Source organism: Cinclus cinclus, chromosome 3 (assembly GCF_963662255.1).
Source record: "Cinclus cinclus chromosome 3, bCinCin1.1, whole genome shotgun sequence".
Taxonomy (NCBI): domain Eukaryota; kingdom Metazoa; phylum Chordata; class Aves; order Passeriformes; family Cinclidae; genus Cinclus; species Cinclus cinclus.
In genome coordinates, this window is record NC_085048.1 from 14,865,341 (window position 1) to 15,009,519 (window position 144,179).

The window sequence follows — 144,179 nt, forward strand, 5'->3', positions numbered from 1 at the left end:
CAGGTTTTGAATGCCCCATCCCTGGAAGTGTTCAGAGCCAGGTTGGATGGTGTTCTGAGCAGCCTGGTCTAGTGGAGGATGTCCCTGCCCATGGCAGGAGGGTGGGACTTGATGATCCTTAAGGTTCCTTCCAAGCCAGGCTGTTCTATGATTCTGTGATACCTTCATGGCCCAGAAATAGCTGGAGTAGAGAGCAGATGCACTCCCTGCATTGTTGGGAGAAGTTGGGTGGGCCCTCTGGGGCAATGGCTCTCTAACCCTCCTGGAAAAAATCCAGTTTTGAACAACAGCACTTCTTTCACAGGAACAGTCATTTTTAGACCTATTAATGTCACTGATCTGTGACAGGAACACAGTTTCTCTGAAGTTTATCAAGAGTCCACTCACTAGATCTCCCAGAGTTTGTGTTAGTTTTCAGCAGCTCTCAAAGACCTACTGGAATGAACAGAATCTGCATGTGGAGAGCAGAAAAAACACAGTGACCCCAACACCACAGGGGACTACAGTACTCTATATTCTTTTCTAATCACTATCGTGGTTTAGATTTTCTTTGAACTTGGATTTTATTCTTTCAACTAAGACCTTCCTTCTGTCAAGGTGCCGAGAGTCTCTGGCACGTGTGGGAGATACTTTGATGAGCTCAGTCACAGCTCCCCCTTCGTGAGGGCAGGGCCAGTGGATTGCTGCCTTTTTGGATGGCCTCCAATGACACAGCAAACCAGAGGAAAGCCACGCTGATGTCAGACCACACTGTGACAGGAGCAGGCAGGGACCAGGGCTCTGCCTCTCCCCACGACACTCTGCATGTGCCCTGCCTGCCCTTACAGAGCTGCTCTCTCTGAGGCTGCATTTGGTGACTGGCCCGGGTAACAGCTCTCAACCCATTTCAGACTCTCCTAAAGGAAAGCCTAAGTATTCACAATTACAGAAATTGACTAATTAAAAAGAACACCTAAACTGAACATGCTGTTAGGCTGCAAAGAAATCTCTCTACCAAACACAGCAAAGATCTCTCTCTCCACTGAACACAGCAACACTGAGCTGCTCTATAAAATGAGCTTCTAAAATAACCAAGAGACAAGCATATTTCTGTACCTGGAACAAAGGTACAGTGGGTTTCACAGATAACCTTTTCAGCATCACCAACAGAAAAGGAGCTGCAGAAACACAGGAAGGTCCAAAAAGGAGTGATGCAGCTGGGACAGTCACTGCATCAGGGAAAAGGTGCAAGAAAGAAGTTTGGGGGTGAAAGGAGGGACCTCAGACTGTGGTATGGTCTTGCAAGCTTTCTCTGTGCTGCAAAATGCATGCTCATCACTGAGCTCAGACCACAGAGCCAGCCAGCACAGACAGCTCACAGCTATCTGTCTTACTCTCATGCAGAACAGGATGGTGATACCCAACCAGGAGCCCAGTCTGCCCAAGAATTGAAGGGGATTGTGCTCCTCCCTCTGTCAAACCTGCACCCAGCAGCACGCCAGAAAGGGACGGTGGCAGTGGGGCTGGTGCCTAGGAAGCCACAACTACAGTTTAATTACCTAGTGTCAGTGTAACTCTGCTTTTGGTCTGTCCTTTGCTCACAGAAAATAGGACACTAGATCATTTGTAGGTAAACAGTAGTATGGAAGCAGTAGCTGTGCCCACGACAGATTTCAAGAGAAACTTCTTGAATTAATTTTTTTTTTTTAAAAAAGGACAATTGCATTATAGAGATCACTTTGCCACATCTCAGGGAGTGAATGCTGACATCCAACCAGCTGAATTATTGGAAAGTTCATTTTTTTCTCATGGTATTTCTCTATAACCACCATCAAATCACAACTGCTTGAAGGACAAAAAATTATCAGCTTGCCAGTACTTTCTGCCCTAAAAAGTTTGCCGAAATTAAGCAGGGTTCTGGAGACTCTTACTCATCATTTTAGAAACCATCCTCCTGTTCGATACCCACAGCATAAGACAGGATAGCTGATGATGGCTTTTGAGCTGACACTATTAATCTCCATTAATAAACAAGCAAAAGGCTATTATTTTTAACCAATCACTACATTGTTCATCTAACAAAGACAAATGCTACATGCTGCATTTTGCACTAATCCAAAAGGAGCAAGCAAGCTGAAACAGAGCCCCTGCCCCAGGAAGGGGGCAGCAAGGGGGGTTCAGGGGCCCACAGGCTTGGACTTGTGCCACAGGAACCTTATGGAGCTCACGTGGCACAGACCACATCTACAGCAGGGCTCCTCCTCACCTCTCTCTGGATACAGGACAACTATTTCCACAGGGTGAAGTGCATGAATCTGGGCAGTGATAACCAACAGAATAGTCATTCTGAACTCAAGAGATGCTACAAGAGAGACAAACCTAAGGTATTCTTCCTGTCTGGGACAAACTCTCCCAGGAAAAGTTACGCTCCAGCTTCCTCAAGTTTTCTGCATGTTTTAAGATCTGCCCATTGCCTTTTGCACACATCAGCAGATGAAGGTCATCCATTTCCTTCTACACCTGAGGACTGAAGCAGAAAATGAGGAAGGCTGCATTTGACAGAGGATCCCAGGGAGAGCCTGGACTGAGATGTGGCTGAGGCTTTGCAGCTTCCTCCTGGACTGTCTCACCATTTCCTCGGCCTGCAGGTTGCTGGGTTTTGAGTAATGATTTACTCTTGCTGCTGACATGGAAGCAATTTACCTTCTCACAGCCAGAGTCTGCCTGCCTCAAGCTGCCTTGCCAGACATGAATGGAAGGTAAACGGGCAGAAGGGCTCACAGATTAAACTTCAAAACCAGTCAGATTTAGCCCTGCAGATGAACTCAAGCCAGAGGCAAACTTGGAGCAGGACTCAGCTCATAAGACTGCAGATGAAGGATGCTGAGTACAGCTTTGACAGCTGGAAAAGGAAAGTTAGCCAGAGCTGTGGCCTCAGCTGGAGGAGCACACCAAGCAAGCATGCAACCACCCTACAGCTCGGGCCACTTCTGCAGCATCAGAATGGATTCACTGTTCCAGTGTCCAGACTTTAAGAGGATCAAATTCAAGCTGCTGCTCAGCCCAAGGTTTGGCTGTACAACCACACAGGGCGGTGTGTGTAACAAGCAATGCCACTCTGACTGCAAGATCAAGCCAAGAGACATGCTTGAGCACAAATCCATTGTCCTTTAGAAAATTATTCCTTTTCATGGATTTAGAATGGCTTCAAGGACAGAAAGACTTGCCCTCAACAATACTTGTGTTAGCAAGGGGGTAGTTGGAAAGGCTTCCTTGTATGCAGACTGTTTCCTCTCGCTGGATGAAGCTGTTCCAGACTCCAGCCCCATTAGGATGTGGACTGAGTGGACCTCCTGGCTGCATGGAACAGCTCAGACCACATCTTGGGTCCAAGGAAAAGCAGAAAGGTGAGCACAGATTGTGAAATCCATTGCCATGTTTTACATAAGCAAAGCTGGGGGAAAAATAAAAGATCAGAAAAAAAAAAAAGTATTCTTAGGGATATAACTGGATGCTGAGAAAATGTTCCTTGAAAAATAGTAGTTGGAACAGGTAGGACGTCTCTTCCCCTGGGAGACAAAAAGCATTGTGACAACCTGCAGAGCCTGGGGGCTGAAGTTCGAGCTGTTCTGCCAGAGCACTAAACCTGCACCTAAGCGTTCCCTTCCAGCTGTTGTCCTGAGGGGGAAGCAGAACCGTCCACGAAATCTCTTTTCACCTCCCTCACACTTGCAAGAACAGTGTGCTCTTCTGTGGACAAAGCCTTGAGTCACTACTCCCAGGTGGGCTCTGCCTGCAGACTGAGCCACCTTGCAGTGAAAGGCTGTGACAAAAAGCTGGAATCGTTACACCTTCTCCCCTTCTGCTGGAAATAAACATTCTGTAGTTCAGGAACTGGTCAGAGGGAAACAGAATAAAAATGAAGGTAGTTGCTGCTGCTGTCACCATCACCTCCTTCCCAGCTGAGACTGGGAGGTAACACCCAGCCTGCCCAAGCCACTTCCACACCAGAGCAGGAATAACAGGCTAGCACAGCCACCCTTTGAGTTAAATTCTCATTCCTGTCTTATTTCCAGCATTCACTCCATGCACAGATTTCGACACAAACAGCAGCACCCAGCACATCCCTTCTGCTGACAGCTGCTGGAGGCTGGGCTGGAAGTGGTGTGGAGCCAGGAACTCTTGTTCCCAGAGAGCAGCCCCAAGGCCTGATGGGTGTGTGCACCTTCTACCAAAAATGTGAGACCAGTGGTGTAAAATCACAAACAAGTGAGTACTGGTCAATTTACAACAGGATCAAAAAAATCCTGCCTTTACAGATAAATGAGCTAGCAAGCCCCAAAGTCTTCCACTGGCCTAGACATACAACCTAATCCTGATTTACACAGTTCTGAAATGGATGCCTATGAAACCTGAAAATCCATTTTTTTTATGACTTAAAACCAGTCACGTTACATACATTTTATTTAATAAAAGTTAAAAACACGTACAAAAATGCAGTTCCATTTCCTTAAAATATAGGCTCAAAATAAAAAGACTGAACAGTAGAGTTCAGGCAGTAAAGTGCAAAGACAGCAGCTATGCCAGTCATGCTGAATCCATAAATAACCCTTACACAGCAGGAAGGAACAGACAGAGCAGACGCAGCCACACCGCGGCACAGCTATTCACGCACATCCACAAGAGAACAATCCACACATCCCACAGGGCTGCCAGGAATTGCAGGCCAGGTACACCCAGACAAGGAGGGAGCAGTTGCTTTTCCACACCGTGACACACATACATGACACGCTTTTAAAAAGTCTGTATTCTCCACGCCACCGTTCCCCCCCCGCCCCCCCCATAATGCAACAGACATGACAATTTATATAATTACGACAAGAGTTTCCAAACTGTTTTCTCAGGTGAGCACCATAAATGGTCAGTCTGTAAAGAAATTAAGTGCTAAACTGGCTACTAAACTGAGACAGGACATGCTTCCCCTGGTTAAAAGCATGCAAAAACAGCATCCAAAAGTCAGACTTCTTGTTCTAAGGGATTTCTGAGGGGAAAAAAAACAAACAAAAAAGTAAGAGCAGCAACATCTCTTTGTTCACCACAGAAACTTGGAAAACTGGGTAGCAACAGAGAAGAACACCACCACAAGGATCCACTTCACCAGGAAAAGAGGTTCCAACTGAGCCCTTTGGAGAGTCCAAAGCAAGGTCCACACACACTCACTGGCACGTCCACTGGGTCAGTGGGATTACAGCACGTGTCAGTGAACAGGGTGTGGACCCTCATAAGGTCAGGCACAAAAACTTCAGTACACTTAGCACAATACTCCAATTTAGTGCAGCTTGAAAACTTACTGTTGTTAATTATAACTATAGGCTTTAATGTAAAAAATAATGACATCATCTGCTTTAACTGAAACAGATCTCTGCTGAACAGAAATCTGCTGATTTCAGGGGAGTGCCAGTTCAGGTTGGCAAGTCAGCACTAACATAGATGAGATCCATGCTTTGCCCATACTGGAAAGCAAGACCAGGATTTCAGAACAAAGCAGTAAAAGAGAGTGCATTCCTAGTTATCCACAGCTGATGCATATAGGGAAAAGAATCCTCCCCAGTGCAGGAGTGGCTGAAGGGAGAAGAGTCCAGAAGGAATAAGCACTCCAGAGGTATTTCATTCAGTGGGGGAGCTGCCTCCCAAGCAAAACAGCTGGTGCTTTGCTCTACTGTTAGCTCTGCTACAGTACACACGCACTCCTTCTGCACCAGGGGATGGGATCGGAGCAGTCCGACTGTGCTACGGGCATTTTGTTACTCACACTGTGCTAGTACAGCACAGCACTCCTGCAGCCATGGGCTCCATTTCTTAACTATCATTACACTTTGTGTAAAAGAAAATCCATTCAACAGGGTGAGTGTATTGTTTAATAGAAAAGGGTGATTTTTATACAAAGTACTGTGGAGAAGTATAAGGCCACATGAAGAGTATCATCAAGTTGACATGGTGGCTATTTCTTAACTCAAAACACAATTAGTACTTCCTCTGGTGCATTGATATAGGTAAAAGAAAGCCTTGAACAATTTTCTATAAGGTGCACAAGCATCCACAATACAAAAAAAAAACCCTTTAATTTTTTATTTCTCCTCTATTCAAAAAATATAAAGAGAGACCCACTATTTTTTCATGGGCTATCTTGCCACTTTGCGTTTTTCAGTTTATTTTGATATGTTGGTTTAGTAGGACCAAAAATAAAGCATAATTTTTAGTGTCAAAATTTATAAATGGTGTTTGTGCTTCTACCTCCATCAGAGCAGTCTGGCTCCTCCAAACTTTGTTCCAGTGTAGACTTGGGAATGCTTCTACCAACAGCCACATCAGCTTCTATTTGCCAAGGGTATGAATTCATAAAATGTTGAGAATTTAAGCATTTGTGTTCTCAAATAAGGTCATTCTGTTTTGGTTTGTTTTAAAAATTACTGACTCACTTTGATCTCCAATCTACCTGCATAAGGAGAGTATAAAGACCCCATTGCAGGATCAGGATTTGCTAGTGTGGAAACACCAACCAGTATGAGTTAACAAATGATAAGTGTTTACAAAACACTCTGAATGCAATAGTTTAGGTTTACTGAAACGGAATTTCCAAAACTCTGGCTCTTATCCAGCACAACCCTACTAATGCAAGTAATTTGCCTGCATAACAATACCAAAATGAACAAATACAAAATATATTTGGTATAGAAAATAGTACTATAAAAATTAAAAACCGCCCTGTTTTACTGTCCATCAAAATATTAACAGCAAGCATTACAAGTAATTTTTTTAACCTATTGCCAAAATCATTTCCAAAGAGTTCTACTTTCCTGAAGTGCTGGTGATTGCAATTGCCCAAGGAAAAAAAAAAAAAAAAAACAGGGAAGGAACGAGGAAATATGATAGATTTCTCACAAAGCACTATCAACAGAGGACCTAAACTGCAGGAAACTAAGGTACACACAAACACGGGGAAAACAAAAGCCATGGCCCATTCTGTTGTTGCCATCGGAGCTCCTCCTATCCGCAGGAAGTTTGCAGGAAGGTGCTTCTTCACCTTAGCCCTGGCAGACAGGTGATGGCACAGGGATGAGCATGCTCAGAGCGCTGCTGCCCTTGGGTTTCTCTGCTGTGGCAATTCTGCTGAGCTTGCCAACCTCTGTCTGCCAGCTGGGGGTCTTCTTGGTGGTCATGTGTCGGCGGGTGTGCTTTGTCAGGTGGTCGCTGCGCATGAAGCGGCGCTCGCACACCGGGCAGGAGAACTTCTTCTCCCCCGTGTGCGTCCTGCGGTGCCGTGACAGCTCATCCGAGCGGGCAAACTTCTTGTCGCAGCCGTCCCAGTTGCAGCTGAAAGGTTTTTCTCCTGCAAGACGTAAAAGAAGCGTATGTTACTCTTGAGAAGCTGTTTTGCAGTCTTATCGAAGAAGTAACTTAAAAATCTGCCTTGCAAAAACCAGTCAGTTCCACGGAACTGCTCACCAGTGCAGTCAACATAAGATTAAGCTAAAGTTCTGTTCCCCAAAAAAAAAAAAAAAAAAAAATAGGTATCATTTCTACATATTTCCTTGTATCCCTCTTAAAGTGTTCTTTAATCAAGTCTGGTTTTTCAGTTGTCAAAAATCCCAGTTTAAAGAAATAGAGCCTTCATAAAGCCACCTCACTCATCCATTGACTGAACTAGAAGCAAGGCCCTGCTACCATCCCCGTGTATCCACATCTCTCTGGCTGCAGCACATCATCCCAAATACTGTGGGAAAACAGGAAGCCTGGAATGGAGCCTCGGGGTCCTGCTGCTCCAGTGATCCAGTCCCACACACAAACATAGTCCCAAGGCAAAGCCTGTCCTGCCAGCTCCCCACAGACCAGGAATGGCAGCAGTCAGCAAGGCTGCCCACATCAGCTGCTGCCCATGCTGGGCCACTGCTGAACATCCCACCTGTCCTGAACAACCACCACTGCAACTACTGCCTGCAACTCCCACAGAGCTCCAGACAAACATCTGCACAGGGCCCAAAATTATGGGGACACTTTGGAGCCAAAGAGAAGGGGCACACAGAAAGGAAGCCCCACAGGAGTATTCTTTACTTCAGGTACTGAGAGCAAAGGCTGTGTCTGCTGGATGTGCGTGCAGGGTAAAGGCAGAAGAAGAAAGCTGAGCTACTCTTCCTCCCGATCCTGTAATGGGAACTGGCTAGTGAGGGGTCAGTGTGTTTCACCTGCCACTGATGTCTTAATCAGGATACAGGGACACACACAGGCTCCCTATGGATCAGCAGCCATGTGCACAAAGTGAGGCACTTGCTGATAGTCTTTATCCTGGAGCACCAGGTTTAATTCAGCAGCCTCTCAAGCCAGAAGAAGCATCATTCTAATTCTGAACTATGGTTTACAAGAATTACCAGATTCACGTAGAGGTTAAGCTCTTTCCCCAAAGGAGCTGTAAAAGACAAGCTGCCAAACTAATGCAAATCCTGCCACGGAAGCTGACCTATCCATTAAACCAGTGAGTGTGAGGTAAACAGTAGGTAGGGGGAAAAAAGTCAAGGAAAAACAAAAATAGACAGAACTATTCTATACCAACCTCCCACTATGCCTATCCTTCAGCATCAAAAATAATCCCCGAGTACTCAAAGTTAGTTTTAATTTAACAAGAATCTAGAACCAGAAAAAGGATAAGTAAAACATGAAGACTGTTTCCATAGTGACCCAATTTATGGAGCAAATCAGTTCATATTAATTACAATTAATTTTCATTTACCTCTAAAATTCCCCTTCTGTAACTGAACAAACTGTTATATTCCTGTAGGAGCTCTACTTCCTAACAGAGCAGCCCAAAATGTCAGTGCATTCCCATTTAGCCTAAACAAAACTCTGAGGGAACAACAACCAAAAAAAAAAACCCCAAAAAGCCAAAACATAAACCCACAGCCAAACAACAAAAAAGCAGTTTCTGAGTTTCTCTTCTCCTTTACTCCTGTAACAATTAAGACCAACTCCCTGTACTATGTTCTGCTTACACCAGACCTCCCTGTGCTCCAAAACAAAGGACGTGCACAGTTCATTTCAATCTAATCCAGATAGCAGGATTCCACTTAGATCTAAACACACGTACACAGACAGCAAAGCTTCACTCCAACTAAAGCCTACAAAATTCAACTAACACTACAGGGTCAGCTGAGGACTTAGAACAAAGTACGTCTTGTTTTGCTTGTCCATAGAGAATAAACATTCCTTCCATCCCAAGATGAGCAAAAGCTTCCCCATCATCTACTCCTTCCCTTTCCCAGCCCTTCCCCACAAAAAAATTTCAGCACCCCAACACAAGCCAGCACCAGAGCCCTCTTGTAACGCACCAGTGTGGGTGCGAAGGTGGGCTTTGAGGTGGGAACTTTTGAAATAGGTTTTCTTGCAGCCGGGGAAGTCGCAGACATAATTCCTCCGCCTGGAGAAGTCCATCTGGGGGGCGCAGGTCTGACCAGAAGCGATGAACACAGGGGCAGGGGCGAGGGGCAGTAACTTGGTGCTGCCAACAGTGACCACGGTCTGTGGGCACTGCGGTGTCTGTGTGACAGCGGGCTGCGGGAGAACCAACATGACAGTCCCCTGAGGCACAGAAGGTCCCATGAGCACAGGCTGAGAGAGAGGGGCTCTCTGCGGTAAAATAGGTTTCACGGTTGTTGAGAGTGCTGGTGCTGAAGGCTTGACATAAGCATTAATCATGCTGCTTTGTCCATTTAAAGGGATCATCTGACAGAGAACTTGGGGACTTGAGACAGGGGCAGGTGTCACTGGGGTAGCTCTTTTTTGCAAGTCATTCTCACAGTTCTTTGGTAAGTAGGTTTGCGGTGAAACAGGCCGGACTGGCAGTTGCCCTTTATTGGTCACAATATCACTGGAGTCATGTGCATAAGGCTGATGTACTGGAGAGGTTTTGTTGATTAAATCATCCACAACACACGTGTCCTGTGGCAGTCTGGAATGTTTTCGGTCATCCGCTCCACACCAGTCTCTGGAAGTGCTGTAGCCTGAAGTTACACTTGTTTTCTCTTGCAGGGCAGGAATGTGATGGCAAGCAGAACTATCACCTGTGTGACGTATGACACTTGTTGCCATGGCCCTGCAAGGCTGAGGTGAGGAGGATTCAGAGATCACTGGCTTCTGACTGCACTGCTGCCCCACGCTGAGAACAGATGGCTTGGTTATGGGAGAGGCACCGGTCACTGACGTGACTGAGCAGGCAGCTGTATTTGCCATGACAGTCCTTGGCTTGGAGTAAGTGACTTGTGAGGACAGGAGCGTGGCTGCCGATATCTCAATCAAGTCAGGGCTGTGCGGAGGCGTCATGCACTGCAAAAAAAAAACCAAACCATAACACTGGGGATCAGTGTAATTCCATAGCACAGTTTTCCCCTATCTTTAGTCTGAAAAATAAAATTACATGCCCTCTCCCGGCATCTCAGAATGTGCCTCTTAGGACAAATACAGCATACTGCTATGGTTGAATCCCAGATGGCAACCAAGTCCCATGAAGCTCACTGATCCTCCACCCACAGATGGATGGGAAGGAGAATCAGAAAAGGTAAAACCTGTGGGTTGAGATAAAAGCAAGTTAATAATTCAAATACAGGAAAATACAATAATAAAAATATTAATGGTAATAAAAAGGCAGATGAGAAATAAAGCCCAAGAGAAACAAATTATGTTCAGTACAACTGCTCACCATCCACCTGGCCTGACCCCAAGCAGTGATTGGCCCCTTCTGGCCAACTCCCCCCTGTTTATATACTGAACATGATGCTATATGTTATGGAATATCCCTTTGACCAGTTTGGTCAGCAGGGTCGTAGCCATGCTCTGTCACAGCTTCTCCTCCTCACTGGCAGAGCAGGAGACACTGGGAAATCCTTGGGTTAACTGTTGCTGAGCAGTGCTTACTCTAAGACATCCATGTGTTATCAACATTATTCTCAAATCCCAAACACAGTACTGTATCAGCTACTAGGATGAAAATTAAGTCTATCCCAGCTGAAAACAGGACAATATCCTCCCCATATTCTACCTGCACAGCTGACCCAGCTGGCAGATCCTCTAGTGCTGACTGCCCAGGTGGCTTTTGCTAAATGTGCATCCCATTGTTTGAAGGTCCCACCGCCCATTGCTCTCAGTAACAGTCTGTTCTATCATTCCATTTTCCTGGAGACTGGCACATCATAGGGCACATGATAAACCCACACAATGCCATGCTCTTCAACCCAGGTGTCTATGAGGTTGCTTTGGAAATGAATCCCCTTGTCTGGCTCAGTTCTCTCTGGGGTGCCATGTTGCTGTAAGATTTGCTTCCCAAGGCCCAGGACAGTGTTCCAGGTGGTGGCATGGGACATGGAATAGGTTTCCAGTTATCTGGTGGTTGCTTCCACCATCATAAGCACATGATGCTTGCCTTGTGGGTTTGTGAGTCTGATAGAGTCCATCTGTCAGCTGTCCCCATACTTGCACTTCAGCCATTGTCCTCCTCTACACCAAAGAGGCTTTAACTGCTCAGCCTGAATAACTGAGAAGTATGGTTCACAGTTATGGATAGCCCTACAATAGTGTCCATGGTCCAGTCCACCCCTCCATCATCACCCCATATACATGTCCCATTTCTTCCTTGATGGCCTCAGATGTCATGGGCTCACCAAGCAATTAAAAAAAAAAAAAAATCACTCTTGTGAATCTTGCCAATCCAGATCCACCTGAGCCACTTCAACCTTAGAAGCCTGATCCACCTCTTGGTTGTTTTGATGTTCCCTGGTGGCCCAGCTCTTGGGTACAAGAGCATCCATGTGGTGTACCTTCACAACCAGGGTCTCCACCCAGGCAGCAGTATCTTGCCACATGGCAGCAGCCCAAATGGGCTCACCTCTGCTCTGCTTCCATCACTGCAACCACCACCACAGGGCATTTGCCACCACCCATGAATCAGTACAGAGACAAAGCACTGTTTTTCTTGTCTTGCAGTGTCTAAAGCCAATTTTCATCTCTGCAAAGTAACTCAATTCACCTTCTCCTTCAATGGTTTCTGTAATTTTTTGTAGGATATGCCACAGCCACTGTCCATCTTTAATGTTTTCCTACAACACAGCAGAAATCATCAAACACAGCATATTGTTTCTCACTTTTTGGTAACTTATTATCCAATAGAGTCTCTTCAGCACATGACACCTCCTCATCAGGTGGCATCCAGGAATCTCTCCTCTCACCAATCCCAGGAGTCTTGAAAGTAATCACAATGACCAAGGTTTCCTATTTAAGCAGCTAATGTAAGTAGCAAGACCCAGATAGTATCAGCAACATGATGTGTAGGAGACCCATCCTTTGTAGATCCAGGCCAGCACAGGCAATCAGGATGCCAGGGAGAGCCATGCTTCTGTACCAATCACTCCCAAACCAGCTGGAACCTCTTTGTAAGCTACCAGTATCACTTCTACAGCTGGAATACAGTGGGCTTCAGACCCTCTGTATCCCTGACTACAAAATCCTAGAGGCTGACCCAATTCTCCTCTGGTGCATTCTGCCAGAGGTTCCAGGTAGGGCCATTTTCCTTGGCTGCAGTGTAGACCACGTTTTTTCTATCTTGTCCTGCCCAGACTGGCCCAAGGGCTGGGGCACAGTTAATTTTCTGCATGAATTATCTCCTGTTTAATTTGTTCAAAGGCTTGTTGTTGTTCAGGGCCCCATTTGAAATCTTTCTTCTTCTGGGTCACTTGACAGAGAAGGCTGACAATCAGACTGTAATTTGGAATGCGCATTCTCCAGAAAACTCACAATGCCTGAGAAAGTTTGTGGTTTTCTTACTAGTTATTTTGCTAATCAAATCCATTGGGATTTGATGACCACCTTTTATTCTTAAAAATTGGATCTCCTGTGTGAGTTCCTGGACCTTACTTCGTTTTATGACAGCCTTCAGAAAGATCTGGACTATTTTCTTCCCTTTCTCAAAAACTTCTGCTGCTGTATTGCTCACAATGGTATCATCAATATATTGCAGGTGTTCTGGAATTGGATCAGTCCATGGCAAATGGTTCAAATTTCTGCCACATGGGTTGGGCACACTAATTTCATCTGGATCTGTGGGTGACTGTGCCTTCCTTGTGTCATAATAAACCCCTTCTGGTACAGCTAATTCCCTCAGGTACCAGGTATCTCTTCCCACAGTAGCCCACCTGCCTGGGTGACAGTCTCTTCCCTGAAGGGATACCTTTCCTTCACCCTTGACCAAGGTGCCCCCAAAGGCTGAAGACTTGTGTCATTTTTCCAATCACCTTGTCAATGGTCTCTTCCCTAGGAAGTCATCCCAACTGCTTGGCTTCCCTGTCTCCTAATTCCAGGCTACTAGCCCCACTGGAGCAGCCAGGTGATAATGTGCACGCCTGGACAGCAGCTGAAACCTCTTCACACATCCCACAGATCCCTCACAGACAGGGATTGAGTGATTACTTCTTGTTCTGCCTCTTCCTCCATCCAGTTTTTGTGATGGCCCTGCTTCATCCTCCTTTACTAAACGAGCTGACTTTCATGTCCATGTCCTCTTGTGTACAAGGACAACTGATAATGGCACAAGCTCATCCTCTGGCTCAGGTGCATCATCCCTTGCTGGGGTCTGAGTACTTACACTGCATGATGTGAGGGTCTGAACAGCCACAAACAGTTGCTTAACCCTAAACAAGACCTGAACCACATTCACAGACCACAGTTTCAGCATCCCAAGGATATTCAAAACTTCCAAAATCCCCATGCCTGGAGAAGAAGGGGAAGATTGCATGTGTCTTCTACACAGGTTGGGTCTTCAAGGCAAAAAGGCAAATGGTGCCACTATTAGCAGTTTCTAATAGATGGCTCCCCAAGTACAGAGGAGATGACAGAGGGGCTGAGAGCATGAAAACCTGATTAGTTTCAAGGCCAGCAGTTCTGTGCCATCATAATCCAGCATTATGAAGTACAGTGAAATGTTAACCTAAGCCTAGGCCCCAGAGATGATACCACAACCCCAGGGGGAACATACACAGCAAGTAAATTGTTACAGAACACAAAAATTCTGGTAGCAAATACTTTGACACTGTAATCAACAAATAATAAACTAGTAAGAAGAATCATGATAAATTTGTTTCAACATGGTCTGGTCAGATCTGTCATGGAAGAGAACCAGAAAGATAAAACTCATGTGCTGACATAAGAACAAGTTAATATTGAAATAAAGCAAAATACAGTAACAACAATTAAAATTATTATTACAGCAAGATACCAGAAAGAGAGAAAGCAATAAAACTCAAGAGAAACAAGTGGCGCACACTACAACTGCTCACCACCAGTACCAGTGACCAGTACCCAGGTCCTTCCCAACATCAGTGGTCATTCCACTTTTTGTGCTGGGCCCGTCACTCTATGGTATGGAATATCCTTCTGGTCACTCTGGACCATGTGCCCTGGCCATGCTACTTCCCAGCTTCCTGTGCACCTCCTCACTAACAGAGCATGGGAACCTGAAAAGTCCTTGACCTGGGGCAAGCACTGCTCAGCAACAACTAGAGCATCAGTATGTTACCAGCATTATTCTCACTGTAAATCACAAACACAGCACTGTGCCAGCTACTAGGAAGAAAATTAACTCTATCCTAGCCAACACATTGCTTTATCTCTTGGCCATTCCAATTATGCTTAAAAGCATATTAATAAAAGGAAAGCAGTGAGACAACTGTAAACCTCCATAAAACACTGCAAGTATACTCACTGCACCACAAAAGTCTTTCATTCCTTTCCCCTCAGCAATGGGCACAGCTGTGAGGCAATGAGCAGAATAAACAGACCAACAATAGATAGCAATGCTCTACCTTTCCATTTTAAGCTCCCAGCAAGCCTCAGATCTTTTATCAATGATTACCTCCTTGTCTTATGGCTACTTTTTAGACAAAGACAAATGAAACTGCTCTGTCCCTTCTTATTCATCCATTTCTCTATATGCTGTCTTCCTGCATCTCCTCTCCTTCCTCCTTTACCACTGAAAGGTATCTTGTGCAGTTCAAGAGTGTCAACACTGAGCAGCAGGAGATATTATGCCAGCTGCTTGTCAGGTTGCTCTTATCTCAGCCTCTTTCCTCTCTTATTCCCCTTTTCCTGGCAACTACATACTAGAAGCCTACTGGTTGAAATGGGCTGTAGCCATCTAAAACCATAATGGCAACCAAGCCCTTTCTTAATACCTACTTTTGTTGCAACATAAATTGAAACAAAAGAAAAAATTGGATTCAACCAACATTAGTCAGCTGGAGTAAACCAATGTCTGGAGAAATAACAGGCTACATGTACAAACACATAGTACAGAAACTAATTAAATTGCCTATTTCATAACGGTAACGTGTACTTTCTCTTACAATGACCAGTGAAGCATAATGTCATCAAGAGCCTTTTTTTAAACAGTGCTTGTAGATATGCTGATGCCAAATCACCAAGGCTCACTCTGCCATTCTTACTCAAAGTGCTCCAAGAAACCTACAACAGCCATCTTGACATCCCTATCAAATCAAATAATCTGTCAGCAAGGCCTTTCACACCTAAATTTAACAAAAGCCTCTACATTTGCTAAACCAGACAGCAAAAAAACACTAAACTCAACAGCTCACCTCACTACTCTGTGCATACGCACACAGCAGAGGCTGTGACAAAGGGACACCTAAGCAAGCCTGTCTCTTCCAGCCAAGTTCAAGCATTGCAGGGATGTGACATCCAGGTGTTGGGCATATTTATTTTGTGTTCATGTTTTTCTTACCAGCGTTGATAGGTAGTCCTTTGGTAATTCAGCCGCAGCCTCTGCGTGCATTGTGTAATCCCCAGAATCCGAGAAGGGCGTGAGGGGCCTTATCTTTAATATGTCACCTTTCTGTGATCTTTGACCCCAGGAGCTCATGCAAACAAGGGCTTCAACAGCTTCAATGTCGTTCTGCTCCAAGGTGCTGCAGGTGGACCTTTCACTGTCATGACGCTGCCGTTCACGGATAGACTCATAGATGTCCACAATGTCAACCTGAGTGTAATCGGATTACTGGCTATTAGGACAAGTCAGAATGCAAGGCTGACACCACCCACACACTGTCTGCTCACAATGAAGGTCAACTGAAACAGAACCCATGCCCGTGGAAAGACTTTTACCAACTGGCTCAACTCTCACTGTCCTCCCAGCAGCTCAGCTCCACATTCCCTTCTACTAAAAAAAATATTAAAAAAAAATAAAAAAAGGAAGATGTGTAATTTTGCAGGAAAAGAACAGTTATGTACATAGCTCACTTTCGTGGATCACACTGCTCTGAACAAACACATCCTATGCTTGCATACAAGCAAAAAAGAGGAAAATCCTGACTTCCAACCTTGTTTAGACAAGGCTGTTTCCTGAATCCAAAAGAATATTCAGGACTAATCTAATTCTGGAAACATTTGGAAGATATATCAATAAATTTCAGCTACCAGTAAGATGCTTTAAGGTATGATCATTGACTTAAGAGTACAAAGCATCACAAAAGAATTTCAATCTTATTTTTAACAGGGAAGCCAGGATGGGGAAAAGATGGAAGGAAACAGTCTTCAAAGTGCAGTTGGAACTGTGCATCACACTTTTGAAAGTCTGATACCACGTATGTGCTGGGTATCTAAAATGCACTCTGAGTAACATGAAGACAAATGTAATCACACCGATTTGCTTCCAATTGCAAGCATCACAGAATATTTGTGTGCATATGCAAAACCTTTGACTTCTCTGCAAAAGGATATCCAAACTTCACAAAGCTCTCACGGTGCTTGGCAGTGGCTCCAAAAGCTTTGCTAGGCTGATGGGTTATTACTCACATGCCAGCTCAGTCTCAACTAGGCATCCAGACTCTTCCAGTCTTTAGACACACCAACTAACTTGAAGGCTGGAATTCAGAAGCGTGGACCAAGCCTCTTGAGCCTACTGCTGTTGTTACACAGAGTGTTTGTATACTGCAGGAAACAAAGTTTTTAACTCAAAAGGCAACATCACATCATTAGCATGGCCTCAAGCCCTAGATGGAATTCTACTCATTGGACAACAGCAGAAACACTAAGTCAATGGGTTTTGTTACTGAGTTAAGTAATGTGGGATGATCCTTATTCAACAGTGTCACAAAGATGTAAAACTGTGTTTACATTCTAGGGATGTGCAGGCAAACGTGCTAAACATAATGGGTCAAAAGTGTTGGTACTGCACTCACAGAGGACTTTCACCTGAAAAACATGAGGTACCAGGCTTGGAGATGTCATGATTTGGGGGCTGGAAGGGGTGAAAGCAATTAAGACCTTGGAGAGAGACTTCTGTAATTTCCACTGAAAAACAATGAGAGAAAAACACGATGTGTGCCTGTGAGCGTGGACCTTAGCCGCCTGTCACACAGGGGCCACACCAGGCGAGGCTCTGCACTGAGCAGAGTCTGCCACTGGTCCTCTATGTGCGCCTGCAAGCAGCCAAGCCAGCAGGTTTATTTTTTCCCAACCCTACGTTTCAGAAGAGCAGCTTTCCCTAAAGAAAATTTAAAAAAAAATGTGCCTTGCTTCCTCAAAAAAAAAAAAAAAAAAATCCTCACAGAAAAAGCTCTTTCTACAGACAAGCGCTGCAGACCGAGCTCCCCGGCTGCTGCCAGGGAAATGGCCAACCTCGCCGGGCGCCTGTCCTCACATCACCCCACCGGCAACTACGTGCGCGGGGTGCAGGCGGCACGGGCGGGGACGTGCGGGGAGCGCGGGCTGCGGGCAGCACGGGGCCGGGCAGGGAGGCGCGGGCAGCACGGGGCCGGGCAGGGAGGCGCGGGCAGCACGGGGCCGGGCAGGGAGGCGCGGGCAGCACGGGGCCGGGCAGGGAGGCGCGGGCAGCACGGGGCCGGGCAGGGAGGCGCGGGCAGCACGGGGCCGGGCAGGGAGGCGCGGGCAGCACGGGGCCGGGCAGGGAGGCGCGGGCAGCACGGGGACGGGCAGGGAGGCGCGGGCAGCACGGGGACGGGCAGGGAGGCGCGGGCAGCACGGGGACGGGCAGGGAGGCGCGGGCAGGGAGCTTTGTGGGCGGGGAGGGAGATGCGGATCGCTCCCGGGCAGGATGGGGGCGGCGGGCAAGGAAGAGCGGGCAGTGCGGTCGGCAGGGGGAGGGGGCAGGCAATGCCGCGGGTCCCACCACCCGCAGGGGCCGCGCTCGCCCCCACCCGCTCCTCGCCCCACGGCAGCCCCCGGCCGGGCAGTGCCACCGAGAGGAGGATAGGAGAGAGGAGGAGAAGGGGACAGAGGGCAGCTCCCACCCTGCCGCCGCCCCGCGCGGTCGCTGCGGGAGAGCCGTCCCCGTTCCCCGCAGGTGACCGGAGCAACACCCGCTTCGGAAGGCTCTGCCCTGGCACAGCCGCCCCCTCCCTGCTGCCCGCCGGCTGAACAGTGGTCCCTGCCGAGGACGCGACGGTCCCCGCACTCTGCCCGCCACCGAGCACGTGCCCGGGCTGTACCGGCGCTGGCCGTCCCCAACTCACCTTCTTCCCTCCTTCTCTCCCTCCCTCCCCGCGCCCGGTGCTCACCGCGGGAGCATCTCCCATGTCCGAGCAGGGCGAGCCGTGCATGGCGCGGGTCGGGCTGGCGGCGTTGGCGGCGGCGCGCCCGGGGAGCGGCAGCGGCGGCAGCGGCGGCAGCGGCGCGCACACGGCGGCGGGAGCTGAGCCCGGCAGCGCCGCCTCCTCCCGCCCCAGCCCCGCCCCGCCCGCCGGGAGCGGCTCGGCCGCGCGCTGGAGGAGCGCCGCGAGCGCAGCCTGCGCCAGACAGCGCGGGGGGGGGCGACGGCCCTGGCCAATCAGCGCCCGCCGCGGCCCGCGTCCGGCCAATCAGCGGCGGCGGGCGGCGTGATCGCGGCGTGCCGGCGGGAAGGGCGGCGCGTGGGCACGGCCGGCGGGAAGGCGGGGAGGGGGCGGGGCCTGCAGGGGCGGGGGAGCGCGCGCTGGAAACTGGGGGAAAGGTCGGGGGCGGGCGGCGGCCGGGAATGCCCGCGCGCCGGGGGGCGGGGCCACCGCTCTTCCCTCCACACCGCCCCCCCTGCTGTGCGTGCGGCGCGGCACGAGCGCTCCCGCCAATCGCCGGCGCCCGCCTGCGCGCGAGGAGCGCCCCCGTTCCCGCCGCCGGCTGTTCCCGTTCTGGGGGCAGCGCCCCCGTTCCCGCCGCTTCCCGGCACCCGCCGCCCGCTTTCCCGTCGAGGTCCCGCCTGTCACATGCGATAGGGAAGGGGTCGGGTGCCTGCCCGGCCACGGCGACCTCTTTGCCAGATGGAGGCTTTGGAATTACAAAAAAAAATAAACCCTCTCCCAAAATGCACGAAGGGCCCGTGTTATGGATCATTGGATCCATTGGTGTTGGAAGGCCTCCCCTGGGTCAGCCCAGCCTGCGCCTCTTAAAAGCCTTCAAGTCACAACATATGTTCTATTAAAAAATGTGTGCTCTTTGGCTCTTCCTGTCCGCAGTCCTTGCTTTCATTTTCCAGTGGCAGCTGAAGTGTGCTGGCCCTGTGACTCCCAGCAGGATTTGTGGTTGTACCGAGCAGCACCAAGTGCTGGCAGCGGTGGCACTGAGCACAGCTCTGCGTCTCAACACCTGCGATGGGACAGCATGGACCAGGGTCCCCAGGGACAGGGTAGACCTGGGTCCTTCAGGTCTCTAATGGATGCTGGCCTGGCCAGCACTATCCCAACCCACTCTGCCCCCTTCCTTATGCCTCCCTGACACAGAACGTGGACAGCAAAAAGCGTTTAATCCTGTTGAATTATCTCAATTTGTTCCTTCCCTAGTTTCTCAAGACGTTATGTTCTCAAGTGTCCACACAGAGAATCATCTTGAATCTCTGGGCTCCTTCTGCTGTCAGTTTCATTTTGCCACTGGGTTTATGTTTTCCATTACAGCTCTTCCAAATCCCTGTCCTTCCCTGCTGTCCATGTAGCTTCTGAAGCTTCACTGCACTGTTCTCATCCCTGCTCTCCATTACTGCACATTTCATGTCTTTCAGCTTCCCCAGCACTACCACTTCCCAGCCCATCAAACAATAAATTAAAAGGATCTCCCTGGCCAGCTCTTTGTGCAGTATGTAAGTTACCAGCAGCTTTATCTCGATATTTCCATGGGACCTGCTGTGCTGGAGCCCTGGCCTCTGCTGTATGATGGTAAGGAAAATGCTGATAATTCAAACTGCAAGTCAAGTTCTAACATTGAAGAGTTTGCAAAAGGGAATCAGTTGTGTGACAGAGAATGAAAAAAAAACTTGTGCAAATACCATCGGTGACTAAAAAGCACAGTTGAGGTGGCACAGTGGGGACACTGTTTGTGCCTCTCAATGGCATGAATCCTTTTCAAGAAGAACATTTCGGTATTTTTTAGGAAAATACTGTTCTATTCTGCATGTTTTCTGGTTCTGCTGTAGTTGGGAAGTGACTTGTGTTTGTCTCCTTGCTGCTTGTAACTCATGCAGCTCCTGCTCAAAGCACTTATTTGCACAGCCTTTGTCATTGACAGCAGAGACTTCTAACTGAGTCATAGCATCTGGAGGCAGCACAGCAGCCTCGCCAGGGAAGAAGCAGACACAGGGGAGTGGAATCATTTCTCCTGACTCCCAACAGGATGTTTCCCATGTCACACACCACAGAATCTGCCTACGTGTTCCAAGTTCCCCAGGAGTCCTCACTACAGCTCATGGATGCAAGACCAGTTAAAAGAAGTGATGTTACAGGTCTGTACTCTGACTTGTGTTATAGAAAAAATGTGTTTGATTATGTTCCCCTTGCTGAGCTAAAAATGGCAGCTAAAGTTTTTAAAATAAGTCTTTGGAACTCCTACCAAAGTCACCTCTGGTTTGCCTTTTTCTGCTGCTGCCAGCTGAGGCAATTCAGATGAGGAAGGAGCACCTTCCTCCTCACATTGAATATCAGGGGTCTGAGCCCCCAGCCCTGGCAGCCTTAGAGCTTCTCCCTCTCTCCCGACTCCTACTTCTCCCTGCTTTCTTTCCCTTCCCAAGGCTGCACCAAGGTGAAAAATAAAGCAGTTATTATTTTCCTGCTTCATTATACTTGTCCCTACACCCACTGATTTTCCCATGGGTTTCACCCAGCAGCAGCACAGCTTCCTGAAAACGCAGGAGCGAGACCCTCTGGATGATCCACACTGGCTGCAGTTTCCCTCCTTGGAGGCAGTAACCTGGAACAAAGCCCAGGTATCCTCAGTACTCCATTCCAAAGAGTTCAGAGCAGCCACATCAGTGGCTGCAGGATGCCTGTGTCCCCGCCCTGCCTGGCTGGTCTCCCTCCCAGCACAGCCATCCTGCACCAGCCCCCCCTCCAGTGCTGCTGCTCCAGTATTCTCTGCATCGGGCTCTCCGAGGACCATGTGGTTTTATAAAGGCCTGTTTAACTCAGACCACTGGCAAACACTTCAGAGAAAAGCTTTCTTTGTTGGAGATAGACAACGCCTTTGTTCCGAGGCAGGAAGGAGCAGATGTAAGTGGCTGCAGTGGAGGGTTGAGAAGGCTCTGCCCTGGTTCTTATCCTTTCGGCTGGATGACAAGAAAGAATCAAACATCCCGTGTGAGTAGCAGGGAAAATAATTAATACTGGAGACTGAAAAAGCAAAAGGTCACGCAGGCAGCTCCCCCCATTCCCTTCTTGTAGCTAATTATGCCATAAACCTTTCAAAAGAGACTGAAGGGAGAATATTATGGGCTCAGACAGTTTTCCTAATATTTGCCAGTAGTTAAAAATAGACAAAAGCAGTTGTCTGGGGTGCAGCTCTACAGTTACTGCATTTTGGCAGCAGCATCTGGCCTGGCTGCATACAGCAGCAGGCTACTGTAGCAAACACAGGGAGCCTAGCAAATGGGACAGCACTAAAAAAATACAGATAATTACAATCAGAGCTCCTGTGCAGGGGCTGTGAGATGATACATGGGAAGAAGTGAAGGTGATAGGATGCATCTCTGTCCCCTCTCTCCCCTCTGTTGTGAAGGACAGAGCAGTCAGAGCTGCCACAACCCCAGATTGTCCCAAACCACACTGCCCCACCAGGGAGGAAAGTAAGGAGCTCTGCCTGGTGGTGTCTGTCACCAGCTGATGGAAACGACTGCAGCAGCCTCTGGCCAAGGGCAGGAGCAGCACCAGAGGGATTCACCCAGGGGAATAGCAGAGATACAGAAGGTATTTTTAGTCAGAGTTATATACAGGGTATCTCTGAGAAATAGCGGGGGGGAAGGGATTTAAGGGATAACCATGAAGAATAGAAGTGGTAAGAAAAAGAGAATAAAAGAAAGCAGGCAGACCATCAAGGAATATTTCTTGGTAGAATAATTTCTGGATGTAAAAGTGATGATAAATCCACGGGCTTTTACAAAGGCTGTGGCCCGGCTGACACGGAGTGTGTGTGTGTCAGGGAGGTTTTGGGGAGCTGTCTCTTTGCTGTGGAGGGAGCGGGTCCGGCCGCGCCGGTCCGGCTCCGGCTCCTGGCGCTGTCCCCGAGGGAATAGGACAAGGACCGGGACCGGGACACGCTCCAGCGTGCCGGCGGAGCCAAGGGCAGTGCAGGACGGCGAGCCCGAGGGCAGGAAGGGCAGTGCAGACGTGCCGTGCCCCCCGGCTGTCGCACAGCTGCCCAAGGGCACTTCTCGGGATGCGGAGAGCGCAGCGCATCCCGCCGCCCGCCCCGGGATCTGCCTACGTGTCTGCCAGCAGGAACAGCAGCCTCTGCCCCGGGGAGGACAAAAACACGGTCCTCACGTGCTGTCCCCAAATGGCTGGAGTCAAAAGTCAAATTCTTCCTCGCCTGCATCTTTGGTATTCGCTTTCCGAAGCAGATTGAGCTTTTGGTGCAGGGGTAAGCATCCAAGGAGTGGGGAAGCAGCCAGCGCAGTGTAAGGAAACACGGCCAGGTTACAACGAAAGAAAAGGTTTTAAGAGAAGAGCCACAAAAACTGTTTCCCGCTCTATTTTGGACCCGGTGTCCTGACAGAATAAACACATGCTGCCAATTTTTTTTCTTCACTCCCAAAAATCTCTTTCTACGCACACACAAAAACAATATTAACTGTGTCAAAGACTTCATGTGGCAGTACTACAGGGAGAAATCATCACTCAAACAGATTTGTTATGAGCATGTGAAACGTAGTGTTCACTGAACTAAAAGAATCCAATCCACAAATATTGATTACAGGTGTGGACTGTCCACAAGTCCACTGTGATAGAAATATTAAAGTAAGTGACAGTGATAATTGTGACATACTAGTGCACCATCTGCTTGCTTGAGTGCACCGTCTGGTTTTTCTACTGCTGCTATTTGTGCCCTGATCCTATTTTAGTGGCACCAGGAGATGGATTCAAAAACCAGCAAAAATTAAAATTACATGCTATTTATTTATTGTTCTGCTTAAGAGGATGTCTTAATTCTTTTCACTGTTCCCTTGACCTCAGCATTACTGTTAGCTAAGCCTACACATATTTTCTGACACACAGTGTATTAAAGCATTAGCAATGCTGATAGATATTCCCCTCTTTTGGTCATCTCAGGACTTGCTGGGGCAGCTGTCAAGCCTATGTGCAAACATGTGTTTCATCCTGAGTTATCTTCCACATGTTAACAACCCTGCAGTGTTTTTATGCAGCACTCAGGTGCTGGAAGACATCCTGTGTGACCAGGGACTGACTTCTGGACCACTGGACATTGTTCCTAGTGGGGGTGATTGGTACCACAGGGGCAGCAGTGGCCTGACATTGGCAATGGCTGTCCCAGCACCAACACTGGCATCTCCCCTGGGACATTGTCCACTGGTACCCAGGTGTTGTGCAGCACCAAGTACAGAATAGTGTCAAGCCCCAGGGAGGGCTCTGGGTGGTGGTGGGGGTTGTGGCTGATCACAGGTGTCCTGCTGTCTTCTCAAGTGTGTCACCTTTCTTGACATCAGATGGGCCTTGTTTAAGATCCTGCTTTTTCCCATTCTTCACACTGGCTCTGGATTACCCAGCTGATATCAGGGGGCCTCTCTGCATGGCTCAGATGTACAACCTCTGTCCCCCCCTTGTTTGATAATGTGAGACACTACTGAGCACCTTCAAAAGCTTCCCCCAACACCCCTTTCTGGGAATAGGCCCTTCTTATGTGCCTGGGAATGGCCAAGACATCCCAGACCTGGTTGTCTGATGAAAGGTTGCTGTTGCTTGAGGTCATGTCTCTAAGTCAACACTAAAATAAGAGTCTATGTTATTTCTGGTCTAGTGCCTTATCTGTATCCCTGCCACCCTCCTCCCACCCACTTCCAGGGTGACTCCTGACCCTACACTTCCTGGGGAATTAATCACTCACATATCCCTGCTCCACTTCATCCAGTCTGCTGGTTTTCCATCTCCTCCTCCCTGGAGCTGCATGTCTTATGCTTTCCTTCCCCAGCCCCGCAGAATAAGCTTCTGTCTCTCCCTCTCCCTTCTTGGCCTTCTCCTGGTAAAACATTAAGAATAAAGAACGTCCCAGTTAAAATGTCACCATAAGGGTTTGCAGTTATTGACCATCACTGGAAGTCAGACAAATGAGGAGACTGAGCAGGGGCAGGAGACCAGTCAGGGCAGCCCTGAACAGAAGTAGCACAAAGCTTGTGTGGAAGAGAATGAGACAGATGAGAAGGCCACTTTCAAAGGCCACCAAACATGCCTCTACTGCTGCTCTCCTGCACATGGATGTCTCATGGACATCAAGGCTCAGCCCTGCTTGCCCCTGGATGTGTTCTAGCCAGGGGTGAAGAACATGGCTATGGGGCCACCAGTGCAGTGGGAGAGTGGTCTGCCTCCCCTTGCTGCTCACAGGTGCACAGGGTCTGCAATAGATGAGCAAGAGACAGAAGCTGAGGTACCCCTGCTCGGCGTGCTCAGCTTTGCTTGCTGCTTCCTACAACAGCATGCACACACGAAATTATGTCAGAGCGAGTGCACTGTGAATTTTGCTGTGTAAGGTGCTCCCCGTGGCAGCCAGCTGTCACACCACACACATGCAAAGGTGTGATTGCTAGCCCATCAGCAGGTTTATAAATAAACTCCTCACCAACCACTCTGGCTACACCATCACCTTCTTCCAGTTTCCTTGGGCTGTGCTGTGCCCACTCCCATCTCTGCTCCTGGTTGCAGGGTCTGCATCCTGCTCACCTGACACCTTCCTTTGCCTCCCCAAACACCTCCAGTGGGCAGAACAGCTGTGCTCTTACAGACACGTTGTCTCCAGCTGAGTCAGCCCGTGCTCCCTCATGGGTGGGTGACAGGGTTTCTGTTTTGCTCTCCAATGCCACATCAGTCTCATTGGGTGTCACAATGCCAAATTCTGGCAGGCCAGAGAAAGGCTGCAGCTGGCAGGAGCAAATCCAGGAACAAGGACACATCCCTGGTAAACGGCAGCCAAAGCAAAGGAGGGCATGAGCTGAGGAGATTGCTTGTAAGGGTAATTTCCCTTCCCCAGTGTTTGCACTCAAACTGTGCCATCAATGATTTTACACCCCGAGAAACCTCCTACATAAAATATTGAATTAACTGTATATTGAAGAACACAGTCAAGTATAGGGTTTTACTGCTGAAAAATACATTTTCCATTAATAGTTAAATAAATTAAAAAACTACCTCCCAAGCTTTTTTTTTGGGGGGGGGGGAGGGAATAGTCAGTGGCAATTGAGTTGCTTAATAGTTTAAATTCCTGTTCTAGCATCTAAAGGGATGTATCTCACCCCAGCAATGGCCACATCCCATCCCTACCCCAGCTAAAACTGCAGTTCCTGTTGTTGTGATACTTCCTTGGCAGCACTGCTAGTTGTACATGACTCAGTCAGCTCCATTCACTCACTGAGCTGCAGAACAGACCCTGCCTGTTGTTTGGATCGTGTCCAGCCAGCTTGATGCTTTTTCTCATAATTAGTGCTTGCCTGGACTTACTTGCTGCAACTCCCCTTACCACAGTGGAGATCCTAATACTTCCCTTTAAGAGCACTTTCCCACTTAGTTTTACACTATTTACATAGAAAGGACAAGGAGTCCCTATTTTTTTCCCAGCATGGGTAAGTCCTTACATCAGCCTTGGGTGTGCACTTCCCCTTCACTACTGCAGTGCTTCAGGATGTTAAGAGGTGCAGCAAGATGACTAATGTGAAATAAACTCAGGTTCCAGTTCTGTGCTGCAGCTCTTCTGGTGCATAGACTTGCCATTTTCCCTTCCTGAGTATAGACAACACTGTTTACACTCAGTTTCTTTCCCCTTGGGCATCCTTCCACAATGCCAGCAGAGCAGAGGATAGAGCCAGCACCATGTCTTGCTTTTCCATGGGGTGGATGTTGTCCAGGGATGCCCCCAACTGCACACCCTACTCTTTCCCATGGCTGCAGCTCACCTGAAGCAGTCCCAAATCACCACTTCATCTCTAATGTCTTGGTATTATTTCCTCCAGGAGACCCAGCACACACTTTCACAAGACAAAAGGCACAAACCCAAACACAGGAGGAGTTTCAGAACACCAGGAAATACTTTACTGTGAGGGTGACTCAGTACTGGGTTACCCAGAAGGGGTGTGGAGTTTCTGTCCCTAGGGATATTCAGAAGCCCTCTGGACAGGGTGCTGGGCAGCTGACTGGGGGTGGCCCTGCTTGAGCAAAGGAGTAGGATCAGGTGCCCTCAGACATCCCTTTCAATCCCAACCATGCAGTGACCTGTGAAGAACAGTCTGAGGCTGAACATTCACAGTTCACAGTTCTGCTGGATGAGAAAGGCCCTGGAGAAACATTGCTTTTACCCAAAAACCTTCCCTACACACTCAGTAGCTTCCAGCCTTACAGTCAGAAGGAGCCCTGGCCACATCTCCTCCTGCTCCACAAGAACCATCCCTCCTTTTCTCCTGAGTGATTGACTGAAGGAAGCTGAGCTGTGAATACCCTGCCTGAATACCTTTACCTGATGGTTTGGGCTTCCATTCAGATTCACCTGGCTGGCAGCTTATTTTTTGCCCCAGCTCAGGTCAATTCCTCCTCCCTTCATCAGGGGATGAAATCCCAGTGCTGCTGCAGCCAGCCAGGTCCCTGCTGGCCAGATTTCCACCCTGCACTTTATGGCATTCACACGCTCTGTCACGCTGGCTTACATCCACCCGAGTGCTGTTGTCAGGGAGCTCAAATATGGTTCATAAAAGCCTCAAGATGTACCTTCAGAGCAAAATAACAGCAGGTTAATGGGTAGGTGTAATGCAGCGTGAAAAAAACCTTGAGGATCAGAGAGATAGGGTTTTCAAAGCAGGGTGATGGGGGAAATTCCTCCAAGAAATTAATTTTGCACAATTTGATGGTGTTGAAGAGCATCTTTAACCCCCAGCACCTAGGAACTGATGGACCTAAAAAGATGGGCCTACAGAAAAAGTGTGAAGAAGAGTGATTTAGGGTCAAAATAATCATTTTCATTTTAGTTTCTCTTGAGGTATCTTTCAAATTTTCTTTTCAGTCCTGGAGGAGAGCTCAAAATTTGCCTTTGAAAAAAACAGTGGAAATCAGAATGGGGTCTTAGGGGTGCTGCTGGCCATTAATGGGGAAGAGTTGTGGTCCCATGCCCTACAGCATGTACAGAGGAGCAGGCACAAGCTGTGCCTCTACAGCGATGGAGTGGATTTGGGCCCTCCTCTCATCAAAGCCCTCATCCCTGTTGAGGCCAGGCAGCACAAGGCATTGCAGCATCCCCACAGGCAGAGCTCAGCTGGCCCCCAAGGCTGGGCTGGGGGGTCACTCCCAGGCAAAGCTCTGGACAGAACTGCCATGAGGTGCCAGCTCATTTGGGAATGGCCAGGTAGTGCAGCAGGGGGTGATTCAGGTAGCAATGGATTTTTATTTTTTAGCTTCCCATCATTGATTTTTATAACTGTCTCCTTTTGTCTCAGGCACTACCCTGACCTGAGGCTTTGTAGACAGCAAGTCTCGACCAGCCTCTTTGCCTACAGCCTGGGCTCTTTTTTAAGTATGCAAAGCAAAGGCAAGCGGGAAAACAAGGGCTGGTTTAGGGCCCTTTAGGATATCCACAAGATGGGGGACCCAGCCCTGCTGCTCCCCAAAAGCTCTTGGTCAGCACTGGCTGACAGGCTCAAAGCATTTCAAGTGAGAAGATGTGGGGACACGACCTGCAAAGCTGACCACTGTGTGATCGCTTTTCCCTTATTTGCTTATTAATAGCTCAATTATTTAGGGGGGGAAAGAAATCAAGCAAGCCTTATAATGACAAGATTAGAAGCATCACCAAACCAAGCACTGGCATTAGCACTAGCATTACTACCCAATGGCACTGGCACCACTGCCTGGCACAGCCAGTGCCAATCCCTGCATGCCTGTGCCCTTACTGCAGACACCTGCCACCCCTGAGCAGGGCTGAGCATTGCTCCCAGAGTGGTCCCAGAGAGCTCCCAGCTGCTCCAGCTGTATCTCTCCAGGCCAGGGACTGGGCTCTGTCTGGGCACATTCCAATGGCTGGAGCAGGCAGATTGGTTCAATTCAAACTCCTGGGCAGTGGCAGCAGGACAGTGCTCTGCTCAACCCAAACCAGGGAGCTCAGAAGTTGGAAGAGCAGATTCAACAGGTTGGCAGGGCCAGCACTGCCTGGCTGGGGCTCCACCCAGCTCTCCTCTCCTGCTGGACACTGAGGAATCAAGGTACTTAATTTCCCTGGTGCTGAGGAACCACAGGACTCCATTCACTTTCCCCCATGTCACTTGACCCTCTACAAATTTCACTCCAATTTACACTGTCTTTTTCAGCCTGGTGGCAGAAGCCACCTGCAGAGCATGCTCCATCATCCCCCACTGCTATAATCCCTGAGCCCAGGGCTCAATCTCCTCCAGGTATTGAACTTCCAAGACATCCAAACATTTTTCCATCGTGTTCCCACTCATCAGAGCTGCTGCCAGGCTGACCCATGCACCTTTCCTCTGCCTGCTGCATGCTTCCCAAACTGCGGTGGTGGTGACTGACCTGCAGGCCAGCTCTAAGCTCAGGATGCCACCCGAGGTGACCAGTTCTGCAGCAGGGACACACAGATTCAGTGTGGTTGACATTGGTCACCAGCTGTTATTGGCACATGCACCTGCAGCCTGCAGGGTGGCCATGCTGGAGGCATGACAAAATACATCCTGCTTTGAGCCAGAGAGCACACCAGCCATCCAGGAGCTGCACACACAGGCACACGGATGGGGCAGGGCAGCACTGCCCTGTGGGAATAAGAACCTGCAGGATGTGCCAAAAACCCCACAACTGCCCCAGCCACAGTGGCTACTGACACTGCCAAGGGGGAGGGAAAGCCAAATATTCCTTCTGTAGCATTGTGAATTATGCAAAGGTTTCCGGTGGTATGGCAGGATAGTCACAGGACAAACAGCTAAACAAGTTCTGAGAACTCATATATTAGATCAGTTCATCTAGTTGAGGTGTCACCTAAATATTGTCTAATATTTAATAATTTAATTGTAATAATGGCTCCAGTGATCTAAAACACAAACCAAATAGAGGAGCATCGAAGCTCCATGCTCTTGCAAACCCTTGCTCGATAAACTTCCATCAAGAAGCTGGAGACTGATGCAGAATTCAACTTTCCTATACGAAAAAGAGGTCAGATCTTAAAAGCCTAACTAAGTGTTTTCAATGTTAGAGCCCCAAGTCATGCTCCAGGAAGAAGCATGGAGTTCCATTTAAGGCTCCCTGCCTTGGGAGCTCAGAGTTACATCTTTGGGGGTTCACCTTCACTTCCTTTGAACTCACTTGAATAGAAAAGGGCTGAGGGGTGTTAGTAAGAGGATAGAGTGCTGGCACAGATATACATACACACACACCCCCCCCCCCCCCCCCCCCCCCATGAAGGCTGAGGAAAATGGTGGTATCACACAGCCAGGGAAGAGGGAGTAGCAGTCGTTTCTCAGCCAGCCCTGCACCACATTCCATATCATGCTGAGGTTTGCTGTGAGATGGCCACACACCAACTGTATGGGTTGTGCCCAGTCTTCCAGCAAGAACAAACTCAGGTGGAGATGACACAGGGCATCACCCAGCACTAGTGCATCACCCAGTCACAACACACTGCAGCATCTTCCTGCATCTGGGACAAACCCTGCGAGCAGAGCCTGCACAAGAACTAAAAATAAATAAGGAAATAAGTAAAGGTTTTCCTGCCCTTTTCCTAGCTCAGAAATAATCTGCCACCCACACTGCTCCCCACCCAGCCCCAGCATGTTGACACAAGCCCGGTGGTTGGGAAGATGCCAGCACAGGAGCTGCTCCAGGACAGCAACTGCTGCAGGGGCTGGGAGCCAGCTGCAGCAAAAGCTTGTTGAGACATTTTCTGACAGTGAAAAGGAGGAGGCCAACACCACTCCAGATACCATGGCACTAGGATTATCCTGGAGATGTTAGCATGAATTTTGTTTTCAGCTTGGGAAAGTCACTGCCTGCAGCTTCACCAGTGGTTTCCCTACACACCTGATCTTACCCATGGATGTTCTGCTCTCCTGCCAAAGGAGAAAGGGTCCTATGGAAGCAAACGCTGCAGCTTCCCCACACACTGAACTGAAGGAGGTCAGCTGGAATAAAACAGAGAATGAGAATGGGGTTGGCCCTTTCTTATGTGGGAATAACAACAGCAAAGCTGCCACTGGGATTATTTTCTTTTGCAAGGAGAAACTGGAAACAATCACCAGGGTTTTATAGATTCCATGTCAGAGGAAAATTGAAGGTATAAGAGCAGATGCATTTGTTATATAGAGGACTCATCATTAGAAATGAACATATAAAATTTAATAGCTTGGTTTAAAATACATTTTCAATTAAAAAACAGAAGGCCAAACAAAAAAAAAAAAAAAAAAAAAAACAGCTTCATAAAACATACATGACATTGCTGCTACTGTTATAAGACCCGTGTCCCAGAATATCTTATAGTGGAAAACAATTGTCAGATTTAGTTCACATACTTCATTAAGCAGTAAAAAGAAATAACATTCATGTCAATCATACCTCTATGAAGACTCTAAATCTACTTCCCTGACCCTAGACCAAGTTTCCATAATAAAACTTCCATTTTCAATAAAAATGTGTAAATATATATATATATGTATTCTATAGATCAGGTTTTTAAAAAAACTTCCCTTGCCATAGTAAAATGATTCCCGTGACTGCCGAGGGGAGGCCCAGGCTGGTGTTGGCTGGGTACGGGTCCTGAGGTGCTCTGCTGGCGGTGCATTCCTGTACAGGGTGGCAGCTGTTGGCCAAGTCTCTTCAGCATCCTGCTGCACATCAGCCTCTCTCCTTCGGCCTCGAGCCCCCATGTTCTGGCCACATGCCCACAGTCTGTGTGCAGTTTGCTCAACTCCAGCCACAGAGCAAAGAGGGGAGCATGCAGTGCCCAGAGCATCACCAACCCTCTGTTGGGGCCCATCAACAAAGGAGGAGAAAGGAAAGAGGGGGGAATAGAGGGAGGAATGGAATGAACCAGCTCAGGATTGATCAAAATACAAATTCCAAAATATTGTATTTTATATAAATCATTAAAAAAGAAGGTGGGGAGGGACTTCAAATGTTCACCTGCACTCACCACCAAGGGAGAATGAATTACAGCTGTAACAGTCCAGACATACCTTTGCTCAGCCTGACTCTGAAGACCTTTGATGCCAAACCACTGCCTCCATGGGCAACCTGGTCTTCTCACTAGAAAAAGCTGCCTCAACACCCAGCCCGAATTTCTGTGATTTACACCCACTACTCGCTGTGCTTGCCATGGATAGGGAGGACATGTCCATGGGTTGGGAGGCTGCTCCCATCAACCATCTCATCTGAACATGACCCCTCACCAGCCGAATCATGCTGGCCTTCCTCCTCAGAAGCCATGAGCTCTGGCTGAAGGACCACACCGTCTACCCTGCACTCCAGTGGAGGCCTCAGCAATGCCAAGCAGAGCCAAAGGGGGCAGGTCTCCTATTTCTTGCAGGTCATGTTCCTGTTGATCAACTCAACATGGCATTTGCCTCCCTGTTCCGAACAGCACAGTGACAGAGCTAAACACTAGTAGGTTACAATTTGTTAACCATTAAGTAGAATCATTAATTATTAAGTAAGATCACATGCTACTTTTCTGGACTATTTCTCCAGTCTTTCCACGTTGACCTTCATGTCCTAGGTGAGGTATGTGTATCTTTGTACTGTCTGAAAAATGTTATAAACTCCTTTCATTACCCAGATCCCTAACTAAAGCTCTGACACCGGACCTGTCACTCATTCTTCAGCTCACTATGTAACGGAGGCTTTTGCCTTAGTGCTGCCCTTTAAATGCTTCTCTCTCACTTGCTGTTAACTAAAGAGTGTCTTTCCTTCATAAGCACATGTGCATGATGAGTAAATAGCACAGGGCAGCACTTTTTGGAGGTGTTTGGCGCTTCCAGCTGGGGCTGAGGATGGCTGCTGTGCCCATTGGGTGTCACCAGCTCAGCAGTGGGTCCATGGTATCTAGAGACATCAGGAATGCATAACCTACTTGGAGGCCCTGCTCCCTGCTAACACTTGGCCTGCTGAGCCATTTTACCACATTCCTTTCTCAAAAGCCCTGCCTGTGCAGTTCCAGTTGTTGACATCCTAGGCCTTAGAAGCTGGCTCCATCTAGCCCATGGGTTCATCCAGCCTGAGCTGCTGGTGCAGGCAGCATCCAGCTGAGCCTTAAGTACACTGCTACAGAAAAAAAATCCACCCTCCAGGAGACCTTCTTTCTGTGCCCCAAACGCAAGACTTCAAGAGAACTGCATCTGCCCAGCTCCTCCTGTGAACCAGCTCTCAGACTTGGCCCAAATTACCTCCCAGGACAGCAGTACACAGCTGGTTCAGGATTTAGTGGCAGTTCATAACAGAAACCAGGATTTCCATTGCCTGCCTGTGCATGAGAATTTAGAGAGCTGGTATATTTTTCCTTCTACATAGGAAGATCCATGTTTTAACAAGCAGGTCTCTTGTGCCTTCTATGAATGTACAAACGTGTGCTCACCTTTGGTGCATGATAAGGGTTTGTCCATTTTTAAATATCTACATTAAATATGTTTTATCTGTATATGGCATCCTTTTAGATGGGCTTCATTGCATATTTTCATGGTATATACAGAACACCATATTTTATATATATTATATATTGCTTATATGTACACATTTACAAACCTTCAAAAATATATTGCACTTATATACAATATAGCTTCATCTGATGAGAGTTCACACAGTTACTAAGGTGAGTTCTTCATAAGCAAGGCAGTTTTACATTCCCCCAAATGACACAAGTGATTTCAACAGTCTGCCCTAGTCACAAGTAAACATTACAGACATTTCTCCAACCTGCATGCAACTCCTACTAATATCAGTTAGTAGTTTTGCAGCTCTCCCTAGCAGAAAACAGTCCAGTAAAATGGAATTAGGTGATTAACAGGCTCAAACAGGGTTACTGAATAGATAAATAAGACATCACCAGTCTAAAAGGCCACCTTCCAGGAGATTTCCCCTCCCATACCTACTAGTGGTTTATACACTAGTAAAGATATATACATACTCTCCATTTAATTGCTGATCTTTTCTTGCCCATTTCAAGTGCAAGTAAGGTCATGAGCAAGAACACAAACACAAACGTATTAAGCAAAACCACTGCTCTGCTCCCCAGAACAAGTCAAACATCTGGCTTTCTTCTGGAGGTGATTAGTGTTTTGCCCAACATACTGAATTATGGGAAAATGTTCACTTGAGACCTTTGTTTAAAATCCACAGTGATCTGTGATCTTAGATCTCAGTCAGAGTGAGCTTGTAAGATCCTCCAACCTCTTCAATCTGCAGCTGGAAGGTATCTTCATTAGAATAGTGCTTCACAATGTTATCATCCATGTTGACCAGAATTCTGGAAAAACAAAATGGATCAGGTATTTTACAGTTCGAAATGCCAAAGAGAGCAAAGGCACTCTCAAACCTAAAAAAGCCTGGACTACCCAAGGGTAACACAAGATCCCTGCTCATCTCTCTCTGACTCATTGCTTCCCATAGCAGATCTGGCTGTTCTGACTTAAATCAAGGCTGGCAGCCACACTTCTCAGAGTCTGCACAGAAGGATTAAATCTGGCTCCTGGACCAGGGAGGGAGAGAGATCTTGGAACCAGCAGAATCCTACTGAAGCCGCAGGCATGTGGGGCTCTGAATGGGTTTGCTAGCCAGTTATAAACTATCAGCACAAAATCCTACAGAGCTCACAGGGAAGAAACCACCCACGCTTGGCCACTTCTTTCATTTGCCAGAAAGGTCAATACCTGTGTATATGTACACACACACATCAAGCTGTGCTTAGCAGTGGTTTAGATATCACAGAGTCTAAGCTTTTGCAGCTGTTCTGGTAGGGTAATTCTGCTATGAAAGCACAACCCTGGAAGGGTGCAATTTTCTGGCTAGAAGGGGAAGGGGCTGAGACACCAAACTGGATTATAGACACCCCAAGAAAATTACTGAGAAATTAAAAGATGAAACAAAAGAAGACAATGTTCAGAAACTCAATTACTTATGATACAAAATAAAAAGATAATGAAGCACAGCCTCTGGGAGAAACAGACACTTCACACCTAAGTTCTCTTCAATTTAGCCCACAAAAAGACAACCAGGGCTTAGTAATTGTAGCCAAATGCAGATATAGTGAGCCCAGTCACCACTGGAATAATTTAACATGGGTTGAAGGAAGTTCTTAATAACCGGGAATCTTTTAGTAAACTGAACTCTTCTTCCTCTGACATGATCAACTCTGGTTCAAATAACAATTAGCTCAGAGAATTGACTCGTATTTACTCAGGAAGGCAGACTACATATTTCTATAGACCCTTCCTATAGTCTTCCAGTCTACAGCCCTGTGGATGATGTTGGAATGTGTTCACTTGTGTGCACACACACATAACAACAAATGGCATTCACAGGCAGTTGTTGCACAGGTACATACTCACCCTTTTTTACATTTTTTGAATATTTTCCCTATTTTATCAAAAGGAACATCGTACTTGTCAGATATCTAGAACAAAAGAAAGCAATGATTGGTGAAGCAAGGACACTGATGTCATTGTCTTTCATTTCCGATTTTACAGGAAGGAACAACAAAAAAAAAAGCCTGCAAATGAGGATAACTGCTCTGCCCTATAAAGGCAATACTAAATCCCAAACTACAGCGTAAATTTACAGATCAGAATCCCTTCTCTGCATTTAGCTAACTTCTGTGCAAAAAATTTAATCAGGTTTGAAACAGGTTTGAAACCTGGTTACTTACTTCTTATACAGCAATCTCCTGCCCCTACACTCAAAAACCCACCCATTAAAAGCCCACTCCACACCCTGACTCGTTTTCTCTTGGCTCTCTGTTCTCTTAACATACTGAAAACCATTTTTAAACACCATTTTAGTGTCAGAAGGATCAAGTGAAAACTAGTCATGACAGTGGCTGAAATAATAAAATAGCAACAGAGAAAGGATCTCTGCTAAGAAGGTCCGTAAGAACATGAGGTGATCAGAAACATTCTCCTTCCCCAGCAGGGTGACATCAGTGTGGAGCCACAGCCACTGACCATAGCACTTCACTACACAACCTCCAGAAATTCGGGAGGTCAGTAACCTAAGCCTGGTTTACTTTGGCAAACTGCTCTATCACACCGACACTAAGTACCAAACCAATACACTGCTTTGACATGCAAATATACAGGGAATTTCCCCCAGGCTACAGCTGTGAGCACTCAATTGCTTGCTTTAAGAAATCCGAGTGAAATAAAGAAGGTGCAGCTTCACTTCAAGACTATGGGCTAAGGGAAGACTTCACAGCCTTCAATCCCTCTCTCCATTAGCTGCCTCCCTTCAACTGGCAAAGCCTCACAGCTAGGGAGAGATAAAGATTCTGATTACAGAACTATCTCTACAAGGGAAAGCTAATGGCCAGACCTGCCTGTACATCCCCAAAGCCCCTGTTCCCTGAGCAGAGGCATTAGTCACAGAAAGAGATAGACAGAAACGTCAGTTTTGAGTTCATGCCAAACATTACACCCTTCTTTGGACTTAAGCTCTGCACTTCCCTTCCTCTGCAGCAGCACGGATAGTGAAAGGCTATTTTGGAAGTCAAGCACCAGAGAGCAATTTCACACATGTGTGCACAGATATATAAAAGCCTTCAGCAAGAAAGAGAAGCTGGGACTTGGAGCTCTGCATTACTGGCTGGTGAAAGGGCAGTGGAAGGCTCCAAACATGGCTCTGAAAGGCTGAAACAAACCCAAGCCACTGGACACATTCTGAAAGTCACTCCATCTCCTAACAAGAGTACCCCCTCTGACAAGAGGAACATCCAAACTTGTGTGTCAAGTTTGACACACCTGGATCTTCAGGAAGGCTTCTTACACCCAGGCCCCATGGATGTGGGGTAAGGTACTGAAAAGACAAGCTTCCCAAATTCCCTTAATAATAAATTACAGCATTATTTGCATTAATTTCCATGTTACTGAAAGGAAATTGTCCTTATCCAGAAAAGCAGAAATATGTGGACACAAGCTGTGACTGAAAGTCTCCTATGACTGGTCAGTGTGTAAGGACTGGGTAGCCAGGGCTTTTTCTTAAGGACTATAAACCAACCTCATTACTTACCGCTTCCATTAGGCCTTTCAGAGATGGTGTCTTTAACATCAATGCATCAAAGACTTCCTCTGACTCTTTTCGGACATACAGAAGCACTGGAAAGCAATTTGCAGAGGAATTAACTGTGCAATACCTCTCAGGAAAAATCTGTATCCCACAGTGGCTAAGCACATGGGGACATCCAGTGAGGATCTTATGAAGAAATATACATACATACGTTCAATATACACTTAAGACCGTAGCACAAACATGCACAACTAGGTTAGCTCAAAACTTACTTCTTGCACATAAAGCTCAGGCTTTAGATGCTCAAGCATCTTTACTGTCAAAATAGTTTTCTATTTTCTTTATTTTCTCTATTATTAGAAAAAAAGGTCATATTTGAAACAAAGAAAGGAGTAACACCAAACACAAATACTTGAGACTCTTGGGTTTCCTCCGTATCTTACAGTCATTTGCCATAAGACTTTTCACAGTCAAATGATTTGACAGATGCTATCACAGCAGGTGAATCCATCCTGGCTACCTCCTAAGTTTTAAATAATTTATTCATACAGTTCTGTGCTCCTCCTACACTGCCTCATCTTTCTTCCTACCCCTTGCTGTATTTCAGTAATACTCTTACCACCAGAGCTGACATACAATGCAGGTTTGGTCTCCTGCTAGGAGGAGAACAAAAGAGCAAGAACCCCAATTAGGTGAGAATCCCTAGCGTTCTCAAACTAGCACAGACTCTTTACATATAACATCAACCTCATTAAAAACTACATTAAGGCTGAGGAATAAGCCAGGAAAGCAAGAAAGCTTGGACTTTAACAGCTTTGCTGTCTTTAATCCATCTTCTAATGACTAGGTATTGCAAGTCTAATGACTGGATTGTTTGCAAGGGTTCGTCAGCCACAGCTTTGACACACCTGCAACATGGAACAATTATTGGCATTTCTAATAGAACAAGGTGAACTCAGGACAGCACAGCACCTTGATGCATTTTGCAATTTGCCTACTAAAGGGAGGTTTAAAAAGAGAGGACTGTAGATTTGAAAGAGGAAGACAGGACAGTCTCAGTTACAGCACAAGGTCAGATGAGTCAGCCAAAGGAGAGAGAATCCCATGGGCCTTGTTTTATGCCATGTAACAACATGAAAAAAAACAACAAGAAGTCTGATTTCCTGCTATAAAATTCATCCTTCCTTACTAACGTTTATCCAGACTGCAGAAGTGCAGCCCCATTATGGTGAGACTTGCTAGACTTAGCCTTTGTTGCTTCATAGGTTTAATATTAAAAGCTGAGTTGCAGTCCTTCCAAACACAACCATCATCAAGTAGGTATACCACCTCCAACACCCCAAAGGTACCTCTCATCTCCTTCCGCAACACACACAGCAATGTGAAATTGCAAAGACTGAAACTCAGTTAAAAATTAGCAGAATATTCTCTAAACTTGGCTTTCAGAGGTGAACATCCCATTTCCTGGTACAATGAAAGATGCAACGGTTTTATACCCAGAACCAGTTCTTGATGTTCATTGCTTGAAGTCCTGGAGGAGATTTCCAGAGCATTTTGTAGCAGATTACATGAAAAATTCTCTGCCCCAGTCCATTAGGGATACTGGTAAGCTGCTCACCCTGCCTTGACTCTCTTTACTTACAGGTTCAGAGTCCATGACTGCCTGAGTTGGCAGAAGCCCCCAGAAATTCTCACAATGTAAAATATTTGCACAGGTGAACCACATCTTAATATGTGAACTGTCACTACTCAAAGCCAGAAAAGTCAGTCTGAAGTATAACCAGTATGAACTGAAAAATTCTTTAACCTCAAATGCATCTCTCTATCATGAAGGATAAATACTCCAAAAATTTGGTCTCTGAAAGAATAAAAATACCTCTTTTTGGCTCTTCTATTCTGGCCATCTTATTTGGAGTAGCAATAAAGTCCTCTTCACCAATATAAGCTCCTCTCTTCAGGTTGGAGCTGTCATTGACAGGGCAAAAAGTTAGCAGTGATACAATTACAGGGACTTATGCCTCTGACTGAGGGCAAGGTGTCAGGAGGTTCAAGGGCAGCTCTTACCTTTCACCCTCTAGTTCTTCTGAAGCAACAGGAAGGACCTTTAAAAGCAAAGGGGAGATTTTGTGAATATTTCACCCAGAACTAGAATTAATTTTCTGTTATAATCTTTAAATGCTAAATCAAATGACACTGGCTCCAAAAGCCAGTAAACATCATCTTTACCTTTTTTCATAAAAAGTAATAAAGGGTATTAATGAGAGACGGGAACAAAGAGGAGCTAACCAGCTTTCTACATGGACTGGTGCAGTCTTCTGACAAAACTCAGTATAGGGCCTTTGTAGAAAAACATGCAGGAATGTCAGCCTTATGGATACAAGTCTATTCTCCATCTTTGCTAGGAGATCAGGCAATGCTCTTAAAAAGTAACGTTTAGAATATGTTAGAACATGGCAGAACTCCTGGCACAGCAAAGTTCAAGATTCTGAAACCTGTTTGCATGCTAATTTTTTCCCTTCCAGTTTCTTGTGAGCTGGAACTACCCAGGAACGCCGAGGCAGGGCGCTCTAGCAGTGGATCACAGAGCTGACACACATGCTAGCTCCACACAACAGATTTTCATCCTGCAGCAGGTATCTGGAGGAGTCTGTGCTGTACCACAGCACACCAGGATACCAAAGGACGTTACAAGAGAAAACCACCCTGCAGTTCATGCAGTGAAAATGCTATGGAAAAATCCTTTCAGGTTCAGAGAAACTGGACTTGATAGGAAAAAAATTTTCAATGATGGCAAAACACTCCCAGTTAGCTCCAGCCAATATATCTTGGAGCAACATTTCTTGCACACACACATTTTGTGCAGTCTGTATTTCATTACAGCACTGATGTAGTCTGACATTTCACATGTACCTACACACACACAGCATCCCAGGTATTTTGTAAAAACATCTGAGCCTCTTGATCCCCACACCCATGAGCTTTACTCACATGAGCCCCACGCTGCAGATTTGCAAAGTGAACATCAGGGATGAACAGGACAGGCTGAGTGTCCAGGTCCATGAAGGGCTTGAAGATGGTGATGTCAGTACGCTTGTGTGAGGGAAGCATGGGCACTTTGACATCAGAAACTATGGAGACAAAGATCAGGATAAAGGATGCTGAAAGCCCTGATAGGGTCCTGCATAATTTAAAAGGTACATACACTGCTGAACAAAGGGTCAGGGTCAAAGCAAAAAGCTCCTGTGGTAAAGGAGTTTGAACTTTGGTTGTCTAGATCTCAGCTGAGGGCCTGGGCCCTGAGGGCTTGTTTCACAGTGTACTCCAAGCTTTCTCCACCTCTCCAACTGAGCATCTCAACTTTATTTAGATATTTATCAGGATGGACAATAACCTGGCACTCAGCCCAAGAGAGGAACCTAGATCTTCCATGTACCAAGTAAGCCATCCAGAAACAGAGAGCACAAACTAGTCCCTGCCCCACCTTTCCCCTCTCCATTCCCTCAAAAGCTTGCTGGTGTAACTGTGCCAGGAGGATACAAAGAAGACAAAGAGATAACCTGCATGTTCCAAACTCGGAGCATCTTAAAGAGACAGCACCGCAGTAGCACTATATTACAGAGGTAGCAAAATACTGGTTTGTGCAAGTTGTTATATTTAAAGTTACATTTTGATTCCACACTTCCAAGTTTCACATACACATTTCACATTCCTGTCATTGTTCATCCTGGTCACCTCAGGGTGCCAGCCCCTAGTCCACCCCCTTAGGATCAACACTGTCTTCCATAGAGCCCTTTGGCTCTCATAGTGTCGCACAGTGATGTGACACAGCCCAAGAGGACAGACTTCATACACAAAGACCCTCTGAGGAAAGAGTGAGGAAGGAGATGCCTTAAATTGCATTCACACACATACATGCCAAACCATCACAGTTGAAGCTGTAGAAGTATTTTACCAAGTAGAAACATATTCATCTGAGGTCAAACCAACCGTAAACAAATGTTTTTCAAACAAAACCATTTATCACGTCCTCAGTAGGAAACACACTATTTTCTCCTTGTGAAACTGATTTTTTTAAAGATTGCTGAATTGCTGTAAAAATAACTTTGACCAAAAGCCACCAACTGCTTCTGCTGTTGAAGAGTTCATGCACATGTGGCATTTGTGATCCTGAAGGTGAATATAACAGGCTATAGCTTCAAGGAATCAGAAACTTCCCACATAAGAACTAAAAAGCCAAGGATCATAATTTCCATGAAAATAAGGATCACATCAGGCTAAGCCGAAGTCTAGAAAATTAACATTGGAAAGCAGCTTTTGTAAAATCATAAGGTCCTGGGAAATGTGTACTGAAATTGCCTTCCCTTTCCAGCCATAATGCAAAGGGCTGCATGCAGTAATCTTTTGGGAGCTGCTGGAGCTACTGCATTTGTGAAACCTTAACAACGTGCTAAACCTGCCTCTTGTGATGAAAGAAGCCAAAAACTCAGCCATTTCCACAACTTCCCTTGAGCAAATGGGTCCCCTTGAGCATTATCTTCTGAAGCTGCTCCAGCAGCTTGTACCTGCTGTGTCAGGAAAATCCTGCCCGGTGAGCTGAGAGGTGTGTGCTGGCTGAACCAGTCTCTGTTACCACCAGAGCGAGGGAGCACACGCGCCTGCCCCGTGCCAGCAAAGAACACAGAGATAGATCTTCCCCTGAGCAGCTCTGCTGGTGAGCAGCCAGTCATTCAAACACAGGATCTGCCATCTGCAGCAGCTAAAGGAAGATGCTCAACAGGGAAAAACTCTTCAAGCTTTATGTACTACAGTGCTGAGGACCCCACATGCTTCACACATGCAGAAACTTTGAGATTACTTGCTAAGGGCCACTTTGCTCTATGAAGAGTGAGCATAGGGCTAAGAGGCTGAAGGCTCAACCTCAAGGCTGCCACGGTTTTGCCTAGGAGTTGTAAATGCGTTTTTAATGTAAGTTAAAACCTAAGTTTAGGATCAAGCTGAAAATATTTGGAACTGATCATTATCACTGCCACCTGGATTGGGAGGGGCTCCAGCACCGGCCAAAAATCCCACCCTCACCTCACCACTTCAACTGGTACAACCCATACCTGACCGAATACACAGCAGGACCCCACCTTGGCCAGAAAGAACTATACAGAATGAAGTCCTAAATGACCCAGTGTGTTGCAAAATACAATGACTGTTCACTAAGGAACTGCTTAAAACAAACACTTCACAGAGGTCCACAGAGGATAAAAATTTACTTGAGTTCTACTGCACAAGCTATTTGTAGCGAAAATGAAAATCAGTATTTAAAATACTGATGGAATAAGTTCTACTTACAGGCATTCAACTGAGAGCTGGGATCAGTGCACTTGCCTTTTCTTTTGCTTTGCTTTCGCTCTTCATCCCTGATCTTCCTCTCTGCTCCCTGTCAGACAAGAGATTAAGGGAAAGGAATGGGGGAGTGAAGAAAAGGGGAGGAGGGGAGAGAGAAAGAAAAGGCATTTTTTAGTTTTTGAGGTTTTTTTTCAGTTGCAGATGCAGGAACAACTCTTCCAGAGTTATTTTTGTGAAGGTCAGTTCCACAGTACCCGAGCTGCAGTTTTTCCAAAGTGTGCCAGCTTTGAGATCTGCTTGCTTTTGAGTCCAATCATCTGACTAAATCCAACAACCATATCCAAGATGCAAACACCTGCTTTTCTTTCAAGTCAGATGGAGATAAGATGACAAAAGATATACAATCGTTATAGATATGGGTAAAGCATTAGATAAAAATATAGTTGAAGTGTTTAAAATAAAGAATTGCAGGTTCACCCAGTTAAGGAATTCCCTTGATTGTCATTAAAATCTACAGAAGTCACATCACACTTGGACCACCAAGTGCAAGATGCCTCCAGCACATTTCACACAGAGCCTGTAGCAGTTGCACCAGCCTTCACTGAGTTCAAGCTGCAGACATGCAGTGCTTTAAAGCAGGGATTGTTTCTTCTCTTTTTATCAGGGCCAGGCCATGGTGGAATCCAGAGCTTTCCTAACTGGGTTCATGCCTGCACTGCTCTTGGCCTTCCAAACCAAGCAGCAGAGGGGACAGTGCTATATTGCCATTTTTTTCTGCAAGGTGCAGACACCTATGATGGAGAAAGAAAAGGAAGTAAGAAGCTTTGGAATAGTGTTCATTCCTTCAGCTCTGCCCAGACCTTATACATGACTGTGGTTTAAGTCAGGGATGTCACACTGCCAACTGCATGAAGTGATAAGCCCACAGGAGATCCCTGACACTCAATCCTGGTGCTACCACTACTTTATCACAACTGGTATACACAAGTTCTACCGGTCTCCCAATACCCTCCTGCAAAGCAGGGGAAAAGGTAACAGTTACTTGGCCACACCAAGCCATTATTTCTCCTTCCCTCTCCTTCAAAGCTGCCAAAACACACCCACATCCTTGCACATACTGGAGAAAGACTTGATTAGCTACAGCAAATGAGGTGTCAAAACTCCTGTGGCCATGGGGTGGGACTCTGTGCCTAATGGTGCATGGGAACTACCCTCCTTACTTCCCAGTAAATCAATGTTCTATAGATGCCAGGCTGCCTAGGCTTGCTGGTAGCACTGGGCTTCATCTGCACCAGCAATAAAAAGGAAAATTAGCCAAGATATTTGATACACATTCACACATATCATCTTTTCTTCCACCCAATGAGAGGGAAAAAAGCAGCTTCAGGCAGCTGTGATGAAAAAGAGAAAAAATTACACATGAAGACACAGCCATTGTCAGCTTTGCTTGACCCAATAAATTATATAGCCCACTACAGTGAAGATATCCCACCTAAACCTCAGCACAGCTGGACCTGAACTCTGTGTCATCCCTTACCAGCACAGTCACAACATCTCAGCTTGACAGCAGAAATATAAGATTTGGTTCCAAATCTGATTTTTACCTTTCATGTGGAAATAAAATTGTGCTACTTAAACACTGCTACAGAACAACATCTGCTTCCTTGTGGAGAACATACTGATTCAGCAAGAGCAGATATTTCAACAAAACCTCGGCCCTCCCATTCCCTGCTTCAAAGTCAACTTGATGCAGGCTACTGGGGCCCAGGTAAATATGTCTCCCAACCCACATTAAAAACAAAAAGCAAGTTACGTCTTGATAACCAGCTTTTCTGCCCTGCCAGCAGAGCTCAGGGAGCAGTGGTTTCAAATTGAAAGAGGGTAGTTTTATACTGGACATAAGGAGAACATTTTTTTCTGACGAGGGTGGCAAGGTGCTGGAACAGGTTGGCCAGAGAAGCTGCGGATGCCACATCCCTGGAAGTGTTCAAGGCCAGGTTGGGCAGGGCTTTGAGTAAGCTGGTCTAGTGGAATGCATCCCTGACCATGACAGAGATCTAGAGGAGATGACCTTTAAAGGTGCTTTGCAACTGAAAGAACAGCGCCCGTGTTGCTGCCCATTCACATCAATGCTCCAGCAGCCTTGCACCCAATGCTTTCCCTCCAACAGCATCTCACTCATTTGTTCCTACCATCTCATGAAAGCCTTCCCATAGAACTGCCCATTGCTACAAGAGTAACAGCAGAGCACAGAGGGCAGCACAAGCTCTAGTCTGTGAAACCCTGCATATAATTCTTCTCCTGTGGATGCACAGCTGAGGTAACCATTCAGAACAGAAAAGCTCTTCTCTTTCTCTGGGACAGGTCAGCCCCATCCATGCTCAGCCCAAATATTGCTGGGCCAAGCCTGAAGGAAGCTTGTGCCATAACATTCTACAGGATGACATCATTATACCCGTACTGCTTTACTCAGGTCCTGAAACTACAGAGGAATAGATGAAAACCTAATATCCTGGGCACTGCAACCACAGCCTTAACAAAGGAATAGAGGAGACATCTGTGTTAGGTGGCCACAACATCACTATTTTCTGCTGGCTTGCAGTTTTTTTCCAACAGACCTCCACACTGTAGATTTGGCCCTGTATGATGAGAATATGGGTAACAGAATTTTTACAGATAAGAGTGGTCACATGAGGACAAACACATTCAGGGCTGTAACAGGTGTGGATATTATAGTTACAATGGTCCTATAAACATTCAAAAGCAGCTGGCTGATTACATACAATTCAATACAGGGCAGAAAATAGGTGCTCCTTCTGAAATGCCAATGCTCTTATAGGAGCCTGGAGCAAGCAGCCAGCATTAGAGTCTGTGAGTACATGGGGTTTGTGCATGATATGAGATAGCACGCAGGGACTGCAGGGATGGATGCTCTGAGGGAATGTTTAATCCAAGAACCAGCTTCCCTCATGCCCAACAGAGCCGATGCCAGTCAGCTTAAGACGGCCAAGGCCCATCAGCAATGGTGGCAGTGCCTCTGGGCTTATGTATTTAAGAAAGGGAAAAAATGTTCTGCAACAACAGTCAGAAGCAAAGTGAGAATACTTGAAATAAACAGCTCTGCAGATCCCAAGGTCAGTGCAGAAGGGGGAAGCCAGCCACTGGAGCAAGCCACTGGAGCAGAGATTCCCCTGGAGCCTGTGCAGGACCCCACAGCAGAGCAGGGGGAGACCCAAAGGAAGGTATTGTGATTCTGTCCAAGGAAGCATTTATCACAGCCTAGAACAATCTTGGTCACTCTGGAAATAACAATATGACACATTACTTGCCCTGGACTTTCAAAAGACTCTTCAGGCTGGAACAGGGTATGAAGATTGGGAAATTTCCCTTCTTTGCAAATTCAGTTAAGCTTTTACAGCTGCTTTCAGCTCAGCTTCTGCTGTTTCTTTCACAGCTTCTGTTGAATATACTGGCTTTGGGAAAGGGATTAATTCTGTGTGCTAAAAGCATTAGGTAGAGCAGTCAAATTACAGCACCCATCCAGCTTGTAAATGGGCTTTTTTATGCTGCTGTATCTCATGGTGGTACATCTTTTGTTCACAAGCTCTGCGAGTTTGGGGCTTTTCTGTAACAAATGCAGTATGAAAACATGAAGAAATTTAAACCAATATGACAGAACTTGGACAAAAAGAAAAGCCTGCACTTGATTCAGTTAATGGCAATGGTTTCTCCTGCTGAAGGCTCTTCCCAGTGTTAGTCTGTCACTGATTGACCTTTCTCTGATTGACCTTTCTCTAAAGTCAATGCACTCAGGCACTCCAGCATTTTAAGAGCAGCAAATTTATTTGAGGTCATCATAACATCTATGAGCCAAGTAGAAGGGGTTGAAATTTTTTAAACACAGGACATCTTTTCAGTGAGCCAAAATAGCAAGTGACACAATTAGGGGGAAAAAAAAAAAAAAAAAAGGAAAAAAGGCTGCTAAGCTGTGGAGCAGCTTTTCCAAAACAGCCATTGGCACATTGATCCAACCTTACCTTGTCACAGAAGACTTTAATTTGGCAGTAGGCTCTGTGGACAGGTTTGTTACTCCTGTTATTGTAGCTGTAAGTGTCAATCTGAAGATTTAGGGGCAGACCTTTAACTCCCTTCTGAGAGGAAAAATCTGTGCTGAGGCAGTTCACAGAAATGAAAACCTGCAGAAGAAGAAAGCAGCAGCTGTCAGTAGTGACACATGGAGTCCTGGCTGACCACTGAGTGAGGGATACTCAGCGAGTGCTAAGGCCCAAATGTTGGTCCTTGCCACTACAAGCAGCACCTTCCTTCTTCTGAGACACCAGGTAAAATCCCCAAGAAGCAGTATAACATTCTCAAGTCTTTACATAAGGCATTGGAGGGGACAAAGCCACTTTGTCCGAAACAGATTTCAACAAACCCTCCAAACTTTAGGAAGACTCCACCCATCTTTCCACCCAAGAACTCTCAAATGTCACCATCAAACTTTTAGCAGGAAGAATGCTTCTACAATCAATCTTCACTGCTCAGCATTTACTAGGATCTTGGAAAGAACAGAAACCATGCTCCAAACAATTCATGTTACTCCGGGTAAGTTAAATCTTTCCATGATTTTCACATGAGCACAACTTATGCTTGAAAGTACTCGGCTGAGGTTTTTTTCTAAAGGCCATTAAAAGCTTTTTAAGAATATTAGGCAACATGCAATCTTTAAACACAGAAATAACACCATTATTCCAGTGAAGGTTCCTGGGCTTTACACTAAGTTGAACACTACTTTGAATATTCCTTAATAAGACCTGCAATACCCTGTTAATATTCAGATGGAAAGGTAAGAGAAACATTTCCATTATTCTTACAAAAAATTAATTACAGGGGAAAATAATTGCATGTTTGGAAATATCTAATTTCATTTTCCTAACTGCTTGAAAAAACAGCAAAAAACCCTCTCAAAAACACAAATCACACACAGCTAGAGAACAAGTCCGATGCTGCTTAACAGAATAAAGAACTATCCTTAAGTGGATGTGAGCAGATAGACCAGAGTACTTTGTATCTAGATAATGGGCTTGCAGTGTGCCAGGCTTTTCTACAGACACAATGTCCATTACTGGCACATCTCAGAAGTTGTAAGGATTAATTACCAGGAATTTACGAGCCACCAAGACCTGAAAGGGCTTCTCTCCTCTCCGCCTGAAGAATAAAGGCTGGGAACTCGCTGCTTCAAAAAATAATCAAAGCCTTGGGAGCCAGAAGCACCTTCCCAGAGATTTTGCAGGAGCACCATCCCAGGACCCGACTGCTCACTTAGGTGGTGCTTGAGTCTCAGCAGCGAGCTGGTGCCACCTCCCGGAACTGCAGAGCCTCACACAGGCTTGGGAAAGCAAAATCAAGGCCTGTAGCTAAGTGCTGCTTACCAAGGTCCTCTTCAAACAGGTCCTGCAACATCCTTTACAGCTTTAACAATGATGGGAAATGGAAATGTAAAACCCTGATCTGGTGGTAGTTTATAGCCATTGTTTTTTCCCCACCATGTATATAATACAGATGAGTAAAAAACCAGGGCAGTGCAGGTGAGGGACTTCTATCATAATAACTTGTCTGAATACTGGGGACTCACATGCCGCTTCCTGCAGCCCCTGTGCCCTGAGAGGGCAGCACAGTTGCTCAGCAAACAGTCCCTCTATTCCCTTTGTGCACACACCATCCCCGAGATTCCAATTCCAATATCCCCACCAAATCCTGCCAAGGGACACAGAATGTGTGAAACACCATCCAACCCAGGCCAGCACAGCACATCAGCAGAGCCCCAGCCCCTGACCCACACTGCTGGGGGGACTCAAGGCAGGAACATGCACAGGATCCTGGGTGAGCTGTGCTCAATGCCTGCTCACCCTCCAGCCTGTGTCCCAGCATCCCAAACCTGTGTTGCTCCAAGACAACTTTCTGTGAAAGCATTAAATGCATCTCATATCACAGTCAGGAAAATTATTTTAAAATAAGCTGTTCACAGTCTTCCCTAGACTAACACAAAGGATGGCTTTGGCTGCTTTTATCCACCCCACTTCCATTTTTGCTACCCTTGGCTTTACTGGAGCAATTTGCCTGCAGTGCTGGTACACCCCAGGGGAAAGCTTCAAGGAGTTTGAAGAGCTGCTCTCACCGTCTTGGGAGCTTGGTAATCAGATGTATGCACAGCCTGAATAATTGCATTCCCTGAGCAGGGGTTTTGATTTTTACAAGACCCTCAACTCTGGTATTTCCATATTTTTACATTTTAAATTTTAATTTTAGATTTCCCTACACTGAATATTCACTCAACTCATTTCTGTATGAAAAAATGACTACATTCTTTAAGAAAGACATGTCCAAGCAGCCACATCAGCAAGTCCACCACCAACTCGAAATTTCTGTGAAATCCCTCAAATGTGTTTCACACCACTGGCACCAGAAGATTCAGTGTGCAGCATCAGTCAACAGTTCTCTAGCACATGGTATCACTTCTTTTCTGAGACTTCAAGTTCATGTTTTAAGTTTTTATGGTTTACCAGCCACAAAGCCCGCTGGGTTGAAGGTAGAAGAGTGGATCTCAGCACATGTTACTACAGCAGAGCTGCACAGGTATCCCATGGGAATTTAGAATTGCCTGTCGGATGACAAAGATTATCCTCCTACTTTAGTCTCCTCATTTGATTAGCTTTGGCTTTAAACAGCTGACTTCATTTTCATGCCATTTAAATCTTCCGACTCTAGGCAGATGACAGCTAAAACCTAATCATGTCTCTGAAGCAACAGAGAGCCAGCCTGTCTTCTGCTTATACTAAACCATTTCAGTTCAGAAGGAGCATCTACTTCTCCCTACCCATCCATAACTCCTATTTTTGAGGAATTTCAGGTTGCCTCAAGTTTCGCAAAACAGAATTTTAGCAAACAGCTTTTCCAGTTTAGGTTAAAACAGTTTCAGCCAGATTATTTATGTACAGGAATATTTGACTTATATTAGAAATGAAATCTAAGGCCAAATGACTGCATCAGCTACATCCCCACCCCAAAATTGCCACCAGAAAGAAAAACGTAACCACAGAAGTTGCTCTGCGTCTTCAGCCTGCTGAGCAAGATTCCTTTTCACGTGTCCAACCCATTTTTCCAAGGGCAGTTCCGCATTCTCAGCTATATTAAGATTTGTTGTTACTTTTTAAAAAAACATTTTCATCTCACCTCCCAAGATTCAACATAAAGACAGCACTTAAAAATAGAGCACTGTCAAGCCTGGGCACTTACAAACATGAGTCAAGCCCTCCAAAGTTATGCAGATTTTCTTTAAAACTGAGATTTGTAAAGGGAGTAGAAACCTGTTCTTGAGTTATTTTGCCTGCTTGGCAGTTGAGCCTCTTGTCTATATTTGACTACATATAGCTAGGCTATCACATATCCAGGCTTTTCTTTCTAACCAAATACAGGCTTAGTTTTCCCCCTTTTTTTTCTGTTGATTTTTTCCATGCTTATTCTAACTCCTTTGAACAAAAGCTGAGATACTCATTAAGGTAAATGGCTCCACAGTGGTGACATTTCAGCTAAAAAACAAACAGCATGAAAACTGTGAGCTACTACTACAAACTGCTAACCTCCCATACCTGGCATTCACCCCGACACTCTACAGCCTCCCTTCCCCAACACCATGCTGGGTTTCCTGCAGCCTTTGGGGCAGCCCAGCTGCACACAACAAAAGACTGAATGCAGAAGGATTAAAGCACCTCCTCTGGGATCATGCTGGAAGTTAGCGTGGGAAGAAGTCAGACCTCATGACTTCTGTCTGCTTTAACTATCCGACCCCTCATGCCCCTCCTCACCTAAGGTGGGAGGAACACACTGTGCCTACATTCAAATCCACAAGAAACAATCTTCCATTTTAATAAAGCAGAAAAAAATTAATCCGACAGCTCTGCCCTGTGCCCTCAAGGAAGGGCAGCAGAGACAGCCAAGTTCTTTCCACACAGCACCTTTTTTAACAAGATCTGCCTTTCAAACAAACCAGGAAAAACAGACATAATTAAAGGGCAAACAAAGTGCTGCAGGAACCTCTCTGTCAGCGAGATGAAAGATGCCTTTTTTAAATGAAGGCTTGCATACCCAGATCTCTTCTCCTCAGTTTATCTTGGACACTGTACCCTTTTGTCACACAAAAAGCACTAGCAATTCTGATGAGTCCAAAGGCTACGTAGGCAGCAGCTTGAGATGAAATGTCAAAGCTCATCTGCCCAGTTGGAAAGCAGCAGAGTAGATTCTCACCCATGGCACCCATGGCTGCCACAGGCAATGGGGAGCAACTTGTGTTAGCACACTGTGAGCTCTGACCAGTCAGAGCAAACACAAGCATGGCTAACACTATCCTGCAAAGTCGTGTACATCCTTCTGGATAAGGACCTACACAGGCAGACTTGGGACTTTTCCAGGCTGATCACCCTTCTCCACATTTATGTCATTTCAAGAGAAGGCAGGTAAATGGTACTATCTCCTATTTATGATCCTTTATATTTCTGTGCCCAAAGGATTAAGACATTACTCAACAATCCAAGTCCATTGGATATTTCTTTCTCTACTGAGAATTCAGATAAAAACTTAAGCTCTTTTCTCATACTAGTACACAAAAGCCTCTCATTTTAACCACAGAACAGTTTGGGTCTGAAAGGATCTTAAAGATCATCTAGTCCAGCCCCCCCCCCCCCCCCCCCCCCATTTTGGGCAGGGGCACATTTCACCAGATCAGAAAGCTCAAACTCTCATGCAACCTGGCCTTAAACACTTACAGGGACAAGGCATCCACAGCCTCTCTTAGCAGCCTGTTACAGTGCCTTAGCATCCTCCCAGAGAAGAATTTCCTCCTAATGCCTAATCTGAATCTGTCAGTTTGAAGCCATTCACTCTTGATCTGTACCACTAAAAGCCGTTGTAAAAAGTCCCTCTCCAGCTTTCTTTTAGGCCTCCTTTTGATACTGGAATGTGTTCTAAGGTCTCTCCAGAGCCCTCTCTTCTTCAGGCTCTACAACCCCAATTCTTCAGCCTGTCTTCACAGGAGATGTTCCAGGCTGTGTTAGATTCAGTCTATGTTATAATCAACTTTAAATTGTCAGGATGTTTTTGATTTTGGATGACTGTGTTTGTACAGAATACAGAGTTTGGACGCTACAACACAACAACTAGAGACAGGTTAAACTGCAATGAGCTGCTTTCCTGGGAATGCAGCTGGATACTGCTTTTCTTGGCCTTGGCTAAATAGTTCCAAAGTTATGCCCAAAATACGGTAGGCAAAGGGATTCCAGTGGGTCTGAAGACCATTTTCCTGACACAAAGACAACGTCTCCCCCCTCCCATAATGAAAAATTAACTGGAACCTTGAAGTTGGAACAATGGTGATAGCTAAAATCATATGATTTCTCTAAAGGCTTGGACAAATATAAACAGCAAAGAGATAAAAAAAAAGAGTATTTTCTAAAGATTTGTCCCTGTATGTTTCCTCTATGCTGCAAGCGGGCTGGATGCAAAACAAGTCCAGTCCAAAAGCCTTATGAAGTAGACCAGCAGAGTTCCAAGCCCTTCTGAGAGGCAGAGCTGTCAGCCTGGGGACTGCCTTGTGCCAGTGTAGCTACATGGCTTCCAGGACTGGCTGTGGGTGAGACCTAAGCAGCTTCAAGTGCAGGCAGGGCAAGCACAGGTCTGCCTGTACACATCCACAAAGTCATGTCCTAAGAAAGCAGTGCTGGGAAGACTCTTCTGTATTTAAAAGAAAAAAAAAAACCCAAACCCACACTTTGGTAACATCACCTGAGAGGTGGCTAATCTTACTGCTCTCACATGCATTTCTTCACCTCCCACACACACCACAGGTTTTGCATCAGCAGGAGGTGAGCCAGGAAAGAGATAAAAAAATTGGGCAATTCATGCACCTGTGGGCTCCCTCAGCCTCCTCCTGCCTTTGGGATCGGATGCTCCAAAAAAGGCTTGTCTGGCAGATGGGTGATAGGGCTGCATCCGCTCCAGCTCTGCTCAGGCAGGCCCAGCACCATCCTGCTTGCAGCCCAGGGGAGTTTGCGTTCAAACCTACCAATCCCAATTTGGGTGACTGACACAGAGGCCATCATGGGTCCCACACCATGTCAAGGAAAGACAAGTGGGAAATACAATCTACCTCCAGATAAAGAACATCCTCCTAGCAAGTTTACTCCATCAGCAAAACAAAAAGGAATGGTAATGAAAGGAAAATACATATTCCTGCTCACAAAGAGCAATGCTGATTATTATTCCAATCTGTTCCAAGGCAAGGAAATAGAGGAATGTCTCTGCTCACAACACCTGGGAAACCTGGGGATAGTAGTTCCCAGTCCGACGGATCCTTCCTCCCACCCCATGCTTTGATAAGATAAAGCTGTTGGGCCAGGTTCTGTTAGGTTAGTTGGAAAGAAAGTAAAAGCAGCACTTTGGCAAAAACAGTAACAGTAGGTTGAAAAAAACCAAACAACCCTAAACAAACAAAATGCCCCCAAAAACACAAACCCCTACTGCATCCCCCCTACATCAACACCACCACAAGTCTCCAAAAACAAGGACAAAAGCTGAAACACATAAAACAACACAAAACAGAGCATTAAGTCCATAAAGGCACAAAAATGGCTGAAAATGAAGAGTTGCCATCAGGCAGAAAAGGAATAGAGAAAATGGAAAAGAAAAAAAATATCACCTCCTGGTTTTCTCTATAGAAAAGCTAATGTAAAGAGATTTTCCTTTTAGCTTTGGGAAACACCCTGTGAACTTGTCCTTGGAAGACTAGACAATGGCAGAGGCTTGGGACACCAAGTTCAGAAGAAATACTGAGTTGAAAACTTGCTTCTAATTGGCAGTGCTTAAAATCAATGGCAGCATATGCTTGTTTTCCAGGAAACCCACGACAGAGTAGGGAGAAGTCAGTATTAAGATGCAGGTAAGCAATACTTGCTATGACTTTCCTATGTCACTGCTCCAAAGGCTGTGTGTACCTGTACCTCAAAGTATTCGTGGTCTGCTGCCTTGGCTTCACACCAATCTCCTTCCTTTAAGTTATGTTTGACTCATCACATTTCATAGTTTCATTTCCAACTAGTCAAACCTGTACCTCTTCAATGTTGCTGAAGGTGGCAACACCTTCTTTAATGAGGCATATGACTGCTGCTTCATTACAATGGCATCCATATAAATGTATTCAATATTCATCAATCAAAAAAGTTGAAATTCTTCCTATAGAGAACACCAAGGGAGAATTATGCTAAAGCCTTAAAATCAATCAGAAGTGTACCACCCAGTCTCACTTGAAGCTGTAGCAAGAGATCCACCCTCTCCAAAAACTGAACTCATCTAAACAAAATAATCTTGCCAATACATGGGAGGATCTGCCAAGAAGACCACCCTCATTGCCTAATTTTCTATTTTGAAAGGCTATCCCAAGTTAGATGCAAATTACCATAACATTAGGACCATTTCACTCTTTTTGAACAAAAACCAAAGTAATAAAAAAGCACTGTTTAATTGCTGTGTCTTTCAGGGCATCAACTAAGAGATACCACAGCATCTTCCCTTTGGTGAAAAGGCAGCAAAAAGCTCTGACATAATATTCTCAAGCTCAAAATGCCTGCTACACTCTCCGTGTATTCCTTTTTAGTGGAAAGGGTCTTTTCACACAGTATCTGGCTTACAGTGCCTTTTTTTTTTTTTTTTGGGGAAGGAAGGAGTAAGAGGACAATAGAACCCTTAATGTGCAGTGACATCATTTTTGGCTACAGTCCCATTACCCAGCCTAAAGCAAGCCAGACCAAAGACCTCCATGGGGCCCTTCTCTGGGAGCTGCTGGAAGAAATGCTGCTTTTCAGAAGGGACCCACTGGGAAGCAGAGAAGGGGTGCCCCAGCACAACAGCAGGATCCTTGCCCTGTTAGAACTACACAAACAGGCAGGGACGCTCTTGCAGTCACTGTGCAGACAACAGCTCGCCCTGTTCAGACAAGAGGCCCCAACCCTCCTTCTCCACAGGCCAAGGGCTCAGACAGGATTTGAACAAAGCAGGATCCAGCAAAGCCAGTTAACCCTGGGGAAACCAATCTGTCCAGATTGTTCAACTGCCACTGACCTGAGAACAGGTCATGTCCCCAGGCCAGAGTTAAGGGACAAAATTTGTTTCACAGCCTAACGGGCAACATAGTAGAGATAACAGGACAGCTGCCAACATTAGGAAGAACAATATGAAATGTGTATTCAACCACATACATAGTGGCAATTTTCATTGAAAGACCTTTATTGGGTACCAGCCAAGAAAAGGAGAGCCTAGCATGTTGCACAGACCTGGGAAGAGCTGGATCCCAGCCTCAAAAAACTCATGAACCTACAACCACTTCTTCTGACTGACACGGGAGACAAAGACACAAAAAGGGCTGCAAGGACTCTTATTCCCTACTAATATCCCCACATTTCAAAGCCAAGCCTGCTCAGTCAACAAGAAGGGGCAGACACCCCTAGAGAAAGCTGCATCCCAGCTCTAGACACCCTGTCCCTAATGCAGTCATAGATGCAAAAGATGACGAGCTTGTGTTCAGACATCTAAAAGCTTCTTTGCAGGGGAAGAACCCCACCTCGAATGTCTGCCCACGGCAGACATCCATCATGGGGTGGGAAACTGTTTGAAGTCTCCACAAGCCTCAGGGTAACTCCAGCATTACCTGTTGCATGCAAGTGAGTATCAGCTACACATCTCACCAGACTCATCAGATCATGCTTCCACTGAAGCAGGATGGCTCTTGATTGAGTAGCTACACTGGCTTTCCTAAATATCCCATTCAACAATTCACCAGTTCATCAAATAATTTTCTAGTCCACCCTCTTCCATTTTTGTCTTACCAAGCATGATCGTCTCCTCATTCAACTATTCCCTTCCCCTGTCTGATAGGATCAGACTTCACCTCTAATACAGATATCTGAAAACCCACCTGAATCACTGCTTCCCCACTCTGCAACATGTCTCCTGACAATCTTTTTAATCCTGACCGCACTCTCCTTCAAATCTTAACAGCACAACTTCATAGCAGGTTGCCTCTCTTAAAGTCCGGCCTTCATCCTCAGCCTTTGCTCCCTTCACTGTCTCAGAGCAAGGAGGCTTTGGTTCCTGGGCCCTTTTCCAGCTTGAACACACTCTTGCAAAGATCAGAGAATACTTAAACCAGCCTCTGCTATGAAGCAGCTGCTTCCATCAGCTCCTGTGATGTCCCAAAACAACAGAAGAGGGCAGAGGGGAGCTGCTAGAGAGGAGCACGTTTGCTCTGAAATCCGTGGCCAAGGTCTGGTCCCAGAGTGGGAAGTGTCTGTCATGCATGAAATACTCCTGGTTTCTGCACCCAAGGGCTCATGAACAGCACACCAATGCAGACAGCTGTGGGACAACTCCAGCTGTGCAGAGCCAGGCTTGTCTGATGTGACAGAGTGACCAGAGCCCTGGCCTTGCTCTTGGCTCCCCCAGCACAATGCAATGGCAAATGTGAAACACTTGTTACTGAGGCAAATCTCAAACGTCCTTTTTCCATCCCACAACTGCAAAATACACACAATTTTCCTGGCTACAGAAGGAGCACATTACTTGTGCTGTATGAAAAGAGCATTTCTTCAGCAGGAAGGTGCAGTTTACTAAACCCCCTTAGTGCCCCAAGGACACTGGCAAAGCACTGCCAGGCAGGTGACACCTTCCTAAACAGACACAATGGCAGAGGTGCAATATTCCAGTACATCTCCACAAGAAGGCAAGTGCCTGGTCCCAGAGCTGGTAAGGGCAACTCCTTATGATAATATGCTATTTCTGCCTTAAATCTGACACACACCCTGCATGTCCAAATGACTAACTATATCAGAAAGCCCAGACACAGAGCCTCATTGCCTCCCATTTGACATGGCTGCACAGGATCAAATAATTTCCACAGCAAACTGGAAGCAAAAGCAAGAGGGAAACGGGAGAAGCAGCAAGCCCAGAAGAATCACCTGGCTCTGGTCCAAGTAACTCCAGGGCTCAGGAAGCAAATTTCTAATGATCAAGGCTTGCTGGCTGGTTAAACATATTGTCTATGCAGCACTTCTGCTCTTATTAAATCTAAAACACTATTTAATACTGTAAATGTATTTCTGCAACATCAGAAACTCTGCTCTATTCTCTGCTTTCTTCATATACTTTAAGACTGCCGTTGGGGGGCAGGAAGGGAAAGGAAAAAGAGAGAGCAAGAGCATATAAGGTAAATGAACCATGCAATAAAAATTGTTGAAATTGGCTCAGACATCTCCTGATAAGATCACAGAGGTTGAGAAAGAACTGCAGTTCTTCTGGTGAGAAATTCAGTCATTGACAAAACACATCCACTCAGGGAAAAAAAAAATGAAGTTAGACACTTCAGCACATGCAGCAGTTGCTAAAAATGCCAATTCTTTAAATATTGAAGTTGAGAGTATTTTTGTCTTAATATGATTCTGATCCCAAGAGTCAAGACTTGCACATTTGGTTTCAACAGTCCCCTCCGAAAGCTCATATAAACCAGGACTCACAGTATATGGATCTCACACACTAAGAATGTGAATCTGGAAGCCAATTTGACTTGGTAGCTAAAACACCAGTCTGTCTTACAGCTCCCCACACCACTTCATCCCATGAAGTTCAGCCCTGTGGTAAAATATCACCGTGAGGGTCTTTAGATCTTTTCAAGATGCTACTGGCAATTTCATTATAAGCTGAAACTATTAATTCAGGGGTCTTTAGAGTAACTTGGCAATAGCCACCTGGTAGGAAGGGATGGCTTTCCTTGGGGCAGCCACAAAGTTCTCAGCACCAGCTGTGAGCCCTGCTCCTGGGTTAGTGGCCCATCCCTACTGCTGCACAGTGGCTAAGCCAGCTGCAGAAAGTGCTTCCAGCTCCTTGAGGACTTGCATTGTTCTGTCTGCATGATCCACCCTATGTGCAAACCCTAAGCCTTTGCATACCTTGTAGACACCAACTACCTGGGTTTGTTAAATGTTTGACTGGCTATGGCAGCAGGATAGCATTTACTGACTCCTTTTGACAGCTCTTGTTTGTTGAAAAAGTGAAAAGCTCCATGTTTTAGAAATCATGTCAGCCTTTTAGCATCCTCCAGCAGATAAAGCCCTCCCTGCCAGCCCTCTCAACCTGACTGAAGCCAAATCTGGTGAAAAGGGAATCGGGGCACCCAACACCAGCCTCACAAGTAATGTCCCACATGCTGCAAAAAGAAGCACTTTCAGCAGCAGGACATACACAGCTCCTCACAGCTGCCTGCTAAGCATCCCAGACTTCTCCCACAGAGCTGAAACCTAATAGCAGTCCCCATACAACATCTTCTCAACAGCCCTTGTGCAGGACAGGGCACAGTTTGTAGTGACAGCAAGCTCTGTGCAGGGATACCAGCCCTTACTCCTCCTGCAGAGCAGGTGCACACACAGCTCCAGAGAAGGACCTGTGTTCTTTGCTGGGAGTTCCCATGTCCCCCCAAGCCAAGCTCTCCCTAGACATGGCACTCTGCAGTCATCAGTGTTTTTCCCCATGATGCTGGTGAGTGACTACTGGTACAGTTTGGTACCAGTTTACTGTTTGGTACCAGTTACCACTACTGCCAAGGAAACAGCCAGTCTCCAAAAATGGACAGAAATGATTCCTGGCTTTTAAAGACAACCCAGGCAGTAATGAAATTCTCAAAAGAAAACTCCTTCAACTCCAGCAACTAACCAGTGACAAATGCCTTTAGAACTAAGCCGATTCCACGCTTTGACCTGCTTTTCTTGAACCTAAAAGATGCACAAGCCTTTTCCAGAAGCCAGAGTGGCTCAAACAGCTGCAGTTAGCAGCTAACTAGGGAAGCTTCCTGTACTGACACACCTACAAAAGTGCCCACAGTTCTAAGGAAAGATCAAACCAGAGTTCACCAGGAGGTTGTTCTAGTTTGAAATAGGTCACTGGGTGTTGGGATCTGTGGTTTAAGCAACACATGCTTGGGGAGCTCAGAGGCCGCAGCTACTCCCTCCCTCTTTGGTGGAAGGCAAGCCCATGGCTAGAGCCCGAGCTCCCCAGCAGCTGCCCCCTGCCTCCCCTCCCACAGGGATCCTCGGTGCCAAGCCCAGTTATGCTCCATCACACCTCCTGTGCCACTTCATCTGCTCGAGAAATGCTCGGTGCTTCCTTCTGTCAGTACTTGTCTCTCAGGCAGGCACTTCTGCCAAGAACCCTGAAGCAGTTGCAAAGCTCTCCCAGTTGCACATGCAAACCCTCTTAAGAAATAGCCAGAAGGTTTTGCCTAATGTAAGAGCGTAAACAAACTTGTTACATGCTAATCACCAGGTAGGCCACACACCCTTCCCTTCCCCCAGCCCCTGAATCTGCTAAAAGGACAGGAAATATAATCATGGTCACATACCTTTGCTTCCTCGTTGATGTCCCAGGTGAAGGATATGGCATTGTATGCGATCTCCTCAATGTTGCTGATGGTGTTGAAGCTCTCCTTATAGTCAGCTGTTCAAAAGAAGGGTTCATGAGGGAGAGGAAGAGGAGATACCACCTGAGACTTTTAATCACATGAAGCAGCCAGAAACTGTAACTCTTCAGCAGCCCCTTGGGGGCAAAAGAACCTGAACTGTACTTTAGAAATGGATCTTTAAAGAGGCTGGAAATGGTTCTCACACACAAAAAAAACCCCACAACAAGCAGGAAGAAGGAGCAAAATGGGACTTGCAAAAATTCTAAACTAGAAACTCCAGTGAGAAAGGCAGATCCTAAATATGAGGTGTTCTGTGCCATAACCTGCTATGGAAACTCTACCCTGTATGGCAAGGACATAAGCTCTCAATACAACTCCTTCAATAACAAACAAAGATTTGCATGCGCGTCTGCTTTAAGTGCCAAGTGATTAATCCCTGCTTTGATTCACAGAAGGAAGGGACGAGGAGAACAGCCCAGCCTTCAGCCAGAGAAGGCTGGAACCCAGCCAGCCCCAGCCTTGTCTGGAGGCAAGTGGAAATTTGCAGTATTTTCTTTTTTTACATGTACCAAAGACGAGTTGTGAGCAAAGCTGTGGGAAGGAGAATCATTAGTCTTGAGGTATTTCTACAAGGATCTTGTCCTTTGAAGAAACACAGTATTTAGGACAGCCACTGGGACTACAAAATGCAATTTAGCTACAAGCACCAGGATATTCTGAAAAAAAAGCTGTTGCCTGGACAGGAGTGTTGCACTTCCCAATACAAAACCCTAAACCCTACCAATCAAAATCCTCCAAAAACTCAGCCTTTTTAATGAGTCCTAAACACTACAGCATTAGCTCCAAGCAATCACATACTATCTCTGGGCTTTCAGCAAAGCTATGGATAGCAGAGAGAGTGATCCAGAAGTTCCTTAAAATAACAAAGCTTTAGCAAAAAACTGAACCTTGCCAAGGAATTAGGTCTGAAGTTTGACATCAGCAATGAGAGTGTTCCTTACCTATGTCAATGCATCTTTGTTTGGCTGTGTGCTGTCTTGAGTGCCAGTATTTCCAGTGCCTGAGCTGATCTTCCCTTGTTTTGTCTTCGGCAAACACAACCATAATGACACTCTGAAAGGCGAGAGGGAAAGATTAAAAAAAATAAAAGCAAACAAAAACATGAAAGAGAAATAGAGAAAAGGCCAGAGAGCACATTTGGTTTGGAGCTTTAGGCTTTTCCACTTGAGGCACCACAGTACACCTGGCACACCGCTGTCAAACAGCAAGGCAGACAACAGCACTTTCTGGGTCATAAACAAAGATGAGCAGAACTGCTCTCCTAACTAGAATTCAAGGATCCCATTCCAGGTGTTGCATCACCTTTACACAACTGCTGACAGCACCTCTTAACAGTCTGAGCCAGGATGGGTTGGTCTGGCAGTAGGTGGACAGCAAAGGAACGAACACTGACGTAAGAGCACAGGTAAGCTGGCCTTTGAGCTGATGCTCTGGTCTAGATTACTGCACTTTGGGAGAGTTTAAGGTTACCATGGTACACACCCTCCTTCCAAAGAAACCACGGGTGCTGCCACTTACTCGGACTTTACTGATGGGGTGATGGATTCCTTCAGTGCTGCTGACTTCTTTCAGCGTGATTGGGTAAAATTGACCTTTATTCAGGTAAGTCATTGTGCTGTCCCCAGGCTTCTGTCGGAGGGACTTGGAGGCTTCCAGAGTGTATTCAAAATTATTCCTACAGAGTGAAGAGGGTAGTGATTGCTAAGGCATTTTCCTGGAAAGCTGATTAAACGTTCCATATTTAATTTGGAGAAATTCCAAAGACATTAGTTGACTCATTAAGCCATCAGCAGGCAAAGAAGTTGGAAAACAGGATGGGCCCCTTTTTCAACCATTTCCTTCATGAATGAACATTCAAGAGAAGTTCTTGGCAAGCTAAATCCTAAGACATCAGCAGGCAAGATGGGAAGGTGTCTATTCAGGCTGAGAGCAGCCTGCTGCTCCCATGGAACAGAAAAGTATGTATTAGCAGTTTAATTAAATTTACAAGCTAATAAGATACTCAGTGGCCATCGCCCTCTTGGTCAACTACAACTATCAAACAACTAATTTGCTCCTCTCCTCCAGAGTTCTGACGAGTTTTATTTTTCCTATTTTTGCTGTAGATTTCCAGCAGACTGAGAGCAAGACAAGCAGACCAGGAAGGGGGGCACAGCTGGAATCAAACTCCTAGACGACTCCCAGACAGCACTGCCCCTTCCCCACAGGACACAGATTTGGTGCAAGGACCATAAATTAAGCTGGGTGGTATTTCCAATCCTCCAGGTAGTTTTCCTTAAAGTATTTGTTTTCTTTAAAGATACAGTTGCATCTTTAAAGCTACAGTTTTCAACTGAAATTCAAATAGGCAGACATAATTGTAGGTTTGAGATCCACAGGCCACCCCAAAATCCAGCTGTGACTCGGTGCAAATTGGGATGAGTTGTACTGCTTGCTCACAGACAACTAAGAATAGAAGGACATAGGCAAATGGGGACCTTAAACCATTACCCAGAAATGCTGTCAAAAACATAATCTTCTGAATTCATATTGGCCATTCGGAGATTCAGTTCAGTAGGAAAGAAAACCTGAAATAGACAAAACAACAATTAATACCACAGTAACAAGAAAAGTCAACATTAAATAGACACTCCTTACCACACAACTTCTGTCAGGCAAATTTTCACCAAGTAACAACTGATTTTTAGTCTGAACAAACAGGACATTTGAACAGTGTTTTAATCCAAAACTTTAGGGTGTCAACTAAGCACAGCATCTCATAAGCCTTCCAAGTCAGCTCAAGGCAAAATGTTAACACTTTCCAAACTCTCAAAGGACATAGCTACACAGCTCCTTGAGGTTTGGCTTAAAAATCAATATATGGTTATGCTGCTATTTTCGGTTGGTATCATAAAACAAAACCCACAGATGTTCTCACTCAAGGGCCCTACATAATCCTACATAATGTTTTCTACGGACACACACCACACCTAGAAACTGGCAGTGAAGAAGCTTACATAGTCACTTCAGTTTGGTACCTGCAAAGGCACCACGGAGTGCTGAACTCTTGCAAAACCTGGCTCTATGGATCGAGATAACTATTTCCACACTCTGCAAGCCAAAGCCTCTGTCACTAGTAAGATTAGTCATTTGCTTTTGATAAGGATTTCATGTTGTGAAGGTTTTATTTACTAAGTTTTAATTAAGCACCTTTCTGAGAAAGTCTTCTATTTCTAAGCCACTGGACAGATTTCTGGCTCATGTAACAAGAACAGTTAAAGACAGAACTGGATCTCTCCGCCCAGACCAAGACACACACACAGAGAAACTGCATCTCTTGGTACCTCTTGCACACCCTCTTTGAAAGTCTCCGAGAAGGTGGAGTCTGGCGTTCGCCTCTGGGAGTTTTGAGGCTGGGTGTTGGAACTGAACTGGTCGGGATTGAGGTTCCTGTCGAAGACCACGACCCGCTCGGGCGGCTCGGGGTGGTACACGCTTGGGGGGATGCCCACGGCAAAGCCATGGGGCTGCGTCTCTGTTTTGATGGAATGGGTGGGCATCGTGGCGATGGAAACGGTGACCGTTGTGTCAGGGGTTGTGAGGTGGCCTCGTTTGTCCATGCCCATCTGGGGGGTATGTGGAAGGACAATATTGAAAGGCACATTTTTCAGAACCTGGACTCTGTTTTCTCCAGCAGAAATGAGCGACTGTTCTGAAACGTTTGGGATGCTGTTCCTTAAAAGGGCAAAAAGAAATCAGGCATAAATTATACAGCTTATTTTCCCATTAAAAAAGAGCTAGAAAAGCTTTTCAGCCTTTTGGACAAGGACAGCTGACAAAAACTCTCCTGCTTGTGCAGAATGGCTCAATCCTAACCTGAAAAGCCGAGAAACTCATTGAAAAAACTCCTTAACTCCTCTCCTACTGTTAACCATCCCACCTTGGAGATGAATTACCCTGGAGCAAAGGGTGAAGGTTCACAGCCCAGATCCTCACTGTGTGGAAAACAGCAATCCAAAAGTAAGCACTTCCCACCACGCATTGGCACAGGCAGGCTCCATGAAGCTGCTCTGGCTAAGGGACAAGGACTGACAGCAAGGTTGCTGCTCCTCTGCTCCAGGACTGCACACCACCCAGGAAGCACTAACAGGGAAATCACAGCCCTCGTTTAATGCACAACCCCCCAAGAAAACCCATACAAAACTCCTGGGAGTGGTTTGCTCTCCACCCCACCACATTCATTCCTGCCAGGACAACACTGAGATCTGTGGCTGAGCTGGCCTCATAGCTAGTAGCCACACTAAGTCAGCCCATTCTCTCTTTCTCCCTCCCCCACAGAGTGGTCCTGCCCTCTCCTTCACACCAATTCTGACATTCCCCTGCCTCCTTGGTGAGCCAGTTCAGTTTGCCTGGCTGACAGAAAACTAGTCACTTTTTCTTTCCCTGTTTGGTGATGGATCCATGTGAGACCAAATCTGTTTCACAAGGAGCAGTGGGAACACATGGCTGAGAACCAAGTCACTCAACAAGTTACTCAATCAGCTCAGCAAGACCACAAAACCTCACCACAGGTCCTTAAAGCATTCTAGTCTGTCCAAAGGAAGAGGATGGTACAAGTTGAAGCCTGGTTTGAGTGAACCTCACATTTGTCATATTCACCTAATCAGTATCATCTGCTTGGGAGGCACAAGAGAGGGAAGGCAGGTAGGGGAAGAATGACAGAAGTTCCAGAGGATACAAAAGAAGTCCCCAAACAGTACAAAACCTAATCACAAGCACTTTGAAGTCCTTCCCAACTGGCCCATACATGAAACAGCAATGCTGCTGGTATCTGAGAATAAAATTCAGTAGAGAGCAACTGAAATAACCACATGAAAAATGAGAAGTGTCCTCAGTGACTGCAGCCTGGAGGGGTGCCTGCACTGCCAGGCTGTGCCTAATGTTAAGAGAGCAGCTTTTGCTAGGTTGACTATATGCCATCAGGACACTAAAAACAGACAGATGGCACTGAGCAGAAGTTTGAGCCTCAACTCTCCATACCATCATTCAATCCCCATCCTGTTCCTGGAGCAACACAGGAATCTGAGAGAGAGTAAAAGCTAACAATTTCTCTCTTCCAGCACATCACCACAGTACAGCAAGTTACTTTATTTCAGCAGCTTTCATGGTCTAGAAGGAAAGGGAGGAAATAGAGAAGCAATTAAAAAAAATAATACCTTTTGCTATGGTCTTGTTCAGGATGTTCTACCTCAGGCTTAGCTGTTGAAGATCTCCTCTCCCTTGGAACCTGTGAAATTTAAGACATACTATAATTCAATTCTTCGTCCCATACAAAACATGATAGCTCCTTAAAATTTGGTCAAATTAAGGAAGCCTTGCTTTAGATGCCAGACAGTATTTGCATTACAGCTTAAGCCATGTTCACACGGCTTTGGGATGCCAGGCCAATCTCAGGAGATGCCTCATGGATCCCTGTGTAGCCAACTCAGCCACCTCTGTCAGCCCTGAGCTCTTGCCAGCACCAGGTGGTAAGAACACCAATGTAGAAAACCACCCATCCATCCACGGCTAGAGCACCAGTACTGGGCTGAGCAGGACCAAGAGGAAATTTCCCAAGGTTTGCTGGCAGTGCAGGTTCTCTCCTCTGCAGGCTGGCAGAGTTTAGCTTGCTAGATGAGCTCAAAGCTTGTGAAAGGATGCAGCTCCACAGTCACTTCCCCAAGGACACTGGCTCTCTAAGCCATTCCTTCTAGGACCACTTGAGGCTCTCCTTTCTCCTCATTGATCAGGGAATTTGGGGAGCACCACATCCAATAAGCACACTGAGATACTACAGCTCATATTTGTGCACAGCCACACAAAACACACTGACTCAAACTATATTAAACCTTTTATAAACAAAATGTAACCAGCACTCTGGATTTAAGATAGCTCAGTATTGCTCCTTGTATTTTAGGCCACAAACAGGATTTGCCCTGAAAACACAAGATCAGTCAAACAGGTCACCTTGCCTGCACACATGCCATTTTCCTGGCTGCACTGCAAGGCCAAGGCATACAGGGAAAGGTGAACTCTTTGAGCTGTGGTGGCTCAGTTCCTTTCATGGAGCACAATCAGCACCCCAGCAACCCAAACAGATCTTGCAGCCGCTGGCACAAGCCCATGATGCTCAGGTCCCCTCAGCCATGCAGCAAGTCCACACAAGCTCTCCTGCCAGCCCACATGTGAGGTACAGGACTTTTGTCATCCTCGTCACACCTCCTGAATGAGCAAAGCAAACATCTTCTGGTGTATGTATGGAGGAGTGAACTCCCACCACTCTCCTTCACCAAAGCCTGCTCAGATCCTGCCTCTGTTTGCCAGCCTGGGTCCAGGATGGGGAACCATCACCTGAGCACATTCAGCATTCTTCTCTACACAGTCCCACCTGAAATTTATGTCCTCCTTCTTACACATTACCTGGAATCCCCAGAAACACCAGAGAAGAGATTTCCCACAGTAACCAGCAGAATTTGGAGAATCTCTAGCTAGAGATTGCTGGGAGGCCAGCACTAACTAGTCACCAAAAAAGAAGGGTTATCCAAGCTGCACTTGGCCAACACTCCCTAAAGAACTTTCATCAAAAATTTGTTTTGTGTAAGGCCTTATTAACCACAGTTGAGCAAGCCCAGTAGTCATATGGAAGGAAACAAAAATTTTTTTGGTTTTACTACTTTGTTTTTGTTTTATAGGAAGGTGATCTCATCAGCTGCCTTTAATATGCAGAGGGGGCATATTAGAAATGCCTTGACATCATCCCTCTAAAATATTACTCCATAACAGCCCTCAATAAATCTTTCAACCTCCAGCCATTCTGCATTATCCAAGTGTGCAGCATACCTGTTCTTCCATAATTTTTTTCTGTATACCCACTGATATCCAAACATAAGAGGAAACCCTGAATCAGGCATTAATGTACAGCAAATCGCTTCTGCTTTGCCAAGCATGATCAACATCAACATTCTTTTTTTGTAATCTACAGGTTTAGAAATCAAAATTGATCTTCTGGATTAAAATTGTTCATGTGATAGCACATTGTGGTTGGGGTTTTTTTGTTTTTTTTTTTCTTCAAAAGTATAGCAAGCACAAAGCAGAAAGGCAGTTTTCTCTCAAAACTAGCTGAATAACATGCACATCAGTGAGTCTGTGGCATTTTGTTGTGTGTGTGTGTGGAGTGTTAATCTCCATATTAAGCATTACAAGAATATTTCGACATGTAAGACATGTTCAACTCCTAAAAGAGCAGGCAAGGGTTTTGTCTGCACCAGGCAATCTCAGTGCTTGAAGAACATAACAGAGGCTGGCAACTGCACTCACTACTGTTAAAAGACACAAGCCAAAGTGCCAGGCAGGAGAGCCAAGTCAGCCTCCTGGCCTTCCTGCATGTTCAGCAAAGAAAAAACAGGCATCTCCACCTGGTGAGCCAGGCCACCATAACACAGGCGTCTCAACACAAGCAGGACCCCTCCCTGCCTGGAAATGCCTGCTGGTCTCCACTGACCTGGCTAGAGATAACTACCCTATCTTATACTTTTGGTATTCGGGAAACAAAGCTCAGCAAAATGCACCCCATGCAGTCCAGAATGTCCCCCAACTGCTCAGTTCAGCTGTGAGCACTAGGAAGGCACATGTTTCTGAGAAGACCACAAACTCTGGGGAAGACAATCACTGCGGTCAAAGGATTAACAGATTACAGCAGTTGAAGTTCACTGAGGGTTAGAGGGATTCAGACAGCGACTCTTTCAGGTGGACACTTCTGCCCCACATACCACCAAAAACCTGTAATTCTATCTTAGTATCAGCTGAACCTAAAGTAACACAACAAAGTCCCAACAAGCAAAAGTCCATCAGAATAGGGATCATGTGAATAAAAGGAATGTCTTTCTCCATGTATATTTATATTCAGACAGGGATATGGTCCCAAAGTGTCATTCTTTATGACCATTTCTATAACACATTGACTCTTGAAGAACCTGGGGTCAACAGAAAAAGCATTACTCAAGTTGAAAAGTAGCAAAGTGCCACTTAACTTTTACATCAAGAGCTAGGGGATCTTATTTTACAGAGCTAAAAATAAAACAAGTTTTCAGAACGAGAGACATATGGTTCTTTCAATGTAAAACCCACATTGTTTAAAGTCCTTGTGATCTGTTCACAGCTTCTGTAAAATCCTCTAGGAAATGACACCTTTTCCATAGGTGGAACACTACCCACACCAATCTACCTTGTAGTAATCATACAGCAGTCCAAGGGCAGCTGCACTGTCTTCGTCCCCATTGATGCTCATCATAGCTTTGGTAGCTGCTGTGAGGGGATTTTCAAGAAAAGTCTTCCAGGCCTCATCTTCATTGGTGTAAGGACGTCTTTGAGAGTAGAGAGAGTCATTCTGAAGAACCAACACGGGTCTTTTACTTGAATCATAAAAAAGAAGAAATAAAAAAGCCACCTGTTAGAACACAAGAGAAGCATTCCTAAAGCTCTTCAAAGTTAGCTGCCCCAGTTTCATGGGGTTCATATTCTGATTCAGTGTACTGCAAGGATTAGTCAACACAAAAAGCCCAGAAACTTAACTCTGATCTCACTCATGCTCAGAGTAAATCAGGATTAATTTGACCAAACTCAGATGGATTACACCAGCCTCTATAAAAAGAAAAAGCCATGTAAGAGCACAACTGACCTGCTCATGCTCTGAATCCAACCCAGAAAGAGTTACACCCTTTCTAGCCAACCACGTACAAAGCCTCCAGCACATCCTATGTAATACTGCCAAGCTACAACCTGATCCAGTTCCTATGTGGAGCTAGAAAATCTGCATTAATGAAGCATCTCTTTTCTCCAGTGCTTTCAAGTGCCTTCGCTCTCAGAATATATTTAAAAACACCACCTAGAAGCTACTGACAAGTTACAGATGACATATGGAAGTTTGTAAAGGGGAGTTCAAATCAATGTGGCAGTGTTTGTGTCTGACAATGTAAAAAAAACAAAACTTATTGGTACAACATATGCTTCACCTGTTTGTTAAGTCAGCTTAAGCTAAAGTTTAAACCTGATTTAAACCAGTTCAGTTTTCTTTCCAGTGCAAGTTTAACATTCGTTTACTGCAGATGGGCTAGGGGAGAAGGAAAGGCTTTTTTATTTTCCTTAATAATACCAAATTTTACATTTTTAGGGAATTTGCCATAGGTTAAATAGAAAATACTCAAAAACAACTAATAGCACAAAAAGCCCCCCATCACCTTCACATTCTCTCCCTAGTAAGGAATCCTTCTGTTTCATCTATGTACCCAGATACACTCAGAGACTGAAATATACTACAAATACAAAAAGTTGTGAAATAGAAAGTTGTGAAATACTCTAATCACTATAATCAGCTTAGCAGTATTCTACATTTATCACCACCTTCTACCAAAAAGACTGCAAAGAAAATTACGCATTTGACTCTTTATCAGTTACACAAGTCACCCTGCCGAGCTGCCATCAGACAGCCTGGCTGAGCTGAAGGCACTGAAAGCAAGTGGGAGTTTCCAGGACTTGTAAGAGCACTTCATGGCTATAAATCAGTATTATGTAGTTGGAAGAAGAGCAAACAAAAATGACAAAAGAGACAAGTTCTTGCACCAAGCCCTTTCTTTAGGTCTTCCTTCATATGTATTTGTGTACACACTGACACAGACACACAAACGCAGATACATCTGGCATTGAGGACAGCTACTTTCTATCAAAGTGAGGCAACCCACAGAAAAAGCAGAATTTTCTTTAGGGACATAATACAAGCTCCTATTCTTATACAACATGGTAAAAGAAACATCCAAAATATCTATAGAAAATGGGAAAATCCTCCAGTTAAACTCACTCACAGAGAACAAGGCAACTGAAATAACCTGGGTGCAGCTCCCTTGATCCATCCCTGCCAAGCTGAAGGGCTAAATCAGCCCTGCTGAACTCACAAGACCACTAAGCTGACTCCTTCCTGCAGCACAATACTCACACGGGAAAGGAAAATCATCCGAGAACCAAAAATACAGAGAACAAAAGCATCAGCCAGCTGGAAGCGTAGTGAATGCAAGACCTATGCATTTTTGTGTGATTTCTTTGTCACTGAAACACCCAAATTCAAGGCACATTGCCCTACAGGTAACTCAGCCATCTAAAAAAGCACAGAAAAAATTATCTGCAGAATTATCAAGAAAAGCGTAGTGTTTGGTAGGAACTCACTCCTTTAGAACCACAGCTTCTTTCAGGAAAATGAGAACATATTAATATGAGAAGGCAAACACATCTTTTTTTTTTCTTAAGCTTTAGAAGATAACTGGTATGCTGATCTACTCAGAGTAGCAGAAGTCCAGCAGAGGCAGAAAATTAAGTTTCATACAGCAGCTCTAATAATTTCCCAATTTTACTTTCCACCTGACCACGGTGGAAGCAGAGGAATAGTACAAAAAGCAGAGACCCCCTTTGCCTGCTTGGCTTCCCCAGCCTGTGATGTTCTGTGTTCAGAAACTATTCCTCCTTCCTTCACTGATCCAGGACCAGCTGCCCTGTCCCTCAATTATCCCGGTGACGTTCAGAGCTGCCCAGCCACGCTGTGCCTGCTCCTGCACAGAGCACACCTGGAATGCTGAGGCTGCACTGAGGATTTCTGTCACTGGCATCTACCTGCCAGAAAAGCAAAGTGCATGGACCCAAGTTGCTACGGCCTCATCTACCAAGTGTAATTGGAAATAAAAACACCTATGAAAAATCCCAGTCAGAGGCATAAGTTAGTGAGCTGCTGCACTGGTGTCCTCTTCCAAGAAAGTAGCATGTTGAAACAAAAAGCTGGGTTTAAAATCCTACACATTCTCTAAGAAAGGAGTGCATTTGAGTCACCGAACGTTCAAACCATAGAAATTTTATAATCGGTTCTTGAACTCAAATTACTTCAGAGTTACCCCATTTTCTGGCACTTAGGCATCCACAGCCACCGTCAGCAGACAGACACGATGACAAGTGCAGCAACAGACCTGAGTCCTTTTAACACAGCCCGGGATCCGCTTGAAGGCGACGCCTCGTATTCAACACCACGAAGTTACAAAACACACACACCTCGAGCTCAGCTTAACTCTTTCAGGACCCAGTTTCGGCTACTCCGGGGTCGTCGCAGCCTAGCTCGCCGGCAGCCGCCCTTACCTGCCGAAGTCCACCTTGCCGGAGGGATGCGCCTCGTAGAAGTCCATGGGGGCCGCTGCGGCCGCCGGGCAGCGGCGCGGGGGGCTCAGCCCGGCTCCCTCGGCCCGGCAGCTGCTCCCGACGGCGCGGCCGCCGCCGCCGCCCGCATTTAAGGCGCGGCCCGGCGGGGCGGGGGGCGGCCCCACGCCTCGCTGCGGGTGTCGGGTTTCAAAGCCGGCCCAGCCCCGCCGCTCGCCCCGCGGGGCGGGGAGGTCGCCGGGGTCGCCCCGCTGCGCCGCCGGGCCTCCCCGCGGGGCTCAGCCCCCGCTTCCCCCGCCATTCCGCACCGCCCCGCCGCAGCCTCCGGGTACCCCTCCGACAGAGAGGAGCGAGGGGGGCGGACCCCGCGAGAGCGGCTTCTGCGGCCCGGCCCCCGGGCGGCGAGCCCCTCTCACCGCAGCCCCCCGGCGGGGCGGCAGCACCGGTCGGACCGGACGCGGTACTTCTACCCCCGCCCGGCTCACTCACTTGTCGTAGTCCTGTGTCATGTCTGGCGGAGGCAGCGGGCGGCAGGACTGGCCGGGCGGGTCGGGAGGAGCAGCGCCGCGCACCCGCCGCTCCGACGGGTTTTGTCGGCTCCTCTCGCCCGCTCAGGTGCTCCCGCAGCCGCAGGTGGACGCGCACCACGCCGCGCCTCCCATTGGCTGCCGCGGCCCGAGAGGCGGGGCCGCCGCGCCCCCATTGGTCGGGCGGGCTCGGGGGCGGGGCCGGCGCTGTGAGGGCTCCGCGGGCCGGGACAGAGCCCGGGCGAGGGGACAGCACAGCCCAGGAGCGGCCCGGGATCCTTCTCGAGCCAAAAGTAGGATTCCCTGCTCCTTTTCTACCCTACTACCTAACTTCATTTCTTCTTCGTGTACTATACCCACTTTTAGGAAAATCTAAACTCGCCACAATAATATGAATTGCCTTTACTATAGTCTTAAGCTGCGCCACGGAAGGTTTAGGTTGGACACTAGGAGGAATTTATTTGCAGAAAGAGCGATTAGACATTGAAATGCGGTGCCCCGGGAGGTGGTGGCCTCCTTGTCCCGGCGGTTTTTAAGAAAAGACAGGATGTAGCACCCAGTGCTCTGGTCTAGCTGACAGGGTGATGTTTGGTCATAGCTTGGATTGGATGATCTCAGATCTCTTTTCCAAACTAATTGGTTCTGTGAATTTGCACAAGCGCCGCACCAGCTGCTAAAGGACAGCAGATCCATGTGTTACTCACTGCCTCTCAGATGAACCCGGGTTTGGGGAGCAAGGGCCACTTACAATTAGGTTAGTACTGAAAGTGCATCAAAATACTCCAGTGTAACACCAGCAGCAGCAGCACAAACATTAGATTTATTCAAAGTGGCATGCATGAAGTTAAATCAGAACGATCTAGAGTTTCTCCTTGAGAAATAAGGGTGGGAGGTTGCTTGTCTAAGTAACAAGTTGAATCAAACCCATATAGCAACAGTGCTATCTATCACATGTCAAGATGCTTCAGATAGCTACTGTAATTTAAAAGTATGCTCACTAATAAGAGGTCTCTCCTTCTAGGTCAAAATCTCTTCCCTATTTGTACAGGATATACTCCAATGCAAAAATCATAGAAGAACAATTCAACCAGCCAACCGAAGGAAATATGAAACTGAAGACAAACTTTAACTAAGGGTCTAATCCTGGAAGTTGCTTAATATCCTCTGACTGGATTACAGTTAGTGTTCTCAAAACAAAATGCTTTGTTTGGATCTGCAAACATTGCCATTAGGATGGCAAAAGATAAATACCATTACTGAAGTAGGATCTTGCTCTATAAAGTGAAATGAGCTGATGCAAATTGTTCTTATACGACATGCAGTAAAAAGTATTTTGTATTTTGAACCCATCTTTAAAATCTCATTCAAGATTACATACAAGAAATTTCTTATCTGATCTCACACATGAAAAAAAATACTGTCATCTGATTAAGAGGCTGGAAAGTTACATTTTTCCAAACAAGTATAACTTGCTTCATTTCCGATACAAATTACAAAACCAGCTCAAAATCACAAGTACTGGGAAGGACTGCTGACTTTCTCAGGTGTCATTCACTCCTCATACTCCTTGCTTCTGTTCACAGAATTCTGGGATATGCAGATGCAATGGCTACTTTTTGACACAGGTGCACACTTTTCATTAACAATAAAATATAATAGTCCCCTGTAGCCATAGGTGACCCAGATGCAGGATGTGCTAGAGTTCAGTTATACGTGTATATTGCACCCCAACTGCTAAAATCTTAGTGATGTGCTACACTTGATATTTCTACTTAAATTGAGTTTACCATGATTTTATTCCAAATAACTCAAAGCTGTTTGTCTCTGCAAAAGGGATGCCTTTTCTTAATACCTTGATCCACTGATGAAAACTTGGTTATCACCATAGCAATCGCTTCCACATTCAGTAGACAATGATATAAACACCAGATTGTGACACCGCTGACTAATCTGCCGGTCACAATCTAGACTCTGCAACACCACTTGTAGGTGTATTTATGTGATGTCACTAACTGGGTTGCATCACCACCAAGTAAAATCAGGCAAGAAACACAAGGGGATTTAGCAGAGCTCTGGCTGGGGCATAAAGCCATGCCAGCCTGGTGGGGCAGTGCTCTGGCAGGACTTCCCTTGCCCTGTCCTGACTGTGGCCTTCCCGCCACCTTCTTCCTTCTCTCAGCGCATTTGCCTCAAATTCACTCCTCTCCTCTGCCTCTCATGCACTTCTCTTAACCTTTCCCTCTGCCTCAGTCCTTCCTTCAGCATTCTCCTTCCCCTCTTCACACATTCATTTCCTGTCAAATGAATCCCCCTCCAAACACACAAGGAACCCCACCACACTCATACACCATTGGCACCCATCAGGCTGAGCATTGTCCCATCATGCTTGCCCCTCTTCCTGGTCTGTCTTTGACACTGCTGTGTAGAGAAACTGGGATTTATTCTGGACAAGAATTAGCTACTGTTATGACTTACCTAACAAATATGGGTTTAAAATATCATGCCTGATAATTATCATCTACATGCTCTGGTCATTCACACCTGTGTAATAAACAAACAAGTTGCATCAGGTTTGTGGCAGTACTTTTGATTTCACAAAACACGGCAAGGAGTCAAAACAAGGTACTTTTTGCTTAATCTGAAACCCTCAGATACAACAGCTGGGCTGCAGAGCTGGATGTAAAGAGCAGAGCAGCTCCTATGCTTTCCATTACACAGCTCACCAGGCAAGCTTTCCTTCTCTGCCAACAGGCCTCTGGTCACTAAGAAGAGGCCTGGAAAAGTGAGCCCAAAGCTGATCACTGACCCTTGCAGAATAAGCCTGAAGATAACAAAGAGCTTAAAAAGAAGAAAAAAAAGAAAAGCCCAGACAGAGTTTTCACAAACTCAGTGGAAACTGAGATGAAAGAAGGCACAGTGGAAAGAAATATACAAGTGACAGTGGAAAACATAGCTGGAAATGCCTTGTAAGGAAGAGATGGCAAAAGCTGAGGGGGAAAAGATACCATAATAAACTAAAGCACAATGTGTGAAATATCAAAAAAAGAAAGTTTGCTTTCTGCTTCAGCCATATCCCTATATGCAATCTTGCAAACATTCCTTATAGGGAGTCCCCTTCTTGATTCTGTATTTATCCCTAAAGATAATGTAAATACTCTTAAAAGCCCCAGGTCTCAGTTCAGGAAACAATGGTCTGCCACAATTTTATATCAACACAGCACAACAGAAGCACCCCAGGATCGCAACAGATGCAGTGAACGTGCTTGGTGGCATTGTCATGAAACAGCAGGGTCTGGAGCTGGTGAGCAAAGCCATTGCTGGGACAATGGGGTGGTCTATGAGCACACACAGAGTGCTTCTACAACAGAGGGCAGCCATATGAGATTACCAGAAGAAAGTGCTTGCATTTTCTTCTAAAACCACCTGATGTACTGCTGGAGGCAGGATGTAGATGCCGAGGGTGGGGGAGGTGTGTTCTGGCTCTGGAAATGCTGCCATTAGCAATTGTACAAGGGCAGCAATAACCTCATGTGAGGACAACAGTTTCCATCTCCTGTTCTGGTAATCCTTACACACTCTTGCTCACCATTTCAGCAGCATCCTAACAAAAGGAGCAGTGAGAGGTCTTTCACATATGCCTGTTTCCACATCTTGGCATCCCCTTTATGCTCTCCCTCATCTAACCTGGCCAGGAACAAAGAGCTTCACACATGAGGAACAACAGGACCAGTAACTGTGGAGGAGATGATGGAAAGCAAGCATCCTGCATTTAGCACAAGGACAAATGCAGTGAGAGACACTGTTGTAACCAACCCACACACAAACAGGCTCAGACAAGGAATATGTAAAACCACATGTGTTGGGAAGCCCATTCCATTTTGGGTCAAAACAGAAGACTTATTACACAGAGTTATCCTGACTTTTCTTTGCCCGTGATGAATAGAATTTACTCAACTTGACATGGGGAAAGGACAGATGATCTAGGGGGCAGACACCTTATTTGGGGATTTAACATATCCAGACTTCACCTGTCCCAAAAGCCTGTGGGTCCTGGCTCTTCTGCTCTCAGCCCTGCAAGAGCATCCTCTTGACAACTTATTACAATATCATGAATTTTTATTCAGAACAAGCAGAAGTCTTATTTGTCCAGAATAGGAGAAAAGTAATTTGAGGGACTTTTGAGATTTCCAAGACATTATCAGAAAGCAAGATACTCAATGCCTTGCCTGCAATACTGCATGAAGTTTTCTTAAATCTTTTCCACATCATTGTTTCAGGGCTTGTGCTAAAAATGGGTTAGAAAAGACATAATTGCAGTGAAGCCCATGCAACACACTATGGCAAATAAATTAAATGCCTGTAGCACTGCTTACAGGCATTAGGCCTTGCTGATTCTCATTCTCTGGTTAAATCAGGTTCAGGGCCTTCACTCTGTGTAACTCAGACACTTCTTCATGTCTGGATAACAGCAAGAACTTTGAAAAGAAAAATGTACTAGACTGAGGCCAAGTTAATACTGAGAAAACAGACACACAGAGGTAGTGAAAAAACTAGTAAGCATAATGTATCAATTCTGCTGAAGGTTGTGCCTTTCAAAAGAAAATGAGACATCTGTCATATTTCTCCACCAAAACAACAGAAAGGTTGCATTTAGGAGAATTCATAAAGCAAAGTTACTTTTGCCCATTTAAACACACTTTTTCCCTAACATATAAACTAGGAAAAAGTGAAAACTCACTTCAGAAGGTACATAAAGATCTTAGAACAACTGAATTGCTACTGTCTAAGTTAAAAATTAATTATGTCTTCTTAGTATACACTGTTTAAGAAGCTTGTTCTCAAAACCCCCACTTGCCTTTATCTATATACTTAAGAACACTCATTCAAATTTTAAAGAAACTAAACAAGGGGAACCTCTTTTACTCAAAATTTACACGGGATTAAGTACAAAAAAAGCAGCTGAGCTTTACCTGGGTGCTTTCAGCAAACAGTTACAGAAAGGAGCTGTAATTTTCAAGCCGAGAGAGGTGATGGGAAGCGCTGGGCTGTGCAGACACCCTGCCCTTCGGCTACGCCCGCAGCTGTCTGCTCGGCGCGGCTCCGCCTCCGGCTTGTACTCACTGCAGTCGGAGTAGCTGTCCCAGCAGAGCTCAGCCACACCGAAGATAAGGCACTCCTGGGGCTCGTCAGCTTCTTAAAACACCATTACTCCAACACAAGTGTTGATTGATTAAACTGGATAGAACTAACAAAAAGCATTTTTGGGGCACACCCTTTGTTTTAAATCTGACTCTCAGCCTATGTGTCCAGAAGGCACATGGCTCTCGATGATTAACTGCAAGTTTTATGCCAGTTTATTAAAGTACAGCTTTAATTTAAGGAAGCTAACATCTAAGGAAGCTTTCTTACGTTTGTAACAATATAACAATGAGCACAGTATTTTTAATATATGAAGCTCAGATTTTACTACTACAGTAGTTTTAGGAGAAAGCTATACCTATAATTAAGTGCGTAAGTCCTTCAAATAAAGACTTCTGAATTAAATTAATCCTTTATGTATACCAAGGTGTCTTTTGGATAGTTAATTCAAAACTTTACCAGATATTACAGTAAAAAGAATGAGACGCTTTCAGTCATTTGAGCCAGCACTGTTGAAAAGAGTGACATGTATTACATTTCTGTAGTTTTTTAACTGATACAAATACTCACCTAGAAAAGTACAAAGAATAATTTTACCAAATACTTACAAATATTAGTAATTCACTCAGGTGAGATCAAACATAATAAGTAATGGCTAATTTTAAAACACAAACACCAGACACTAGAGGAGATTTACAGTGGTATGTTCCAAGTCCATTAATGTAAACATCAGTTTCAGACACACCTCACCAGAAGTCTGAGGTATCAAGCACAGCATGGCAATACATTTAGACACACTACACTGTGCCCACTTACGAAATCTCTTAACACATACACCAAGTAATAATTCAGTCTCTTTCCTCTTCCCACATCAAGCACTTTAGTTCTGTATAGCTAAAACTGCCTGCTCATCTGCATGTTAGTCACTTTACAGGACCATTGCTTTAAATCCCTGTGCTACAATAACTAATTAAAATACCTAAAAAAGTAAAAGCTTTCACCCAAACTGTGTCTTCTGTGTCACTCCAAGACACCATATTACCTCCTGCCTCTACTGAGCCAGCAAAGCCTCCTGGTTTGCCAGTATTTCCATGTTACTATTAAAACTCCCTCTTAATAATCCTGTCTGCCCTACTTGTATGTGAAATACTACTTTATCACTTGCTTCAGACAAGTAGGGCACATCACCTCTCCTATCATTCACCTTTTTAAAATATAATTCTCAATTTTTAAACAACTTCATGGTTTAAACCCTTCACAATCTACTTACTGAACAGATTACCCTCCCAGATTAAATCTCACTGAGGTACTTGGTCAGGGAGGAAGTCATTACTCTTTGTCAAGTCTGCAGGCACCATTTTTCTTAGTTATAATAATGTTTAGAAACAGCTGTTAGTTTTGGATTTGATCAAACAGATTTGTTAAATTCTGTACTCTGTACTGATGGTTAGAAATGATGAATTTAATTTAATTCAGATGAAAGCAGCATTATTCATCTGGGTATCAACACAGCATCTAGGTTCAACATATGTATGTATATTGTTATGGTATCTTTCATGTAGTGCCAGCACCCAACTTCATTCACATGTCATCTGGGACAGTATAAAAACATGGTGCATAAATAAAATTGAGCATGAGAAACTGGTGGAATGGCCAGGGCACAAGTTGCTGAAGATATTGGGTTGTAAAGTGGTCAGAAGAAATTCAAGGCTTTAACAGTAGCCTTGCAAAAGTAGAATGACAGGAGGACCTGGCAGTTACCACTGCACAAGAAATAGGATCAGATTTTATACCAGGTACAAAAGTATCTGTGAAGCCAGAAGTGGAACATGGACCTGAAATATGTTAACCTAAATGAGAGGCTCTGGCGTAACAAAAGACTGGGAAACATACAATATGCAAGAAAATGTAGAAAACTGTGCCAGAGTTCTTCCAGAACAAGTGGAATGTTATTTAGAAATAATAATGAAAAAATTCACTGCAATGACAACATTAACAAACTGCTTTTTTTTATTTGTTAACACAGTATTTAAAAACAAAGTAAACATTTTCTGGAAATATATTTACTGTCATACAATGGTAGGTAAAAAAATAGATATTTTAACTGCAAAATCTCACAATGTAATTAGATGCTGTCCTGTCCAGTACACTCAAAATATGTACAATTATGCCCCAAAAAATGGTAATTTCACAGCTTCCTGCTGTTTCTGATGCAAATTTATGAAATAAATGGTAATTAGCAGTTCCCTTGGCAGTTTCCTTTCCCAGTATTAGTGACAAATTACAGATAAAATGACACTAAAACTGAAGTACAGTAGTAGATCTCATCACTACAATCTTAACAAAAAACATATCCATGAGACGAAAGAATCAGTGTAAGTTTAGATGTAATACCATGGTTTGGGATCCAACCAATTAATTTACATGGGTTTAATACTGGCAGTTTTAGGCCTTTTTTTACTTCCTTAGGACTGTGTTGTATTTTAGTTTTTTATAGAGTTTTTTATTAAAAAGTTTGTGTTCTATCATACACACCTCATCATGGATATAAGAGGGCTGAATCCTCAGAAGAAAGGAGAACAACCCTAGTACAAAATGGTAACTCTGGGGAAACTCCACTTCTCTGTAATGAGCCAGATGACCACACAATCTGAAAAGAAATAAGGAGAAAACAAAAGCCCTAAATGACAAGTGTATTTAGTATTTAGCTAGCATTTATATATTAAACTGTAATTAGAGGCAAACTCTACATTCTACCAACAGCATAAATCACGATTCCAGTTTACAGTGTTGATTCCTGTGAAGTGATCCACTCCTGCAAAACCAAAGTATAGGACTGAACAAAGATATCTGCAGAGCTGGTGCAATCACAATAAGAAGAAAAAGCCATTAAAGCTTCTTGCACTATGAATCAGGCTCTCACTCAGCCAGGCAAAGAATATATTCTTTGTCTTTTAGGACTAGATGGAATCACTGTTTGTTCTTCCAGCTTTTAGCAAATGTAGCATAGTATTAAAATGACTACCTCACCCAATTTTTTAGGTTTCTAAGACTATCCAATTCAGACACCTTAGGCTCTTTACTCTGTTCTTCCCTCTCCATAGGGCCCCCCTCTCACCTTCCTGACACCATGTCTTGGGATAATAATCCGTTCATTTATTGTGCATTGCCTTTGTGTGCTAAATACAAATTACATTATCTAGAAACAAGAGAGAAAAGCTAAGTTAAGTCGATGGACTAACACACAAAACATTGGAGCAAACACTGATGAGGTCAACAGAAAGTAGTTACTGGTGTAGCAGCCTTCTGCTTCATTATTTTGCAGCTTTCATGGTGAAAATGTTAATGAAAATGATGAGGTGATTGATATATATATAAGTATATAATGAAAATAGCAGAACTAGACTTGCTGGTAACAAGGAACAAAAGATGAGAAGATGAATGTTCAGAAGGAACAGAAGATGAGCTGCAGAGCACGAGCTGCAGAAATAGCTCTGTAAACATTTAGTTCAGCAATTTAGGTTGGAAAAACAGCCAACTGGATAAGCCTCAAATTTAGTTTAAAATACTACAAAGTTTCAATCTTTCAATAAAAACACTGTACATTGATATGGGGGTTCAGGTGCTATATTCACCTATAAATCCTATACATCTTCTAACTTACTAGGTATTGCTTTGGGATGTGGAGAAGCAGTTTAAAATGTTCCCTGTGTCTGATTCAGAGCAGCTGTCTTAAATATTCACCAGAACAACGAGTGAGATCTGTCTGTCCCAATTTACGGGTATGTGTGCTAATTACTGGACTATAAAGTCATTTGCTCGCTCCCTCTGGCCCAGCAAACATTTACATTTTACCTCAAAGTGGAGGAACAGCCAGACCTGTCCTGGGTGCCAGGCAAGCCACACTTCAGGGAGCACAGTCTGTTCAAAGCCTCCCAAAGTCTGGCACACTGGAAACCTGGAACTAGATCTCTCATGCCATGCATCCCATCCTCTGCCCTACCTCACATCCCCCAAATGCATTACCACATTTTCCACACACTGTAATACCTCATCACAGATAGAATCATATAGTCCTTTAGGTTGGAAAAGACCTTTAGGAACATTGAGTATAACTCCTGTCACCTAAAGACTTCCATATAAAATCAGTTTAGAATCCAGTTTATAACAGAAAGTTTTAAAATAAAATGTAACAGCATTTCACCAACCATTTGACTGATCTCAGCTTTGCTGACACTGTAATCATACCTTAGTCGCAGGAATAAAGCATTTTAGCAGTCCAGTTAGGCCATGCTGATGTTTAGAAAAGATTTTTTTAGTTATTTTCTACATACGCAGGGGATAGGCCCTCATATCTGAGGGAATAGATGTTGTTTTCCAATGTTAAGTAAGTGTCAGATGTATACTTAACTACTTGCATTGCAAATGATATAATGGGAAATTTAACTGGTAAGAATTTAAATTCAAAACTTGTTTCATGAAGGCTATGACAGTTTGCCATTAACATTTTAATATATTACATATGAAAATATAGGCTTAAAAACAGATTTTGCATGGAAGATTATTCACACAAACATACACTGAAATATCCACTCATTCAATGTATACGTAAGATTTATGCAAATCTGTGGTAACAGGATTGGTAACCTCTACTCCCTTTAAGAAAAAAGGTTCTTATTCACACAAAAGAATGAATCCATATAACCAAACCTTTTGTAATGTAACACTATGCTTACATTATTCCAACCCCTTTCTATAGCAGTGAAAAGTACGTGAAAAATAATGTGAAAAGGAAAATAAAGATAAGCAAATAAATCCACTGAAAGACAGAAAAGACTACATACTTATAAAACCCAGTTGTTTTCAATGGGAATTGAATGTTTTAAAAATCAGGACTGTATCACTAAGACTGCATAGGGGCTATTGAGCTCTGAATACCATTTCAAATTATATACCATATAAAGACTTCACATGTTGTTCAACTGACAAATGAAATCTCATTTCACATGAATGTAACTCAACCTCATTACCAAAAAACCACTTTCCAATAGCATACATGAGAAATTCAAGAGAATACTAGCCAGCTACAGAGTTGATTTTTTTCACTGCTACTCACCAGTACATTCCTCTTCGGGATTAGGCTTTCATAATACAACCAATGGCAGAACCAAAGTCTAGCATATGATTCAGAAGTCATTGTGATTATGACAAAATCAGTATAGTGATTTAGATACAGTGATTAATTTTTTGTGTTTTTTTTTTTTTTTACAGGCCAGGGAGGAGAGGAATGGGACTGTGTTTCCATTCTCTGGAGAGCTGCATCACAAGTATTTTTATAAAACACTATGAAGAAATGAAGTGAGTATTTGTACCTAGCTGCTACTCTTGTCATGTGACTCTAGTTGCTGATTTTGTCTCATCTCCTCTCTTCTCGTAAGCTCACTTTGATCTCTCTTCATGTTGCAGTTTGTCTACTCGCAGTCCAAGACTATCCATTCCTCACACACCCCTTTCTAGAAATGATTGTAACTATATGTGAACACATAGCTATGCACACACCCTGTATTTGTTGTTTGCAAAAATATACGTACAGCACTTTACTTTCAGGAGAGTGCTCCAAAATGTATTTAGCAAAAATGTGAATACTTACTTCTCATTACACAGTTTAACTGTACATAGCCAATAGTCAGGGTTCATGGCTTTCAGTAAACCACATTTTTCTTGCAAGACTCCCTTCAGGCTATGCCCATGAAAGCAGCTCCCATCTGTGTTGTCTTCAGACCAACTGAACTGAAAACTTGAAGGATTTGGCTTTTCAGCATGTTGCACTGAACCAGACAGCTTGCCAAACTGATTTTGTAAATTCACAACCATTTCTATGCAAAGAGAAACAAAAGAAACAAATTCAAAAGTATTAAGTACCAGAATACTGTTTAGAGGTAATTAATACATGAAGAAAATAGGGTATTTGTGCATTTTAAATTTTTTTTTTGTCTTTAAACCTCTGCATGAAAGACTGAGAAATCCTTGAATTCTCAAGGTTCTCTCTGCCGCCCTCTTTACAAGTTTTAGTGAAACATTTTGAAACATAATTCAAAATGCCATGTCTTCTATACCAAATGATATTAGTAGTGGGGCACTCTAAAACATTCCTGCAAGTAAAACCTGTAGAATTCATTTGATACTGCCAGGATTCTTATGCTGATAGAAAGAACATTTGTACACACATGGATTCAAGGTTAAGCTTTTCATGGTGCAAATTTCAACTGGCAAAAAAACTCAACAACAAAAATCCCTACCCCATGTTTGCCCACTGCTAGTGAATGAATGACAAGTTTTCCTAAGTTACTGAGGTTGAGAAGTGAAAGAAGGCATCATGTTAGATCAGCAAACACTGTGACTGCCTATGATTTGTTTACCTAGGATAAAAAGCAGGTTAAAAAACATTGCTGGAGCTTTAACTTCTTTGTATGAGCTTATTTAAATAAACTCATTCATATATTAAAGGAAAAAAAAACCAGGAAAAAACCTCCTAAAACAACCCAAGGACTGGTAAGTTTATTTTTCAAGATGACACTGAAATCTATGATCAAAATCAAAGGTTTAGGAAGGTTTCTGAAAAATCTGTACCGGGCACATAAGTGTTCTAGAGCACTGTTTGTCTCTATTATGGTACATTTGTTTTAAGATGAATCCTGCCCAGTTACTATTATGTGATATTCCTGCTCACAATGTTACAATAAAGTTCTGTAATCTAAGCAGTTGTCTTCTAGCTCCAAGAGAAGCAGAGCCAGAAGAGGAATCTCTCCACCTATAAATGCAGGAATTAAAGGGCATCTGAGTAAATAATCAAGCTTGAAATGAACATAGCAAACATGGTTTTCCATGGAACACGACTTGACTGTAGGGTCACCCCAACTGAATTCTGAAGAATAAGTACTTAAAAAAAACTCCACTGCATTCTTGAAGGAGAAATCCAACATGTGTAATTCAAACCAAATAGGATTATACAGCTTGTTTAGAAGTCCCTGAACCAGTTGCTTCCCAAAACTGAAAGAGCATATAAAAGGAAAAATACCACTTGCCACACTTAATATATCTCTCTCCAAATACCTGCTGCTTTCTGGATAACATAAAATGTAGAATGAAGAATTCCAGATGTAATTTGGCTGAATAAAATCATGGTTTTCCTTATTTCTACAGACAAATCGGGTTTTGTTTCTTTGCTTTTATGTCAACACAAACCCCAAAAACTTCTCAAAAGTACTTCCAGAGCTACTAAAATACAGTAGTTGTACTTGCTTTCTGACCATATACAGCTGGCTACACAAGTAAAGCCTTCCTTGCTTTCCAAAAAAGGTTGCAAGAACGAGTGGGAGAGAAGAGGGACATGCAAAATCTACCAAAGGACATGCTGGGATATTCATACCAAAGCATGCAAGAAACTAAAGGAGGAAACAGACAGGAAAGCTATAGAAGACCAACAACTCACAAGAAACAGTGATATAAAGGTGAACTAGAGAAGATGAAGGTGAACAAGAAGCACATATTCTGAGACATGGTTCAACGGGTTGTTAGGAAGACTGGCAAAGGCAGCTTCAGTTGCACAGGTTTGAAAAATTCCAGCCACGGGTTATAAAACAGTACTACATTAATTGTACCCAGAGATGAAAGAGGGGAGACAAAATATTTTAAGATGTAAAGGTTATCAGTCACAGCTGAAGATTTTCCATGATGGAGCAGATTTCTGTGCTGCTGGGAAGAAGCAAAGTTTACTCACGTCTTCTCTTTAGAACTTTAGATTTTTTCTTGACTGAATAAAACAATGGCTTTTCACATCTCCACAGATACCTACCAGTAAGAAACATAAGAATTGTTAAAAAAAAATCAAGCTGGACCAAATGAATAAAAGAAAAGTAACTTATTACAAATACTGATAGAGTTTTAGATTACAAGAGAAATAATGATTAGCGCTGTTAAAAGCCACTGCCCCTTCAATGTATAAAGGAAATAGTTTTCTGAGTAGGCAAACCAAGGCATATTAGCCTACATCTACTGTAATCAGTTAAATGTTCAGCTCTATAAGCTATTTTTCACAGTAAGTGAAATTAATAAATAACCTGGATAAACATTGTGAGTGTAAATAGAAAATTAAGAGAGCAATTTAATCATTCTATTCACTCAAGCTTGGTGGATAGATATGTGGAGCAAATTTCTAACTTTTTTATTTCTGTAGGGATCAAGAGCTCATATAGAACTGTCTACCTTAAAAAAGAAGTACTTAAAAACCTCTTACTTGGCTCTTTCTTCATCCAATTTCTTTTGCTCCACATCCAAGGAATGTTTTACCACCTCATACCACTTCTTGAACTCAAAATAAGGGCCACCTGAATAAAATATACACACTTCAGTTTGGGAAGAAATCAAAGAAATTACAGAGAAGGGGGTCTCCAAGCAGTTAGACCCTGCATCTTGCACCTGTATACAAGCTATCCTGAATGCTGTGAGCTCAAAGAAAACACACTTGATCAAATAATTCTGTAAGAAAGAGAAATGCAGAAATGGAGTGAAAAACAGCATGTCATAAGAAGTGCAAAGAAGCCCAGTACCTTAGATTTCATAGATTTATTACAAATCAAACCTTTTACTTCTTTTCTGGAAAGTAAGTCTAGAAAATCAAAAAATCTCCACAAATCTCCACAAAATCAACTTGGTCTCCACTGTGCGGAGTAGCCCTCAACTGTTTCAAAGCTGGACTCAAGGGATTAATAAAACTATGTATCAAGCTTAAGTTTAAACAAATAAAACTTAAAGAAGCTTAGATGCAAAATTTCAGGCAGTTTCATCAGCTCCCATGACAGCTCAGCAACTGTCTATCCTACTCCCCATGAAATCTGACAGGGTTGGAAAGATAAACTAGACAGTGGTCTTCACTTCATATCAGCCTCTCATGGTTTGGAGCACAGGAACTCCACTTGTTGATACATGAACAAGTATTTACCAGCACATGCAAAAACATGAAGACATAGAACATTTAGCAGCACCTTTATCACTGATCCTCCAAAGAGGCACAAGACTGAAGCAGACCAATTGGGTACAGCAAGGATAAGAATTCCAAACAGAAATATGGTGTAGATCTATATATTTAAAAATAATCAACTCTTATTCCCCGTGGGTGGAATATCTGCATTGTGAATTAAGCAGACTTTGCATTTCCCCATCACCCCAGCAGCACTGCATGCGATGCTTGCGTCATGCTTGGCTTTGCCAGGCAGCTGTTTAAACTCTCCTGAAGGTGAATATACTGTTCTTACAATCAAACTTATATATCTTTTGTATTATTTGCATTTCTGCTGTTTGCATTATCCTGCCTCAGAATGTCTAGATGCTAAAAACATAGATGGTCTCAAAAGGAAGACACACACACATGAAAGGAACAAAGACCCCTCAATTGAAATTCAAAGGTCTGGATACAACTTATTTTAGCGGCTTCTTAAACCCCGAGGTTTAAGTAAATACTCCTAAATTGCTGGGAGAGCAACGTGGGAGGTGGCAGAAATTTGTGTTAAACTATGTATAAATTATTAAGCACCTTTCACATGCAAACCCATTGTCAGAGACATGATGCTACACTGTAGTAACCTTTTACCTGGCCAGTACCTGGCTGTCTGACGTTCAAAAAGCTAAGCTGACTGGAAAATACACAGCTCTGACACACACATACATACACATCCATATATATATATATATATATATGTAAAAATCACATTTTATTTGAACAAAATCCATATTGTGGATGTGTGCAGTTCACAGAACACATACAGCAGGTAACCAGAACTACCTCTTGTACTGCTTCCAGAGTGACTTGAAGAAATGTAGCAGGTGAAAAACTATTTTTTAATTAAAAAGAGGACTAGAGAATTGATAGTTAAGTTGAGAATGGAGTCAACATAAACTGAATCTTTACAACTCGGTAGAAAACATTCATTTCAGCACTCTTACTTTGGGAAAATGCCAGAGGCAGTTTTGAGCTCTGGCACTGATTGGTCATCTCACAGAAATTCTCTCATCAGTTTCTCTGTGCAGCTGCTTACTATCACCCCAATATTTTAAGCACAGGGACAACAGAACAGAGCATATGGATCATTTGAACCAGAAGATTTTAAAGTTAAAAAGTGGGCAAGGAATGAGCTGTTAATTCCCAAGGGCAATGAGACTTGTTAATAAGGGAGAAACCCCATTAAGACATTAATGGCTTTGAGCCTCATCTTGTAAAGCAGTTGCACAACTCCCCACTCCTGCCACTATCATGTACTTCAAGTTTTCAAGGGAAGTATAAAGGAAAAGAAAAGAATCCACCATAAGTTTGTGTATCCACCTGAATGTGAAAATCACCAGTTTTAGTTAACAGTGATGACTGCCTCTAGTTACAGCAGTAACTGAGCTCACACATGACTAATACCATAATTTTATTATGGACCTAAACTTTAAGCAAAGCAGCAGAAGGGTCAAAATGACCCAAAACTGGATAAAAGGCCCAAAAGATAAACCACTGTAACACATTTTGGATCTTATCTTCAACTGTGATTTGGATCAGGCTATGGAACATCTTCCTGAAGATTTCTAATCTTTGATTTGGTCTTTCTGCCCTCAAAGAACCATGTTCACACCATTATCTTCTCTATCTTAATTGCTGCTAGCTTTTCCACACTCTCTCAGGATTATTTGGACTAAGAAACTAGATTACATCTGAAATATGTTACACACTAAGAAATTTTATTTAGCAAGACTAAACAAGTTTGGATTTTATCATAAATGTGGTTTGATGCCCCTTGTAAGTATCTGCTATTTACGATCAAAGTGTGCTCCCTTTTCACAGCCTATCCATTCATCTCCACCTACCACACATAAAACTCTAAACCAAGAGACAAACATGCACGAGCAGAAGCAGAAAGGCACCCAGAAAAATGTGTACCAAACTCCCCTATCCTGAACAATAAGAAATGCTGCCCATTTTACATTAACAGGATCTACTCTTTCCTCCAAATAAAATTTCCCATTAATGAATGACTAAAGCACATTTTCATGATCAGTAAGAAAAGTCTTTCTAACCCTGATTGTAAAACTGTTTCTTTTACAAAATCATAACACTTCTTCTACTAGAATACTTATGTACCTTCTGTGTTATTTTTATTTCTTTCTTCAGCAAATTCTGAAAGTAACCTGTAAAAAAATTTAAAAATCAGTCTGTTTAGTAGATCAAAATACTGCACTTTTCACATGAAGTTCAAATACAATGGACAAAAATTACATCCTAATTTTATTCCAAGTATCAGATAAAACCCAATTAATTTTAAAAGTAAGTAGTATTTCATGACTAAAATGCCTTCAAGTGCATGGCTTAAGCTACTGAACTTAACTGAAATTCCAATAGTATAAATTTAACTCTAAAGAAAAAATTATCTGAGACAAGCACCATTTGAAATTTGGGGGTTGCTACAGATTTGTCTGTACACTTACCATTCATAGTGATCATCTAATAAAAACAATAATTTGAGCACCACTACAATAACTGCTGCAGCAAGAACATCATATTTCACTTTTCTTGTTGATTTATTTCCAGGCATAAGAGTCAGGAAATCCACTTCTCCAATGCCAATCTTTTTCACCACTCGACAAGTCCAATTATGCAATTCATCTAATTAATATAAATAAAAATATAAAATGTTAAGACAAGCAAGAAATATTTTTACAGTGCAAATATGTTGGCCACTTGATGAAAACATTGCTTAGATCTTTTAGGACCATCTGACAGCCGTGTTTTTCAGACTGAGGAGTGTTTTTAGATACTTTTAAAAATACTAGGCAACCCTCACTGTGCTTACTTGGAAAACACCTGTGACTTATTATATATTCATATGGAGAATAAAAAAATTACGTATTTAATCGTGCTTTGATGTTACTTGAATAACGTAGTGAGATCATCCTGAACATTCTTGTGGGAAAGCCTCTTGCAAATCCACATTAATACATTTTCCAAAAAGTCCCCAAAAGCAAAAAAAAAAAAAACAAAAACTTGTCACAAACTTTTTGCCTGCATGTTGACGGAACAGCCACGGCAGGAATCAGGGCTGGTTGTGCATGGAGAGCAGTTTGGTGGTGGCAGGGCAGCTCTGGCTGCTCCCCCAGCAGAAGCTGCCGAGGTCACACCTGGCTCCCCTGCCCAGCCCCATGGCACGCGCGGGCTACGCCAGGGAGATCCAGCTGCAGCTCCACAAGATACACAGCAGGTTATCTACACAGTCTTATTCCTCTGCTTATTTTTCACAGATACAAATCCCCCAAATTTCTCACCTTTCCTGTTCAGCAAGAAATACAGGAGTTGATTACATCACCATCAGATTCCACAAAGGTTAGCAATGTATGACTAAGTACAACCTTAATCCAGCTGTACTTATACTCTCTTGCTGCTTGCAAGGAGTTCAGTAGGAACTAGTTTTTAATCCCCTAGCACATAACAGTAAAAGCCAAAAAAAAAATGTGGAAAGTAAATTTTCTTTTAAATACTAGAAGCACATCTAGTTTTACTTCCGATACATAAAATCGTGTCTTCGTTGGAATTTCGTGTCCTTTACCACTCCCAATTAATTGCTTCTTATTTAGGAGTTGTTAGACAACAGAAGAAGCCCTTTTTCAATTTTTTAAAAAATGCTTATCCATGATAAAAATCTTAGTTGCAGGGAAAAGGACAATATATTCCTCTTCCTCAGTAATTTTCAAAGAGTACTTAGCTTTGCATTTCTCTATAGAAGATCTGAAATGTCAAATTTGTAGCTTTTTATTTTTTTTGTATTCAACTGGATACTTCAATCTGTAAAACAATGTAATCTTCTATGGGATCACAACACTGGCATAAAACTACAAAATCAGAATTACTACTCCAGAATTTTAGCCCTAAACCTGTTGGGTTACCTTCTCTTCATCCAGCTGAATAAACAGAAAAACCAAACACTTTTATTCATTGTAACTAATTGCAAAATAAGATAATAACTCCCTCCCCTACTATGAACTGTTGGAATGTTTTGAGAAAAAAAAAAACAATTTACAGGCCATTTGTCTGTGTAACTCATCTTCAGCCACAGTGGTATTTGACAGAAAGTATGGTAACCCAACAAAGAGTTCACACACTAGGACATACTGGTCTTTCTTTGACAAGTCAATATTCAAGTCAATATTAATTTTAGGTTAGACAAAAAGAGTCAGTACTTATGCTATATATGACTTCAGAACTAAATCATAAATCAAGTGAGACAGCAGCTGATCTGTCACACATTATCAATTAACATTCAAAGAAATGGTAATATACAATATTATATAATACACAAAATGTATTCTTTGTTAAACAATATACAGTCATTATAACATATGAGAATTCCAGAGCTAAGTAATCAAGTCCCAACTTCATGAATCATTTAGCTAAAGTTAATATATCACATGAAATCAACAGGTGCCTCTTAGTTCACATGGACACTGAAAGATTTAAATTAAAGTATTCACTCCACGGCCTTACAGAGCCCACATCAGAGTGCCCCTGCATTTCTGGGCCTATAACACATATTTTAAATGTTTGATGAAGGTGATTTTTATAGCAAGAATATCTTTCAGTTCAAGCTGAAATGGGAATAAATCAGAAGGAAAAAGACCAGGCACTTTTGAAGTAGTAATTAAAGACTTTTTTGCTAGAGTTTAATAAACCACAGAAAAAATTTATCAGTTTGGGCTAGGGAAAATATTTACCAGGTAAATTAGCTTCCATCAAGTATTTCATGCACAACATGTCTGGATGAAGAAAGCAGCTTTCTGTTATATCTGGAAAACGAGGCAGGTCTAAAAATGCTGCAAGCTCATGCATTTTGTTGAATACTTCTTCATATACAGGCCACGACTGAAAGACAGGGTTAGAGGAGGTTATACATTTGCTCTATGACCATATTTGTTAATTATTTAAAATTAGTTACTGATGGTAAATTCTGAATTGTTTAGTACAGGACGATTTATATGGATTCTTTTAGCACTCTATGATAAAACACGTGTGCAAGAATAGAGCCAGAGAGCAGTACTACAAAGAGAAATGTGTGCTAGTTTTAAATTCCATGAAATATAAAAGGAACAAATAGAAAGTTGATTCAGATCTCCCACCACCATTCTTATGAAATGCTCATTATGTGTCCAGATGCTCCAAAACTGAGAGCTTTGGGAAAAAACAACAGAGATGCAATTGAGGGTGAACTGTCTAAAGAGCTAAGAGGTCAGAAAACCATGGAAGGTGGAAGCTGGCAGGGACTGCTTGAGTCCACTGGGTCCAAACACCTCCTTGGGTCAGCCTGAGCAGGCTGCCCAGCACCACATCCAGTCAGATACTGCACATCTCCATAGATGGCAGCTTCCAAGGCTTGTGGGAAATCTGCTCCAGTGTTTCAGCAACCCCATTGTACAAAGGAAAAAATATTTTGTTTTCCCTTACGCTTAAATGGAATTTCTTGTATTTCAGTTTGTGCCCATTTCTTCTCATCCAGTCACTGGATACCACTAAGTAGGATCTGGTTTTCCTCCTTTCCACCCTCCTGCAGGTACCACACCATACCTTCCCTCATTTGGGCAGGCTCCACCTCTACAGCCCTTTACTGGACTCACTCCACTGCATTCATGTCTCCTGCGTACTGGGTAGCCCAAAACAGCACCCAACACTCCTGATATATCTCACCAGTGCCAAGTAGAGAGAAAGGATCCCCTGCCTCCCTTGAGGGCTTGTGCAGTCACCAGAACTGCCCAAAACTTGTTGACAGTGACTTTGCAATGACACCAGCCAGCTGCCTCACCACTTGTGCAGCATCTCATCACAGCCCATGAACCTTCATACATATTTCCTAAACTTCTTAAAAACTGAGGCAAAAAACCCAGTCAGCACTTTAGCCTTCTCCTTGGTCTTTGTGACCATATTCACACTCAGGCCCATGCTCTCTAGAACCCTTCCACAGAATCTTTCATGTTATTTAGTTTAAAAATATTTCCATATTTGCATATTTATTAGTGACTATAAATCTGTCTTTTTTTTTTTAAACCACTGGCTGCATGAGAAAGGTCTCTCAATTTGTACTGAGGTTTGGTGCTATAGGAGAATATAACTTACAGAAAGATTTTGACATGTTTATTCATAATGAACTCAGCAGGACCTGAAGTTTGCATAAGTATGGATGTAAGGTTTGACCCTCATTTTACAATACCTGAACTGTTTCATTAAACATTCTTAATTTTCTATAGTTTAAATGATTACTCGAATTTACCTCTAAAAGCAACAATTTCAGTTGTCCAGGCTACTTACCATTTTAAATATATAAAAAGCAATGATTTTTCTGCTTTAGCCAGTGGCTCTAACTCAGCAGAGCACTTTTATCATGTATTCATATTTTATGAAGTTAATTTGTACATATGGAACCTTCCTTTAAAGGAAACTTAGCAGGGCTTTACACTTTTACATCTTCAAAACTTTCCTGAACAAGAGTGAACTCAGGCTTCTGCTCTTTTTCTGGTTCCTATTACAGAGTAACCTTGTTTACAACAAGACATGATGTGACCTAATGTGGTTTTATTCAATAATTTACCTTCATCTATTTTAATATAAGCTCTGTAGCCAGTGCTCAAATTTTGTTTTGTGTGATTCCCAACATTACACTCTCTTTTTCTAAATGATGTCCCCTCAGACTGCAGTTCAGACTTGCATGAACACATGCTTAGGCAAATGAATAATTTTGCTGTCACCTATTATTACACATGTAACTTTTTGTAACAGTTAGGAAGTTGTATCATGTTCATTATAGTTTCTAAACAGCGTTAAAATTGGTGTAGACTGCTGCAGGACTATCTTGAGAAACAAGAAAAACTCGCATTACCAGAGTTCTGCAGAAGACCAAGCTCATAGTACCTTCTGTTCCTTCTAAAAAGCAGTGCTAAATTGAATACCAAACCAAACTTGGAACAAAACCTGAATCATGTGTAACTTTTCTTAAGTGTACTGGGAGAAAAATTAAAGTCCCACATAATTCAAGTAAGAGCATTACACCAATACTATCCACAGACAGCAAAGAAATACGCTTTCCCCCAATGAAAAGCAGTGGAATTAGTAGCTTCCTAATAATATATCATGCATGAAAATAAATTAAGACACTGGGAATTTAGTCCTTTGAAGCATTCCCATTCTCAGACATTAAACTATCACCAATGGAGCTATCCAAAGTCCAATTTGACACCAAGCTACTTTAAGGAATATAGATCTTAACTGGAGGACTCCAATAGTCACCTTATCTTTTACCTGAGTGCCTCTTCCTGTACCAGGGCAAGGAGACAGCTTTCCTATCCTAGGTATTAGTGAATCAAACCTTCTCTTAGTGAATCAAAACTCTGCCCAACATCTACTTTTGGTTCAAAGATTTTGTTTGCAATTTACAGAAGGCAATTTGGTTCTTTTTTGAAATGGCTAGAGAATGCTCTGCTTTGCAATGACAACCAACACCTTCCTTCTTCTGAAGGCAAACAAGTGGTATAGAAACTAAAAAAAAAATAAATTAAGACAGACAGCTACCACTTGGTTTATTTTAAAAGCAGTGTTAATAGACAAAAACTGTTCTTTGTTGATGTGTGTTCATAAGAAATCTGAACACACTTGGAATGTGCATCCTAATAGAAGATAAAGATCAACCAAATCAACTGCTGCTTCCCAGGGTTTAAACTCTTAAGCTCAAAAACATTCCCTGTATAGTCCCATTGATGGTGAGACTGAACTGAACCCCTGCTTTCAGCAGCACAGTCACCTCTGGAACTGGAAGCTGCAAACACAGCTGCATCCATCACACATCCATCCAGCACAGGCTGTAAGGTCAGGGCTAAGGAGACTCAAGAGTTTCTGCAGCAACCAAGCACTGGCTGTTTTCACCAGTTACTGTATGCCCTGTTCACACTCAACTCTGAAAGGGCTGTGAGTTCACACAGAAAATCTTTTATTCTGCAACACTTCAAAAATACTGGGAGGGTTAAAAGAGAAAGAACTCCCATACTCCACCAAGCAGCCTCAAAATGAATAAAAGTTACCACCTTCTACCTAGCTATGTATCTCTGCAAAAAACAAAACAAACAAAAAACAAAACAACAAAAAAAAGAAGGACCTGAGAAAACAAGCTGCACTGAAAGTCAACCAGCAAATCCACTAGGAAAGTAAGACCAAGAGCCAGGGCCTCCCTCCTTCAGTTAAAAAAACTCTGCCTCCAGCAACCCATGATTAAACCCCAAGGGAGGAGTACTTGGACAATAGAGGACAGTGTTAGATCATATGCCACACACTCCCCAAGTATAACTTTCACTTATCCAATCATAAATTTAAAAATTCAAGATGTATTTCTGTGCTATATATTAGGACAATTCCCCTGTCCATCACCACGTGAAGTTACTGAGCTCTCACCTTGTTTTGTGAACCTGGGAAACACAATAAGAACCACATATAGAACTCAAGTTACAAACCCTTAAGGGCACCTAATAATTCCAGGAAGACTGACAGAAAACCCTTTTAAAGCTATGCCACCTGCTAGTCTTTTCAGGTGTTTCGCAAGCTGGGATTCCTTCAAGACTGCTCAACAATGCTGACAGAGTCTGTAACTTCTCCAGAGGGGGTACAGAGGCTGCCAAGACCTTTTCCTAAGCTTTGTTTTTAAAATCTTTGTATCTGATTCCCACATGTGACAAATAAGGTCACTACAGGTCTTCTCCAGAAAGCAGTACAGGAGACTAGTACTACTTGAGAGTACCCTCCCCTGTCCTGTGAGCACAGGAGAACAAAATATACATTTTTGAGTCTGTGAAAAAGTGTCTATAACATGACTTTCACAATGATAAATATTCATTACACTATTTAAATCAGTTGTCTTTATCTCTCAAAGTTACACCGCATTTTTCACCTGTATTAGAAAACAACAAACTGGTTTTCAGGAGCAGAGGAGTCAAACTATTAGCATGATAATCAGATCACAGTAACAGGTAATTGCTTTGAGTAAGCCAAGATTGCAGCCTCTCCTACTTGTTTGGACAATATCAGAATGTTGCTGATCAACAAGTAGAAAACAGTATGCACTGGCTGGCTTTCTAGAACAATTTGCAGGCTCCACAGTTTCTTGTTTTAAATGTGGTCTGACTGACTCTCTTCTTGGGCCTTTTCCTTCCCCCTATCAGGACAATATCCCATTACTCACATATTCACAATGTTCACAATTCAGCTTGTTACGTTATAATGTTCTATTATTCCTGAAAATAAGTAATTATACTGTTACTTTAATTTTTTCATTTTATATGTTTCCCTTCCATCCTTCTTTCCAGCACTTGTTTTGCAGCACAATTCCCTTCCTCATCATCCTTATACCTGAAGCATGCATTTCTATCCTGACACCCTTTTCTTCCCTTTGCCTACACATTCTCTGAAGTTCTACCGGCTCTGTGCTGCTTACATTTCACAATGGACATTTCTCCCAAGGGATTTGTTTAATGACCATTTAATACTGGAACCTAATAAGGTCTGACTCATTTTCTCATTATCAGTTTTCTGTAAATCTTCGGGAATCTTCTAATGTTTAGAGTTGGATATGCTGGCAATAATTCAAAACTCAGCAAGGCTTCATCTTTTTTAAGATGACAAATTCAACTTAGACTGCGTTTGAAAAAGAATGCACTAAACTCATCAGGAAATGGATTAAGAAAGCCATTTAACTTGTAGGTTTGGAAAATAACAAGGTATGAGGGCTGAAGAAGGGGTTTTTGCAACACAATCCAGAATTTTGGTTCAAACCTTTTGTAAAGCAGGCCATGCCAATAAAATAAAATAAAATAAAATAAAATAAAATAAAATAAAATAAAATAAAATAAAATAATAAAATTCTTGCAAAAACAATAATCCAAATGGCTGCCCTAGTGTGCGTAAAGATCTTTGAATGCTGCCTGGATTGAAACACACATTCCAGGAACCTAAGATGGCTTTACATTTACAAGGTAAAATTAGGCACCAACAATAAACAGAGCAGTGAAGTTCTCTATGGCACCTGGCTCACCTCACTTTGCTTCTGCTGCTCAACTGGTTCAGATATATCTGGTCATCTGCAGCATGAGCCTGATGTGGGATGACACCAGCCACATTGCATGCAGATTGCAAAAAGAATTGACAGTAGAGACAATAACTGTATTAACTGTGAAATTTACAGGCAAATTAGTATTTAAAACTGAATGAAATGACCTTGTGGACCAATCATTACATACTAGATCATTAATATGGTCACTAATTATTTTTTTAATGTTTTTTGTGTATTCTTGCAGTACTATTAATCTGGCTACCTCCCATATAAACCTACACCAACAAATACTGCCAATTTATTTTTAAACAACATTGGTTTTCCCCCTTACCTGACCTCTACCTACCTCTCAGGCACAACCACCATAACACCTGGAACAGCCACAAACTAATGTAAGAGACATCAAACACAAATTTAAGGTTCTTTAACGCTGTGTATTATGATGAATACATCATAATCCTAATGATGTACATAATATGTCAAAATTTTAAAAAATAGGAAATACTGAAACTTTTTTTGCCATTTAACCTAGCTGGAAAAAAATAATGTAGTCAACTTTGTTACATGGTTAGATTCTGTGTAGTCTTTTCAGGAAAGCCTTCTTTGCCAGAGCAAAAGTATACAGAAAAGACATAGGAAATGTTTGAAGAGAGTCTTTAAAGGTTCCCTCCAACCCAAACCATCTTGGGACTCCATGGGATGGTCAGCACTCTCTCCACTGCTGTATAGAAACACCCCAAGCTTGTGATTTGCTGGTGAGTGTGAAAGTGTAAGGGGGAGAACTCCTGCAGCCTGCTCCTGCCTCCTCTCCACAGTCACATCTGGAACAGGAGAACTGACTCCATGAGCCCTGCCTCTGACTCAGCGCACTCATTTTTATATGGACTAAATGAGTGCATGGATTTCTCCAAACCCTGACATCCATGAATCACATACAGATGATGATGTAACAGCGAGAGGGTGTGCCTGGAATTATTAAAAGGGAACCAAATGACAAGAAGAAGACAGGTGAAACTGCTATAACTCCATTCAGATAACTGCAAAGAAATATGCATCTTGTGAAACTTCTTCCATTAGAAAAGACAAGGAGACCAAGCACACAAGGTAAAGCTGCTCCTTTACAACAAGCCTGACATCAAGCAGAAGGAAGAAATAAAAGGAAATTCATTTGTCTACCTAAAAGAGAAGCAGGCAGGTCGCCCAAGTTATCTGTCTGGTAACAAATGGGTAGAAGGGAAGAAAAAATAAGTCAGGATACCATTTGAAAATCACAGAAGTCACACTGGCAGGCTCTCACTTCTTCTCTTCTTTTAATAACTGTTTCAGCTGCAAAAACGACTACATCCTAAAATCCCAAACTATTCCTGATCATTGCTGTAGAGCAAGTGAGAAGGGTCATTATAATAGCAAAAAGATTAATTTTAGAAAATGACTCAATAAACAAAGCTTATACCTTTTTGAGAGAAAAAAAATAGGTGCTAGGGTATTAGACTCCATTAAACTGATACAGGCAGTCTCTACTGAAGAATTCAAGATGGCATGAGGATGAGCCAGCAACCTACATACAATGAAAAAGCCAACTGTATGTCCAATACAGATGTAGGAAAAAAAAAACCTGGCTGCCTAACAGACTTTTTAATGGGCTACTTTCAGAGGAAGACACATTTTTCATTACATGATTCCTGGTTAAAATGTTTTTTTGAATAAATGAGTTTCAATAGTATTAAACCACGAGAGACACGTGCTTGCACATCAGCTTGTTCATGCTCACAAGCAAACTCTGCCACACACCACTTTTCTAAAAAACTGTAGTCTTTCTAAAAATACATAGAGGATTCCAAGGAGCTGAACTGTCATAATGTATTGAAATTGAAGAGTTTGGAAACAAATTTTATTGAATTTCATAAATACTTTGGTTGGTTTGTTTTCTTTATTCATTAACTAATGCTTAAAGACAGGTATGGACAAGCTAGAGTTTCTGTTACACAACAGCAAGCTCTCATGATAAACTTGATTACAATAACCCTTTCAGCAGTGAACTTCCTCCTCAGCTTTTTTTCGTTCAAATAAAAGCCTCACCCTTGCTTCTTTTCATTCTGCACTACTTTCTATCCTGAACAAGTACTGCATGTACCTGCTAAAATGCACAAAAAAAGAATTAGACAGAGAATACTGGTGGATACACACCCACCCCAAAAACTTTAAGATTACAAGGTATCTCAAAACACCAGCAGACCAAAGAAATTTGTTTGGGAAGGTAAGTGCAGCATAGTTGATTAGCAGAATTTGTATAGATAGAATTCTATCCCTCCTAAAAGATTTTTTTTAATAAACAAGAATGACCAGCTTCTGTCTTAATTTGAATTCTTTAAATAGTTACCACTGCAAAAAGAAATAAAAAAATCATATGGCAATTAAGGTAATTCAAATTTTAGTCAGGAAAAGAGGCTCTTACACATAAGACTTGGAATATTTTGAGAGGAAGACTTCAGCAAACAGAGGAACATGTCTAAAAGCCATTCTGATGGATATGCTTTCCAGGGAAGCAGAAAGCTGTTGTCATTCCAGTCCAAACTCTCCAGGAGAAAACAGCAAATATTTTGACCTGCATTTACGAGTTCATGAACAGATTTAGTCAGCAATTACTCTGTTTGAATCAGTCCCAAACTAAAATATGTATGTGCAACCAAAACCTAGAGTGTTAGACAATCCATATGTCAGCAGTTTCCTAACAGTTGTGTTGACTTGAAGACATGTCCTTTAGCAGTAGCAGATTATTAAGGGATACAAAATCCTTTCAAAAAGCCAGTGTGGAAAAAAAAATTAAATACAGGCGACATTTTACAGCATTTAGAAAGGACCAAATATTCTGCAACTGAATTGCTTTCACATGGCTTGTACTAATGCAGGCTTGATCTCCATATTAAATGAGGAAAAGATTCAGAGCAGCTCACTACTTCCTGCATGCTGAACTAAGACACTATCTTGGTTTAGAAACACTATGAGATGAAACTGTAATGACTACGCCTTAAAGCACTTACAGAGTCTCAGCTAATGCTAAATGCTTATTTCTCTTCAGTAGTTCCTAAATTTCCTATGCTCAACTGTAAAACTTTAATCGGTAGTCAAATAAATGAAAAGAAGGTAGAGTATTAACTTAATCTGTTCACAAATCAACACCTGTACTTGCTTTTAGGGGCAAAAGAGGACTACACAGAACTGAAGGCTGTTTAGAAATACTAAGGATAAAATGCAAAACCCCTTAACCTGTGGTCCTTCTCAGCCCAGGATCGCTCCCCCATGACCTAGAACTTATTTATTCTTACATGGCTTTTCACATTTGTCTTCTTGCCACATTTCTAGGCCAGGCTTCTTGCAAGTGTTCCTGCTTCCTCTAGGCATTGGGATCATCACTACTACTCAACAGTAAGGAATTTTACATTGTGAGTTATTAAACAAGCAATTCCTTTATAATTCCTCCATCACAACAAACCAAAAGGTCACTAGAAAAATACAAGCATGAAAATTCTTTTTCCAAATAGCAAAGTTTTGCATAAGAAAAATGTGCAATACTTATTGCTTAGGATTCTTTGGTGTAGGCTAGACATACCCCTTTTATGCAACGATTTTGTATACTTTTGCCATTTTATCATTCCTCAATATTTTTCATGTTGAATAAGATATATCCTGAGATCTCTAAATGTGAAACTTTATCAGAACATATTTAGTTCACCTAACTTAAAGGCTTGAACTATGATTTTAAAAGAGTTGTTCTAAGATAACTAGTTAATGAAAAATGAAGTTTTACGATCTTTAAAAAACTCTCCCCAGAACACAAAACCCACAAACTAAAAGCCTAACTGAAACCCCAGAACAACAACAACAAAAAAGTGACTGCACCACATCAGTCAAAATCTATTTAGCCATGCATCCAGAAGCAAGCAAGCAAAATGTGCAGGGAGGAATTTATGAACCAAGCAAGCCACAACACTACCAAATATCTGTCTGGTTTCACACCACTTGTGGCTGACTCAGCAGTGAGATCTCCCTATTCTTTTGTTCCAGATCTCTATTCCTCCATGGCATTTGTACAGTCAGCATCTGGCCCTTTTAACACTCAGAGCATCCTTTAAGGCAAGGAGTTCCACCAGTTACCTGCAAAATGTATGAAGCCACATCTCCTGCTATTTGATTCTGAACCTGCAAACCAGCAACCTCTGCTGACACCTCCAGTACTTGAATTGGAAGAGATATTTAATGATTTCCTCCTGAACATGTTCTACAAACTATAACCATATCTTCCTCTTAGTCACCTCTTCTTTAGGTTGAAAGATAAGAAGATAAAATTAATTGTTTCATGTAGGAAAATTGTCCCCATGTTTGATAGTCCTGGTTGCGACTCTCTGTACCTCTCAGTTCTTCTGCAACAAATGGAAGGGTAAGAAAAGCAAAACACTCAATCAAAACTCCATATACATTATAGATTTATACATTAATGTAATTTTCTTTTGATCTCCATTCTTCATTAGATGTCAGGAGTTATTAGAAAATAACTCTAATGTAGCTGGGCTAAAACAACTGCATATTCAAAAGCTGCATCATAAAGGGAATACAGAAAATTTTATAATTAAGATGACACAGGTATTTAAAGTAAGACTGGTACATGAACATAGCATTGATAACACCAGCTTTCAGAAGACAGTACAAATCAATTTTTCTTTACTTAATACTATTTTTTCCAGCTGGAATGAAGATATTCATGTCAGCTGTTGGACAAGAAGGAAGTCTGAGAAATTTCAAGTAGTATTTCTCCATCTGCATTCTCATAACTATGAAGCTCCACGATTATATATCTCAGTAGATGCAAAAAGGGGAACGCTTGACTTATTCCAAACTGCTCACATAGGATTCAGAATTTTATTAAAGAAAAAAAGAGAGGAAAAGTGAAAAAAACAAAGACTGAATAGGATGATGAAAACTAAGGAACTTGCAGGTATACTCCTGTTTACACTGGATTTTTTTTCAAAATTATCATTCTTCTTTAAAAATTCCTTCTGCAAGTGTAAGTAATCTTTGCACATATCAGTGATATGCATTTTACTTTTTCCTACATGGTTTATTCATCAAGTCAGCAGACCATTTTGTTTAAAAAAACACCTTCAGACTAGAAAATTATTTAACATGTTATTAGCATAGCATTGCTGTCAACTACCAAATTAGTAACACTAAAGCAGTCACCAAACAGTATAAATCATTTCCACAACAAGAATTTCAGTAAAATGACCTCACGCAATATTCAAAATACAAAAGTATACAGAGAATTTCACTCCTCCTTAGACAGTGGGACAAGAAACATAAAGCCTTAGAACAGTGATTCACTTCACCTGTCCCTCCTAGAAGAGTACTATAATTAGCAGACTAAATCCACACCCACAGCTAAAGAAACACCAGCACTTAAGAAATACTGTCAAGTTTATAAACTTCTATTCACAAACTCTGTAATGAAGCAAATTCTAATCCTTCTGCTTTTAAGTTGATGAAATTACAGTACCATAAATAGCATCTTTGATATGAAACATTTGCAAAGAATGAACTACCACTTGCTGTGCAAAAGCACTCAGCCACATTTAGGATATTACAAATCAAGGAATTACATCAGAAAACTGAAGGGAGACATTGACCTAAAGAGCAAGACAAGTACCTGTATTTTTAGCAATGCTAAAAACAGTCATTGTGAGATTTCCAAGGATGTCCAGTGGTCAACATTACAATTTCATATGAATTTATACCATGAGCTATGAGCAGAACACTCTTCAGACATTCCTAAGTAACACCATCCCCACAGACATTCTGCTTTTCCCTGAGCACTTCATGGTTCAAAACCAAAACTTGTTCTTCCATGTGGTGCAATGAGGCTCACCAGTGATCTTTTATTATGTGAGGAGATATTAATTCTTTCAGTTTGAAAAGAATGATAAAAAAGTCCTTAGGCTTTGTTATCAGTGCAAGGTGGGAAGAATTACCAGCATGAGTGAGAACAGCTCACAACCTTTGCAAGCTTGCATAGACCTCCAGAAAAGCTGAGTGTAGGCAAGCATCAATACTCTAATAACAGTCCCTCTGCTAATCTCTATCCTTCCTTGCTGTCTACATTTAAGTGACCTAATGAAAACACTCTAAGTAAGTGAGAGTAGCTGCTCTTTAAAGTTTCCTAGGGAAGATCCTAAGTTTATATACGTCAAACACAGTAAAATATTTGTGATATGCTTCTGACTGCAGGAAACGAAACAAAAGCAGCTCAAAGTATATAAATCAACATGCAAACAAGTGTTTCCAATGTGAATAAACCAAGCAATACACTTAGATACAGGAATGATGGTTTCCTTGTGTTATTAGGAACTGTAAATTCGAAGAATTAGTTTTCAATAAACCCATAATACTGATGCTCTTCTGGTCAGAAAATAGACAAATTATTCAACCAATCCAAACAGCATATTTTACATGAACCCCCTCACACTTTGTAACAAGCTGATAGAGATTATTAGAAATTACTGATGACTGAATGCCAAACTATCTCTAAAATTGAGCCACTATGCTTGAAAGCTAAGGACTAAGCAATTCCTAGGCTGGGCTGTATACATCAGGTAAATGTCAAAGCACAGAACAATTGTCCTCCCTTAATCCATGAGAAACCCTCCATTTTTATGTTTTCCTCCAGGCTACCTGACAGTTCTTCTGCCCCCAGCATTCACAGGGAAATCAAAATCAGGAGGCGTCTTAAATTACTTCAACTTTCCAGCTAAATTTACAAAACAAAATGTCTTTTACTATGCCTGAACAAAGCCGAATTGATTCACATACATTTTTGTGGCACATCCCCCTGTAATTCAAAGCAGTTTTACTGAGCTACTGAGTTGTTGGACAGTCACAAGGCACGAAGTGTTTATATGCTACAAGTATTAACAACTACATTCTGATTGTAATACAGCCTGTAATGAAGAGAATGAGAAAAATTATATAAATGTGAAATTCCATATCTTTAACCCATGTGCAATAGCATTATTGCAGAAAAAAACTCTGAAACATTTAATCATATTGTAACATAAAACTTACATGTCATTTATAACAGGGAAGACAAGTAGTCTTCACACTGGGTAGTACTGAACAAGGATACAAGTCCCAAGTTTAAAGCTTGTTCTCAAGGAGACCTCTCCAAATACCATCCTGGTAGGTCACTACACTCCCAGACAGATCCATCATATTCCTCCTTTTATTGTGGGATAATTGGATAAAGAGAAAAACCAACAAAAAAAAAATCCCCCTTTTGAAGCATGGGGGGGCTTTTGACTGCAGTGCTCAGAGACAATCTCCTAGATGAAGAAAAAAAGGACTAGAAACTAGATATTCTGCAATGAAGAACAATGTAAAGGTGCCTAAGCCATAAGTAGCAGGGAAACCTAAAAAACAAAACAGCAAAAAAAAAAATCCTGAATTTCAATGCCACAGGCAAGTCATGAAATAGGAAGAAAAGCAAGACTGTGCTATAACTGGACAAAGAATATGAATCCATTGCATTAAGATCATATGTAAGGAAGAGAAAAATTATGTCTGCAAAAAAGTAAACCACTATCTGATAAAATGGAGTATTTCACAAAAGGGAGGCCCAGATGATTTACACACAAGAAGCTTCAAGGAAATAACTGAGGAGTTCTCTGAAACACAAATTTTTTTTAAAATAATCTTAAGAAATTCTAAACATCAGAGGACTCTCCACTTTAATATGCAGTATTTAAAAAATGTAAAAGGGGAGATTCAGGAACTGTAGAATAATTAGCTTGGCATGGATCCCGAACAAATTAATACTGTGGCAATGGGAAAAACAAAATCTAAAAATATCCTGGGAGAGGAGAGGAGAGGAGAGGAGAGGAGAGGAGAGGAGAGGAGAGGAGAGGAGAGGAGAGGAGAGGAGAGGAGAGGAGAGGAGAGGAGAGGAGAGGAGAGGAGAGGAGAGGAGAGGAGAGGAGAGGAGAGGAGAGGAGAGGAGAGGAGAGGAGAGGAGAGGAGAGGAGAGGAGAGGAGAGGAGAGGAGAGGAGAGGAGAGGAGAGGAGAGGAGAGGAGAGGAGAGGAGAGGAGAGGAGAGGAGAGGAGAGGAGAGGAGAGGAGAGGAGAGGAGAGGAGAGGAGAGGTCTGAAGTTTCAGCTCCCACAAGAAGCTGATGGGAAAAACATTTTTTCTTTTTCAGGGGGAAGTTAAAGGGGAACCAAATCAAAATTACCACTAAGTCTCACTGGAACAACGTAATTCATAATTTAATCAAAACTCAAGAACCGCTCCACAGGAAAGGGAAGCATGAAGAACAAAGGTGCAAAACAGAAGCATGCTTGATTTGATAGCAGAGGAGCAGCCTGGCAAATTCATCTCAGAAATCAGATGTCTCATATCATCAGAAGTAAGACTGAAGCTGACACAGAAAGATGGGTGACAGAAGGATTAGTGCTAGAGAAATATGGATATCAAAGTGCTGCCAAGAATAAAACCAAGCAACATTTTAAAAAAATGGCAGAGAACAACAAAAAGAAAACAGAAACTATAGAATACTATAAAAGAAGAAACTAAAGAGTTGGAAAGTTTCCAGGCAGAATAGAGAAGAAAGATCATAACTCAATTTTTCAAGGAAACCTTTCAATCATAAATAAAAGAGGAAAGATATTTACTAATCCAAGCTAAGGACAGTGTGTGTGTGTGAATGCTTAAGTGCCAGGTATATACTCCAACACAAATAAAATAAAGCCAAAGCATCATACAGAATAAAACACTCCATGCTCAAATGGCATATTCCCAAAAAAGCTGAAGATTTCCAGTCTACTTTATAAATACATTATAGTATCTACTTCAACACCTATCACAGGTTACCTTTAGGGAAAGGAAAGCCTTGGATGATTTATAGAGCACCAAACATTTGTTTACAAACTCTTCAATTTTCCATCAAAGCTAGCATCAGTTCATAATGAAGCATTAATTAAAAACCCTTATTTAACTGAACACAACTGAGCTGCCCAGAGTTACTGGCCTAATCCAACAAAGACAGAAAGAAACATAATTTTAAGGTAGAATGATAAGCCATTAAATGTGAAAGAAACAAGGTATCAGCAAAAAGGTAAGAACAAGAAGCTTTCCAGTTAGGTGGGATAAAAGGGAAAAAATCGTGTCATTTTGAGCTTCATGATTCCTCACTCTTGTCCACAAGAGTGATTTATGACTAGAAGAGTATACTTCTGCTGCTTTACCAGGATGCATGCAAGAATTTTTCATAGGCAGTGGTAAGGAAGAATGCTAACACCATTCTCAGCTGGAAGTTTGAAAAGCATTTCTGTATCATTGAAAATTCTGAGGAGTAACACTAGGAGTCATTTAAGAATCAAGACATCCAGGGATGGAAAGAGGCAAATTACACAGAGTGGAATTAAAACTAAACAGCACTTCTGTTAATCTAAATTGGAAGCTGGATGTGTAAAAAGAAACAAATAAACAAAAAAAGCTATACTAAATCAGAAAGTAGAGATGGTAACTTTATCATGTTAGCAAGGTCAAATCTTTTCAAGTAAGTACATGCCTTGTTATAGGCAGCAATACTCTGGATTATAAAAAACAAGCAAACAAAAATCATGAAAAAAGAGATGATGGAATTGAATTACAAAACAAAAGAGGAAGTATTTTAAAGATAAGGCAGCGAGATGTATCAACAACACTGTCAACACTAAAACATTCAGTGGCTTTGTAAAACATATGGATTTAGAATTGTGCCACTACTTCCACCTAAGAGTAAGGGAAGGGGGAGGGCGAATGGAGAAAGGCTGATAGAGAAGCCATTCCATGACCACACCTCAGGGCAGAAGAAGTAGCAAGGATAATTCAGTAAGTACCCATTCCTTTTGTCTTCAGGGACAAGTTAGCAGACAGGTCTGAAAAGAAGTACCAAGCTCAACTTTCTACAGACTCCCCGCATCCCTACGGATGGGGGGGGGAATATTTTTAACTAGTTTTTTCCAAAAGTCTTCTTTTAAATTTGGAGAAGAGATTGAGAGAAGGGAACTTGTCTGAGGTCACACATCATGCTCCTTGCCAAGTCCAGATACTTGTGCATGGAGAGACAACCATTTCCAAAGCTCTTTAGCACAACAGGATCTGAAAGAAGCTTATGAGACTACACCTATCCTGTTGCACACAGCACATGCTCCAAAGTGATGCGGTTATCTTCAGTACTTTGGTAAATCAGGTTGCCCAACATCCACGGGAGTGACCTGCTTACCTATATATACACGTACACTTAAATCTGTGTGTGTGAAGAACGTGAGAATCAAAACCACTTTTGCATATTAAAAAAAAAAAAAAACACTTACAATGTGTTAAAGGTAAAATACACAGAAAATACTGTGTTTTGTAAAAAGCAATGAAAGTTAAATGTAAATTTGAGGCAGCAAAGCACAAACAATTTCTAAGCAAAATAATACTTAGAAGATAATTTGGTATACAGTCCCAAGTCAAGAACACATGGCAATACAGACCTATGGCAAAGTTGTTGATATCAAGACAAAAGGGATGCTTTAACCATTTTTTATAAGGATAAAGATAAATCCATAAAAGCAAAATAGAGGATGCACATCTTAAAGATGTATCCCTACTTTTTGCAGAAATAAAAGAGGGAATTTGTGTGCAGCTGAAGGACAGATAATATCAATAAAATAACACAGGCTGAAAACAAACTATCCAGTGAACTTTATATATTCTACTACTAATTTACAAGTACATTTTAACTCCTACAATAATGGGTTTTAAAAGAAATAGATGTCTTAAAATCCTAGATATCCTGTATGCATTGAAAAGGGAACAAAGCACTTATCAGCACTTACTGGCACAAGCCTTAGGATGAGCAGAGATTTACTGTAGTAAACAATTTGCAAATACAAGAAAAAACCCTTGTCCTCCTGCAGAGAACAAAACCAAAAACTTATGTATCTTATTCTTTCTTCATACATACAAAAATATTTTAATCAAATGGAATAAGAATACTCATTTTAGAAAAAGGAAATGATGCTTTTCCTCCCTTGTACTGGGAAGTTAGAACTTCTGAACAAAACAGGAGCATCTTGCTGCTGCTGTTTGCCCTGTTAACCCTCTCATTGTATATGTAGGTAAAACCTATTTTCCAAAGGGTAATTTCTAATATACACATGATTTAATAGAGGAAGGGATAAATAAGACGACTAATTAAGTAAAAGCTTAGAAAACTGACATGGAGCAATGGAAAGATAAATCCATATGGAAGATAACTCATTTTCTTAAAGATCTTCAACAAAGTACTTTTATCCTTTATAAAACACTTCTGAGTAGTACTTATTTTCAGCTAGGCCCTGACACCTGTCTAACAGTTACACAAAATGATTAAAGATGATAAAGAGAGCTGGAAGCCCCTTTTCTTTTTATTTAAGAGATAGTCATGGCCAGAGCTCCCAGACCTCTGCACAGAAGTATTCAGATACAACCATACCTTTGTGGCAGGTATTTTAAATAAAGTTCAGTCTCACCAAAACAAAGAATTATGCCCTTCTTGTTAGCTGTTCCACTACCAAAATATGAAGGGCCTATCCTCCACCTATACTGAAAAATGTGAAACAGAATGCAAGGCACACTTGAAGCTGGAAGGGATCTCTGGAGATTATACATGGAGTCCAACACCTCTGCTGAAGCAGGATCAACTACAGCAAGCTGCTCAGGACTGTCCCATTAGGTTGTGTGTACCTCTGAAGACAGGAACTCCACAGCGGTCCAGGGTTGCCTGTTCCAGCACTCAGTCACCCTAATACAGTGAAAAAGTTCCATATTTAAATGGAATTTTTGTTTTTTTCAGTTTGTGTCCTGTATTTCAGTTGTCTCCTGTCCTTCCACTGCACAGCCCCAAGAAGAAAGCCCGATGCCATCCTCACTCCTCCCTGACAGACATCTGTACACATTACTGAAATCCCCCTCAGCCTTCCCTTCTCAGTGATAAACCCCCAGCACCCTCAGCCTCTCCTTGTACAGCAGATATTGCAATCACCTCTAATTGTTAAATAGTATGCAACACAGGGAAAAACTGTCAGTGATACAGACTCCATTCCTAAATTACACAGCACAGAAATTTATCACAGCTGGGAAGCCTGAAACTAGTCCCATTCCTTGCATATGGAAAGCCATTACTAAATGACAAGTCATTAAAACCCTTTGTGCATGTGTACATACACATGCCACTACACACAAGGTAGATGTGACTCATCTGGTGATAACATCTGTAACAACTTCAACCTTGTACAAATTCAGCATATTTTGGGTATGTCGGAAATTGTTACTAAAAAAGTCTTTAAGCCACTGGGAATATTTATATACAAGATGAGCCTCATCAAGTTAGGCTTTATCTGCACTTAACTGATCAAGTGATATTCAGTATGATTTCAAATCCTTCAAGTTACCATAACATAATTACTTCTTGATTCAAATTTGGGCTGCACAGGACAACTAAATGCACCAAAAATCTGTTAAAAATAAAAAAGGAGACATATGGAATAGTCCTGTCAGTTATCAATATTTTGGAACATGCTTGAAGGTTATATTCACCAGACTTGAAGCACAACAAATAATGGCATTAGACCAACTTACACACCTGGTTATAACAGCCATAATATCATAATGCTTTTAAAGATAATTGTCTAAAAAAATTCTATACAGAGCACAGAGCAGAAAAGAACGCAAGCTATGTTTTCAGAATATAGTATTATACAATTTCATTTCCTGCTCCAGGACAATAACCTAATCTCTTGAATTTCTCAAAACTCAGATGCCAAAACTAGACACAGTAAGGCATTGGTAACCTCAGTGCTACAGCGAGAAACATGAGATGTAGGAAAGAGCTAGCAAGGATTTTTCAATTGTCAGCCTCATGATGTAGTAAAAAAAATAATAAAAACTAAATAAAACTGACGATGCCTTACTAAAGTAACATTGACGGTAGAGTAAGAAGCACATGTTTCTAAAAAGATGAAGCCACAATAATACTGGAGTAGCTGGAAAACAAAGGTACTGAAAGCTTAACAGAACTGTACCTATGTATCTCAGTGAAAACACAGTTAAGAGACTACTTGATTAGTGTGTATCTCTACTTATGATTTGGAAGTAAAAGGAGCAGCCCTAAACCAAAAGGAAACAGTAGAATCCTCCAAAGGAAACTGTCAACTCCTCTCTGTAAACTAGTTCTCCCACTCTGAGGTATGGTACAAGCTTTATGGTTGCAATTCATAAAACAAAAACTCATCCGTAAGACGGATGCAAAGAACAAAGACTTATTTCAACCTAACATCTTTTCTGTTAGGGAAGTATCTAAGACAAAGAAATCAAGAGGTTTTATAATAAATTTATCTCCTGATTTTTAGAAGTTGAAGTTATAATTCTCATTTATCCAGACAGGGAAGCAGTAATATAAAACCAAAAATAATATAAATGCTAAAACTTCTGAAGGCACAACTCCTGAACAATTCATGACCTGTGCATATAAGCTACACATTGGAGAATGGTAATGTTACTTGCAACATCATCAGTGAGATCTTGGCAGAATTGCTGCTTTCTGCTCTTAAAAGCTAACATTTTATTTGCACACTTCAAAAATCCACAAAAAAATTTTATCTGGAACAGAAATGTCATTGGCCAATTGTTACCCCAATACATAAGAATCTTAACTAAAGGAAATTTAAATTTCACTCAAGACTGTCCATTACTATTCAGTTCCTAGAAGAGCTGTATCCCCTTATATAGATTTTAGGTTTGATATATTTCAATCACTACAGCAAGGAATGGAACAAGAGATAGCATTTAAACCGTATTTTATTAAAAGTATATGGAGTTACGAACAAATCCAAAAGATATTTCAAAAAAGCACCAGAGGGGATAATATATTGCCCTTAGACTTGAAGCCAAGACTCAGAAATCCTATTTCTGAGTGTTTTGAGAGCAGTTCTGAAGACCCTTTTCTCCACAAGTACTTACTGATTTCATTCTAACTTAAGTAATCAGTTTAGTAAGACTGGTTAAAGATTAAAGCACTCCAAGTCACAGACTGCACTAGTTTCCGCCAGGCTCCAATACTGTGAAACATGAACCCTATTACATAACAATAGATTTAATCAATTTATAGTACAGTCACCAAAATAATTAAAATACCACTAATTAACCAGGTTTTGGTTGGGGTTTTTTTTAACTTTTCCTTTAAGAAAAACGTTACCTCTACACAAAAGATCTTAAGATCAAGTCCACACAACTTCATCTTCTCTGGAAAATGCTGAAAAATGTTCAAATACGGAATATGCCCTTCAACAACAAACCTGCATTAAAAAAAATTGAAGACCAAATCAAAATAATGAATAGGATGACAAAGTCATATGTTTTATAAAAGTAATATATAATTCAACTTCTGATTTGAAATAATATCAGTATTAAGCAATTCAACCTGATGTCACACACCTGAAATGCTCCACAGAGCAAAAGCCAGTTCAATCGTTTACAGGCTTTTAAGTTCAAGCTCAGATGTGACTGACAAATGATAACATTATGGCAGTAAGCATACAATCAACAATGGAGTTACATGGAGTTTGTTCTGCATATTCTTCAACTACTGCATTTCTTGAACTGCTTTCAGCCTCCTTTGAATGGTATTGATTTTTTTTTTCCAAATTCTAAAGCTTTTAGTAAATTTTACTTTTAAAACACCAACTTTCCACTGGAGGAGTTTGAATCAGGTAATGTGATAGGGAAGAAAATCACAGAATGATGAGTGGATATGTAGAACTGAAGCCGCATTACACTTCTACGATGATACTTTCAAAGAAGTATTACTGAAGTATGAATAGAAATTGTTTTGCATACTAATAAATAAAAATAGTTCCATTTTTATTTGCACACAAATAATGCATCTTTGTTGTTAAAAACTGGTTTTTGTAAGTGGTTGACAGTATTATTTCATATTTTTACACACACACACACACACACACATATATATATAAAAGATGAGACTTAACAACAGATACCAATAAAAAGCCACCACTACACCAAACCCCTCCTCTTATCCAGCATCTTAACAGAAACCTACAACAGGCTAAGCAAGCACTGAACAAGCAGAGATCCTCACAAGGCAACACACTCATTCCACACTAAGGCACACTGGTAATCTCCCATAGGACTCAGCTAGAAATGCCTTCCTGTCTCCTCCAGACCAAATTTATTAAGAGCACATTAAACCTGAATAAGTTAATATTACAAGCAGAGAAGACTCTGTTCATTAACTAATATCAGGACTGAAAACCATTTTCTCTCCTGCTGATAAGTGTTATCTGCACAGGACCTCTCTGATCTTGCTACACAGATTAGTAACTTCTTGGTCTACAAACATTTCTGTCCCTTCTGAGCATACAGCAATTCATTCACAAGCTCACCAGCTATCTCCCCGTTCTGTGCCCTCATCACTATTTGTTCCATGTTATGTAGAGTGTATCTATGGAAGTTGACTAAAATTCTGTTTAAAAGCTAATTACTCCAAAGTTTACTTACAGTTACAGTCTACCTTTTTTAAAGCAGTCTTACCTGAATTTTCAGTTTAATTGAAAAAAATGAGTTAAACCCAGGATTAAAATAAAAAGTACATGTCATGATCAAAACTGTCACAGAATAATTTAAAATGGTTCATGAAAAATAACAGCAATATGAAAAATCATATTGCCCAATAGCCTTTGCTCCAAACTTCTGCTTAATAGTCTCTTAAGTGAAAAAGTAACAGGTGTTGCACAGTCCTTTCTAATCAAATTGTGTAATGATTATTTTGCTAATGAAATTTCAGTAGCTTTCCTCAACCAGCATTTCCCCACCCTAAGTGGAGATGTCCACTGGGCTCCCATTCTCCAAACCCAGCCTCCATTGCTGGTGCTTGCCACCCTGCATGACGTGCTGAGGAGCTGGCACATCAGTTCTGTAGCTCATTTTAGTCATCCACTAAACTAAGGAACATAAGCATGGTTTCACAAAGTTGACTGAGCCAAACTAAAAGCTCAACAGGACCTCCCTCCCTGTGATCCAGCCATGAATTGCTGTTACTCATCTCTTCCCCAAATGCAAGTCACAACAGCAGCAGAAAACCACCGGTTACCCTATTGCCAGCAAGGTTTCTTTCATCATCTAACAAACTGTGAAGAGGCTCACAGATGGCTCTACAAGTGAAATGGCTGTCAGAGTGAAGGGGGTGCATCACACAGTCTGGAGAACAGAAAAAAGGGAAGCAGGACCTTCCCCTTTCAGCAACAGTGATGTGTTACTGGCTCAGCTGATGATAAGCTTTGGCTGACACAGGCTAAGGCACAATCACATCATTAGCTGTCAGATATGAAAGCCTGGAACCAAGACACTGAGAGCAGTGAACGCCTGAGCCAGCACAGCAGCAGCTGGAAGAGGACAGACAATCAGGACCTTATTTCGGGTGTGGTGTAGCGGTGATGTAGCCAAACCACGCTCACAACTTGCTGCCTCTGAAATGGGAAATCCCACCCTCCTTCAGTCCCCTGCTGCACATTCCTCCTTGCTGACAAAAGCACTTGTGAGACTTCTCAGAAGATCATATTGGGAATGAGTCTCTTCAGGGTTTCACTCCAACAGACTCAGGTGACTGCAAGAACTTCACTGCCAGCACAAGGCAGAAAGGGACAGCAGTGAAGCACATTAACCTGCACTAAAACATCCAGTGAATCTTTCTTTTACAAAATTTATCTTCTATAGCTCTACTTTCAAGTAATAAATCACAAACCAGATGAATGCTAGTATCCATGGCAAGAGAAAGAACAGGAATGTTTATGCAATATCACAGCAGCAAAAACTTGGAACAGCTTAAACTGATGCTGGGACCACATCCTTACACTGCAACAGACAAGCAGTGTCCACCACATTTTTTTTTTAAAGTTTTCACTAATTTGGCTGCAGCAAGTCAAAGCACTGCAACTGCTTAAAAAATAATCTTTTCTAGCTTAAAATTATTGTCTCCAGAAAAAAAAAAATATGCTCTTTTCTCTCAGGTTAAAGTTGTTTTTACTCTCTAAAAATACAGCGCAAATACCCTGTTATGAATAGAATGTGCTGATGATTCAACTTTTAACACTTAATCCAAAAGTCCAGATTTGGAATAGCACTTCAGAACAGTTTCTTTTGTCTGCTGCTCCTCCAAACCTTTCATTTAACAGACAGATGGTCAAAACACCTTTAGGACTATGTTCTATCAGGGAGGTGCTTGAAAACTTGATTGGTAGATACAGTGCACAGTCCATGTTCTTTCAATTACAGCAGCAACACACATTAATAAGGCCCAAGTATGAAAAAAATCCTAGGTCCTCAGCATGCTACAAGGAAGTGATGCATCTGTTAAAGCCACACTAATGCCACAAACTGATTATAAGTTTAGTCTTGCCACCACAACTAGGTATAACCTCATTTGAAAGGCATTGTTTCTCAGAATCTCAAAAGTCTAGCATCTTGAAGCTTTTTCCAAAACCCAACAATTTTATTATTTAGATGAATAATATACATCATATGGAATATTGTAAGACTATTTACAATGGAATAGGATTTAATGTGTAGCATAGACTTCAGAAGAATATTGTTGAAAGTGTTATTTTTAAACCAAAATGTTCCTGCCAGAGGAGGTAATTGTAGTGTTTTTCTGCTAAGTGTGTCAAGTAGCAAGGAGGAGTATATTTTTGGTGTTGTAAATCCTTTAAAAGCTGGCAGATTGCCCAACCCTAGTGCCTAAGTATGTATCACAAGGGAGGAGTTGTAGTCAGCTGACTTCAGGGTACAGAGAAAACCAAACTGAGGAAAAAACAAGGCAGAACTTTAAACAGAACTCTAATTCAGCTGGTTTAAATAAAACAATTTGCCTAGAAAGACTTAAAAGGTAATGCTGAATATTTAACAGTTTTTCTGCATAGTTTTCATCTTCCGTCTGTCGTTATTTTGTATCTTAATGCATGCAAAAATGTGAACATTGTCTGGTTTTTTTAAACTTCAATATTCAGAAGTCAGAAAACAAGTATTCTATGATAGTTCATGCAATTTAAAATTCTTTCTACCTCTTCATCAAACTTGTTGAAAGGCAAAGACCTTAAGGGTAGGGAGGGAAGCATGATAACGCAATTACAGTCTTATATAACTATCGTATCATGGTAAAACTTTGCAATACAAATAACATTCTTTTCAACTTCACTTTCTGCACCCAATCCAGTTCATATGTTCAGTGCATTTAAAGTTACTGAATCATTATGATTTACACAGTCTTACACACATAAATTTTATCTAATTAAATTATGTATTTCATTCAAATAATCTTATTTCAATTTCCAATTATTGGTTTCAGATTACACCTTTCTATGCTATATTTGCTACTTGATTTTTAAAATCTTTTTCCAACCTTTTTACTGCTTTCATGATTTCTCTGAATCTGTTCAAATCTGCTCATCTCTTAAGGATATCAGTCAAAAGTATTGTCTCCACATTCCAAATAATTTTCCAAGATCTTTTCTGCAGTCTTCAATTTTTAAAGTGCCAAATACAATAACTTACAATTCATATGCAAACAGAACGATCTATCTTCCCCCTTGACAGCTGACTTCAACAGTTGTTGTTTGGTTGGGTTTTCTTCCAACCACACCATTATACTAAGACAGAAACCTGAGAAGATAGTCTTTGCCTGCTAAGAGCCACCAATGCTTCCAGAGACAGTTTCCAAGATACAATAACCAAAGAATATGTATTTAATTATTAACTTTTCCCTCCAAACAGGACGGGGTAACTAATAATTCTTCAGTGTGAACCAGTTGCTCTGTCCCATAAATTGTAATTTACCCTGAATTTTAGCCAGATACAAATAATATCAGACAGATTTTACATTATTTATTTGATGATAATTCAGAAAAATGGTAGTTCTGATTTGTACAGAATTTCCTAGGGAAGAACGTAGCCACTAAAAATCTTGTTATTGAGCAATACTTTTGGGTCCTACTATTTCTTTATCTACTCAATATATACTTTTGTATTGCAGGGTATTAGTTTGAGTTCTGAATATTATGGCATTTTATTGAAAATTGTACAAGCATCTTTTATGCAACAGCATATCCACTTATGCAAATATGCAATGGTTTGTGCAATTCTGATCAATAAAGGCAACAGCCACTTCTAAAGTAAAATCAAAGGATCCAACTGTTTTTCATAGCAATTGATTATCTAGTAGTAACTACTGTACTTCAAGACATAAAATCCTCTCCTTTCTGAAAGCACTTGCAAAGAAGTGTTCTTGAATACCCATTCCTCTTGGAAAGCTTGTACAAAGTTAGAAAAGTACAGGTGGAACCTGGCATGCCAGAGGAGAGAGGCCATGATGGAACGTCAGGCTCTGGGGGAAAAAAACCCCTTGCATTCATCACACTTTCAGGAGCTACACCAGTCGTAAGCACCACAGGTGCTTACAGGACAACATACCCATTCCCTTGCCTTTTAACTCACAGGTCACATATTTGAAAAATAAAAATTAAAGCACTGAATTTTTAATTAGTTTTTCCCTTATTCTGTCTGAGTTTTCAGTTTGATTTGCCAGTGTATTTACTTGAGTATTTCTATCTGTTAAATTTTGGCCAAGTAATGCTTTTTCACCATCTGTTTAGAAATACCCAGTATTTCAACAGTTGTTATAAAAGGGTATCAGAATATGAATTCTTGAACTTATTTGGGCTTGATTTAAAATATTTACTGCCAACAAGAAGAGTTGATTAATTATTTTTCACTCGTGAAGTAAATAAGGAAAGTGTTCATGGCTTTGTTGTAGGGGAGAGAAGGGAACTGCATTGTCAGCAGTAGCCTGACAGTCTCCATTTAGCATTAAACCCTATTATTAGAACAATTTATTTCTACCATATTAAAAGGTATTATTCTGAACTCTGATAATTACAGATACAAAGATATGAAGACAAAATGGTCTTCCTATATTAATTTCAGCTACTTTGCTACATTTCAGATCACTGTATACTGCTGGTATTGTTTGCAGGATGACACTGATCTAAGTCCTGGAGAATGTTTACCCATTTAATTCTGACATGCTGACAACAGCAAATATCACAGAAGTCAGGCCATACACACCTCCAGCAAGTCTTAAGAATTTTTGAAGGAGAAGGATAAAAAGCTTTAACTTCAAAACCTTCTTCATTACAGGTCTTTGAAATTCATTGCAATCAACAGAGATTGTCCCCCAACAGCAGCTGCACAAATGGTTATGACAAAGGAATGAGAAGACAACTAAATATAAAGAACTCACTATTACTGAGCAAATTCATAAGAGGGCAATAGTACAGACCTATTTTTTAAAAAAATATTGTTATTTACAAAAGCAATAATTCTTCACTAGAGACTATTCATACCTTAAGAACTCAGACAATGTAATTGGTTCTCTCATCCAGAGTAATGCCATGTAACAAAACGAAAGGGTCATTGGCATCGTCATCCTCAGTTTCTCCTTTTGGTTCTTCATTAAATACAAGCTGCCATCTACTGATCCAGAGTACACAGAGGTGCTTTCTTGGGTTTATGTTAAAAACAGAAAAGAAGAAAAGCAACTGCTGTGATAGATACATGAACCATGGCATACCAAAAACAAGATAAAGGAAGATACAAGACTTGTTCAGCAACTTGTAACATTTTGAAATAATTACTTTAACTTTTTTGCTGGTTTGTGTACTTTTCTATGAAATTGTTTAACCCTAATTTATTCACCTACCACAATATGAGATGAGAATCTGTTTCATAAAGCACTATTCCACTTGACTAGGACACTAACTCCCATGTAACATATAACTAATAATACTTATGAGCTGGAAATACTGTTTTCCACTTGAGAGATAAAGGAACTGTGAGGAAACAAGGGAAAATTTGATATACTTAAATCAATGACTCTGAGTTCAGGATTGAAACACAGTTTTAAATTTCAACAGTCAGGGCTTTATCGAAAAAGTCATTTACATTGCAGAAATTTTTGTGATGTTAAAAGTCTGCCCTGAATCCATCTACCCTATAATCTTGAACTGTGGAAACACAGGTATTCTTTAAAAAAATGTGTATCAATTCAATGTCAAAGAAACAACTGTAGAACAAGAATGTACAGAAATGGTGAAGACGGTGGGAAAAAACACAAATAAATTAACATCCAAACCACTTTACTTCCTTACTGAGGCGAATCATGAAAAACGAAGAGAAACAGAGAAAAGAGAAAATTTTGTTTAGTAGAGCGATTTAAGAGTTTGGAACCTTTTCAGCAGTGAAACCTGTAAGTACAAGGAAAGAGGACCAAACAAAATAAACCTAAAAACACCTGTAAGCCTCTCTTTCCTACATCATGACCCACCCAGGATGAAGGAAAATGTATTTAAAGCACACCGACACAAAATGTCAGCATCTACTCTGCAGAGATTTTCCTCACTTCACTTCCCCACAAACTGTTCACCTGCCCAGACAGGAATGGTGAGAGCGGGATCCACAGCTCCCTAGCTGGGAGCTGCAGGGCCAGGGCAAAGAGCAATTTGGAGCTTCCGAGAGCCTGGCAGCTCCGCGGGCGGGCGAGGCGGCAGGTGAGCGGGGCCGGTCCCGAGGCAATGCCCGCAGGATGGGGACAGCACGCACCGCGCTCCAAGGCCGGGCTGCGCTGCCACCTGCCGGCCCCGGAGCCCGCGCTGCGGGCACGGCACAGCCCCGGGACGGCACGGGCACGGCACGGGCACGGTACAGCCCCGGGACGGCATAGGCACGGGCACGGCACAGCCCCGGGACGGCACGGGCACGGCACGGGCACGGTACAGCCCCGGGACGGCATAGGCACGGGCACGGCACAGCCCCGGGACGGCACGGGCACGGCACAGCCCCGGGACGGCATAGGCACGGGCACGGCACAGCCCCGGGACGGCACGGGCACGGCACGGGCACGGCACAGCCCCGGGACGGCACGGGCACGGCACAGCCCCGGGACGGCACGGGCACGGCACAGCCCCGGGACGGGCGCTCAGAGCCGGCCCGAACTCCCGGTGTAGAGCAGAGCATCCCAGCACGCACAGGTGCGTCAGGGAACAAGGCAGGAACATTGGAACATCAGCTTAATCCCTGGAGTCAACTGTTTCACCTTTCACATGGATACTTGCGCTTAAAGGCAGCTCCATGACTGAAGCTTCATTGTTAATTTCACATTCAACTCAATTTAAAATAATACTCATTATATTTGTGGCCTTAATGACGGCACACAATTTCCTTTTATTTCTTCCAGTTTATGCAAGGTGTGACAACGCACAGTTAAGTGCAGCTAATAATTTGAGAGTTTTATAGGCTTCTCTAGAAATATCTCAATGCTATACTCAGTGGGATTTGCTATTAACCCTACACAAAAATAACAAAAAAACCCAAATTGCTGTCTGGACAAGCCTCTTAGGGAAACAAGGGTGTTGAGGTTTCTAGTCTATAGCAGCAACAGCTCAGCAGAAACGACACCAAAGAAAATAATTATGAATCTTCACAAGAGTTTACAATAGACTAGAACACACGTAGTCATGTTACATTTCAATGCACAAAACAATTTCTGTGTTTGTCTGATTCCACCAAAATTTACTTTAAGTATCACTGAACTCTTCCAATTTCAAGTGATTTCAGTGAAAGTGATAACTACTGGATGTTTAATTCAATCTCTGAAACAACCAACCAAGATAATAAATTATGGCCTACTTAGGACTACCTTGCTGTTCTAAAACTTTAAGCAACAGACCTATGAAAGGCACAAGTATCAAGGAAGAAAGAAGCTCCTAAACATCAAAAAGGGAAAGAAAATTCAAGGGAATACTTCCACTAGAAATTCTTCACTCAATTCTTTCCTTTTTGTACTATATTTGTCTAACACCCAAGATTCTCCATGCACAAACATACAGTGACTCTATCTCAAAATGCTGTCATTTTAATATATGAGGATGAAAGGTTCTAGCATAACATTAAAAAAAATTGCATCACCATTTTTATACCCCTTTCCCCCCCTCCCTCATTCTGTCTGGAGTTTTCTTATTGCTGCTGATCAAATTTCTAATTCTATTACCACTTCTGGACTTTACAAAATAGTGTAATGAATGCTTCTGATGGTAGAAGAGGCAATATCACAGAACAGAAACATGACGTAAGGAGGATAGCACACAACAGGGGAATAAGAAACACAGAGACAGATAAAGAAGGAAAAAGCAAGCAAAGAATAAAGCAAGAAAGAAAACCACCATAACTTTAAAACACGAGCAAAAGTTTTCAAATGTGCCTTGCAATGCATTTGTAGTATCAGGCAACACAGCATTGTCTGGCATTACACTTGCCCAGCAGAACCTAACATTCCAATTTTCTACATTTTAATTAAAAACTTCAGCATTCTGTTAAGTATTTTCCAGATGCTATTGTGAGTAGAAAAAGAAACTAATGGAAAGCTAAAATATGATTTTTCATAGAGTCATAACAGACAGCTCTGCTATTGGTTAAATAAGTGCTTATTCTTCAAAGCTGCTGTGTTTGCTATCATCGAGCTTGGCAGATACAACAGCAATTTTTTTCTCTCCAAAGAGGAGGCATGGAACAAACTTGCTATAAAACACAACTTCCTCCTGCATTTCCCACTGTACTTCCAGGTCCTGTTCAACTTTCATCTCCTTGGGTGGGGGTTGGGGGAAGAAGTCTATTTCTGGTAGAATATGAAGTAGTACAGTGTCAAACAAGACTGAAAACTTTATACCTTTTTATTCACTGTACACGAATACACTTTAAATCTACTTATATTTAAAAACTACAGAAAAACTGATTTTCAGCTAGTTCAGCTCACTCCTCCTACCTGAGACCTTGCTCACTGATGAGGCAAAGCTGCAGTCAGTCTGCAGATCCCCCTCACTTTCAGAAAGAGACAGCAAGTGCAGAAGGCTGGGTCTCTCTGGATCACTGTCCACATCAGTACTGCTCTCACATCCCTGGGGTTTGTAAATAAATGTTTGCATTAGCTACTCTTAGTTATTGTTTCAGTCTTAACAATCCACATAAAAGCATGACAGATGCAAAATTAACAGTAAAAGTTAAAATCCAAACTATTCACATTTTTATTCCATGAATCACCAGTAAGTGGGGAAAAAAAAAAAGGAAGTATTTTTTAAAGGATTTCTCAATATTAACTTCTAGTAACTACATTTTGACCTACTACAAGGACCAGAAAGTTGGCAACACAGAATCAAAGCTTGACCATATTAGTAACTTCAAGAGAGCAGGCAGGAAAGGACAATAGCTGATGATATATTTTGCATTGTGATTTGTATTTACTGATTATCTATGTCAAGACAAATCAATACTTTTAAATAAGTAGTTTCAGATAGTCACAGAAATATTCACTTCTTGAAATAGGTAAAAAACTCCAAAACTGAATACAATGGACATGTGCAAGCCTGTTTATATGATCTCCTTCATACTGAAGTGACATTATTACCACCCAGATATGCAGACTAAACAAAGAAGATTTCTGTTGTTGCTTTTAAAAAGATACCAAACATCCCATGGGATTTGGGCTTTCACCTACTGATAATGCTTGGAAAGTTTCTGCAGCTGGTCTCTTGCAATATGCCTGTTTGCTCTTCTGAAGGTAACACCTCCAAAAATTGCACAGAATTTCATCCTGATAAACACAAATGGATGGTAATTAGTACAATGTTTACAAGATTATGAATTGCTGAGAGAACAGAGCATAATTTCTAACTCAGGAATCTGAATAATATTCCATCTCTAATTTTATTAACTGTGATTTATAAAATATGTTTTAAAATTACCAGAGAAACAAATAGAGATTTCATATGCTCAGTGATTTTAAACAGGGACTTGTGTGATTCACTTTAAAAATGAAAATCTTTTAAAATCCCACCTTCTGTAACAGACACACACAGAGTGTACAACACTGACATCTACATACCTTCATTTTTGGATGTACTCCTAATGCTTCCAAAGCTTCCACCTGCTTCTTGAGTACAAGCTGAAAGCCTTCACAAACATACCATTCACAGCCTCCATCTAAGGGGCAAAAAGGGAGGCTATGTTGGTTTGTACTGTTTTGGGTTTCCTTAACCTTATGCACACTTATCACTAGTGCACATAAGTGTGCATTTAACTAGTGTGCATTTAACCTTATCACACGTACATCACTAGTTAATAATTTCACATCATAGTGCATAAGCCAGGTACACTGAACACTCCACTAACTTCCATTTATTCACAGCCTTAAACGTGAAGAAAAGTTACTGAACAAGAACTTCACACATTTCCCAAGAATAATACAATTCATTATAATGTCTAGTGTGGCATTTGTAATTGAGCAGAGTATTGTTAAATCACCAGTTTAAAAAATAACTGAGAACCTGCCATTAAAAATGAAATATGAACACTTCTTTCCCACCCCTGACACAGAAAACTGGAACATTACAGTAGTGAGTCAGACAAAAAGCAACCAATACTACCATATGCTTTACTATTCCCTCACACAGAATCATACATGTTTAAACAAAAGAATATCCCAACTTCTAACAAATCCTAGCACAACATGTATTTCACAGGGAGTGGGCCTGCTCCAATCTACTATTTCTTCAGGCTGCATTAAAATTACTTTTCATCCTTACCTCTCTAAATTTACTACTAACCTTTTCTACAAGCTTTTGGTTTTAGAAATTTTCTCTGCATTTCTCAACTCCCTTTTCACTCCTTCCACAGCTGTTCTTCACCACTTTTGTTATGAAACACATCCTGCATCTCACCACCTTAGAAGTTATCTGCCCAAAGCTTCTGCCCTGCTATAATGAAGCTGCTCTTAACTGCTAAGAACTAGCAGACACAGCTTACTCCTATACATTCATGGAATACAGTGTAACATGACTGCATTTACAGAAGGGACTGTGTGAAGATAAGGATTTCTTTCTTAAAAAGCCTGGGGGGTTGGCTAACGACCTTCTCAACAGGATAAATTAAAAGCATGAGTGGTACAGGCCCAGACTTCAGAAGCAATACAGGCTAAGGAAAAGTGAAGGGGTCCTTTTCACACCTCCCTTCACTTCCGCACAATTGCTCTTTTCAAAGGAATGTAGCAATCCACTGCCTCTGCAGCAGAGCTAAGGTACATCAGCATATGAGAGAGAAAGATAACCCCTTGCTTTATTTGGCATTTTAATGCAGTTTTGTTTTCTAAAAGTGGCAAAAGTAAGAGATGTATCCAGCCAACACTGAACACACAGACAGCTCTTCCAGCAGCTTTACCATTACATCCTTATGGCACAGATCTTCATATGTAATGACCACTATTCTTCTGAATATTCATGAAATTAAAAGTAAAAAAGTGACTCTGGATGAAAGATGCAGCACTGGTTCAGCCATTGAAAAGCAAAAAAAAAAAAACAAAACAAAATAAAAAAACCCCAAACAAAACAAAACAAAACAAAAAAAACCAAAAAAAACCACCAAAACTCTTCCATGCAGTTTGGACACTAAGACCTGGACCACCATCACATCCCACTTGCCAAGACAAACAACCTCTCTGGTTTTGTGATAGGCATCATAGGGAAGGAACAAAGGATCACCACATCTCAATGCATGCCACCAGTAGCTTCAGTATTTGCTTCCACAAATCAAAGCAGCAGCAAGTAATGAACAGCTCTATTCAACCAAAAAAACCCCACCACTGTGCTCACAGAGGTCATCTGTGGCTCAGGAAGTCACCAAGTGTGATCTCTGCACGTTGTGATAGCATTTTGTTCCCACTCCTACAGTCTTTCCTGCCTATCCACTTTTGTTCTTCACCAAAGACATAATGGTCTAGGTGAACAGCGGCTGAACAGCCAATCTTTTGCAAAATACAGACAGAAACTCATACATACCATTTTCTTCCTGCTTTTTTAAACCTTTGGAGATTGTTTGGACTCTTGAATTTGTAATAAAATCAGTGTTTACAACTTCTCTAGTCCTCTGCAAAACAAGGATACATCTTAGCAAGAAAAAGACCCACGTCTAACTTGTACAGATTGCCCCATCATAAAACAAATGGAGGAATTTACTCAAATTTCCTACACTAACAGAAGACAAGACAGTCTGAAGTTTTCATTCAGAAATTTCAAAAACAGACAATTACTATCATGGACATACAGGTGACATGCATCAGGGTTTGCCTAGATTTGGACTTGACAAAAGACAGCAACACGCAAGCAATGTTTCTAAGGCACCTAGAGAGCACACTCACACCACAGCTACAGCAACACAGCAGGCCAAGATGGCTCATTCCAAATGTTGTGATTTCAAGATACATTAGTTTTAAACAGTGTCAACTAAAGCATGAAGAAGGAAAAATAAAAATACTGCCCTCAATGCCAAGAAGAAAGATCTGCCGTTTTCTTAAAGTCAAGAAGCAACCAGAATAAACCTTTTCCAAGACAGCAACTCATCTTTTTACCTCAGTAACGTTGTGACAAGATCTACAATAAAATCCACCTCCATCAGTGAGACCCCAGTTCACTTCTGAACACTGGGCACAGCGCTCATTAAAATCTCTCTGAAAGAAAGAAAAAACAGCAGACTTCCACAATAGCTCAGGTAAAACCAACGGCATTATTACTAGGCTACCACACAGCTTCTGAGATTATTGTTAGAGGAGAGTATTTGCACCCTTTGTGTTAGCTCTGGTTGGTAACAAGTGACCATCGCACTTGCCATCAGCCACGGGTAACTCTGAATTGTAGCTGTCCAGCGCCAGCTCCCGTGTGTGAGAGCGTTAGAACAAGTGGAATGGTAATCCACGCCTCGCACACACGTGGCGGGGCTTAACAAAAAGCCACTCATCAGAAATGTAAAAGGAGACAAAAACTGGAAGGGGAGGCGAAAGGAAAAATACGTTTCTAAAATTGCAAAGAAACACACGCGTTGGGAGAAAGCCTGTGCTTCCCGGAAAAACCGGGAAGGGAAAGCCATAGAATAAAACAAAGTGGTTTCCAGAAACGCCCACGTGCGTGCTGGGGAGGGGCGGCTCCGCCGGGCCCGGCCGGGGGCACATCCCTGGCCGAGACCGAGCACCGGCCAACGCCGAGAGGCCGGGCCGGGCAGGACAGGGCCTCGCCCGCCGCCTCCGGGCCCCGGTGTGGGCAGGGCAGGACCGGGCCGGGGCAGGCTCTCCCGCTCTCCCCCCGCCGCCCGCAGCCGCTGCCCGCCCGCCGGGGAAGCGCCCCCGGCCCAGCCAACCCCGCCGGCCCCACCGTGTCCTCCTCGTCCATGGCGGCCGCGCCGGGGCCGCACCACGGCAACCGCGGCCCGCCTGGAAACCGCGGCCCGCCTGGAAACCGCGGCCCCGGCGATTGCGTTCCGGGCCGCCGCGGGCTGGGGGGGGGGGCACCGCGTGGAGACACGGCGCTTCCAGGGGTCAGTGCGTGCTTCGCGAGGGGGCCGAGATCCAGGTGTTAGACATGAGACAGGAGGAAGAAATTCTTTCCTGTGAGGGTGGTGAGACACTGCCGCAGGTTGCTCAGGGAGGTTGTGGGTGCCGCGTCTTTGGGAGTGTTGAAGGCCGGGTCGGCTGGGCCCCCGGTCTGGTGGGAGGCGTCCCTGCCCACGGCAGCGGGGTCTGGGCTCGGTGATCGGTGGGTTCCTTCCCACCCCTTCGTATTCTATGATTTTGGGACTTCTGTGCTTCAGCCACGGAGGGAACATGGCAGCTTCAAGGGGATGTGGGATGTCCCAAGGACTGGAGGGTACATCTCATGACAGAATCACAGAATCAGTTGGGTTCGAAAACTCCTGAGATCATCGAGTCCCACTGCCATGTCAACCATGGCACTCACTGCCACGTCCAGTCTTTCCTTAGAGTCCTCCAGGGGTGGTGACTGCCCGTTCCAAAGCCTAATCACCATTTCTGTGAATAAATTCTTCCTGATGTCCAACTTGGGCACATCTTAGGACTATGACTGCATGTGCACATAAGGCTAATGCTGTGTGTGCCCTCTGAGCCTCAGCCCATCGCCACAGAGCTCCTGCATCCTCACCCTCTCATCGCCTCACTGGTCCCAGCTGGTGACCACCAAGGCTGTGCTGAAGGGGGCTGCTGCTGCCTGTAAAGAAGGAGGCAAAAGAACTTCTTTAACTATGGAAAAGTGTTTGTGGATCCTTGAATGAGGGAAAACTACAATCTGAAATCTACTTTCAATTGAAAAACAACACCCAAACCTCCAGATCTTCATGTAGGTCTCTAATTTATTGCATGCCAATAATAATGTTTAAAGATGTCTAAACACCAAGATCTGTTATTGCATTGAACTTGCCCACAAAATTGGAGAACAGGTTTAGGCCCTTAAAAAAAAAAAATAAGGTCCACTAAGTGAAAGCATGGGAAAAAATTAAAGTTAAAATATACATAGAAAGAGGTGAGGCTGCCTTGACAGCTGTGGTTACATTGATGTTGGAGGATATGTAGAGAGCTAGAGGGAAACTGTTTATGTTTAAGAAAAAAGTTATTACTCATACCAACTGTGATCTTTTTTCAGTGTGGGCTGAACATTTGTAACACCCATTAAAGAGAATTACGCATGTAATTCCTGCCATGTTAAAAAGGTGATTGTCAACCTCACAGAAATGTAGCTAATACTTTGATGAAACAGATCCTACTTGTGTTTTTAATTTCCATATTTTTTGTTTGTGGAAATACTGTTCTGGGAAAGCAAGGCCATTTTGTGTGACAGAGAGGGTTTGATCTTTTTCTAATGTGTTTCTAAGAGTAAATGCTACCTTGAAAAAAAAAATCAGGACATCTGTACTGGTGATAAGAGAGGAAGAGGTGTGTTCCAATGCAGAAGATAAGGCATTGCTCCTGTTGAGAGCAGAGCTCATGTGTGACTCAACGCTAAGAGTGGGCAGTGGGCCTGCCCAGTGGATTTAACTAAATTGAAGAATTTGTTTAAATTAAGTGTGGAACTGATTGCTTTGGTGAGGCAGGACCTCGGAGTTAGGTCTTCTGTTTTCTAATTACAGCTGGTCAATAAAATATTAAAGGAAGTGTAATCACAGGACTGCCATTTTGTCAAAACCTGAACCATGTTGTCAAAACCTGAACACTTCATATTCAATGCCAGTAGTTGAAGATAAGCAAGAAAAGAAGAAAGGTATGGGGAACTGCACAGGGAAGTGTGCAGGTATGATTGTGGCCATACAGGTGCCACATGCCAGTAAAGTTTTTAAACCGGAAAGCCCTTACTCTGCTGCTGGACAGCCCGCACTGCTTCTCTGAGCTGCATTTTCCATGCAGGTGAAACAGATGTGAAAAGGTACCAAATTTTGGAAAGGAACTTGTACAAAGACTGATGCTGATGCTTGTTACTTATTAGTGTCCAGGCTCTATATATGCAAAGTTTCTATTGGTATTTCTGAAATCCATCAATTAATTAGTGCAGACTACTAATCTGGTAGAAAAAAATCAAAGTATAGTAGGGTTACCAAGTCTTATAACTTTTTCTTAAATATTTTTTGGAATGACATGCATAAAACCGGTTTTTCAGCATATAAAATTATGTGTAACCTTTGTCCCTAATTACAAGTTACCCAAGCATACTGATAGGGGTATGATAATTTCAAAGCCAGGAGACAGACTGTCTTCCTGCTTCAGCTCACTTTTCTAATTAAGATCATTATGCATAGTAGTCGGATTGATTCAAGGCTTAGATAAATAATACGTCCTGTTGTTTCCATTGATTTGAATTTTTAATGAACTGAGTTCCACTGCTGATACCACATTTCTGGTTCTTGACTGCAGACTTTCTGCATGTGAAAATGTAAAAAATACATATTGGACTGAAAGATGTGTCCCTTGGCCTGTCCTTTGGGTTATTGTTCATGAAATTGTGCTAGCTCCAGGATACAAACTTCTGTAGCAGAGATTCTCCTCAGAGTCTTTACCCATTGTCAGACACCTACTACAAAGAGTTAGAGCAGAACAGCAACCTCAGCTGCTCCAAAGATTGTGCGCATGAACACAGGGCAGATCTATCAAATTCAAGTTTATAGAAAATGCACACCGTTATTAACATGCAAAATTTCATCTTTGCACCATCTCTCCATGGAAGAACGCATGTTTAAAGGCAGATGGAAAACAAAAGAGAAATTAGGAGAACAAGAAGCAGATGGCTTCAGCCTTAACTGATATTTAGAGACTATGCTGTGTGGAAAGGGTCAGGGGGGAGAAGAGGACCAGCAGTGGAGGCAAAGGTGCAGCAAGTTGTGCAAGGACAAAAGTGGGAATAGCAGCAAGGCGTAGGGGTTACAGCAAGCTCGGCAGGGAAGGATAACCAGGGAGGGGCTGAGCTCAGCAGAGCTTTAAAGGAAGCGACAAGAAGAATGAATTTAATGTTACAGATCAGACACACCCAGTATTGCCTTGCGATAGTGTTTGTTATACAGCTTCAGCTTTCAAATTTTATTAGTTAAATAAATTTCTATCCCTGTTGTGGAAAACCCGAAAATATGACCTCAAACATACAAATCAACAGAAAGCAAATAATCTTTTTTTCCTAAAGTTTAGTCAGGTTTTCTTAACATTTTCCTAGGAAGTAAGCAACAAGAAATTGAATTTTTGACTACCAAAAGCAGCAATATTATACCCAAGAGGGAGGGCAGACCGATCCAGTCTTAGGGCACTACTTAGGTCTGGGTTTCACACCATCAGCCTTTGCTTTGCACGCGTGCTCCATCCCAGCCCATCTCACACAGTTACACTGTGGTGTCGCAGTCTGGCCCCCGTTTCTGCTGTGGCCCTCCCTGCCACGCAGAGCTGGTAATCAGCTGTAGGGTCACCCAGCCACGGGGTCTGGAGACACAGACCTCAGGAGAGGACCTCTCATTCAGATAAGGTGCTCTAGCAGGTAGAACTCTGGGAGGCCGTGCTCGCACATGGCCAGCCACAGAGGGATTTGGGAGGTCTGTGTAGGGATGCTCAGGTCCTGGCTGGAGTCAAGTAAATAGTGTATCCTGGCCTTCAAAGGCAAGATCTCCCTTTAGGAGCACCACGCTGCCATCCTGCTGTCCATACTCTCAGTGATTGCACCCTTCTGTACCTGGTGACTATGTTAACCTGATCCTACAGAGGTATGGAGTAGGGGAAAGACACTTGTGGGAGAGAAGCCACGCAGAACAGAGCAGGCAGTGAGCATTTGAATGTCCCATTCCACAAAGGCATCTACAATGCCTTTATTTTCTTGTTTTTCAGATTTTATTGATGAAAATGAAAACTTCCCTCAAATTGTAATACTTCAGTAATGTCAGACTTTGTCTAGTTTTCATCTTTAATGAAAGAAAAATATGCCATATACTAAAGGGGATCTTGGCTTCCACTGTAGCACTGTGCATCCACAGAGCCATGATGATTGTTCTCAAGATGATTCTGGGATATATTTAATCCACAAAAGCAGTGGTATTTTTAAAGGAATCGAGAGCCACCTTGTGGAGCTGGGATTAACAAAGGGGTTCCAAATAATATGTCAGGGTACAACTACTCACTGCTAGAAATTTAGATCCAGTATGATCCTGGAGATGGTCAGTCTGGGAAACTTGCACTGTGCACATGTCTGTGCATATTCAGTGCACAGTCCGGCCCAGAACTCCTCTGCTGACTAAGACTGGGAAGCAAAGAAATGTATTTGTGGGCAGTGGTAGGCAGGAATGTAAAACTGTCAGAAAAATGCAGAAAGCAGCAGAATCAGGGAAGCAAAGTAATGTACTCATTATGACCTACACAGCCTTGCTCACAGGGCATTTTTCACCATATAATTAATTAAGCACTCGAAAATGCTGATAATTTTTGGCACTATTATGTGTAGATTTCTGTGATAGCCTTATTTTCTTCTGCAGTCAGTCATTTATTAACATAGAGAATTAGGATTGCCAGAGCTCAAATACTCCATAACCAGGGAAATAGCAAAAATAGGGTCACTTATGTGAGACTTGTTTCTTCACAGAAGTAAGGAGCAGTCTTCTCAGTCTCTGAGGTTGCAGAAAAGACTATGAAATGTTTCATTTACCATTTCTCTCCCATCACTCCTCATGATGGACTCTGACCATCTTGTCAGTACTGATATGTGGATACATATCAGCATGTGATCTTGCTAAAGAAAAAAGGTATTTGCTTTTTTTAAAATCTTCTTGGTCTTTTCCAAGAACTTCATGCAGCAGCAAATTTATCCTCAGCACACTAGATGATACCTTAAAAATGTAGATTTTGTAAGGACAAATTTTTAAACATTTCTCTGAGTAGTAGACCTTAAGTATCTGAAAAAACTAAAAAAAAAACCAAAAACAAAAAACTAAAAAAAAAACAAACACAAAAATACCAACATCAAACAGGACTGTGATGCTCAAGTCATTCTCCAGGTGCTGCAGAAGCCAGCACTGAGGCAGATGGTTGGTAGTCCACTGATAATCAGTCTGGTTATTGAATCATGATACGTGCTTTACCCATTTTCTGCTGAGTGAATTTTAAGTTCCCGAAGCTTTTAAAAATAGTTACACATGAGCAGAGCTCAAAGTTAAGTTAAATTTCAGTACAGATGCCCCTTTCAAAATCTCTTGTTAGCCAAACAGTCACTAATATCCCAAAGCACGGTACACAACAAGAAGAATGTGAAAACAACCTGAGAAGTAATTCTTTTCAGACCAAGTCTTAACAGACAAACCCAGCATATCCTTTATGCTTAATAGAGTTCAGTTTTCCCCTTTGTTCAAATGTTGTTTTGGTAAACAGGAGCTATCTATGGGTATCATTAATGGTTGCTTCAGACAGGATTAATTTTTCCCCAAGTAATTCAAGTGTAACCACTTATAAGATGACATGTGGTAGTAGGAGAAAATTCATAAAAAGACACCACAAGGCTTTGGCAAGGAGTCAACAACTTCTGGTTTCAAAACTATGGAAATCTCAAAAAAAAACCCCACAGCTCTGCAACTTTTCCTGTTGTACTTCATTCCATCATGCTTCCAAGAGGCCATGGTACATGACATAAAGAGCACTGGGAGCAGGTTTTCAATGTTTGTTCCAAAAAAAACGGTGATAGATGATCCCACATTATAATAAGTAGAGGTGAAGGAGAGCCAAATCTAGAAGAAATAGAAATAAGTAGAATGCAACCCCCTATTTTCAGAATGTTCCCAAGCTTTGGTCTCAAGTCTGCCATTTTCTAGTTGTCTCTATCAAGAAGAAAATATAGCAGCATTCAGGAGAATCCAGAAGAACCAGTAGGATCACCCTAGCCAGGGTGCTGTACTCTTCAAAACCAACATGCACGTTCAAGGTTACAAAGGATGTTTGATAAATGCTGTTCTAAACTAGACATGGTCCTGGCAAAGTGAAATTTCTGTGAAGAAAATTAAACCAAGAATAGTATTTGATACACCCTTAAAATAAAGAATAGAATATTGTTTCTCAATTTCTATTCCCCACCCACAGCACACAGCTTTTATTATAGTTTTTATTGTAAATACATATGCAGGTTTGTGTAGTTTAAGAGTAGAGTTTAGAAAGATAAATTTTCTGTTCTAACTACTAATATTTTTAAAAATTGCAATTAAATTTATAGGACCCCCTGCAATTCATGAACTATTTTTTAAAGGGTAGGCTATAAAACATAGTAGTGGGTGCTATTAATAAAAATGAAAATATAGTAAAGTTGAGCCATAGCTCGGGTTTGATTTACAGTCTCATTTCCCCAATGGTTTTTGCCCTCTATTTCTCACCATCTATTTTTCAGTCCCTTTCTTTCTGAAGAAAGAAAAGGTCACCATCCCTATTCAAAACTTGATTAAGTCTGTAAGTTGCAGCATGCTATGGGGCCTGGAACATACTGTGTCTCAGCAAGGCTCAGTGCTGTTTTGAGCTCACCAGTGCATTGGGGTATTTGTGGTGGTGGTGTTACTAAATAGACCTTAATGACTAAGGGACAGAGCTGTGATGGTTCTTTTTTTTTATCTCACCACTAGATAATATAAATAAAATAATTTTTTTCTGTAGATACACAGAAAGGTCACAGAGGAAAGCTTTGCTCCTTGAGTGATGAATCATAAAATCATTATAGAATCACAGAATGGTTTGGGTTGTAAAAGACTTTAAAGGCCATCCAGTTCCAGCCCCCCCTGCCATGGGGACACCTTTCCCTAGGTCAATTTGCTCAGAGCCCCATCCAACCTGGCCTTGAACGCTTTTAGTGATGAGGCATCCACAGCTTCTCTGGGCAACCTGTCCCAGTGTCTCAACATCCTCACAGGAATTTCTTCCTAATTTCTAATATAAACCTATTTCTGCACATCTTTGTTTTAATTATTAATTATATGATGGGGACATCAAAAGTGCAGAAAGTCAGGATGCAGCTGACTCTGTTCTCTGTGAGAAGCTGTTAAAGTACTGCAAATTTTGTTTCAGCCCTGTTTTATCAGTACAATTTTAGCAAATTTTTAGCCTAAGAGGGTGCAATTCACAGTGACAAAGGGATCATGCATTATAATTAGGAGAAAAGTGCTAAAGCCAAATTTTAAGAGCTTTTGTGCAATAAGGATGAGAAGAAGAAAGCTAAGGATGAGTCATGCTATTTTCAGCTTTTTATGTTTCATTTTAAGACTTGATGGTTTTTGAAAAGTGTTGTTTCTATTCAAGGACAGTAATTTAATTATGATTGAAAGTCGTCCATCTGGTGGCCTTTTAATGCCGTTAGAAGTACTGATTGTATCCCTGCAGTGGTTGTTTTTCTGTTTTTAATCATAAAGCTGTTTGCTTCTTCATTAAAGTATAAGCTTCAAGATCTCACACAAAACTTGTTAAAAGACAGTGGAAATTTTCTCACCCATTTCAGTGGATTTTTGATCATGTCCACTTGGACACTGACCCAGGCTCGGTGTATGAATGCATACAGCAGCAATTATTGCAGAAGATTGTATTTAGCCTTAGCTTACCCTTGGGAAACAGAAGTATCACTGTCACCACTTGCAGATGGATCTGTAGATCTGCACACCACGAGTTGTCTTAGTCAGATCAATGCATAATCCCGGAGCACGTTATTCTGGAGCGATAACTTACTATTGCATCAGGGATTTCACTCCCTACCATGTCTTCCTTATTTGCATTCTTTTTTTTTTTTATGCCTGCTTTTCTGTTCCTGGTAGGTGAAAAACTTTTAAGTAATAATTTCCTTACAACATCCCTTTCTTGGTTCAGTCCACACACAGAATACTTTGTTTTAAAACAAAAGTTTTTCTTTGGCTATACACCTTTAAAAATAATAGTAATTCTCTTTTCCCATCCACACTGCCTACCCAAAGCTCCTCTTGAAATGAGTTCTACTCAGAAGATACTTTGAAAACAGGAAGGTGGAATGCAAATCCCCAACATACATGCTCTGGGAAGCCCCTCTTCCAGAGGAAAATCCAGCACATTTCTGTGTAGTAAAGTCACCTTTGCTTAGTGGTCTGCTCACAGTCTGAAGATAGTCTGAGGGTAGTGGGGAATAATGTGGCCTCATGGAGTAGGAATTTGGGACTTGTTTTTACTCAGGGATTTTTTTTTCCAATGGTAGCTAAAAAGATGCTTGCTTTCTTGCATGAATATAATGTGTGGTGAAAAGGCCACATTCCCAAATTACTGATGCCTTCACCATCTTTATTCCATTTCTGGTTTTTAGCCATGCACATAAGGCACTACACACTAATTCAAGAGTATACACAAGATAGGGAAGGGAGAATTTACTGATTTTAAAATCCTAGTGTTCTCTAAGCATCCTTCACAACCATCCAAAAGGAAGAAAAAGGAGATCTCAAAGTCAGACCAGGAATCTTATTTTTGTCTATCCCTGTCCATAAGACAAGGGCAAACAAACCTAAACAACTGCATAAACAACATCCACCCATCCCCAGAATTGCTCACGCCATTTAGGCAATTTAGAGCAGTAAACACAGATAAGCAATCTGCATAGAAGCAGCTTTAGGTGACCACAAATGGATACCGCTGTTTAATTCAACCCTCTCTCACCTAAACAAGTTTGTTTTCTCAGCAGTGTTTATTTGTATAAGGGAGTGCTAGGGAAAAAAAATTCCATCCTCCTCCAGATTATCAGCTTCAATGTTGTGAAAATTCAGTATTTCCCCAGCATGAGAATATATTCCTCCTACAGACACAATCTGTATTTTGTGGTCTCGCCAACGTTTGTTAGCTGGTTGGGTTATTTTTTTTCCCTGTAGCTCATAGCATTTAGCTGGGACTAGAGCTGATCTTTGAAATGGGAGAAGTCCTACAAGGCTCAGTCTGGAAGGGAAACCCCATCTGATCAGCATTTCTGTCTCGAGAGGCAGGAAAAAGGAGAGGTAAGGCTGAAGCAGATATGTAAAAGGTTGAAAAGATAAATTGGGGGATGGCGACAGGGAAATGTTTTTCTCCTTTTCATAAATTTTCTTGTCCTGGACAATGGAAGAGTGAGAAAAGAGGTAAGAAAATATTTTGTGTGATTTTTTTTTTTTTAATCCACAGTGAAATAGTTGTCTAGCTCAAAATTGTAAACATGTCAAGTTGTCAACATGTTTTTCCGTAGCTCATACACATTTCAATCTTTTTCACTTTCCTGTGAAAACATACAGTATTAGGCAATGGCTCATTCTGTGTGCTGCTGGCCTGGATAGTGGAGGCTGCTCTTGCTGTCAGTCCTGCTGAGCCATGGCTTGGTTAACCTCCCAGATATAGGAACTCAGTTGGAAAAGCCCATCTGTTTCAGGTTGCCTTCATCTGTCTTCCTGCTTGTCTTTCTGTGCAAACACAGACCTGGGAGGGTGGAATAAGGGCCTGTGTTCTTTCACCCCCTCTCTGGAGTTTTGTGGTCTTCCTGATCAGGCCAAGGAGCACACCTGGGGCTGGAGAGGTGTGCAGAGCAGTGCTGGGGTAAGGAAATGGAAGGAGAATGGAAAAGGGAAATAGACATAGGATGAGAACTTCTTATCAGCAACTACATTCCAAATGTGAAGCTACCATAGCTTTCTCCTATCTATACCCAAGGACAAGAGGGTCTTGCAAACATCTTCAAAATCCACATAATCTTCTCCAAAGAAACTTGAGATAGTTCCCTGATACTTAAGAGCTTGGCACATGAGCTTTGAAGTTTCAGGGTGACAGTCTCTGAGATACCTCAAACTTTGCCAAGGTAATAAGAAACTGTCTATATTTTATTCTCTACTGTAGCCCAGTGCAACCTTTTTCCCGGCAAACAAAAGATCTGCATATGCAAGGTGAATACATGAAACTGGTGCAGAAATAACATCTGAAGTGAAAATCTGCCCACTTTCCACACTTACTCATTCTCAAACCCATGAGAAAAAACAACACATGGTTTACTAGTTTGCTTTGTTATTTCTAAACTTGCAGGAAGGTCCTTTCAACAAAATTATATAGTAAAGTATGTTAAAATAATCCATTCACAAAGCAAGTATGAAATAACTTTGAAGCATGGGCTGACAATGACAGAAAGTACTTATATGTGACCCTTAGCTTCAAAAGAGTTAAGAATGTGCTGGCAACAGCACAGAGATTATCTCCACCCACACAGGAGAACATATATGGCGGAGTAGCTCTGTAGCACATAGGGAAACAAAACAGTCTAGCCCAGAATTATCCTTGTGAAGGAAAAAGTGCTCTCTGCTGGGTAGCAGAGAGCTTCCAACATGGCAAACAGATCAGAGATCCTGCACTCATGTCTGAACTCTCCATTCTTATGTCTTCATCACTCCTTGGATAGGGTGTAACCACCAAGAGAAAGAACAGCTAAAATTTATGCACATTCTGGCTATGAAAAATAACCAAGGTGTAAAATTTGATCCAGGTTTTCACAGCACCCCCTGATGAAAATGGTCTGGGTGTGCCATGCAGGTGCTGACCAGCTGCTGCAGAGCACTCCCCAGTGTCTGGGGAGATGCTGCTGGGGTGTGCTGGGCTGGCAGAACCACAGCGTTTCTTCTCCCTGGATTTGCCTGGCACTTTCCACACAAATGCTTCTATGCACCCCTGGCTCCAAAGACTACATCATTATGGAAGGTAAAGTAATACGTGAGAAGACTGAGAAGAAGTAAAATTAATTATTTATAGCTCTCAATATTTAATATGTAGCTGCAATTGTCACAGCTCTGCACTCATGTTCTGGGAATGTTTTGTATTAAGAAGCAGGCCTTGAGGATGGGTTTACACACAGTTTAAATATTCTCTGGGCCTAGCTCAGAATAGTATTATGAAGAACATTCCCACTAGAACCAGAAAAGACAGAATATGTTTCTCATTCTTTTTCTGAGGCAGAAAGATATAGAAAAAAACATGTTTGCTACTTCTTTTTGAAACTTTCTATTTAGGAAACTTTCTATTTATGAATTTGATTGTCACTGAACCTCAGGGCCTGTCACGTTCTTTCTGTCTGGGATGCTTATCATCAGGAGAGCATGAGGTTCACTGGAGATGTGGTCTCTGTGGTCAGTTCACAGCGAAACTGTTGTTTACAGAATGTATATGACAAACTGGGTCCTCTTTTCCATTCACCTTCCCTGCCCTCCTCAGGAGTGTTAACTCCTTTTGTCTCCTAGTCAGTCTCATCAGTAGCCTTTTAACCCCAAACACAAAAAGTGAAGGACCTGAAGGAGGCAATATCTTAACTGAAAGTTTTCACTATGGGACCCTTTGGGAGCAGCTGACAACCCTTTGCAGTTTCCTTCTTACTCTTATCTAATCTCAGGTATTGCTGAATGGAAAAGCTATTGGTGGCTGAGAAGCAATGGTGACAGCCACCAGTTATCCCAGTGCTGGGGAAGACCTGGTGGGTGCTCTGGCATGGAGGCTGCTGAGACAGGAAATCATTGGCTGCATTGAGGTGTCTGGTGTGTTTAGGATCTCACATGATTAATAGCATGAAGTTGTATCAGGTTGTATTTGGAGAGATATTAGGGAAAGGTTCTTCCCCCAGAGGGTGGTTGGGCACTGGAACAGGCTCCCCAAGGAAGTGGTCACAGCAGCAGCCTGACAGGGCTCAGGAAGTGTTTGGACTATGCTCTTGGGTTTGTCCTTTGCAGGACTAGGAGTTGGACTTCAATGACCCTTGGGGGTCCCTTCCAACTCAGGACATTCTATTATTCCATGATATAGCTCTATCCAAATTCTCTTGCACTTGGGCTTCTGCAGTGTAGGCTCTTGGTGCTGCCAATAGCACCCACACTCAGGAAGTACATTCCAGTCCTCTAATTTCAGCTTATTAGGAACATCTGTAATAAAGCTCCTAATTTCAATCATTTGGATCATACCTGGGTTGCATGCCTGTAGTGAGCAGTGTGATGAAAAAATATGCCTTACTCCCAAAGTGATAGAAGCCACTGAAGCACTGTACCCATACTCCCATAACTGCATGCATTAGTGTGTGTATTGTAGGGTCTATAATAGTTAAAAAAATACTACAATTGGCAGTTTCCTGTCTGAAAAAGTGGAGGAGACTTTCATATCAGTTGCCATTTTCTTTTCTGAGCACCCTTAGTGCTGGCGAGATGAAAGCAAGGTTTTGTGGAGGTTTGCTACAGCACAAGGTATTGCTGATGCACCTTCCCTTGCTGCAGTAGCTGCTGTCAAACCTGTCCCAAGGAAACCCTGTTCCCCTTTCCCATCCCCTACACTGGCAGTTCTTCTCATATTACAGTTTATAAAGCACCAGTATGGATACACACTGTACACTTTTAAACCACTTACCGATGTTTCTCAAGAATAAAGCAGCTAGGAAGCTCTCCATGCTGTGGCAGAAGTTAGGTTTGGCTGCTGCATTGCAGCGAGGCTGGTATTATTATATTGCCTTGTTTAACACAGATTGCCTGCCAGTAAAGTCGATACTTCTACACATTTACATGGTTAGTTGCCAAGTTAGGAACAATAAATATGGTGAAAGAAATACAAACAGTGCAAAGGAGTTTTCAGGCTTTCAAATGTAGCCCTGGTTTGCAGATATTGTGCAGCTCTACCCAGTCCTGGAGCAGAGCTGCAAGGCTGGATGGTGGCTATCAGAGCTGTAAATACAACCAGTGTTTTCTGTGTCCTAAATAAATAACAGCTGTGGGAGGTCTGGTGGTGACACTCATGAAGTAGAAGCTTAATGGATATCAGAGAACTTGCGTTATTAAAAATAAGAAAATAAAAAATAACTAATTCAGAAAATGGGAAGCAGTGAGAAAGAGTCTGTATGTGGGCACCTACTTCTAGTTTCAATCCCACAAGCAATATAAGATGCATAAATTATTCTCTCCATGCTGGGAAAAAATAGTGCAACCCCAGAACTATTAGCAATGGTGGAACCTTTGACTTCAGCACTTTGGCACTGTGGAGAAGCATACATCCTGCTGAAATACTGATGGAGTGACTAAGCCATGTTCATGCAACAGCTCCTGCATTTACTGCTGGTTGGAGCTGTGTCATCTCACATGGATCCACTCTGCAGACAAACACCTTTGTGTTATGGTGAGACAATGAATTAGTTGAAAAATCATGCTGTCTCATTAAGGTAAGAGTCCATCATTCAGCAGGGGAATATATGCTGGTGGGCAGACGCAGCCTTTGGAGATGTGCAAAATTTGAATCAGGAGGAGAGCTTCAGTTCGTCCCCTCACAGCTGCCTTTGGTTGCTTCAGGTAGTAAGGACAGCAAGGAAACCGGACTTGAAACAGGGTCCAGTTCCTTTCCAGGTCTCGCCAAAATCCTTTCCAGCATCTTAGCCAATGGGAATGGCAAAGGCAATGTCCTTCTTTCTGCTAGAGTCACCTCCTCAGAGGGATCCCAGGACATTGTGGAGGCTATAACATGGGGGTTATTCTCAAAATGAACCTCTTCTGGAGTTGGAAGCTGCACCTGGCAAGAGAGATGCAGGTTGAGGTCTCCCAGAACACTCTTCAATATAAAATGTGTTACAAACTCTGTTACTTCCAAGCAATGCAAATAAACATGCTTATGGCATATTGTTTTCAGAAAAATACTTTTTTCACATCAAATTATGCACCTAATAGATCACAAAGTACTAATGTGTTCTTCAAAGCCTTTTCATAATAATCCTGCTTTTTAATCTGAGGCAGTTAAGCCACCAAATAAACAAATTCGTGCATTTCCAATAAATGTATGTATTTGGATGCCTCCGAGTAAAAAATCAATGAATCACATTAGTAACATATATTGTACTATACAGGTTAATTTATCCTTGAACAGACCATTAAATATATAATGATTTTAAATTACATCATTCATACCCACTGACATTCTACTGATAAACCACATTTAGCAGAAACAGCTGCATAAATATTTATTAATTGAGCCCCTAAGCAAATGGCTACAGTAATAAATTATTTGCCATGTTTCTAAATGATAAACTGGGCTGAATTCCTAACTCATGCAATGCCACTGCCTTCAGAACACCCTGTTTATCTCATTGTACTTAGATAATTTGTTACTTGAACTTGACCAAACTTTTTATAATTCTCTTGAGGTGTATGTACAGTTTACATCCCCGTTCTGGAAAATCTTGTAGCTTGTCCTTAACAAAGACCTTTCTGTAGGAATAGGGGTTTCAAATTATGTGTTTCTAAGGGTTCAGCTTTCTGGCATATAAATAACCCAGGGGCCTACTGTGTGCAGGTAGCTATCCCAATCACTGATGAATGAAGTATCAATGAAAATGCAACCCTCTAATGTAATTGCAGGTTTTTTTTCTTTAGTTGAATTCCAATATTGCTTTCTTGCCACTGTCCCATTAAACACATCACTGGTTTATCTGGATTGCACTGCAGCGACTGACAGTAGATAATTCATCACACATTTTAAATACTGTGGGTATGTATCTGCTGTTTCAATGCTGGACTATAAACATCCACTTCTTTAATATATTTGGCTTCCCAGTGTTTTTATCAGTCTGAGATTTCCACTTCTTATTATTACATTGATTTCTCTGTGAGTTTGGAAGTGTTAGGATTTTTGATGGTTTCCAGTTTACACATTGTTTTCTTGAGGCAAACATCAAGGAGAGACCATGATCCTTCTCCTAGGGAAAAACCTTTGCCAAACTAGGTAGGTTTAGAAAACTCCTTTCTAAGCAGAGCTCAGAGAGAGAAACAAATATTTATTTAAAATCTGTCCAGGACTACATGCTGTTACTGTTTGAGCAGATTTAAAAATTCCATTATCCATCTGGGAGCTTGTTGTAATTTAGCTACCAGTACAAGTGTGCCCAGCACCCTCCAGCCAGCCCTGGGGGTTCCCAGGGTCCCTGGGGGAGGTTTACCTGCTCCTATCTCCCATATATATTCAGCCTCCTCTGACGGCTGAATTCAAACATGGTAAATCCCATGAAGCAGGCAACTCTGCTGGCCTTGAGTCAATAGGGAGCTATGGGCTACACAGTCTCCACATTTATTTTGTATTTCTGAATTTGCTGTTTGTAAAGCTGCAGCAGAGGAGCCCCGCCATAAAACTCCGTCCCATAAGCACTGCTCTGGACTTACCCCCAATCAAGCTCTAAAATCTGGCTTGCAGAGGCTGCTGTTTTGTATGTCTTCCACATATTTTTTTTATTCCCGGTTAACTTTCCCTCAACCTACGAAGAGCAGAATTGCCTTAAATGTGTGGTATGATTGACTGCAGAGGTGACTCAGTGACTGTGCTTTATTTTTCAGTATTGGCATTCCCCATGCTTCTGCTGGAATTTGTGTAGTTTATTTATTGATCGAATGAATTGCTGCCTTTGCCAGCTACTTGTCATCTCTCACTACCATTTAGAATACAGAAATACATTTTAGAGTGGGGGTTTGTTTTATTTTTATTTTTGGCAGCTTGATGAGGGTTTTATTCCAGTAGCAACATGGAGCATGATGCGTTACAGCTACCTCTTCAGCTTTAAGACAGGGGATGTAAAGATGGTTTTGGCTCAGCACACAGTATCAGCACATATGGAAAACACAAATGTTCATGAATGCTTCTTGATTTAAAAGGTGGGATTTATTTTCTTTTTACTAAAGCTCTGTAATTTCCTGAGTGTCAGATATTTGCTGTGATGAACCTTGCTTTGCTTATTGCAATGAAGAAAGAGTTAGCTGGGGATTGAGGCTGTTAGGTCAGTACAGGGGTTTTCATGGGGGGAATTGCCATAGCAGGTTGAATAGTGCACCATAAAAGTGAAGACTAATTTATGGCTGTGGAAAATAGTTTCCTTTCTTTGCTCCAAACCTATATGCTTAGAACAACTAAAATTTTCCATGCCTTTACACACAATGCAAGCCTGATAAGTGTTTTGGGATTAATATTATTTTGGACAAACTGCAAGTATAGAAATAATTTTCATTCTATTTTCGTCCTTAGTGCGTTGGCTCAGTATAATGGACAGGACTACATTTTCCTACAACGGTAATTCACAAACTCACTGGCTTCCATCCCATTTTTGATTGTGAAGCTTCTTAATTTCTTGCCAAGAATTTCAGTGCTTACCTAAGAAAACTCATGCCAGGATCCAACAGCTCATGTAATCTGCAAGATCCTATCAAAAGTCATTAAACCACACTGCTATAAGAGTGAGTTAGCAGACACATAAAACCTATTTCTTCCTCACTTTTTCTGCATATCCAATTTGCTCTCACAGCTGGGGAGTGGAAGTGATGAGGAAGGGGCTCCATTTTTAACTATCCCACCTGACAGGATCCACCTGAAATGGCATCTCTGAGACATGAAGGGGCTCTTCCCTGGGGAACACAAAAAAGGAAAGGGTCCTTGACTTTATTTTCAACATGCTCAGGTCAAAAGAGATTTTTCAGAGGTCTAAGAGAGACCTCATGATAACTACTGCAATGCTGTTGGAGTTGTTTGACATGAAAGAACTCTTCCAAAAGTCCTTTTAAAAACTTTTAAAATATAAAATATTAGGTAACTTAAGTATATGCTAATGGTCTCCTCATTAATGCTATTCTTCCAATATATAATATATTAGGTCTAGCTGATGTGAAAACGGAAGGCCTGCACAGGATCTAACTAAACCACTGAAGGTGTGAGGATTTTAGTTGTTCTGAAAATCAAACAATACTAAAAAAATTCATGCAATCTTTTATAATATATCTTTTAATCTCTCACCTCTTATAGTGCAGCTAAATTATCTACTAATATTCAGATTTAAAAAAAAAACCCTAATGAAAAGTAAATATATATGTAAGCAAGACATTTTTTTTCAGTTTAGCAAAGAGCCATACCCTAGAAATATTTTTTGTCTCTGTCTATATATGCATCAAGGTTAAGAGTTGCCACACAAGGTGGCTGTTTAAGAATCATGACTATAAAAAACTCCTTGAGTCTATGGAGGACAATATATTTAGTGCACAAAAATAAATACTCATGTAAAATTGATTGGGAAAAAATTAAAATAGGATAATTATAGTTATAAATCCACTGGAACAGTGGGATGTGAACAGCGTGGTTTGATTAGACGATTTGCAAGTTGATTAGTGATCCTTATCTTTTCCTCCAGCATTTAATTGCCCCTGTTGGTCTTAGTTGGCCTGATGAGAGATGGCAAGGCAGAATTTAGTGCCTAATCACGAGGGCAGGTGCTCTGAGAGGCACCGTAACACCGCAATGGAGATGCAAACTCTCCTCAAAGCAACTTCAGGAGGGATTTTCACTTTGCCAGGGGAATTGGGTGCGGCATGACTTTGTTCCCAAGTCTCTGTGGTATATGCTAGACAGTTTTTCTATCTTAGTCTAGTAGCTGTAGCTGACTTGCAGTCCCAAATGATTGCTTTCCACTGGAGGTTGTTGCATGTTTCCCATCCATAAAACTTCTCCTGGAAACTTTTTTTTTTTTTTTTTGCAGTAGTGCCCAGACCTTTCCTCTGGTAGTTCTAGAATCTTTGCTAATAGCAGAGGAGGGTGATGTACCCCAGTTTTTCCTGCAACCCTCCCAACACCCAGTGGGACCCATTGCATGGGGTTAAGGAAGGCTGGCAGCACCTCTGTTTTGTATTTCTTTGCCTTAGTTTATTCTAGGAAAAGAGGATGTAAAACACACGAGGGCATTTATGCTTGTGTCCAATCCACCTCTTCGGACTTCAGCTAAGTCCAGTGCCTTCATCTTTGTAATGCAGACATCAATAGGGGTCACCAACTGCATAAAAATATGACCCCAAACCTTGGTGGTGTGGCTCCACGTGTTTGCTGAGTGTTCAGCTGCTGTTCACAGCACAAATCTGTGCGGTCACTCATACCCAGGGAATGTTACTGTAGGAAGGCCCCCACCCACAGTATCACTTTGCTGGGGCTGAGCTCACCATCACCACCACTGGTTTCAAAAGGCAGACAGCAGAAGTGTTTCAAAGAAAGGGCTGAGACACTTGATAATTACAAAAATTATTGAGACTTTAGGCATCTGGCTTTTATGACCTTGCTTACCTCCCAACAATCGCTTCAAGTAAAAGTCAACACCACCACATGGGATGAAATACTGCATGAAGCAGTGCTTTCATGCCAGATATTTCTCAGGGATGGTCATCTAATCTAACTGTACATATTCAAACTTTGTAGTCTAAGTTTAAGGTAAGTTCCATACACAGGTCATTCTCTTTTTATAACAGGAAGTCGCAGTGTCTCATTTCTTGTCACTGACTATTAGGGAAATCTAAGGTTGCAAACACCAAGTTTACATTTTTCTTCACCATAGTTACCTGGCTTAAAGGTACCAGTGCTAATCCACAAGAGTTTTTGCCCACCAACAGATTAATTCCAAGCTTACAGCAAAACCACAAAAACATTTTTAGTGCATGATTCTATCCTTGAAAGTCTGTTGTTTACTTATTCTTATAATCCTGAAAGCCCTTCAGGTTTTCTGAGCTGTATTTTGATTCTTCTGTCTTTATCAGTGACAATTGTCATTAACACTGTCATGTTTTTTGTTGAGCTCACTAATAAAAAAAAAAAAGCTGATTCTAAGATCAGGTTTTTAGTAGCACCCTAAATAGTTGTCTTCTACCCAAACAGTTTTTCTAGCTCCTATTTCCATATTAGCCATTTCTTCACCTGCCTTTGACCTCTTCCTCATTTAGTTGCTTCTAAGGTGACACTGTATGGACTACTTTACCTAGGATAAGAAAAACAATGGGGATTTTCTCTGCTAAGAGTCGATTAAGCTTATTAGAGAGAGAGCAGTTTAGAGACCTACCTTGGATTAAGCTGAGCTAAACTATACTCTTTTGTCTATCTCTGCCAGCTGTTAAAATCAAACTAACAGTTGGTGTTTAGCTAGATCAAAATTTTTCATACTTTCTAAAATATAGAAAATATTCTTGTTTTCTTTTTTATAGAAAATATTCTTGTCCCAACATCTGTTCCTGAGGTAATATACGAATTTACTAGTCTGGGCAGGTTCCTGTGTTGGTTCTGTCAGGATTTTGGATGGAGATGGGCTTGCTGCCTTTGCCCGGAAAATATTAAGCCCTTGGATTTTTTTCTGCTCCAGATGCTCTCTTATCCACCTGAGTCACATCATCTTGGCATGTCACTGTGCTGACTAAAAACTGAAGTAAAGTTTTAATTTCATTTTTTGGCCCATACTTAGGTTATCTTTTATCCCAACCCCCAATTTTCACTGCACAACAGCCTCAAATTCTTCTTTTTGCTCTCTATTTGTTTATATGAATAAGGAATATTTTACAATGTGTTTTTAATTTCCTTTACAAGGTGTAACACAGACCAGCTTTTGACAGATCTCACTTTCCCCCCACACTTTCTGACCTGTAAGATACAATTTTCCATGATAGCTCCTTTTCTTCCATTTCTTGTAGGCTCTTTGCCTGCTCCTCATATCCCTTTCTGGTTGGATTGTCGTCACTTGGGTCTGGAGTTCTTAATGAGTTTTTTCTCCTCCCTGAAATGTAGACACAGTTATATATCTTTGACTTCAAGGATCTCCTTTGCAGCCAAGTCTCGGAGTTCCATCACTCCTCTGAGATTAAAAAATGCCAAGCACAAGGAGGCAGAAAAACACAGGGATTTTTACCAGTCTGTTCAGAAAGTGCTGTGATCTGCTTGATCGGGCATTTTCTACAGCCACCTCTTCAGTAACATCCTTGGGTTTGAATTAGCACTGCCTCTTGAAAGCTCAATAAATATGTTCTTAAAAATGTCTGCCAGCAGTCCAGAATCAGGAAGAACAGAGCTGTCATTACCTGTAGCCTCAGTTTTATTATCAATATCATTCTGGTCTGATATATCTCCAGGAGCAGGCATTCTGTCCCACAGATCTGTTGACTGTCTAATACTATTCCACTGTCCCATAACCACAGTCACATTTTATCTAGAGGGTTTAGTAGATCTATGCTACTGCTGTAGTAACATGAACATTTATCATGCTTTTGAAGAAGCCAATTGATAAATTTTATCATGTCATGCTTTTCCTTCTGCACCCACTACCACATCAGTATGTACTGTGCTTTTCTGTCACCCCTACCTCCCTACCTGAGTTCTTCCTTGTGCTCAATGTATTCTCTGTATTCCAGCCAGAAGGAACTTCCCACTGTGTTGTAAATGCCTGGTTTCAGGTCCTGCACCAGAAGATTTGGCTCCTGCATCTCACTGCACGGGCTCATTGCAGTGCCCAAGCAATCAGCTCTTGCACCTCAACCTCTCTCAATTTCCTTGCAAGTGAAGTTTTCCACTGCCTTTTGCTTACCTGGCCACCCATCTTGTGAATACAGCTTTGTGTTTTCTCCTTGCTTTGCAGATTCCTATCTTAGCTATGTTGGTTTTTTCCTTCTTCTTCACTTATTCCATTTTGCGTTTCCTACCTATTAACTTGGGTGAGATAACTTGAGTCTGTTCCAACCTTAACCTTCGCACTTTAATTCTCCATGTACAAAGGCAGTTCAGCCACTGAAGACAATTTTCCTCATGTGAAAGCTTTCCAGTAATTGAATGTGCCAAAACCATCCTTTCCAGCTCTGTCCTTGAGCTATTTGTTGGTTTTGTAAGCTTGACAAGCTTTCACCTTTTCTTACAAGGAATTCTGAAACTTAAACTGCCGATCACTTAAGCCTTCACCTGTTTGGCAGAAAAAAGAAGTAACTTCACAAAAAACTTCATCAGATTATTTCCCCTCCCTGTCTTCTCTTGTGGCATAAACAGATTTAAAAATGCACATACATGAAATATTCACCAGAGCAACAAATAAAAACGAGTTTCAAAGA

General features: G+C 42.4%; 3 protein-coding genes across 3 annotated transcripts; all 3 read right to left on the reverse strand.

Moving 5' to 3' along the window:
* Nucleotides 1-6,008: 6,008 nt before the first annotated feature.
* On the reverse strand, nucleotides 6,009-18,647 carry KLF11 (KLF transcription factor 11). The gene is made up of 4 exons (XM_062488486.1): nucleotides 18,606-18,647; nucleotides 15,812-16,066; nucleotides 9,360-10,353; nucleotides 6,009-7,369 (listed from the first exon to the last, which is right to left on the reverse strand). Exons 1-4 carry the CDS (start codon nucleotides 18,645-18,647, stop codon nucleotides 7,065-7,067), a joined length of 1,596 nt encoding a protein of 531 aa, XP_062344470.1. The 3' UTR covers nucleotides 6,009-7,064.
* A 15,234-nt stretch (nucleotides 18,648-33,881) lies between these two features.
* On the reverse strand, nucleotides 33,882-70,409 carry GRHL1 (grainyhead like transcription factor 1). The gene is made up of 16 exons (XM_062488487.1): nucleotides 70,390-70,409; nucleotides 66,938-67,124; nucleotides 63,891-63,961; nucleotides 62,019-62,409; nucleotides 61,186-61,262; nucleotides 60,214-60,370; nucleotides 59,637-59,748; nucleotides 58,576-58,670; nucleotides 46,121-46,279; nucleotides 42,123-42,174; nucleotides 39,735-39,874; nucleotides 38,811-38,848; nucleotides 38,623-38,711; nucleotides 36,750-36,835; nucleotides 35,078-35,142; nucleotides 33,882-33,996 (listed from the first exon to the last, which is right to left on the reverse strand). Exons 1-16 carry the CDS (start codon nucleotides 70,407-70,409, stop codon nucleotides 33,882-33,884), a joined length of 1,854 nt encoding a protein of 617 aa, XP_062344471.1.
* A 7,297-nt stretch (nucleotides 70,410-77,706) lies between these two features.
* On the reverse strand, nucleotides 77,707-123,175 carry TAF1B (TATA-box binding protein associated factor, RNA polymerase I subunit B). Its single transcript, XM_062488488.1, has 15 exons — nucleotides 123,158-123,175; nucleotides 122,362-122,460; nucleotides 121,793-121,880; nucleotides 119,845-119,942; nucleotides 119,458-119,553; nucleotides 118,729-118,861; nucleotides 115,256-115,412; nucleotides 109,039-109,138; nucleotides 89,364-89,511; nucleotides 87,087-87,264; nucleotides 86,743-86,789; nucleotides 83,863-83,953; nucleotides 83,347-83,417; nucleotides 81,217-81,442; nucleotides 77,707-78,216 (listed from the first exon to the last, which is right to left on the reverse strand). Exons 1-15 carry the CDS (start codon nucleotides 123,173-123,175, stop codon nucleotides 78,024-78,026), a joined length of 1,743 nt encoding a protein of 580 aa, XP_062344472.1. The 3' UTR covers nucleotides 77,707-78,023.
* Nucleotides 123,176-144,179: the final 21,004 nt, after the last annotated feature.

Excerpts from the sequence above, each read along its gene's own strand:
- GRHL1 (XM_062488487.1), bottom strand. The coding sequence starts at position 70,409 with ATGACACAGGACTACGACAA. Across the intron at positions 67,125-70,389 it reads ATGACACAGGACTACGACAA|TAAAAGACCCGTGTTGGTTC; the intron begins GTGAGTGAGCCG and ends TTATGATTCAAG. Across the intron at positions 62,410-63,890 it reads GAACAAGACCATAGCAAAAG|GAACAGCATCCCAAACGTTT; the intron begins GTATTATTTTTT and ends TGCCCTTTTAAG.
- TAF1B (XM_062488488.1), bottom strand. Across the intron at positions 119,554-119,844 it reads GAGTACATCCAAAAATGAAG|GATGAAATTCTGTGCAATTT; the intron begins GTATGTAGATGT and ends TGTGTTTATCAG. Across the intron at positions 81,443-83,346 it reads TAAAGTTCTAAAGAGAAGAC|AAATGGTTGTGAATTTACAA; the intron begins GTGAGTAAACTT and ends CTCTTTGCATAG.
- KLF11 (XM_062488486.1), bottom strand. The coding sequence starts at position 18,647 with ATGCACGGCTCGCCCTGCTCGGACATGGGAGATGCTCCCGCG. Across the intron at positions 16,067-18,605 it reads ACATGGGAGATGCTCCCGCG|GTTGACATTGTGGACATCTA; the intron begins GTGAGCACCGGG and ends GATTACACTCAG. Across the intron at positions 7,370-9,359 it reads CCACCTTCGCACCCACACTG|GAGAAAAACCTTTCAGCTGC; the intron begins GTGCGTTACAAG and ends TACGTCTTGCAG.